Source organism: Drosophila bipectinata, chromosome XL, assembly GCF_030179905.1.
Source record: "Drosophila bipectinata strain 14024-0381.07 chromosome XL, DbipHiC1v2, whole genome shotgun sequence".
Taxonomy (NCBI): domain Eukaryota; kingdom Metazoa; phylum Arthropoda; class Insecta; order Diptera; family Drosophilidae; genus Drosophila; species Drosophila bipectinata.
The window spans coordinates 12,355,624-12,471,391 of NC_091734.1; the positions used below are offsets into that span (position 1 = coordinate 12,355,624).

At 45.1% G+C, this 115,768-nt stretch overlaps 14 protein-coding genes across 18 annotated transcripts; 8 read left to right on the plus strand and 6 right to left on the minus strand.

Moving 5' to 3' along the window:
• Positions 1-40,875: 40,875 nt before the first annotated feature.
• mip130 (Myb-interacting protein 130) lies at positions 40,876-53,701 on the minus strand. The gene is made up of 3 exons (XM_017253414.3): positions 53,544-53,701; positions 41,005-44,013; positions 40,876-40,945 (listed from the first exon to the last, which is right to left on the minus strand). The coding sequence occupies exons 2-3, from the start codon at positions 43,992-43,994 to the stop codon at positions 40,918-40,920; spliced, it is 3,018 nt and encodes a 1,005-aa protein (XP_017108903.2). The 5' UTR covers positions 43,995-44,013; positions 53,544-53,701; the 3' UTR covers positions 40,876-40,917.
• Positions 45,126-52,995, minus strand: Rbcn-3B (WD repeat-containing protein Rbcn-3B). Its single transcript, XM_017253413.3, has 2 exons — positions 52,186-52,995; positions 45,126-51,217 (listed from the first exon to the last, which is right to left on the minus strand). Exon 2 carries the CDS (start codon positions 51,129-51,131, stop codon positions 46,542-46,544), a length of 4,590 nt encoding a protein of 1,529 aa, XP_017108902.1. The 5' UTR covers positions 51,132-51,217; positions 52,186-52,995; the 3' UTR covers positions 45,126-46,541.
• A 235-nt stretch (positions 53,702-53,936) lies between the features above and the next one.
• Positions 53,937-57,945, plus strand: Edem1 (ER degradation-enhancing alpha-mannosidase-like protein 2). Its single transcript, XM_017253415.3, has 3 exons — positions 53,937-54,415; positions 54,471-55,599; positions 55,659-57,945. The coding sequence occupies exons 1-3, from the start codon at positions 54,291-54,293 to the stop codon at positions 57,291-57,293; spliced, it is 2,889 nt and encodes a 962-aa protein (XP_017108904.2). The 5' UTR covers positions 53,937-54,290; the 3' UTR covers positions 57,294-57,945.
• Positions 57,946-58,703: 758 nt separating this feature from the next.
• On the plus strand, positions 58,704-59,600 carry LOC108133466 (uncharacterized). Its single transcript, XM_017253400.3, has 2 exons — positions 58,704-59,120; positions 59,261-59,600. The coding sequence occupies exons 1-2, from the start codon at positions 58,955-58,957 to the stop codon at positions 59,569-59,571; spliced, it is 477 nt and encodes a 158-aa protein (XP_017108889.1). The 5' UTR covers positions 58,704-58,954; the 3' UTR covers positions 59,572-59,600.
• A 437-nt stretch (positions 59,601-60,037) lies between these two features.
• Positions 60,038-61,156, plus strand: Ldaf1 (Lipid droplet assembly factor 1). The gene is made up of 4 exons (XM_017253399.3): positions 60,038-60,190; positions 60,327-60,477; positions 60,541-60,753; positions 60,812-61,156. Exons 1-4 carry the CDS (start codon positions 60,188-60,190, stop codon positions 61,066-61,068), a joined length of 624 nt encoding a protein of 207 aa, XP_017108888.3. The 5' UTR covers positions 60,038-60,187; the 3' UTR covers positions 61,069-61,156.
• Positions 61,157-61,290: 134 nt separating this feature from the next.
• On the plus strand, positions 61,291-70,254 carry arm (armadillo). Of its 4 annotated transcripts, none has more exons than XM_017253405.3 (7): positions 61,291-61,431; positions 62,937-62,996; positions 64,787-66,426; positions 66,484-66,684; positions 66,751-67,023; positions 68,086-68,182; positions 69,482-70,254. In XM_017253405.3, the coding sequence occupies exons 2-7, from the start codon at positions 62,966-62,968 to the stop codon at positions 69,772-69,774; spliced, it is 2,535 nt and encodes an 844-aa protein (XP_017108894.1). In that variant the 5' UTR covers positions 61,291-61,431; positions 62,937-62,965; the 3' UTR covers positions 69,775-70,254. The 4 variants fall into 4 exon arrangements, with proteins under 4 accessions (XP_017108894.1, XP_017108895.1, XP_017108892.1 ...); XM_017253403.3 differs by lacking the exon at positions 61,291-61,431 and adding an exon at positions 61,713-61,864; XM_043209861.2 differs by lacking the exon at positions 61,291-61,431 and adding an exon at positions 62,542-62,560.
• Positions 70,223-71,307, minus strand: mRpL16 (mitochondrial ribosomal protein L16). 2 transcript variants are annotated; one of them, XM_017253408.3, is made up of 3 exons: positions 71,149-71,307; positions 71,022-71,087; positions 70,223-70,969 (listed from the first exon to the last, which is right to left on the minus strand). In XM_017253408.3, exons 1-3 carry the CDS (start codon positions 71,195-71,197, stop codon positions 70,353-70,355), a joined length of 732 nt encoding a protein of 243 aa, XP_017108897.2. In that variant the 5' UTR covers positions 71,198-71,307; the 3' UTR covers positions 70,223-70,352. The 2 variants fall into 2 exon arrangements, with proteins under 2 accessions (XP_017108897.2, XP_017108898.2); XM_017253409.3 differs by having other exon boundaries at positions 71,022-71,084; positions 71,149-71,301.
• A 276-nt stretch (positions 71,308-71,583) lies between these two features.
• Positions 71,584-80,568, plus strand: trr (trithorax-related). The gene is made up of 7 exons (XM_017253401.3): positions 71,584-72,319; positions 72,387-77,779; positions 77,846-78,379; positions 78,441-79,036; positions 79,102-79,231; positions 79,300-79,482; positions 79,540-80,568. The coding sequence occupies exons 1-7, from the start codon at positions 71,869-71,871 to the stop codon at positions 79,630-79,632; spliced, it is 7,380 nt and encodes a 2,459-aa protein (XP_017108890.2). The 5' UTR covers positions 71,584-71,868; the 3' UTR covers positions 79,633-80,568.
• A 268-nt stretch (positions 80,569-80,836) lies between these two features.
• Coa8 (Cytochrome c oxidase assembly factor 8) lies at positions 80,837-81,764 on the minus strand. Its single transcript, XM_017253411.3, has 3 exons — positions 81,617-81,764; positions 81,277-81,564; positions 80,837-81,205 (listed from the first exon to the last, which is right to left on the minus strand). Exons 1-3 carry the CDS (start codon positions 81,665-81,667, stop codon positions 80,975-80,977), a joined length of 570 nt encoding a protein of 189 aa, XP_017108900.2. The 5' UTR covers positions 81,668-81,764; the 3' UTR covers positions 80,837-80,974.
• Positions 81,765-82,050: 286 nt separating this feature from the next.
• Positions 82,051-82,637, plus strand: LOC108133473 (UPF0184 protein CG14818). The gene is made up of 2 exons (XM_017253412.3): positions 82,051-82,252; positions 82,322-82,637. The coding sequence occupies exons 1-2, from the start codon at positions 82,174-82,176 to the stop codon at positions 82,528-82,530; spliced, it is 288 nt and encodes a 95-aa protein (XP_017108901.1). The 5' UTR covers positions 82,051-82,173; the 3' UTR covers positions 82,531-82,637.
• On the minus strand, positions 82,569-84,374 carry LOC108133469 (WD repeat-containing protein 18). The gene is made up of 2 exons (XM_017253407.3): positions 83,544-84,374; positions 82,569-83,479 (listed from the first exon to the last, which is right to left on the minus strand). The coding sequence occupies exons 1-2, from the start codon at positions 84,312-84,314 to the stop codon at positions 82,649-82,651; spliced, it is 1,602 nt and encodes a 533-aa protein (XP_017108896.2). The 5' UTR covers positions 84,315-84,374; the 3' UTR covers positions 82,569-82,648.
• Positions 84,375-84,622: 248 nt separating this feature from the next.
• Positions 84,623-85,739, plus strand: LOC108133471 (uncharacterized). The gene has a single exon (XM_017253410.2). The coding sequence runs from the start codon at positions 84,819-84,821 to the stop codon at positions 85,389-85,391; it is 573 nt and encodes a 190-aa protein (XP_017108899.1). The 5' UTR covers positions 84,623-84,818; the 3' UTR covers positions 85,392-85,739.
• Positions 85,740-87,826: 2,087 nt separating this feature from the next.
• On the minus strand, positions 87,827-92,421 carry LOC108133478 (uncharacterized). Its single transcript, XM_017253417.3, has 3 exons — positions 91,514-92,421; positions 91,094-91,450; positions 87,827-90,672 (listed from the first exon to the last, which is right to left on the minus strand). Exons 1-3 carry the CDS (start codon positions 92,234-92,236, stop codon positions 89,509-89,511), a joined length of 2,244 nt encoding a protein of 747 aa, XP_017108906.2. The 5' UTR covers positions 92,237-92,421; the 3' UTR covers positions 87,827-89,508.
• Positions 92,422-92,659: 238 nt separating this feature from the next.
• On the plus strand, positions 92,660-95,023 carry CCT6 (chaperonin containing TCP1 subunit 6). Its single transcript, XM_017253418.3, has 2 exons — positions 92,660-92,901; positions 93,305-95,023. The coding sequence occupies exons 1-2, from the start codon at positions 92,765-92,767 to the stop codon at positions 94,764-94,766; spliced, it is 1,599 nt and encodes a 532-aa protein (XP_017108907.1). The 5' UTR covers positions 92,660-92,764; the 3' UTR covers positions 94,767-95,023.
• The last annotated feature ends 20,745 nt before the right edge of the window (positions 95,024-115,768 follow it).

Sequence of the window (115,768 nt, forward strand, 5' to 3'; positions counted from 1 at the left end):
TGAAAAGGTTAGGTATAACCCCACTACCACTTCGAATCGCGCTTGGCCAATTTTTCCTTTTTCATGCCATATGCCAGAAAACGTACTCACTAATAGAACTAACTAACAGTACTTAATCTTAATCTAACACCTATCTTCTTGCCGAACTCCCACGTGGATTCGGCCGTACCGGTTTTTCCCGGATGAAAGTTCTCCGGATTACCACGCCGGGGTCGCCGGATGCCTCCGCAAACTGCCCGCTCGAGCCAAAGGTTTGATGGTGGGCCTATCGAGTAAATCTCAAGCCAGTTGACCGAGTCTTTTTCTTTGTTTTTTTTTCGCCCTCAGCTTCTCGGTTTTGGTCTATCTCTTGATATCTTGGTGCAAAACTGGAACTCTTCCGGCGAACGCTGCTCCTGCAGCTCTGCGCCGTGGGCTTCTGGAGTCCCTTAGATCCGCTCCGACCCCTTAGGGCTGCCTGAATTTCCCTCCGGTAGTGTCTACCTTGATGCCGAGCCTAGTCACGCAAGAGAAAATTTAGCTAGAATACCTAACTGACCCGCCGCACTTCCTTACCTCGACGGATTCACCCTTGGCCACAAAAACGGTGGGCCCCTTTTTGATATTTTTGGCCCTGGACACCGCACTTAGGTGAAAAAATTTACTCAACTAAATCAGAGGAATGAATGCCCCGACGCCAAAACTTGGCGCTGATCCCCCCATTGCCTTTGCCCGGAGAGACAATGCCCCAACGGAAAATTTGCCATTTTAACCGGTTGCACTCCTCCTAATCTCTCTGTGCCCCTTGCTAGTTTGACACTTCTCTTCTAGATGGCGCACCCTTCCCAACTACTTTTTTTTTTTGAAAGATACAAGCTTTACACAATAGAAGCTATTTTTATCACTTGCCAGGGAGGATTTTATTTAAAACTGTCCAACAGAGACAACCATTAAATATTTTGACAGAAAACTTGGCTTATGTGTAACTTATGTAAGAGGTGAAAAAATAAGAGTTAATAAGAGTCTGAAGTTATTTCGGATGAGGTCCAGCGGGTGAGGTCCAGCGCTGTTGTCGAGGAGAGTGGTCGCCAACTCGTTGGGGTGGTCGTGTAGCCTCTGGAAGTACTTGCTGCTGCTTCTCTGGATCTCCTCCTTCACCCATGGGAGGCCAAGCACCTCGGGGATTGTCTGGTTGTCGTGGTGGACGTGGGCCCCAGTGGCGATACAGAGGGCACTATTTTCAAATATTTGGATAGTCCGAATATTAGTCTTGGTGGCCGTGCCCCAAAGTTGGATCCCGTATGTCCAAATCGTTATTCACTTGAATAACCTATTGCCGAGAAGATCTAGTTGCTCCTGCATGACAGTAGCTGGCCCTGTAGCGTTGTCAGCAGCGGTCAGGAGGCGGTATCGTCCGCATAGGTCGCTGCCATTATGTTTAGAGTCTCTCCCAAGACTGGGAGATCGGCCGTGTCGACATTGTATAATAAAGGGCCCAGCACACTGCCCTGGGGGACTCCGGCGCGGACCTCCCTGAGTCCGGAATTAGCGGTCCTTCAGGTAGGACTTCAGGAAGAGGTAGTAAGGTCTGGGCAGGTTAGTCTTCCATTTAAGCAGGAGACCGGAGTGCCAGACCCGGTCGAAGGCTTGTTTGACATCCAGCATTATATATCCAGGTATATATATTCTTGATCAGCATCAACAACCGAGTCGTTATAGCCATGCCCGGCTGTCCGTATGAACGCGTGGATCTCGAAGACCATAAGATATAGAACTATCCGATTTGGAACTTGGGATCGTATGATATCCGCGCAGATCAAGTTTGTGTCAATATTTTGCCACGCCCACTCCCGCCCCAAAAATATAAATCTTTTTTCAGCGCCAGTTCGTTAATGTTTGTGGAGAATGTTTTGATGCCAAACTGTTCCAATGGCTAGCCTACACCTACAAAAGCAGCCAAATCGGATAATGAGGAGTTATAGACATCCCTACTGAATCGGTAGTATGACCGTAGGTTTCTTGTTGTTGTTTTGCCCAAGCGCAAAAGTATGCAACAAAAATTTGTTGCTGAGAATCCATTCCCAGTTTGTGTAGTTTGTGGTGAGCTTCATGACTCCGCACACTGCCCAGCGAGCAAAGATGACCAAAACTCGAAAAAGTGCGGCAACTGCGGTGGAAATCACACTGCTAACTATAGAGGTTGCCCAGTTTATAAGGAGCTGAAAAGTCGCATCCACCAGAGGGGACTTACTGCCCGCACCCGAAATAATCAGTTCATAGCCTCCAGGACAAACCCTGAAGTCTTCTTCTCGACCGCAGCCAGATCCTCACTAGGACTTATAAACTCTGACAAAAATGTCACATACGCAAGCGCTTTAAAATCAGGACTGGCTACCCCAGCCTCAAAAAGCTCACTGCCGCAATCAGCACACCAAGAACCGAACACGGCTCAGCAGTATCAACTTCCGGAGCAGTCAAAAAGTAACTTTGAAGCAATGATATGCAGTCTACAACAAAGCCTTACGGAGTTCATGTCGTTTATGCGTACAACTATGCAAGATCTAATGCGAAACCAAAATCTATTAATTACAAATGCTGGTTTCACAACAATCCAAATAATGACTTCCCTACGAATATCTACATGGAACGCTAACGGCGTTTCGCAGCATAAACTCGAGTTAGCGCAATTCCTACTAGACAATCAAATCGACGTAATGCTGCTTTCAGAAACACATCTCACGAACAGATACAATTTCCAACTACGAGGATATTCATTCTATGGAACAAATCATCCAGACGGTAAAGCACACGGCGGGACTGGAATTTTAATCAGAAGCCGTATCAAGCACCACTATCATACGAAATTTGCAAAAAACTACCTACAGGCCACATCAATAAATATACACCTAAATACTGGCAAGCAATTAACTCTAGCTGCCGTATACTGCCCCCCACGCTTCACCATAGCCGAAGATGAGTTTATGCAGTTTTTCAACTCACTCGGAGACCACTTCATAGCAGCAGGAGACTACAATGCCAAGCACACACACTGGGGATCTCGCCTTGTGACCCCAAAAGGAAAGCAGCTCTATAATGCAATTATCAAAGCTAAGAACAAGCTAGACTATGCTTCTTCTGGCACACCAACATACTGGCCGGCAGACCCAAAGAAACTTCCCGATTTAATTGACTTTGCGATTACCAAAAACATTCCTAAAAATCTGATATGCGCCGAATGCCCTTCGGATCTTTCATCTGATCACTCGCCTGTCCTTTTTACTCTACTCCAACACCCAGGAACATGGGATCAATCATCAAATCTGACCTCGCATAAAACCAATTGGGTTAAGTACAGGAAGTACATCAGCTCACACATTGAGCTGAGTCCTCACCTCAGCGACGAAGCCAACGTAGACAGTTTTGTTAATTCGCTGGAGTCTGTACTCGTCTCTGCAGCTCGAGTTTCAACACCTCAAATTATAAACACACAACGCAATCAAAAGAAGACAAATCTACAAATCGAACAGCTCGTCCTCGAAAAGCGACGCTTACGTCGAGAATGGCAATGTCACAGATCGCCATCTGCTAAGCAACGCTTCAAACATGCCTCACGTCAACTTGATCAAGCTCTACAGCAAGAAGAAACGTATGTCCACCACCGCTACATAGAGCAATTGTCAACTAACAGTACGAAACACTCACTATGGAGAGCTCACCCAACTCTGAGCTCACCGAAAGAAACCGTGATGCCTATTAGAAATTCCACAGGCGGGTGGGCGCGCAGCGACGCAGACAGAGCCAGTACGTTTGCCAAACACCTTAAAAATGTCTTCCAACCAAATCCTGCCACCAATGCGTTTACTTTGCCGACTCTATCAGATGAGCCCCAGCCTCAACATGAGCCGATTGAGTTTCGCCCAAACGAAATCGTTAACATCATCAAACGACAACTGAATCCGAAAAAATCCCCGGGCTGCGACCTCATAACTCCCAAAATGATCATTGAGCTCCCATACTGTGCCGTTTGCACTCTCACCCAGCTATTTAATGCCATCGCAAAACTTGGCCACTTTCCAGTGAGATGGAAAAAGTCAATTATAATAATGATAGCAAAGCCGGGAAAAGACCACACTATCCCCACGTCGTATAGACCTATAAGCCTACTTTCTTGCCTATCTAAACTCTTTGAAAAATGCCTAATGACTCGGATAAACACATACCTGAGAATCCAGGAAGGAATCCCGTCACACCAATTTGGGTTTCGTGAAAAGCATGGAACAATTGAGCAGGTCAACCGGATAACATCCGAAATTCGGAACGCGTTCGAAAAACGAGAGTACTGTACTGCCATATTTTTAGATGTCTCTCAAGCATTCGATAGAGTCTGGCTGGAAGGTCTAATGTACAAGATCAAGACAATGCTCCCCTACAGCACCCACAAGATTTTGGAGTCTTACCTTCACGACAGAAAATTTGTCGTGAGGTGCAATACCGCTATATCCGATGAGTACACTGTTGGAGCTGGAGTTCCTCAAGGCAGCGTGCTAGGGCCAATATTATATGTCCTCTACACAGCAGATATCCCGACAAGCACACGTCTAACAACATCCACGTTTGCCGATGACACAGCTATTCTTAGCCGCTCAAAATGCCCGATTCAAGCAACTGCGCAGCTAGCTCATCATATGGTCGATGTCGAAAAATGGCTGTCAGACTGGCGAATTAAAGTGAACGAACTAAAATGCAAGCATGTTACGTTCACTCTGAACAGGCAAAACTGCCCGCCGATAACACTAAACAACACTCTACTCCCACAAGCAAACGAAGTAACATACCTAGGAGTACATCTCGACAGAAGACTCACATGGCGCCGGCACATTGAAGCCAAAAGAACACACCTAAAGCTAAAAGCCAGCGGTCTTCATTGGCTTATCAACGCTCGGTCACCTCTTAGCCTTGAACATAAAGTCCTGCTGTACAACTCGGTACTAAAACCTATATGGATGTACGGCTCCCAGTTATGAGGAAACGCCAGCAATAGCAACATTGACATAATTCAAAGAGTTCAGTCGAAGATCTTGAGAACAATCACCGGGGCACCGTGGTACGTTCGAAACGAAAACATACACCGCGACTTAAACATTCGACCAGTCAAAGAAGCGATCGCAGAACAGAAGGTAAAGTACTTAACCAAGCTATTGGTGCACCCTAACCACCTGGCGAGAGGTCTAACAAGGTTGAGCAACCAATCACGCCTTCGTCGCAATGACTTACCCACCCAGCGACCGACCTGAGGGACGCGCAACCAGAATGCAGTCTTAGTATACTGTTAGTTAAATCTTAATGTTAAGTTTCGTCAACTTATTGTTAGTCTCAAAATTAAGAGTAGATTCAATAAATAAAAGCAAAGCTATAATAAAAAAAAAAAAAAGAGAATCCATTCCTTTGGAGTTTAAGCTTTTAAGATGATTTAAATTGTGGCTGGAGGAGATGAGTACCGGGTATAATATAGTCGGGAAACTCGATTACATATAGCCGTCCATTTTTGGTTTTTTTTTTTAATTTTAGTGGTATAAAAGTATAAAATTGGACACAATAATTGACGTTCATCGGGCAACTACCATGTTATGGAAAATTTCAAGACTGAAATGACACGCTTTTTGAAATGTCTTAAAATTAATTGGAAAATGGATTTGAAAAACATATTTGTTATATATATTGTTGGTTGTGGTTGTGGTTGTGGTCTCTGTGGTTAGTTCTTGGAATAGATCTCTATCTCTAGATCTACCCGTATATAGATCTGGAATCTGGATACTGGAATCATGGATTGTAATATTAATTAATGTTTAATAAATATGTATCTGTGTCCACAAAATATCACTATCAGTAAAAGCATTCATTTTTTATGTCAAAATTTGCAAAAAAGTTTCAATGCCATAATCATACTGAGCCCCGATTCCGCCTCCCTCAAAAGATAAGGAGAATGTCTAAATTGAATATTAAAGAACTTCTTCATTAATGCCTATTAGCTTCCGCGAAATCCGAGTCTTTTATTTGCAACTACGATACATCTCTTGATTTAGGAATTATTAACAGTTCCCTAGAACCGAATTAGTGTTAAGTGTTCTTTGGTGTATTCACTTTTTGGGTATATATAAGACCGAAAATCGTACATTTCGAAAAGAATAGCGGATCTTCTCTCGTCAGGGAAGCACCAGTCAGCTCCTCGCCATTAATCCTTCTTGATCAATCATGGGAAAGGATCCTTCTGCCGTCGTTTTGGTAATGGCACTTGCATTTTGTGCCTTTTGTCCTTTCTTTGCCAGGTGCAATGAGATCGAGCTTGATATCAAAAAAGGCATAGAAAGTTTGTCGAACGTCCTGGTGAAATATCAAGCCGAGTTCGACAAGAAGGTGAAGTTTGCGGAGCTGCAGGATGCCATCGATGAGATTGATAAAGCCATGCTGGGATACTTGGGCAAAGCCAAGGACAAGCTGCTTCAGATTCGCCCTTTGAACTCCCAAGCCCGTCTCAGCTACCAAAACTGTGTGGGCCCAGTCTTCGAGTGGTGCATTTCCTCCACCGACACCTTTGATATCTTCATCGATAAAATTGGCGACAGCAACTTGTCGGATGTGGAGAGGAATATAATCGGGAACCTGACCGTGTCTACTCTGGAATCGGGATTCACAGAAAACGTAAAATCTTGGAAATGTCACAACCATTTCCAAATCAGAATGGCAGAGCTCGATAATGCGTTTCAAAATATTTCGAACTATGTCGACAACGATTTCGGTCCAGGGGGCTTCTATGGCGAAGTAAAGGCGGAACTGCAGAAGAGGATCAACGGTTCTTCTCTGGACTTATCAAAAACCATTTCCACGCTTGGTACTACCGAATTATTAAAATCGAACCAAACGGTGCAAACCTACAAGGAGAAAATGGAGTTTATTGAGCATTTATTCACGGTCCTGACGCAAAAGATTGGGAAAGCCACCGAAATAGTGAAAGATATGGAGGGGTACCTGGATGAGGACAAATTCTATCTTCACAGACTCCGAGGAGATATTTTTAATGCCGATATGGTACGTTTTTCCCCCAAAAACTCATACTTTTCAATGCTGTTATTTTTATATTTTTCTTTATTTTAGAAAAAATGGATATTGTTGTATTTGGTAGCTCATATGCGACGCCTATTTATTCCGGACATCAAGAATCTAAAGGATATCTGCGCCGAGTATGTGAACTGGCACGGATTCGATGATCCTTTTTATCAGTACAGGTTCAGAACTCGTCGTACAGCCTCCACATTCTACGAAAGCGAATAATCGCCAGCTTAAATTGAAATTGTTAATTATAAATCAACAACTTTTACCTTTTATCTACAAGTATTAGCTTTTTATACCCTTGCAGAGGGTATTATAATTTTGGTGAAAAGTGTGCAACGCAGTGAAAACAGACACGTGGCAGACTCGACATTTTCTCTGCTCTCTAGCGTTCTGAGTCTAAGGAAGAGATAAGCTTGTTGAGATCAGGCAGATTGGTACTCCCCTCCAGCCCGCTTTCTCCCTTTGAAGATGAGATGCTGGTAGCTTCGTCTTGGAAAGAGGCCATCCGAATATTCTTCCAAGAGGCCATCCCGTCACTTCGGCTATAGTGCCTGACTTTCATGAGAAGAACCTACACTCTCGCCCTTGGACGCTAGGTGCGAAGATCCGTTCCCAATACTGCCCTATTGGGGATGAAGACCGTTCCAAGGATTTTGAACAAATGAACACTTTGATGTAACAGGTGTGGATTTTTTGTTTACCTTGTATCTCTAATATTTGAATGCAGGTACTATGTTTCGTTAAATCAAAAAAAATATACTATTTAGTTGGGAGAGGCCCAGACTAAAAAAATCTTACAAAAAACTATAATTTCAAGACTTTAATGAACGTCGAACGTAGGTAGGATGCAGGAAGATTCCAGGTCCTGCGACCAGACAATGGAGCCTAAATTGAAATCGCCAGCTACCATCAAAGCAGAGACACTAGTGAGGTTTTCCATATGCGCCTGATATATACTAAATGCGCTGTTCGGAGGGATGTATGATGCAATAATGACGAACGGGCCATGGTCGCCCTGGATTGAAACGGCAAGCTGATCCAGTTGAGGGTCTGCCACCGGAAGTCGTAGCGGTGCAGCCAGAAAAGATCGACGGATAGCGATGATCACACCACCTCCTCGAACACACTGGGTACTGAGTGCATCTCGGTCTTTTCGAAATTCATAAAACAAGCTGGGCTCAAAGAACTCAGAGGAGCCAAAGTTGTCATTGAGCCACGTTTCCACAAGGATGATTACATCAAAATCGCAGGCAGGAGAATTCAGGAATACCATCTGGGACTTGGTCCTCATTCCCGATATATTTTGAAATAGAACTTTTAAGCTTTTGTTGGGGTCCGAGGACGAGTCTAAACAGTCTAAACTGGTGCTGGTGCATGTGGGGGCATATCCAATACTCATAGCTTGCAAGATGGCCGACGAGGACAGATACATAGATCTTTCCATTGGACTCAATAGTAGACCTGCGAGTGTCCAGTGGCAAGGCAAATCCAGTGCCAGGTAAAAACATAGAGCGTTCATAGTCAGGCACATCCAAACGCAGCAAAGATCCACTCTCACGTCCAAAACGGAAGTAAACATCTTCCATCGGCGAAAAGAAGACACCATCGAGTGGCCCAGCGAGGTCCATAACCTTAGCAGGCTCTCTATGCACAAACCGGCTGACTTTTGCCGACATAGGCCAAAAGTCATCATTGAATGAAATGTAGGGAAATGTTGCTCCGGAACTCCCAATTTAAAGTTGACGAACTTGAGGGCGTTGATGTCAGCATCTTAGTTGATCAGCCTCGATCAGGGTAGATTTCGCGAATTTACCAATATGAAGGTATTTTAAGGTGGGAAGCACTTGAAGCTGACAGCCGCTTCTTCCTCGGGACAGATCCCTTAGATGCCGTTGGGGCCTGGCCCAGTGCACTATGGGGTTTTTGACCTGTTTTTGTGGCATTAATTAATAACTCGGTCAGTTTTGGAGATATCGACATGAAACTTTACCAATCGTTATTATTTGGTCCTAGGCACATATAGTATGAAAATCGTTCGGATCAGGAAACTATATCCTATAGCTCCCATAGGAACGTTTTGGTAAAAGTAAAGATAAATTAATGAAATTTAAGGAGCTGATATTTGTTGCTATTTTAATAGGATATAGCAATTTTGAACCAAATCGGACAACGCTTTCCCTGGGAACTGTCAGTTTAAAATACCGGATTTCAGTGTTCTTCCATACAAATGCATATATAAGTTGAAAAAGAAAAATTCCTTCATACAGTAGTATTAATCTTATTATTCTTTTTTTTCATTTTCTATAATATATCAATATTATCTAAAAAAAACAAGCTTCTCGTCATCTTCGAGACAAACATTATTTTCGTATTCGTAAGAAAGCATCTCAATTACCTCAATTGGAAGTAAAAGACTCTTTAGTTTTTTATGCATCTCGATAAATTAAGGACGAAATAATTGGATCTGATGTATCCATCAGATGGAATGTAATCGGTAGTCTTTTCTTGAATGGTGACGCCTGTCTGATTTATACAGCTTGTTTCAGGACTCAGACGCTTCTTCTCCAAAATAGCCGACTGAAAGCACCGTATTTTCCATTACTTCCATTAAAAACTGGTGGCTTTTTTTTTTTCAAAACGGCATTATCCACATTGTTATTTGCATGGCGTTAAAAAAAAACATTGTACAGCCATTTGATGCTCAGCCCGGCCCCTTTCGCTGTTCCAAGCAGCGTCCAAGTCGGCTTCTGGAGAAAGTGAGGTTATCTAAGAAAAATTCAAATTGCACCAATAGTGGAGAAAAGTGCACAAAAAGACTAACAGCCTTTGCTCAGTATTGACAACGCTACAACATACACTTGGACGCATTGAAAACTTTTTATTCCTTCTATTTCGAAACTCTTCCCAAAGTTGAAATTTGTTTCCCAAAATTCAGCTTAAGGTGCATCTATAAAATGACAAAATTTTAGTATAGACACGCACAATTTAAACAGTTAATACATTTAACATGTAGTACAAACCTGTGAAATCAGTGTCCATTACTATTTTTCTTTTTAAATGGAGTTTTAAACAAATAATCTAATTTCACAAATCACTATGTGAAAATTGCAAGCTTAGCGCACTTGCTTTCGGATGCAACAGCTGACTTTGCAGATGTTATGCTAGCATATGGTGCTAATAATTAATATTTTGAGTAAGAGGCTTAATAGTTTGATGTTTTCTTAATACATTCCCATTAATTTTTTTTAAATCAGAGAACTTTTAAAAAATGATAAAGTGGTCAAAAACCCCATAGTGCAGTGTAGCCTTTGGTAGGTGCTCCCTGGTAGGCATAGAAGGGGAGCAACAGCATGGACCCCAGCCAAAGGGGTCCGTTTACCAGGGCATGATCCACTTTGGCATAGGCTTTCGAAAAGGGATTCTAGATCCAGAAAATTATGATTCAGCTCATCAATTGCCGCATTAAGTTCGGAATGTTAATAAGTAGTTGTATAGCCTCCGGAGGCAAATCCACACAAGCGGTCCGGCAGATCGACGCGCACCGAGTAGGCAGATCCTATTAAGTCTCTTCATAAGTTCCAAATTACCGTGCAATTGATGTTCATCAAACTCACACGCTGGAGGGAAATGAATAGAGTCTCTGTAAAAATATTTGAAAAACACCTTTTCATGAACTTGCGACTTGTGGTTGACCTTTCTTGAGAACTACCCATATACTTATAGATCTGAAAATGTATATGTACATATATGTATGATTCTGGGAATCATGGCTTTTGTGATAAAATTTGTAAATGTTAATAAATCTTAAATTTCAATTAACCCCACCCTTTTCGGGCATTTATTCGAACTTCGTTATGGACACATAACGGAAAATATGTGTCCACAAAATATTACTATCAGTAAAAGCATTCATTTTTTATGTCAAAATTTGCAAAAAAGTTTCAATGCCATAATCACACTGAGCCCCGATTCCGCCTCCCTCAAAAGATAAGGAGAATGTCTAAATTAAATATTAAAGAACTTCTTCATTAATGCCTATTAGCTTCCGCGAAATCCGAGTCTTTTATTTGCAACTACGATACATATCTCGATTTAGGAATTATTAACAGTTCCCTAGAACCGAATTAGTGTTAAGTGTTCTTTGGTGTATTCACTTTTTGGGTATATATAAGACCGAAAATCGTACATTTCGAAAAGAATAGCGGATCTTCTCTCGTCAGGGAAGCACCAGTCAGCTCCTCGCCAGTGGATTAATCCTTCTCGATCAATCATGGGAAAGGATCCTTCTGCCGTCGTTTTGGCAACGGCACTTGCATTTTGTGCCTTTTGTCCTTTCTTTGCCAGGTGCGATGAGACCGAGCTTGATATCACAAAAGGCATAGAAAGTTTGTCGAAAGTCCTGATGAAATATCAAGCCTCGTTCGACAGCAAGGTGATGTTTGTGGAGCTGCAGGATGCCATCGATGAGATTGAAAAAGGCATGAAGCTGCCTCAGATTCCCCCTTTGAACTCCCAAGCCCGTCTCAGCTACGAAAACTGTGTGGGCCCAGTCTTCGAGTGGTGCATTTCCTCCACCGACGCCTTTGATATCTTCATCGATAAAGTTGGCGAAAGCAACTTGTCGGATGTGGAGAGGAATATAACCTGGAACCTGATTGTGTCTGCTGTGGAATTGGGACTCACAGAAAACGGAAAATCTTTGGAATGTCTCAACCATTTCCAAATCAGAATGGCACAGCTCGATAATGCGTTTCAAGATATTTCGGAACTGGAGGAGGGGATCAAATACATAGCGTTATTAGGGAAGACAAGAGTTGTCTTATTCGTTGGCGCCTTGTTTGATGCGATCGGTGTCCTGGTTTTTGGACCGATTGGTCTTTCACTGGGTTTCCCCGCCGCCTTTGCCTCGTTTGGTATCACCGATTTGGTTAATTGGAAACAAAGGAAACCCTACCAGAAGAAAGTTGAGCTTATTCATTATTTCTTCACGGACCTGACGCAAAAGATTGAGAATGCCACCGAAAAAGAGAAAGAAATGGAGAGTGACCTGGAGGAGGACAAAACCAATCTTCAGAAGCTCCGAAGAGTAATCGCAGGCCCCAATAATGTACGTTTTCCCCCCAAAAACGCATACTCATTCTTTTCAAATCTGTAATTCTTATAATTTTCTTTATTTTAGAAAAAAGAGATATTGTTGTCTGACATGGCTCTTCGGCGAGTCCAATTTATTCCGAACATCCAGAATCTAAAGGATAGCTGCGCCGAGTACGTAAAATGGCTTGGACATGATGCTCCCTTTTATCAGAAGATCAGTTCCAGAACTCGTCGTTCAGCCTCCACATTCTACGAAAGCGAATCATCGCCAGCTTAAATAGCAATTGTTAATTATAAACAATTGTTAATTAATTATATAAGCAATATACAATTGTTAATTATATAAGCAATTAATAAACAATACTGTGAATAAAGGTCAAACAAGTTACTTTTTTGATACCAACAACTTTTACCCTTTATCTACAAGTATTAGCTTTTTATACCCTTGCAGAGGGTATTACAATTTTGGTGAAAAGTGTGCAACGCAGTGAAGAATGTGGAAGACTCTAGCCCAGCGTTCTGAGTCTAAGGAAGAGATAAGCTTGTTGAGACCAGGCAGATTGGTTCTACCCTCCAGCCCGCTTTCTCCCTTTGAAGATGAGATGCTGGTAGCTTCGTCTTGGAAAGAGGCCGAATATTCTTCCAAGAGGCCATCCCGTCACTTCGGCTATAGTGCCTGACTTTCATGAGAAGAACCTATACTCTCGGCCTTGGGCGCTAGGTCCGGAGATTCGTTCCCAATACTGGCCTATTGCGGGAGGAAGACCGTTCCAAGGATTTGGAACAAATGCATCTGCTTTTTTCGCATTTGTTGAATTTTTCAGCATTTTTTTTTAAATTGCTTTAAAATTTGTCTCACTCTGCTCTTGGCTTGGCCAACAGCCTCTGTGCAAGTCTCTGTGAAATTAATTGTTAGTATCTTCTAGTGGTTTATAAGACTCCATAAAGTATCTCTAATCTTGATCAGAATCATCTCCAGTGCCGATTAGGCCATGTCTTTCTGTATGTTTTACAGAAAAAAGATCAAAGAGAAAAACTTATTTATTTATTTATTTTTTATACCCTTGCAGAGGGTATTATAATTTTGTCCAAAAGTGTGCAACGCAGTGAAGGAGACATCTCCGACCCTATAAAGTATATATACTCTTGATCAGGATCACCTCCTGAGTTGAAGATATAAAGCTGGAACTTGGTACAGATTATATTTTTTGTCAATTAATCCGACCTACCAAATTTCATCGATCGATCGGTCGACTATATCCTATAGCTGCCATATAACTGAACGATCGGAAATGGTTTTTGGTAGAACTTTGGTATTTTTGAAGATAGAAGTTAGGGACTTCTTTTTGGAACAACTATATCCGATATTTGCGATATATATCCGGTTTTAACTGCAAGGGTATATCAACTTCGGCTCCGCCCGAAGCTAGCTTTCCTTTCTTGTTTTTTATAATTTTTCATCCGAACTTAAAAAGTGATTTTCCGATTGTACGCCCGTGGCGAAGTTTAGCCAAACCGTATCAGTTGTGAATAAATGAAAATCAATAATTTAAATTATACAAGTATGAAAAAAATTAATAAAAGAAAAAATTAGGTCCTAACTGCTTGAAAGCTTCTCTTGGTAAGCGATCAACTGCTCCTCTCGGCCATCTGTTGAATTGATTCAGGGAATATACATAGAAAAGAAAAAAAGGGTTCCTTTGCATCGGGCTCTACCGTCGAGCACCTAAGACCTCTGATCTTGCCAGGCTTAGTTTGCCCACCCAACCTGTGGCTATCAAAACTCCTGGGGGCGAAACCCTTTATGTCAATAATAGCCCCAGCTTCGACGGTCTCAAGGGGGCCTGTTATGTCGGGTCCAAAAAGTGGTTCTTAGAACATTATAAAAATTTATTTAAGCACTAAAAGAAATATAATAAAAATTAGCTTTAGACCTAAAACGTACATGCCCACTATATCGAATTATATGGAGTAAATACTAAAGTAAACCTAATAATAACAGAAATATTCAAATGTGGCTAAACAAAATTAAAAGAATTAAAAATAAAAGATTAAAGAAATTGGCTTTTCAAAACAATAAAAACAAATTAGACATGAGCAAGACTTTCATATAAAAATAAAACTTCATGGCGATCCCTTCGAACATATAAACGAACATGCGCTCGAACTTGAGTGAAAACTCGCCAGCGAAATGGTTCGAACGATTTGGACTAGCGGATTTACTATTTACTTCAAAATTACCTTTTTTTATTTAAAAATTTAAGTCGTCCATGTTTGGGAAATATTCCTTGTTTTATTATATTTTTGTTCTTGTTGGGACTAAATCTGGTATTACGTAAGTTCAGTTCACACTCACCCCAGCCTTGGTAAATCCATCGTTGAAAGCGCTTTCTTGGACTGCAGGTGGCTGAAACTTTAGACTTAAACACTAACAAAAAAACAAGGAAAATTTTCTATTGTGAAACGCACTTTGGGGCCATGGAAATCATTATTCTTATTTTTTCTCTTTTCTTCTATTTTTCTCTTCTTTTTTTTTGAAAAGGTTAGGTATAACCCCACTACCACTTCGAATCGCGCTTGGCCAATTTTTCCTTTTTCATGCCATATGCCAGAAAACGTACTCACTAATAGAACTAACTAACAGTACTTAATCTTAATCTAACACCTATCTTCTTGCCGAACTCCCACGTGGATTCGGCCGTACCGGTTTTTTCCGGATGAAAGTTCTCCGGATTACCACGCCGGGGTCGCCGGATGCCTCCGCAAACTGCCCGCTCGAGCCAAAGGTTTGATGGTGGGCCTATCGAGTAAATCTCAAGCCAGTTGACCGAGTCTTTTTCTTTGTTTTTTTTTCGCCCTCAGCTTCTCGGTTTTGGTCTATCTCTTGATATCTTGGTGCAAAACTGGAACTCTTCCGGCGAACGCTGCTCCTGCAGCTCTGCGCCGTGGGCTTCTGGAGTCCCTTAGATCCGCTCCGACCCCTTAGGGCTGCCTGAATTTCCCTCCGGTAGTGTCTACCTTGATGCCGAGCCTAGTCACGCAAGAGAAAATTTAGCTAGAAAATTTACCTAACTGACCCGCCGCACTTCCTTACCTCGACGGATTCACCCTTGGCCACAAAAACGGTGGGCCCCTTTTTGATATTTTTGGCCCTGGACACCGCACTTAGGTGAAAAAATTTACTCAACTAAATCAGAGGAATGAATGCCCCGACGCCAAAACTTGGCGCTGATCCCCCCATTGCCTTTGCCCGGAGAGACAATGCCCCAACGGAAAATTTGCCATTTTAACCGGTTGCACTCCTCCTAATCTCTCTGTGCCCCTTGCTAGTTTGACACTTCTCTTCTAGATGGCGCACCCTTCCCAACTACTTTTTTTTTTGAAAGATACAAGCTTTACACAATAGAAGCTATTTTTATCACTTGCCAGGGAGGATTTTATTTAAAACTGTCCAACAGAGACAACCATTAAATATTTTGACAGAAAACTTGGCTTATGTGTAACTTATGTAAGAGGTGAAAAAATAAGAGTTAATAAGAGTCTGAAGTTATTTCGGATGAGGTCCAGCGGGTGAGGTCCAGCGCTGTTGTCGAGGAGAGTGGTCGCCAACTCGTTGGGGTGGTCGTGTAGCCTCTGGAAGTACTTGCTGCTGCTTCTCTGGATCTCCTCCTTCACCCATGGGAGGCCAAGCACCTCGGGGATTGTCTGGTTGTCGTCGTGGACGTGGGCCCAGTGGCGATACAGAGGGCACTATTTTCAAATATTTGGATAGTCCGAATATTAGTCTTGCTGGCCGTGCCCCAAAGTTTGATCCCGTATGTCCAAATCGTTATTCACTTGAATAACCTATTGCCGAGAAGATCTAGTTGCTCCTGCATGACAGTAGCTGGCCCTGTAGCGTTGTCAGCAGCGGTCAGGAGGCGGTATCGTCCGCATAGGTCGCTGCCATTATGTTTAGAGTCTCTCCCAAGACTGGGAGATCGGCCGTGTCGACATTGTATAATAAAGGGCCCAGCACACTGCCCTGGGGGACTCCGGCGCGGACCTCCCTGAGTCCGGAATTAGCGGTCCTTCAGGTAGGACTTCAGGAAGAGGTAGTAAGGTCTGGGCAGGTTAGTCTTCCATTTAAGCAGGAGACCGGAGTGCCAGACCCGGTCGAAGGCTTGTTTGACATCCAGCATTATATATCCAGGTATATATATTCTTGATCAGCATCAACAACCGAGTCGTTATAGCCATGCCCGGCTGTCCGTATGAACGCGTGGATCTCGAAGACCATAAGATATAGAACTATCCGATTTGGAACTTGGGATCGTATGATATCCGCGCAGATCAAGTTTGTGTCAATATTTTGCCACGCCCACTCCCGCCCCAAAAATATAAATCTTTTTTCAGCGCCAGTTCGTTAATGTTTGTGGAGAATGTTTTGATGCCAAACTGTTCCAATGGCTAGCCTACACCTACAAAAGCAGCCAAATCGGATAATGAGGAGTTATAGACATCCCTACTGAATCGGTAGTATGACCGTAGGTTTCTTGTTGTTGTTTTGCCCAAGCGCAAAAGTATGCAACAAAAATTTGTTGCTGAGAATCCATTCCCAGTTTGTGTAGTTTGTGGTGAGCTTCATGACTCCGCACACTGCCCAGCGAGCAAAGATGACCAAAACTCGAAAAAGTGCGGCAACTGCGGTGGAAATCACACTGCTAACTATAGAGGTTGCCCAGTTTATAAGGAGCTGAAAAGTCGCATCCACCAGAGGGGACTTACTGCCCGCACCCGAAATAATCAGTTCATAGCCTCCAGGACAAACCCTGAAGTCTTCTTCTCGACCGCAGCCAGATCCTCACTAGGACTTATAAACTCTGACAAAAATGTCACATACGCAAGCGCTTTAAAATCAGGACTGGCTACCCCAGCCTCAAAAAGCTCACTGCCGCAATCAGCACACCAAGAACCGAACACGGCTCAGCAGTATCAACTTCCGGAGCAGTCAAAAAGTAACTTTGAAGCAATGATATGCAGTCTACAACAAAGCCTTACGGAGTTCATGTCGTTTATGCGTACAACTATGCAAGATCTAATGCGAAACCAAAATCTATTAATTACAAATGCTGGTTTCACAACAATCCAAATAATGACTTCCCTACGAATATCTACATGGAACGCTAACGGCGTTTCGCAGCATAAACTCGAGTTAGCGCAATTCCTACTAGACAATCAAATCGACGTAATGCTGCTTTCAGAAACACATCTCACGAACAGATACAATTTCCAACTACGAGGATATTCATTCTATGGAACAAATCATCCAGACGGTAAAGCACACGGCGGGACTGGAATTTTAATCAGAAGCCGTATCAAGCACCACTATCATACGAAATTTGCAAAAAACTACCTACAGGCCACATCAATAAATATACACCTAAATACTGGCAAGCAATTAACTCTAGCTGCCGTATACTGCCCCCCACGCTTCACCATAGCCGAAGATGAGTTTATGCAGTTTTTCAACTCACTCGGAGACCACTTCATAGCAGCAGGAGACTACAATGCCAAGCACACACACTGGGGATCTCGCCTTGTGACCCCAAAAGGAAAGCAGCTCTATAATGCAATTATCAAAGCTAAGAACAAGCTAGACTATGCTTCTTCTGGCACACCAACATACTGGCCGGCAGACCCAAAGAAACTTCCCGATTTAATTGACTTTGCGATTACCAAAAACATTCCTAAAAATCTGATATGCGCCGAATGCCCTTCGGATCTTTCATCTGATCACTCGCCTGTCCTTTTTACTCTACTCCAACACCCAGGAACATGGGATCAATCATCAAATCTGACCTCGCATAAAACCAATTGGGTTAAGTACAGGAAGTACATCAGCTCACACATTGAGCTGAGTCCTCACCTCAGCGACGAAGCCAACGTAGACAGTTTTGTTAATTCGCTGGAGTCTGTACTCGTCTCTGCAGCTCGAGTTTCAACACCTCAAATTATAAACACACAACGCAATCAAAAGAAGACAAATCTACAAATCGAACAGCTCGTCCTCGAAAAGCGACGCTTACGTCGAGAATGGCAATGTCACAGATCGCCATCTGCTAAGCAACGCTTCAAACATGCCTCACGTCAACTTGATCAAGCTCTACAGCAAGAAGAAACGTATGTCCACCACCGCTACATAGAGCAATTGTCAACTAACAGTACGAAACACTCACTATGGAGAGCTCACCCAACTCTGAGCTCACCGAAAGAAACCGTGATGCCTATTAGAAATTCCACAGGCGGGTGGGCGCGCAGCGACGCAGACAGAGCCAGTACGTTTGCCAAACACCTTAAAAATGTCTTCCAACCAAATCCTGCCACCAATGCGTTTACTTTGCCGACTCTATCAGATGAGCCCCAGCCTCAACATGAGCCGATTGAGTTTCGCCCAAACGAAATCGTTAACATCATCAAACGACAACTGAATCCGAAAAAATCCCCGGGCTGCGACCTCATAACTCCCAAAATGATCATTGAGCTCCCATACTGTGCCGTTTGCACTCTCACCCAGCTATTTAATGCCATCACAAAACTTGGCCACTTTCCAGTGAGATGGAAAAAGTCAATTATAATAATGATAGCAAAGCCGGGAAAAGACCACACTATCCCCACGTCGTATAGACCTATAAGCCTACTTTCTTGCCTATCTAAACTCTTTGAAAAATGCCTAATGACTCGGATAAACACATACCTGAGAATCCAGGAAGGAATCCCGTCACACCAATTTGGGTTTCGTGAAAAGCATGGAACAATTGAGCAGGTCAACCGGATAACATCCGAAATTCGGAACGCGTTCGAAAAACGAGAGTACTGTACTGCCATATTTTTAGATGTCTCTCAAGCATTCGATAGAGTCTGGCTGGAAGGTCTAATGTACAAGATCAAGACAATGCTCCCCTACAGCACCCACAAGATTTTGGAGTCTTACCTTCACGACAGAAAATTTGTCGTGAGGTGCAATACCGCTATATCCGATGAGTACACTGTTGGAGCTGGAGTTCCTCAAGGCAGCGTGCTAGGGCCAATATTATATGTCCTCTACACAGCAGATATCCCGACAAGCACACGTCTAACAACATCCACGTTTGCCGATGACACAGCTATTCTTAGCCGCTCAAAATGCCCGATTCAAGCAACTGCGCAGCTAGCTCATCATATGGTCGATGTCGAAAAATGGCTGTCAGACTGGCGAATTAAAGTGAACGAACTAAAATGCAAGCATGTTACGTTCACTCTGAACAGGCAAAACTGCCCGCCGATAACACTAAACAACACTCTACTCCCACAAGCAAACGAAGTAACATACCTAGGAGTACATCTCGACAGAAGACTCACATGGCGCCGGCACATTGAAGCCAAAAGAACACACCTAAAGCTAAAAGCCAGCGGTCTTCATTGGCTTATCAACGCTCGGTCACCTCTTAGCCTTGAACATAAAGTCCTGCTGTACAACTCGGTACTAAAACCTATATGGATGTACGGCTCCCAGTTATGGGGGAACGCCAGCAATAGCAACATTGACATAATTCAAAGAGTTCAGTCGAAGATCTTGAGAACAATCACCGGGGCACCGTGGTACGTTCGAAACGAAAACATACACCGCGACTTAAACATTCGACCAGTCAAAGAAGCGATCGCAGAACAGAAGGTAAAGTACTTAACCAAGCTATTGGTGCACCCTAACCACCTGGCGAGAGGTCTAACAAGGTTGAGCAACCAATCACGCCTTCGTCGCAATGACTTACCCACCCAGCGACCGACCTGAGGGACGCGCAACCAGAATGCAGTCTTAGTATACTGTTAGTTAAATCTTAATGTTAAGTTTCGTCAACTTATTGTTAGTCTCAAAATTAAGAGTAGATTCAATAAATAAAAGCAAAGCTATAATAAAAAAAAAAAAAAGAGAATCCATTCCTTTGGAGTTTAAGCTTTTAAGATGATTTAAATTGTGGCTGGAGGAGATGAGTACCGGGTATAATATAGTCGGGAAACTCGATTACATATAGCCGTCCATTTTTGGTTTTTTTTTTTAATTTTAGTGGTATAAAAGTATAAAATTGGACACAATAATTGACGTTCATCGGGCAACTACCATGTTATGGAAAATTTCAAGACTGAAATGACACGCTTTTTGAAATGTCTTAAAATTAATTGGAAAATGGATTTGAAAAACATATTTGTTATATATATTGTTGGTTGTGGTTGTGGTTGTGGTCTCTGTGGTTAGTTCTTGAAATAGATCTCTATCTCTAGATCTACCCGTATATAGATCTGGAATCTGGATACTGGAATCATGGATTGTAATATTAATTAATGTTTAATAAATATGTATCTGTGTCCACAAAATATCACTATCAGTAAAAGCATTAATTTTTTGTCAAAATTTGCAAAAAAGTTTCAATGCCATAATCATACTGAGCCCCGATTCCGCCTCCCTCAAAAGATAAGGAGAATGTCTAAATTGAATATTAAAGAACTTCTTCATTAATGCCTATTAGCTTCCGCGAAATCCGAGTCTTTTATTTGCAACTACGATACATCTCTTGATTTAGGAATTATTAACAGTTCCCTAGAACCGAATTAGTGTTAAGTGTTCTTTGGTGTATTCACTTTTTGGGTATATATAAGACCGAAAATCGTACATTTCGAAAAGAATAGCGGATCTTCTCTCGTCAGGGAAGCACCAGTCAGCTCCTCGCCATTAATCCTTCTTGATCAATCATGGGAAAGGATCCTTCTGCCGTCGTTTTGGTAATGGCACTTGCATTTTGTGCCTTTTGTCCTTTCTTTGCCAGGTGCAATGAGATCGAGCTTGATATCAAAAAAGGCATAGAAAGTTTGTCGAACGTCCTGGTGAAATATCAAGCCGAGTTCGACAAGAAGGTGAAGTTTGCGGAGCTGCAGGATGCCATCGATGAGATTGATAAAGCCATGCTGGAATACTTGGGCAAAGCCAAGGACAAGCTGCTTCAGATTCGCCCTTTGAACTCCCAAGCCCGTCTCAGCTACCAAAACTGTGTGGGCCCAGTCTTCGAGTGGTGCATTTCCTCCACCGACACCTTTGATATCTTCATCGATAAAATTGGCGACAGCAACTTGTCGGATGTGGAGAGGAATATAATCGGGAACCTGACCGTGTCTACTCTGGAATCGGGATTCACAGAAAACGTAAAATCTTGGAAATGTCACAACCATTTCCAAATGAGAATGGCAGAGCTCGAAATTGCGTTTCATGATATTTGGAACTATGTCGACAACGATTTCGGTCCAGGGGGCTTCTATGGCGAAGTAAAGGCGGAACTGCAGAAGAGGATCAACGGTTCTTCTCTGGACTTATCAAAAACCATTTCCACGCTTGGTACTACCGAATTATTAAAATCGAACCAAACGGTGCAAACCTACAAGGAGAAAATGGAGTTTATTGAGCATTTATTCACGGTCCTGACGCAAAATATTGGGAAAGCCACCGAAATAGTGAAAGATATGGAGGGGTACCTGGATGAGGACAAATTCTATCTTCACAGACTCCGAGGAGATATTTTTAATGCCAACCATGTACGTTTTTCCCCCAAAAACTCATACTTTTCAATGCTGTTATTTTTATATTTTTCTTTATTTTAGAACAAATGGATATTGTATTTGGTAGCTCATATGCGACGCCTATTTATTCCGGACATCAAGAATCTAAAGGATATCTGCGCCGAGTATGTGAACTGGCACGGATTCGATGATCCTTTTTATCAGTACAGGTTCAGAACTCGTCGTACAGCCTCCACATTCTACGAAAGCGAATAATCGCCAGCTTAAATTGAAATTGTTAATTATAAATCAACAACTTTTACCTTTTATCTACAAGTATTAGCTTTTTATACCCTTGCAGAGGGTATTATAATTTTGGTGAAAAGTGTGCAACGCAGTGAAAACAGACACGTGGCAGACTCGACATTTTCTCTGCTCTCTAGCGTTCTGAGTTTAAGGAAGAGATAAGCTTGTTGAGATCAGGCAGATTGGTACTCCCCTCCAGCCCGCTTTCTCCCTTTGAAGATGAGATGCTGGTAGCTTCGTCTTGGAAAGAGGCCATCCGAATATTCTTCCAAGAGGCCATCCCGTCACTTCGGCTATAGTGCCTGACTTTCATGAGAAGAACCTACACTCTCGCCCTTGGACGCTAGGTGCGAAGATCCGTTCCCAATACTGCCCTATTGGGGATGAAGACCGTTCCAAGGATTTTGAACAAATGAACACTTTGATGTAACAGGTGTGGATTTTTTGTTTACCTTGTATCTCTAATATTTGAATGCAGGTACTATGTTTCGTTAAATCAAAAAAAATATACTATTTAGTTGGGAGAGGCCCAGACTAAAAAAATCTTACAAAAAACTATAATTTCAAGACTTTAATGAACGTCGAACGTAGGTAGGATGCAGGAAGATTCCAGGTCTTGCGACCAGACAATGGAGCCTAAATTGAAATCGCCAGCTACCATCAAAGCAGAGACACTAGTGAGGTTTTCCATATGCGCCTGATATATACTAAATGCGCTGTTCGGAGGGATGTATGATGCAATAATGACGAACGGGCCATGGTCGCCCTGGATTGAAACGGCAAGCTGATCCAGTTGAGGGTCTGCCACCGGAAGTCGTAGCGGTGCAGCCTGAAAAGATCGACGGATAGCGATGATCACACCGCCTCCTCGCACACACTGGGTACTGAGTGCATCTCGGTCTTTTCGAAATTCATAAAACAAGCTGGGCTCAAAGAACTCAGAGGAGCCAAAGTTGTCATTGAGCCACGTTTCCACAAGGATGATTACATCAAAATCGCAGGCAGGAGAATTCAGGAATACCATCTGGGACTTGGTCCTCATTCCCGATATATTTTGAAATAGAACTTTTAAGCTTTTGTTGGGGTCCGAGGACGAGTCTAAACAGTCTAAACTGGTGCTGGTGCATGTGGGGGCATATCCAATACTCATAGCTTGCAAGATGGCCGACGAGGACAGATACATAGATCTTTCCATTGGACTCAATAGTAGACCTGCGAGTGTCCAGTTGCAAGGCAAATCCAGTGCCAGGTATAAAAACATAGAGCGTTCATAGTCAGGCACATCCAAACGCAGCAAAGATCCACTCTCACGTCCAAAACGGAAGTAAACATCTTCCATCGGCGAAAAGAAGACACCATCGAGTGGCCCAGCGAGGTCCATAACCTTAGCAGGCTCTCTATGCACAAACCGGCTGACTTTTACCGACATAGGCCAAAAGTCATCATTGAATGAAATGTAGGGAAATGTTGCTCCGGAACTCCCAATTTAAAGTTGACGAACTTGAGGGCGTTGATGTCAGCATCTTAGTTGATCAGCCTCGATCAGGGTAGATTTCGCGAATTTACCAATATGAAGGTATTTTAAGGTGGGAAGCACTTGAAGCTGACAGCCGCTTCTTCCTCGGGACAGATCCCTTAGATGCCGTTGGGGCCTGGCCCAGTGCACTATGGGGTTTTTGACCTATTTTTGTGGCATTAATTAATAACTCGGTCAGTTTTGGAGATATCGACATGCAACTTTACCAATCGTTATTATTTGGTCCTAGGCACATATAGTATGAAAATCTTTCGGATCAGGAAACTATATCCTATAGCTCCCATAGGAACGTTTTGGTAAAAGTAAAGATAAATTAATGAAATTTAAGGAGCTGATATTTGTTGCTATTTTATAGGATAATTTTGAACCAAATCGGACAACGCTTTCCCTGGGAACTGTCAGTTTAAAATACCGGATTTCAGTGTTCTTCCATACAAATGCATATAAAAGTTGAAAAAGAAAAATTCCTTCATACAGTAGTATTAATCTTATTATTCTTTTTTTTCATTTTCTATAATATATCAATATTATCTAAAAATAAAAAGCTGGAATCGTTAAATTCGTCATCTTCGAGACAAACATTATTTTCGTATTCGTAAGAAAGCATCTCAATTACCTCAATTGGAAGTAAAAGACTCTTTAGTTTTTTATGCATCTCGATAAATTAAGGACGAAATAATTGGATCAGATGTATTTATAGCTCTGTTGAACACATCAGCGATGGAATGTAATCGGTAGTGTTTTCTTGAATGGTGACGCCTGTCTGATTTATACAGCTTGTTTCAGGACTCAGACGCTTCTTCTCCAAAATAGCCGACTGAAAGCACCGTATTTTCCATTACTTCCATTAAAAACTGGTGGCTTTTTATACCCTTGCAGAGGGTATTATAATTTTGGTCAAAAGTGTGCAACGCAGTGAAGGAGACATCTCCGACCCTATAAAGTATATATATTCTTGATCAGGATCACCTCCTGAGTTGATATGAGCATGTCCGTCTGTCCGTCTGTCCGTCTGTCCGTCTGTCCGTCTGTCTGTCCGTCTGTCTGTCTGTTTCTACGCGAACTAGTCTCTCAGTTTTAAAGCTATCGTCTTGAAACTTTGCACACACCCTTCTTTCCTTTGCACGCAGTATATAAGTCGGAACGGCCCGGATCGGCCGACTATATCCTATAGCTGCCATATAACTGATTGATCGGAAATGGTATAACTTCGGTGTTTTTAGAGTTAGAGAGTTCAAATTTTACACGAGCGCTATTTTTGGCAAAATAATACGACATGCCAAATTTCGTAAGGATCGGCCGACTATATCCTATAGCTGTCATATAACTGAACGATCGGAAATGACCCAACTTTCGTGTTTTTAAAGATAGAAAGCTGGAACTTGGTACAGATTATATTCTAGGTCAGTTAATCCGATCTACCAAATTTCATAACGATCGGCTGACTATATCTTATAGCTGCCATATAACTGAAAGATCGGAAATGGTTTTTGGTAGAAATACCAACTTTGGTATTTTTGAAGATAGAAGCTTGAGACATTTTTTAGATTTTGTATTGTAATAAATTGGATTATATATTCATATTTCCATAAGGATCGGCCAACTATATCCGATGTTTGCGATATATATCCGGTTTTAGCTGCAAGGGTATATAAACTTCGGCTCCGCCCGAAGTTAGCTTTCCTTTCTTGTTTTTTTTCAAAACGGCATTATCCACATTGTTATTTGCATGGCGTTAAAAAAAAACATTGTACAGCCATTTGATGCTCAGCCCGGCCCCTTTCGCTGTTCCAAGCAGCGACCAAGTCGGCTTTTGGAGAAAGTGAGGTTATCTAAGAAAAATTCAAATTGCACCAATAGTGGAGAAAAGTGCACAATAAGACTAACAGCCTTTGCTCAGTATTGACAACGCTACAACATACACTTGGACGCATTGAAAACTTTTTATTCCTTCTATTTCAAAACTCTTCCCAAAGTTGAAATTTGTTTCCCAAAATTCAGCTTAAGGTGCATCGATAAAATGACAAAATGTTAGTATAGACACGCACAATTTAAACAGTTAATACATTTAACATGTAGTACAAACCTGTGAAATCAGTGTCCATTACTATTTTTCTTTTTAAATGGAGTTTTAAAAAAAATAATCTAATTTCACAAATCACTATGTGAAAATTGCAAGCTTAGCGCACTTGCTTTCGGATGCAACAGCTGACTTTGCAGATGTTATGCTAGCATATGGTGCTAATAATTAATATTTTGAGTAAGAGGCTTAATAGTTTGATGTTTTCTTAATACATTCCCATTAATTTTTTTTAAATCAGAGAACTTTTAAAAAATGATAAAGTGGTCAAAAACCCCATAGTGCAGTGTAGCCTTTGGTAGGTGCTCCCTGGTAGGCATAGAAGGGGAGCAACAGCATGGACCCCAGCCAAAGGGGTCCGTTTACCAGGGCATGATCCACTTTGGCATAGGCTTTCGAAAAGGGATTCTAGATCCAGAAAATTATGATTCAGCTCATCAATTGCCGCATTAAGTTCGGAATGTTAATAAGTAGTTGTATAGCCTCCGGAGGCAAATCCACACAAGCGGTCCGGCAGATCGACGCGCACCGAGTAGGCACATCCTATTAAGTCTCTTCATAAGTTCCAAATTACCGTGCAATTGATGTTCATCAAACTCACACGCTGGAGGGAAATGAATAGAGTCTCTGTAAAAATATTTGAAAAACACCTTTTCATGAACTTGCGACTTGTGGTTGACCTTTCTTGAGAACTACCCATATACTTATAGATCTGAAAATGTATATGTACATATATGTATGATTCTGGGAATCATGGCTTTTGTGATACAATTTGTAAATGTTAATAAATCTTAAATTTCAATTAACCCCACCCTTTTCGGGCATTTATTCGAACTTCGTTATGGACACATAACGGAAAATATGTGTCCACAAAATATTACTATCAGTAAAAGCATTCTTTTTTTATGTCAAAATTTGCAAAAAAGTTTCAATGCCATAATCATACTGAGCCCCGATTCCGCCTCCCTCAAAAGATAAGGAGAATGTCTAAATTGAATATTAAAGAACTTCTTCATTAATGCCTATTAGCTTCCGCGAAATCCGAGTCTTTTATTTGCAACTACGATACATCTCTTGATTTAGGAATTATTAACAGTTCCCAAGAACCGAATTAGTGTTAAGTGTCCTTAGTGTATTCACTTTTTGGGTATATATAAGACCGAAAATCGTACATTTCGAAAAGAATAGCGGATCTTCTCTCGTCAGGGAAGCACCAGTCAGCTCCTCGCCAGTGGATTAATCCTTCTTGATCAATCATGGGAAAGGATCCTTCTGCCGTCGTTTTGGCAACGGCACTTGCATTTTGTGCCTTTTGTCCTTTCTTTGCCAGGTGCGATGAGACCGAGCTTGATATCACAAAAGGCATAGAAAGTTTGTCGAAAGTCCTGATGAAATATCAAGCCTCGTTCGACAGCAAGGTGATGTTTGTGGAGCTGCAGGATGCCATCGATGAGATTGAAAAAGGCATGAAGCTGCCTCAGATTCCCCCTTTGAACTCCCAAGCCCGTCTCAGCTACGAAAACTGTGTGGGCCCAGTCTTCGAGTGGTGCATTTCCTCCACCGACGCCTTTGATATCTTCATCGATAAAGTTGGCGAAAGCAACTTGTCGGATGTGGAGAGGAATATAACCTGGAACCTGATTGTGTCTGCTGTGGAATTGGGACTCACAGAAAACGGAAAATCTTTGGAATGTCTCAACCATTTCCAAATCAGAATGGCACAGCTCGATAATGCGTTTCAAGATATTTCGGAACTGGAGGAGGGGATCAAATACATAGCGTTATTAGGGAAGACAAGAGTTGTCTTATTCGTTGGCGCCTTGTTTGATGCGATCGGTGTCCTGGTTTTTGGACCGATTGGTCTTTCACTGGGTTTCCCCGCCGCCTTTGCCTCGTTTGGTATCACCGATTTGGTTAATTGGAAACAAAGGAAACCCTACCAGAAGAAAGTTGAGCTTATTCATTATTTCTTCACGGACCTGACGCAAAAGATTGAGAATGCCACCGAAAAAGAGAAAGAAATGGAGAGTGACCTGGAGGAGGACAAAACCAATCTTCAGAAGCTCCGAAGAGTAATCGCAGGCCCCAATAATGTACGTTTTCCCCCCAAAAACGCATACTCATTCTTTTCAAATCTGTAATTCTTATAATTTTCTTTATTTTAGAAAAAAGAGATATTGTTGTCTGACATGGCTCTTCGGCGAGTCCAATTTATTCCGAACATCCAGAATCTAAAGGATAGCTGCGCCGAGTACGTGAAATGGCTTGGACATGATGCTCCCTTTTATCAGAAGATCAGTTCCAGAACTCGCCGTTCAGCCTCTACATTCTACGAAAGCGAACCATCGCCCGCTTAAATATCAATTGTTAATTATAAACAATTGTTAATTAATTATATAAGCAATATACAATTGTTAATTATATAAGCAATTAATAAACAATACTGTGAATAAAGGTCCAACAAGTTACTTTCTTAGTACCAACAACTATTACCTTTTATCCATAAGCTGTTTATACCCTTGCAGAGGAGAATGTGGTATATACCCACGCAGTGAAGATTGTGGTAGAGTCTGCCCAGCGTTCTGAGTCTAAGGAAGAGATAAGCTTGTTGAGACCAGGCAGATTGGTTCTACCCTCCAGCCCGCTTTCTCCCTTTGAAGATGAGATGCTGGTAGCTTCGTCTTGGAAAGAGGCCATCCGAATATTCTTCCAAGAGGCCATCCCGTCACTTCGGCTATAGTGCCTGACTTTCATGAGAAGAACCTACACTCTCGGCCTTGGGCGCTAGGTCCGGAGATTCGTTCCCAATACTGGCCTATCGCGGGATGAAGACCGTTCCAAGGATTTTGAACAAATGCATCTGCTTTTTTCGCATTTGTTGAATTTTTCAGCATTTTTTTTTAAATTGCTTTAAAATTTGTCTCACTCTGCTCTTGGCTTGGCCAACAGCCTCTGTGCAAGTCTCTGTGAAATTAATTGTTAGTATCTTCTAGTGGTTTATAAGACTCCATAAAGTATCTCTAATCTTGATCAGAATCATCTCCAGTGCCGATTAGGCCATGTCTTTCTGTATGTTTTACAGAAAAAAGATCAAAGAGAAAAACTTATTTATTTATTTATTTTTTATACCCTTGCAGAGGGTATTATAATTTTGTCCAAAAGTGTGCAACGCAGTGAAGGAGACATCTCCGACCCTATAAAGTATATATACTCTTGATCAGGATCACCTCCTGAGTTGAAGATATAAAGCTGGAACTTGGTACAGATTATATTTTTTGTCAATTAATCCGACCTACCAAATTTCATCGATCGATCGGTCGACTATATCCTATAGCTGCCATATAACTGAACGATCGGAAATGGTTTTTGGTAGAACTTTGGTATTTTTGAAGATAGAAGTTAGGGACTTCTTTTTGGAACAACTATATCCGATATTTGCGATATATATCCGGTTTTAACTGCAAGGGTATATCAACTTCGGCTCCGCCCGAAGCTAGCTTTCCTTTCTTGTTTTTTATAATTTTTCATCCGAACTTAAAAAGTGATTTTCCGATTGTACGCCCGTGGCGAAGTTTAGCCAAACCGTATCAGTTGTGAATAAATGAAAATCAATAATTTAAATTATACAAGTATGAAAAAAATTAATAAAAGAAAAAATTAGGTCCTAACTGCTTGAAAGCTTCTCTTGGTAAGCGATCAACTGCTCCTCTCGGCCATCTGTTGAATTGATTCAGGGAATATACATAGAAAAGAAAAAAAGGGTTCCTTTGCATCGGGCTCTACCGTCGAGCACCTAAGACCTCTGATCTTGCCAGGCTTAGTTTGCCCACCCAACCTGTGGCTATCAAAACTCCTGGGGGCGAAACCCTTTATGTCAATAATAGCCCCAGCTTCGACGGTCTCAAGGGGGCCTGTTATGTCGGGTCCAAAAAGTGGTTCTTAGAACATTATAAAAATTTATTTAAGCACTAAAAGAAATATAATAAAAATTTGCTTTAGACCTAAAACGTACATGCCCACTATATCGAATTATATGGAGTAAATACTAAAGTAAGCCTATTAATAAAAGAAATATTCAAATGTGGCTAAACAAAATTAAAAGAATTAAAAATAAAAGATTAAAGAAATTGGCTTTCCAAAACAATAAAAACAAATTAGACATGAGCAAGACTTTCATATAAAAATAAAACTTCATGGCGATCCCTTCGAACATATAAACGAACATGCGCTCGAACTTGAGTGAAAACTCGCCAGCGAAATGGTTCGAACGATTTGGACTAGCGGATTTACTATTTACTTCAAAATTACCTTTTTTTATTTAAAAATTTAAGTCGTCCATGTTTGGGAAATATTCCTTGTTTTATTATATTTTTGTTCTTTCGGTCTCATTTACTTTCTTGTTGGAACTAAATCTGGTATTACGTAAGTTCAGTTCACACTCACCCCAGCCTTGGTAAATCCATCGTTGAAAGCGCTTTCTTGGACTGCAGGTGGCTGAAACTTTAGACTTAAACACTAACAAAAAAACAAGGAAAATTTTCTATTGTGAAACGCACTTTGGGGCCATGGAAATCATTATTCTTATTTTTTCTCTTTTCTTCTATTTTTCTCTTCTTTTTTTTTGAAAAGGTTAGGTATAACCCCACTACCACTTCGAATCGCGCTTGGCCAATTTTTCCTTTTTCATGCCATATGCCAGAAAACGTACTCACTAATAGAACTAACTAACAGTACTTAATCTTAATCTAACACCTATCTTCTTGCCGAACTCCCACGTGGATTCGGCCGTACCGGTTTTTCCCGGATGAAAGTTCTCCGGATTACCACGCCGGGGTCGCCGGATGCCTCCGCAAACTGCCCGCTCGAGCCAAAGGTTTGATGGTGGGCCTATCGAGTAAATCTCAAGCCAGTTGACCGAGTCTTTTTCTTTGTTTTTTTTTCGCCCTCAGCTTCTCGGTTTTGGTCTATCTCTTGATATCTTGGTGCAAAACTGGAACTCTTCCGGCGAACGCTGCTCCTGCAGCTCTGCGCCGTGGGCTTCTGGAGTCCCTTAGATCCGCTCCGACCCCTTAGGGCTGCCTGAATTTTCCTCCGGTAGTGTCTACCTTGATGCCGAGCCTAGTCACGCAAGAGAAAATTTAGCTAGAATACCCAACTGACCCGCCGCACTTCCTTACCTCGACGGATTCACCCTTGGCCACAAAAACGGTGGGCCCCTTTTTGATATTTTTGCCCCTGGACACCGCACTTAGGTGAAAAAATTTACTCAACTAAATCAGAGGAGGTGCACTGAGGGAATGAATGCCCCGACGCCAAAATTTGGCGCTGATCCCCCCATGGCCTTTGCCCGGAGAGACAATGCCCCAACGGAAAATTTGCCATTTTAACCGGTTGCACTCCTCCTAATCTCTCTGTGCCCCTTGCTAGTTTGACACTTCTCTTCTAGATGGCGCACCCTTCCCAACTACCTTTCTTTTGAAAGATACAAGCTTTACACAATAGAAGCTATTTTTATCACTTGCCAGGGGGGATTTTATTTAAAACTGTCCAACAGAGACAACCATTAAATATTTTAACAGAAAACTTGGCTTATGTGTAACTTATGTAAGAGGTGAAAAAATAAGAGTTAATAAGAGTCTGAAGTTATTTCGGATGAGGTCCAGCGGGTGAGGTCCAGCGCTGTTGTCGAGGAGAGTGGTCGCCAACTCGTTGGGGTGGTCGTGTAGCCTCTGGAAGTACTTGCTGCTGCTTCTCTGGATCTCCTCCTTCACCCATGGGAAGCCAAGCACCTCGTGAATTGTCTGGTTGTCGTGGTGGACGTGGGCCCCAGTGGCGATACAGAGGGCACTATTTTCAAATATTTGGATAGTCCGAATATTAGTCTTGCTGGCCGTGCCCCAAAGTTTGATCCCGTATGTCCAAATCGTTATTCACTTGAATAACCTATTGCCGAGAAGATCTAGTTGCTCCTGCATGACAGTAGCTGGCCCTGTAGCGTTGTCAGCAGCGGTCAGGAGGCGGTATCGTCCGCATAGGTCGCTGCCATTATGTTTAGAGTCTCTCCCAAGACTGGGAGATCGGCCGTGTCGACATTGTATAATAAAGGGCCCAGCACACTGCCCTGGGGGACTCCGGCGCGGACCTCCCTGAGTCCGGAATTAGCGGTCCTTCAGGTAGGACTTCAGGAAGAGGTAGTAAGGTCTGGGCAGGTTAGTCTTCCATTTAAGCAGGAGACCGGAGTGCCAGACCCGGTCGAAGGCTTGTTTGACATCCAGCATTATATATCCAGGTATATATATTCTTGATCAGCATCAACAACCGAGTCGTTATAGCCATGCCCGGCTGTCCGTATGAACGCGTGGATCTCGAAGACCATAAGATATAGAACTATCCGATTTGGAACTTGGGATCGTATGATATCCGCGCAGATCAAGTTTGTGTCAATATTTTGCCACGCCCACTCCCGCCCCAAAAATATAAATCTTTTTTCAGCGCCAGTTCGTTAATGTTTGTGGAGAATGTTTTGATGCCAAACTGTTCCAATGGCTGACCTACACCTACAAAAGCAGCCAAATCGGATATTGAGGAGTTATAGACTTCCCTACTGAATCGGTAGTATGACCGTAGGTTTCTTGTTGTTGTTTTGCCCAAGCGCAAAAGTATGCAACAAAAATTTGTTGCTGAGAATCCATTCCTTTGGAGTTTAAGCTTTTAAGATGATTTAAATTGTGGCTGGAGGAGATGAGTACCGGGTATAATATAGTCGGGAAACTCGAGTACATATAGCCGTCCACTCTTGTTTTTGTTTTTTTAATTTTTTTGGTATAAAAGTATAAAATTGGACTCAATAATTGACGTTCATCGGGCAACTACCATGTTATGGAAAATTTCAAGACTGAAAACACACGCTTTTTCGAAATGTCTTGAAATGAATTGGAAAATGGATTTGAAAAACATATTTGTTATATATATTGTTGGTTGTGGTTAACTCTCTGTGGTTACTTCTTGGAATAGATCTCTATCTCTAGATCTACCCGTATATAGATCTGGAATCTGGATACTGGAATCATGGATTAATTAATGTTTAATAAATATGTATCTGTGTCCACAAAATATTACTATCAGTAAAAGCATTCTTTTTTTATGTCAAAATTTGCAAAAAAGTTTCAATGCCATAATCATACTGAGCCCCGATTCCGCCTCCCTCAAAAGATAAGGAGAATGTCTAAATTGAATATTAAAGAACTTCTTCATTAATGCCGATTAGCTTCCGCGAAATCCGAGTCTTTTATTTGCAACTACGATACATCTCTTGATTTAGAAATTATTAACAGTTCCCTAGAACCGAATTAGTGTTAAGTGTTCTTTGGTGTATTCACTTTTTGGGTATATATAAGACCGAAAATCGTACATTTCGAAAAGAATAGCGGATCTTCTCTCGTCAGGGAAGCACCAGTCAGCTCCTCGCCATTAATCCTTCTTGATCAATCATGGGAAAGGATCCTTCTGCCGTCGTTTTGGTAATGGCACTTGCATTTTGTGCCTTTTGTCCTTTCTTTGCCAGGTGCGATGAGACCGAGCTTGATATCACAAAAGGCATAGAAAGTTTGTCGAAAGTCCTGATGAAATATCAAGCCTCGTTCGACAGCAAGGTGATGTTTGTTGAGCTGCAGGATGCCATCGATGAGATTGAAAAAGGCATGAAGCTGCCTCAGATTCCCCCTTTGAACTCCCAAGCCCGTCTCAGCTACGAAAACTGTGTGGGCCCAGTCTTCGAGTGGTGCATTTCCTCCACCGACGCCTTTGATATCTTCATCGATAAAGTTGGCGAAAGCAACTTGTCGGATGTGGAGAGGAATATAACCTGGAACCTGATTGTGTCTGCTGTGGAATTGGGACTCACAGAAAACGGAAAATCTTTGGAATTTCTCAACCATTTCCAAATCAGAATGGCAGAGCTCGATAATGCGTTTCAAAATATTTCGATCTATGTCCGCGACGATTTCGGTCCAGGGGGCTTCTATGGCGAAGTAAAGGCGGAACTGCAGAAGAGGATCAACGGTTCTTCTCTGGAGCAAATGAAGTTTATTGAGCATTTATTCACGGTCCTGACGCAAAAGATTGGGAAAGCCACCGAAATAGTGAAAGATATGGAGGGGTACCTGGATGAGGAAAAATTCTATCTTCACAGACTCCGAGAACATATTGAAAATGCCAACAATGTACGTTTTTCCCCCAAAAACTCATACTTTTCAATGCTGTTATTTTTATATTTTTCTTTATTTTAGGAAAAAAACATATCGTTGTCTGATATTGCTCTTCTGCGCGTACGATTTATTCCGGCTATCAAACATCTAAAGGATTTCTGCGACAAGTACATACCTAAACTGGCACGAATTGTATGATCCCTTTTATCGGAAGATCAGTTCCAGAACTCGTCGTGCAGCCTCCACATTCTACGAAAGCGAATCATCGCCAGCTTAAATTGAAATTGTTAATTATAAATCAACAACTTTTACCTTTTATCTACAAGTATTAGCTTTTTATACCCTTGCAGAGGGTATTATAATTTTGGTGAAAAGTGTGCAACGCAGTGAAAACAGACACGTGGCAGACTCGACATTTTCTCTGCTCTCTAGCGTTCTGAGTCTAAGGAAGAGATAAGCTTGTTGAGATCAGGCAGATTGGTACTCCCCTCCAGCCCGCTTTCTCCCTTTGAAGATGAGATGCTGGTAGCTTCGTCTTGGAAAGAGGCCATCCGAATATTCTTCCAAGAGGCCATCCCGTCACTTCGGCTATAGTGCCTGACTTTCATGAGAAGAACCTACACTCTCGCCCTTGGACGCTAACTGCCAAGATCCGTTCCCAATACTGCCCTATTGGGGATGAAGACCGTTCCAAGGATTTTGAACAAATGAACACGCTGTTTTCAGGCAGAGCCTCGTCTACTGGAGCATGTCATGGCTGATCTTCCGGCCGAGAGGGTTGAAGGTTTCCAAATCTTTGATGTAACAGGTGTGGATTTTTTGTTTACCTTGTATCTCAAATATTTGAATGCAGGTACTATGTTTCGGGAAATCAAAAAAAATATACTATTTAGTTGGGAGAGGCCCAGACTAAAAAAATCTTACAAAAAACTATAATTTCAAGACTTCAATGAACGTCGAACGTAGGTAGGATGCAGGAAGACTCCGGGTCCCGCGACCAGACAATGGAGCCTAAATTAAAATCGCCAGCTACCATCAAAGCAGAGACACTAGTGAGGTTTTCCATATGCGCCTGATATATACTAAATGCGCTGTTCGGAGGGATGTATGATGCAATAATGACGAACGGGCCATGGACGCCCTGGATTGAAACGGCAAGCTGATCCAGTTGAGGGTCTGCCACCGGAAGTCGTAGCGGTGCAGCCTGAAAAGATCGACGGATAGCGATGATCACACCGCCTCCTCGCACACACTGGGTACTGAGTGCATCTCGGTCTTTTCGAAATTCATAAAACAAGCTGGGCTCAAAGAACTCAGAGGAGCCAAAGTTGTCATTGAGCCACGTTTCCACAAGGATGATTACATCAAAATCGCAGGCAGGAGAATTCAGGAATACCATCTGGGACTTGGTCCTCATTCCCGATATATTTTGAAATAGAACTTTTAAGCTTTTGTTGGGGTCCGAGGACGAGTCTAAACAGTCTAAACTGGTGCTGGTGCATGTGGGGGCATATCCAATACTCATAGCTTGCAATATGGCCGACGAGGACAGATACATAGATCTTTCCATTGGACTCAATAGTAGACCTGCGAGTGTCCAGTGGCAAGGCAAATCCAGTGCCAGGTATAAAAACATAGAGCGTTCATAGTCAGGCACATCCAAACGCAGCAAAGATCCACTCTCACGAAATGTTGCTCCGGAACTCCCAATTTAAAGTTGACGAACTTGAGGGCGTTGATGTCAGCATCTTAGTTGATCAGCCTCGATCAGGGTAGATTTCGCGAATTTACCAATATGAAGGTATTTTAAGGTGGGAAGCACTTGAAGCTGACAGCCGCTTCTTCCTCGGGACAGATCCCTTAGATGCCGTTGGGGCCTGGCCCAGTGCACTATGGGGTTTTTGACCTATTTTTGTGGCATTAATTAATAACTCGGTCAGTTTTGGAGATATCGACATGAAACTTTACCAATCGTTATTATTTGGTCCTAGGCACATATAGTATGAAAATCGTTCGGATCAGGAAACTATATCCTATAGCTCCCATAGGAACGTTTTGGTAAAAGTAAAGATAAATTAATGAAATTTAAGGAGCTGATATTTGTTGCTATTTTAATAGGATATAGCAATTTTGAACCAAATCGGACAACGCTTTCCCTGGGAACTGTCAGTTTAAAATACCGGATTTCAGTGTTCTTCCATACAAATGCATATATAAGTTGAAAAAGAAAAATTCCTTCATACAGTAGTATTAATCTTATTATTCTTTTTTTTCATTTTCTATAATATATCAATATTATCTAAAAATAAAAAGCTGGAATCGTTAAATTCGTCATCTTCGAGACAAACATTATTTTCGTAAGAAAGCATCTCAATTACCTCAATTGGAAGTAAAAGACTCTTTAGTTTTTTATGCATCTCGATAAATTAAGGACGAAATAATTGGATCTGATGTATCCATCAGATGGAATGTAATCGGTAGTCTTTTCTTGAATGGTGACGCCTGTCTGATTTATACAGCTTGTTTCAGGACTCAGACGCTTCTTCTCCAAAATAGCCGACTGAAAGCACCGTATTTTCCATTACTTCCATTAAAAACTGGTGGCTTTTTTTTTTTCAAAACGGCATTATCCACATTGTTATTTGCATGGCGTTAAAAAAAAACATTGTACAGCCATTTGATGCTCAGCCCGGCCCCTTTCGCTGTTCCAAGCAGCGACCAAGTCGGCTTTTGGAGAAAGTGAGGTTATCTAAGAAAAATTCAAATTGCACCAATAGTGGAGAAAAGTGCACAATAAGACTAACAGCCTTTGCTCAGTATTGACAACGCTACAACATACACTTGGACGCATTGAAAACTTTTTATTCCTTCTATTTCAAAACTCTTCCCAAAGTTGAAATTTGTTTCCCAAAATTCAGCTTAAGGTGCATCGATAAAATGACAAAATGTTAGTATAGACACGCACAATTTAAACAGTTAATACATTTAACATGTAGTACAAACCTGTGAAATCAGTGTCCATTACTATTTTTCTTTTTAAATGGAGTTTTAAACAAATAATCTAATTTCACAAATCACTATGTGAAAATTGCAAGCTTAGCGCACTTGCTTTCGGATGCAACAGCTGACTTTGCAGATGTTATGCTAGCATATGGTGCTAATAATTAATATTTTGAGTAAGAGGCTTAATAGTTTGATGTTTTCTTAATACATTCCCATTAATTTTTTTTAAATCAGAGAACTTTTAAAAAATGATTAAATGTCACATAAAGTGGTCAAAAACCCCATAGTGCTTTGGTAGGTGCTCCCTGGTAGGCATAGAAGGGGAGCAACAGCATGGACCCCTGCCAAAGAGGCGCGTCCAGCGGGCACAGCCGCTCCATTTACCAGGGCATGATCCACTTTGGCATAGGCTTTCGAAAAGGGATTCTAGATCCAGAAAATTATGATTCAGCTCATCAATTGCCGCATTAAGTTCGGAATGTTAATAAGTAGTTGTATAGCCTCCGGAGGCAAATCCACACAAGCGGTCCGGCAGATCGACGCGCACCGAGTAGGCAGATCCTATTAAGTCTCTTCATAAGTTCCAAATTACCGTGCAATTGATGTTCATCAAACTCACACGCTGGAGGGAAATGAATAGAGTCTCTGTAAAAATATTTGAAAAACACCTTTTCATGAACTTGCGACTTGTGGTTGACCTTTCTTGAGAACTACCCATATACTTATAGATCTGAAAATGTATATGTACATATATGTATGATTCTGGGAATCATGGCTTTTGTGATAAAATTTGTAAATGTTAATAAATCTTAAATTTCAATTCACCCCACCCTTTTCGGGCATTTATTCGAACTTCGTTATGGACACATAAAGGAAAATATGTGTCCACAAAATATTACTATCAGTAAAAGCATTCATTTTTTTTGTCAAAATTTGCAAAAAAGTTTCAATGCCATAATCATACTGAGCCCCGATTCCGCCTCCCTCAAAGATAAGGAGAATGTCTAAATTGAATATTAAAGAACTTCTTCATTAATGCCTATTAGCTTCCGCGAAATCCGAGTCTTTTATTTGCAACTACGATACATCTCTTGATTTAGGAATTATTAACAGTTCCCAAGAACCGAATTAGTGTTAAGTGTCCTTAGTGTATTCACTTTTTGGGTATATATAAGACCGAAAATCGTACATTTTGAAAAGAATAGCGGATCTTCTCTCGTCAGGGAAGCACCAGTCAGCTCCTCGCCATTAATCCTTCTTGATCAATCATGGGAAAGGATCCTTCTACCGTCGTTTTGGTAATGGCACTTGCATTTTGTGCCTTTTGTCCTTTCTTTGCCAGGTGCGATGAGTTCAAGCTTGATATCAAAAAATATAATAAAATTATGCCGAACGTCGTGGCCGGGTTCTACAAGAAGGTGAAGTTTATGGAGCTGCTGGATGCCATCGATGAGATTGATAAAGCCATGCTGGGATACTTGGGCAAAGCCAAGGACAAGCTGCCTCGGATTCGCTCTTTGAAATCCCAAGCCCGTTTCAGCTACCGAAACTGTGTGGGCCCAGTCTTCGAGTGGTGCATTTCCTCCAACAACACCTTTAATATCTTCATCGATAAAATTGGCGACAGCAACTTGTCGGAAATGGATAGGAACCTGGCAATCTTGGACCTGATTGTGTCTGCTGTGGAATCGGGACGCACAGAATACGGAAAATCTTTGGAATGTCTCAAACATTTCCAAATGAGAATGGCAGAGCTCGAAATTGCGTTTCATGATATTTCGAACTATGTCGACAACGATTTCGGTCCAGGGGGCTTCTATGGCGAAGTAAAGGCGGAACTGCAGAAGAGGATCAACGGTTCTTCTCTGGACTTATCAAAAACCAACAAGGAGAAAATGGAGTTTATTGAGCATTTATTCACGGTCCTGACGCAAAATATTGGGAAAGCCACCGAAATAGTGAAAGATATGGAGGGGTACCTGGATGAGGAAAAATTCTCTCTTCACAGACTCCTAGAACATATTGAAATTGCCAATGATGTACGTTTTTCCCCCAAAAACTCATACTTTTCAATGCTGTTATTTTTATATTTTTCTTTATTTTAGAACAAAGACATGTTGTTGTCTGACATCGCTTTTATGCGAGACGAATCTATCCCGGACTTCAAGAATTTAAAGGATGGCTGCGCCAAGTACGTGAAATGGCACGATCCCTTTTATCATTAGAACAGTTCCAGATCTCGTCGTGCAGTCTCCACATTCTACGAAAGCGAAGCATCGCCAGCTTAAATTGCAATTGTTAATTCTAAATCAATAAAGGTCAAAAAAGTTACTTTCTTAGTATCAAAAGGCCTTTTTCCGATCAAAAGGCGTTCCGGGTACTCTTCGCCAAGGTGCGACCTGCCGTTGACCCGTATCTGGAGCAGATGCTGGTCATCACCATAAGGAATGAACTACCCGACTCCCACTCTACCGAAGATAGTATCAACTTCATCAGGCAAATTATATATCATTATCCTCAGTTTTTTCACAAACTGTCTAATTCCGAAGAGTGCGTGAATATATCCTATAATATTAATTTCTAGCAAAGTTCCTTGTAAGGTATTGTGATTTCTTTTTTAGAAATGTTTAGCCAGAGTTTTTTATAAAATCTTACCTTCAAGACCTCGTTAGTCCCTCAACGTATTCCTTTAAAAGATATCCGGTACTTGAAGGTAATATTAGAATTTAAATAAGAAAGCAATATGCTTGATGTCCCTAACTAATTAGAACTCTTTATAGAATCTTACCTCCGATTCCTCCAAGTTCCTATTACGTATTCCCTTAAAGCTTCACCATATAAACACATTACTTGGAAATATCCATACGCGGTACTAATCTCTGCCGGTACTGGCCTTTTAAAAACCATAAATTTTTCTTTATATTTCATATATGTATTTCTTAATATAATATAATCAAATTTCCCACTTAAAAACTAAGAATTGTCTATCTTTAAAAATGTTCCAAGAATTATTTTAATATTCATCTGGAATTGATTTAAAAATGTAGTGTACTCAATCATTTTGTAATTTTAAACTTTTTGAAGCATTACTTTTAATAAGAAAAGATAAAAATAAGAATACTTGTAAGAATGCCAGCTTATCACCGCTTATAATATCAGTAATATAATATGTATGTAAATCGGATAAAAAGTCCATCAAAAGTATGGTAAGTGGAGCTCTGAAAAGGTATTTCTTTTTTTACTTTATTATTAATTATTTCTTATATAGGCTTTAGGTTATGAATATATATATGAATGAATATAGAAATCCAACCCACAACACACGAACCATTATAATACTGTATATAGGATCTTCACTTTCCGTGTTGAAGAATCTCGTAGACTAGAAGATCGCCCATCGTCCATGAGCCTTGGGTGAATTTCTGTATCCTGGTCCTGGCCATCACCTCAGCCTGGAAGACACTGCAGGGAGCAGGAGGAGTATGCTCCTCCTCCTTCTTTGTTTTCTATCTTTGAGCCATCTGTGTAGAAGCTTATTGCATTCTCCGGGCCGGGGATGATGATGCTGAAAGGATGGTTTTTTTTAACTCCCTAGGAGTCTGTGCAGGGATAGTGGAGTGTCCTGTGTTGTAAGGACTCCACCGATGTGTTTCTCTTAGCCTGATTACATAGTTCCAACATAGTTCTGGATTAAGTAGGTTAGGTTTGGCGTTAAGGACATCGTTTGGAGTGACTCTAAAAAGCGCCTTCCCTCCTTTAATCCAAGTAACTAAGAATTTAAGTTGCTTTAATTCAAGATCCTCTAAAGGATCTTCAGAACTATCAGAAAAGGACATTCAACCACCAGCTTGCTATTTAGTTTATTGCATTTATTTAAAGACTCTCGCTTAGATTTTAGAGATAGTGTTACAGATTATGGTACTCTCCGCTATTCTTCTAGAGAAAGGTCAGATGGGAGGCAGGTCCTGCGGCAGGACGAGAATCAAAGACTTGGCTAATTTGTTACACGCTTTATTGCAACGATTGGGGTACAACTGTTAACTTACTGTTCCCTCCGAACTCTTCCTAAATTTGTAAAAAAAAGCAACTAAATAATGAAAAAAAAAATATAAAACGCCGGCTACTTCTCGTAGAGGAACTCCTCCTCCATGTCCTCGTCGTCCGTCTTCAGCTGCTCCAGGCCGATCATCTCCTCCTCGTCCTCCTCCTCCGTATGGAACTCCTCGTCCGACTCCTTCATCGATTCGATGGTGATCTGGGTGTCGTCGGTGGCCTGGTTGGGGGAGCGAGCCTCCTCCTCGGGGTCCAGGTGATGCTCCTCGGTGTCCTCGATCTCCTCCTCGATGTGCTCCTGCAAATCGTGCAGCTCCTGCAGGTCCTCCATGCCCTGGGACTTGTCGTCGTCCAGCTTCTCCTCTTCCAGCTTCTCCTCATCCAGCTTCTCCTCGTCTTCCGTGTCCATGGCTTGGTTCTTTACCGGCGTGGATGCGACGGCGGGCTTGGAGCTCTTGGGGCTGGCCTCCTTCTTTTCGTCTACGTCTTCCTCCGGGGACAGCAGCAGCTTCTGCAGCCTCGCCATCTTTGGCGATTTCTGACCTTTCAGATCCTTCCCCTTCGTCTTCCGGGCCGGGGTCTTCGGAGATCCACCATCCTGGGCTTCGTCCTCGTACTTGGGACTCTTGGGTGACTTTTCCCCGTCGGCCGTCTCCCCAGCCTCCTCCGCCTCCACCTCCTCCTGCAGGCGAGTCATGGTCTGCTCCGCCAGGCTCCGGGTGACGTCCATGGCGATGAACTCGAGCCGCATCTGGACGCTCTTCTGGAACACGTCGGTGTTTTCCAGCGTGACGAGATTCGAGCGCACCTCCTCGATGCAGCCCTCCAGCACCTTGTTGACCTCCGCGGCGTCGCAGTCCCCGCCCAGGCTCTGGGTGACGATCAGCAGCGTGGTCAGGTTCTTGAGGAGCGCGATCATCCGGGGATTCTTCACCATGCCCTTGTTCATGTCGTCGACTGTGTATGCGGCCTTGGCGCGGCACTCCTCCCGCAGGTAAGTGGGCGAGATCATGGCCTGGACATTCGGGTTCCGGGTGAGGCTGGAGGACAGCTCCTGGACCTTGGTCAGCTCGAACATTAGCTCCGCGTTGATGCGCTCGATGGAGACGATGTTGAAGGCGTACTGCCGCTGGAAGTTGTCGGCGATCTGGCGGCGATGGCGGTCGCCGTTCTCGTCCTGGCTCATCATCTCGCCCATGGCCAGCTCCGCCGTGGCGTTCATCTTGTTCAGTCGCTGGATGCGCTCGGCCTTCACCTGGATGTGCTTCTCCAGGTGCACCAGGTGCTCCAGCAGCTGGCTGGAGTAGTTGTGGTGGTACCGGGCCAGCTGCTGCCGGATGGGACTCTCGCTGATGGAATCCTGCCCCAGCAGCGGATCGCTCTTGTTCAGCTTCATGCTCAGGGCGTTCCTGGCCGCCGCGTTGCTACTGGCCAGCTTATGCGGGCTCGCGTACCCGTTGCCCCCCGCCTGGCCACTGCCTCCGCCCAGTAACGCCTGCTGCCCCTTCTCCTTCTTGACCATGTAGGGACTGGCTAGGTGGGACGGATAGCCCAGGTTGGTGGTCTGATATATGCTCATCAGGTTGGGCCGGAAGTCCTTGGTGAAGCTGTGCAGCGGCAGCATCTCGTGGAAGTTCTCCGACACGATCTCGTAGTCCGGTATGGCGTGAGTGCCCAGGCCGGGCCGCTCGAAGGTCACCCGGTACGTGGCGTTCAGGGAGTCGTAGGCGGCCACCGTGCCCGCGAAGATGCCGTCCTGCGGAGTGCGCAGTCGGGCCGTGACCTTGGTGCCCAGCGGCAGCGGCATCGGGATCTTGTCCGGCATGTCCGACAGCAGCATCGAGTCCTTGAACTCGCCCGGCTTGCGCGACTGCAGCGTGCGGATCAGCTGGCGTTTCCTGTCCAGCTCCCGCCGCTCCTCGTTGAAGAAGTTGGCCGAGCAGCGGCGCGGCCTGCCCATCCGCCGCCGGATGCTCACCCACTCGTGGCGGTTCAGCTTCCGGGTGCCCAGCCGGGGGGCCAGCTCGTTCACGTGGTTCATGAACTCGTCCCGGCAGTCGAAGAGCGGCTTGTCGATGTACGAGTAGAACCACTCGGCAATGGCCCACTTGTGGGCCTTCGGCAGCTTCAGCAGATTCCGCAGCCGCAGTCCAATGGACTGGCCCAGCCGCTTGTTGGCCAGCGCCTGGGCCTCCGCCTGGGTGGCGGCCTCCTCGGCGGCGGCCATGGCTGCAGCGGCAGCGGCCGTTCCCTTGCCGGGATTACCGCGGCCCTTGTGCCCGCCCTGGCCTGACGCCTTGCCGGAAGACAGGTACTTGCCGGCCGAACCCTGCTTGCCGGGCGTCTTCTTGCCCTTTATCTGCTGCTCCTTGAAGAGCGTGTTGGTGTCGCCTTGGTCGCTGGAGCGCATATACCGGGAGACGACGCCCTTGCGCTTCTTCAGCACCTTCGAGGGCGTCAGCGGCGCCTTGTGGACCGAACCCCCGCCAGCGGAAAGGGGCGGCCTGCCGGGCATCCGCTTGGGCGCCAAGCTCATGCGCAGCGGCTTGTCGTCGTTGATGATGTTCTCGTCGTAGAAGAGGCGGTTGCGCTTCCGGATCCTGGCCGGCATTCCGCGCGCATTCAGGGTCAGGATGGGCGCCTTCTGGACCTTGGGCTTGGGCGGCGGAGCCGTGCCCACGCGCTGCAGTCCCAACGTGGCCAGACTGAAGGCCGGCGGCTCGATCTGTTCCTCCAAGTCGCTGGTCTCGTTACTGTCCGGCTCCTCCTCCTCCTCCTCCTCGTCGCCCAGATCGTCCTCTTCGACGATGCCCTCGTCCTCTATGTCGTTGTCGGGCTCCTCGTGCTCGTTGTCGTCGTCCTGGACCATCGGCCGAACTCTGCCTTTGCCAACCGTCACTGCCCCGATGTCCTCCTCCTCGCTGAGGGTGGCAAAGGCTGCGGCGGCGATGGCAGAAGCTGCTTCCTTCTGCCTCCAGGCGGCAGCGGCGGATGTGGAAGCGGTCACCGAGTTCGCCGGCTTCCTGCCCCGGCCGCTTTTCTTCACTTCTGCGACGGGCATTCTCTTCTCACTGGGCGTGCTGGAATTTCAAACAAAACCATTTCAAAATTTAAGAATAAAGATTTTTTTCAAAAAATAAAAGTTTTCAAAAAAAAGGATATCCACTTTTGGCGCCACTTTGGGGGAAAAATCAACTTTAAGTAAGGAAGCCCTTCCTGAAACTATATCAACTGCTAGTTAGGTCACACTGGCCAAACAGTGTGCCCTTATCCCAATATTGTTTATGAAAAACTCAAAAGGAAGCCCTTTTCATGGCTCATGTTCCGGTTTCTACTTTTTGTTTGTTTAGAAAACTTAGAAATGCTTAAAAAATGAATTAAAAGCTAGTTAGGACTTTTAAAACAACTAAAAAGAAGGCCTAGTTTAGTTTTCGTTGGTTTTGTAATAATTTGTACTGCTTGAAAAATGAATAAAAAGCTACTTTGGTCACACCGGTCAAGTGTGACCCATCTATTGTATGAAGCTGAGGAAAAAAAAATCATATTGTTGACTCATGTTTAGTTTAAACTTTAAATAATTTGTTTTCTATTATTTTTTAGAAAGCAATTCTTGAAAATTGAATGAAAAGCTAGTAAGGTCACACCGGCTGACCAGTAAGACCCTTCTCCTTAATGATAAAGGTACAAAAAGAGACCCAGATTTATTACTGGTTTCTTTTTGACATTATTTGTTGTTTAAATATTATTTTATCGGAAAGGAATGCTTAAAAAATGTGTAAAAGGCAAGTTAGGTCACACCGGCCGCCCAGTGTGCCTGTTCTTCTGTATGAAACTGTTCAAAATGAAAGCCCAGTTAAATGCTTATTAGTTTTGTTAGAAAGCACTGCTTGAAAAATGAATCAAAAGCATGGTAGGTCACACTGGCTGACCTTAATGATAAAGCAAGAAAAACAAAGCCCCATGTGATACTCATCCTTGGTTTGCAGTATTTGTTGTCTAAACTTAATTATTTCAGAAAACAATTCCTAAGCTATGAGTCAATAGCTAGTAACAAAACTAAAAATAAAGTCTATGACTCGTATTTATGAGAGTGGCTGATTGAAAAGGGGCATCAAAGGCCAGCTAGGTCACACTGGCCGACCAGTGGGCCCGTTCTCCCCCAAGAAGATGCCAAAAATAAAAGCCCAACGAATTGCTCATGTTTGGTTGACTTTATTTGTTGTATACTCCGTACATAATTGTTGTAGTTGCTTCGTTCGTTATCTTTTCATTTAGTTGTTGTGTAATACTTTGATTGAAGGATCTCGTATATATATAAGTATGCGTGTACCTCACATATATATATATATATATATATTTGTAGTTCGTAATTGAAATTAAGCACAAATTGTATGTGTGTGTGTCTGGGTTTGTGTGTATACTGTATTAGATACATAATAAACGAACACATATTGCAAATTTTCTCATTTCATAATTCAGTTGGGTATTTCTATATACATAATGCCTCCTGCACTTACATATATGCATATATAATATATAGGATAATAGTTGTAGTTGCCCCCGGCAAAATGAATTATTTCAAGTGTGTGTACTATATTTTTTATACTTTTTTTTTGTTTTTTTGGTTGTATTTTATAAACAGATTTTCCTATACAATTTTTTTTTCACAGAACAACAAAGACTTTATACACACTCTTAAGCAGAAATATTACATCGAAAGAAGAGTAAGAAGAAAGATATCCGTAGGAATTACAATAATAATTATAGTAATATTTAAAAAAAAAAACAGCATGAATCTTGCTTGGTTTCTGGATGCGGTTCTCGGTTCGCGGATCAATACGTGCTTGTTGAAACTCCATCCGGATATATATATATATAACAATACATTAGGCATAACAAATATCAATAATAATAGTAGCATACAGTAGTAATAATAATAGTTTTCTCTTGTAATAATAATAACAGCTTTTCAATCTTTGTTTTTTTTGTTGATTTTCTCGATTTTTGACTTTTTTTTTTTTTTCATTCGTTTCTATATATCGTTTAGCATTTCTCATCTGAGCTTTATCTCTGAAAGGGGATACTTTGTTAATATTTGGGTTTTAGTTTTGCGGTTAGGGGTTACATCCACAAACAACAAACACAAACGGGATGGAAGTACGGTAGAATATTGTTAAAATGGACGAAGCGGCGCAGTGGGGGGGGGATTATTAAAATCGTGTAATACATTAAAATACGGATGCGCGGGACAGATGCAGATACATAGATACATCGCCTGGGTATGCATATACATATATATATATATATATATAAATAAATAACAAAGTGTGTGTTTTTTTTTGCAATTTGTGTTTAACTCAGCTCAGCTCCTCTATCTCCTCTATCTCTTCTATTTTTTTTACTTAATTATGCTTAGCTTTCCATTTTTTTTTTCCAGACTTTTGTAGCTGGCCTGGTTCTTGGTATTGGTATTGGTTTTCTTTTCTTTTTGAATAATTATTGTTTTGTCGTTCCGGCTCTTAAGAGTCCTCCTCCTGACGCGTCCTGCTTTTGAAGCTCGCACTGATTGCCTAATAACATGCTCTGGAGTCCACCATCCTGGACCATCCTAGACGTTGAACCGCGTCTCGGAGCCGTCGGCCAGCATGAGGGTGACGGTGCGATTATTGATCCACACCAGCTTGGCCAGACGCATCGGATTTAGCCGGGAGACGTCCGGTATGGGGGCCGTCGAGTAGCCCTTGGTGCAGCGCGTCTGCGACTGGCCCAGCCCGAACATCCCCGTCGAGGTCTGCCAGAAGGAGAGCCGGTTCTCGGCACAGGAGTAGGAGACCAGGTACTTGCCGTCCGGCGAGAAGGCCAGCGAGGTGATCGGATGGGTGTGGGCCGGTATCATCTGGCACTTGTTCTGTCGCAGCTCGTAGATGGCCAGGTTGCCGCTGTTCGCCCCCACGGCTATGCGCCGCGTCTGGCCGCAGTGCGAGATCTGGTTGAACTTGCAGATCGCCGGGCAGAGCTCCGCCAGGCCGCGGCTCTTCAGCTCGTTGCTGTCCACGCAGTGCAGCGCAATGTCCATCACCTCCACCAGCAGCCCGGCGATCTCCGACTGCATCTTGTCGATCAGCATCTCCACGCACTGCAGGATCTCGCCCTTGGCCTTGTGCAGCACCGACTGGGTCAGCGGCGTGTTGATGGACTGCGCGTTCTGCTGCATCGTGTTGTAGCGGGCCACCTCCCGGGCCATGGTGGTGATGAAGGCCGCCGGCCGTGCGGTGGCTATCAGACGGAGGGCGTGCCGGGCCGTCCGGCAGGCGTCCGCCTGCGGTGTCAGCGGCAGCTTGTAGTTCAGATTCGGCACCGCCTTGCCCTCGCACGAGATCTCCAGCAGTCCGAGCAGCACCTTGGACACGTCCAGGTACGGCTCCCAGACGGTGAAGCCGCGTCCCAGCAGGTCGATGGCCGCCCGCCGTAGCGGCGTGTACTGCGGCAGCTTGGGCGACGGCGGGGCGTACAGGAGGTGGGCCAGCGCCATGGAGGTAAGCCGGGCCAGGTTGTTGGCTATGCCGAAGCCCTCCACCACACTGGACTTGCGCCGCTCCCCGGCTCCGCCCGCCAGGCTGGCTCCGGTGGCCAGGCTGATGCTGCCCCGGTGGTTCGGCGACTCCTGCGAGATGTCCTGCCCGAACTCGGCCCCAATCACGCCCAGAAGTATCACGGCCGTGGTCTGCTTCCGCTTCAGCTCCGACAGGCTGGATGGCTTGCGTATGATCTCCTCTTCCTCCTCCTCGTAGTCCTCGTCCTGGTGCGAGTCACTGGACACATTCCCGCCGGCGCCTCCACCCACGCCCGAGTTGCCGCCACCGGCTCCAGAGCCTACGCCGGAGTTGCCGCCACCGCCTCCGTTCCCAGAGCCCGATCCGCCGGATCCGCCGCCGGAGGGCTGGCTAATCAACGCCAGCTGCTGCTGGGCGCCCACGATCGGCTCCGTGTGGGTGTAGAGGGGCAGGTACTGGGCCCAGCTCTCCACCAGCTGCTTGCGGCCCTTCTTGCCCATGCGGGTCAGCTCGCCGAGAAGGATCTGCTGGGCGGCCTCCCGGATCTCGATGCAGTGGTGCTGCCAGCGCTTGACCATCATCTCGACCTGGGGGCGCTTGAACTTCTTCGGCTCGAGGGCCTCGATCTTGTCCGGCAGCAGGAAGCAGTGGTGGGTGGCCAGCAGGCTCCAGGCGTGCTTGATCTGGGAGACGTGGTGGGCCATCAGCTCCTCGCGCTCCTCCTCGTTGCTCAGCGTCGAGTCGGTGCGCTGGGCCAGCTTCTGCAGCTTCTTGTGCTTCTCGCTGTCCGGCAGGAAGGAAGCGGCGCTCATCGAGAGCAGGGTGTTGGACATGGCCACCAGGGCCAGGATGTGGTTGGTGGTCAGGGTGGTGCTCAGCTCCCAGTGCAGGCGCGAGGTGAAGACGGCGGTCAGGTGCTCCAGGCGCTGCAGCTCCTCGGGCAGCGGCCGCTTCTTGGAGCTGGAGGGCAGCTGGATGCCCGGCGGTATGGCATAGTTGTTCTGCCACGTCGGCAGCAGCAGGGACATGTAGCCGGCCTTGGACAGGACACCGTACGAGATGGGTACGATGGGCCGGAGCAGGCCCAGCCGCGTCTCGCACATCTTGTCGAGGTGCGGGTCCAACCCCCACGAATGGAGCAGGGAGAGCAGCAGCTGGGCCACCTCCATCACGTGCGTGACCTCCATCTTGGAGGCGATCTTGCTCTTGAGGTCCTGCTGCTCCTCGTGCGGCTCCACCGCCTTCTGGAGGCTCTCCACCTTGGCCTGCACCTTCTTCTCGACGATCTCGGTCTTCTCCTTGAACTTCTGCACCAGGCCGTGCTTGTCCTTGTCCTTGAGGATCTTCTCCACGTCCACCGCCTTGTTCTTCACCTTGCTGAAGAAGTCGCCGATCTTCTTGCTGGCGTCCAGGTGCATCGACTTGCCGTCCTTGGGGTTGTTCAGGTGCACCCCCAGCGCCTCCAGGGTGGCGGGCGTCATCTGGGCGTACTCCTCGCTGTGCAGCTCAAAGATCAGGCCCTCGATGTCGAAGAACAGGATGTGGCTCTCGGCGTCCTTGGGGTTGGTGCGCAGGCCCTGGATCACCAGCGGGTTGCTGCGGTGCTTCATCAGGAAGTCGAAGTTGCCCTGGTTGTGGCCCTGGAGCTGCTGCAGCTGGTTGATGCCGCGCTGGGTGGCGTGCCGGATGGCGTTCATGTTGCGCGACTTGAGGCCGCGGAAGAAGTGCACCGCCGGATTGGCCATGCCCATTTCGCTGGCCGAGGCGCCATTGGAGCCGCCACCTCCGCCCCCGCCGGAGACGCCGTCCTCGGCCTGCTCGTCGCAGGCGGAGAGCACCTCCTCGGCCAGCATGCCGTGCAGGACGCGGTCCAGGTGGCCCGTCTCCATCTGCCACACGTAGACACTCCCGTCCGAGCAGCCCACGATGAGGAAGTCGTCCAGCGGCCGCCACTTGATGGTCACCACCGGGAACAGGTGGCGACTGGCCAGGGTGACGCACTTGCGCTCCTGCAGCGACACCAGCGTGACGGAGTGGTCCGACGCCACCGAGCAGATGCACTTGAGGATGCGCGGACTGCAGCTCTCCGGCGGCACCAGCAGCTGGGTGATCTCGCCGGCGTGGACGCAGAACCGGTGCAGCAGGCTGCCGCTGTATAGGTCCCACAGGCAGACGGCAAAGTCGATGCCGCCGGACAGGAGGTGGGACTTCTCGTAGCGCGAGTGCACCATCGAGGGGCAGAGCAGGCAGTTGACCCGCCCGCGGTGGCCGTACAGGATCTGGTGCGAGGGCCAGTCGCTGAAGTTCTGCTTGATGCCCACCAGCAGCTGCATCATCACCGTCTGGGTGGCCGGGACGATCACAATGCTGCCGTCCTCGCGCCCGATCACCAGCCGGCTCTGCTGCGGCAGGTATATGCTCGAGGTGAGCTTCACGGGCGACTCGGTTATCCGGGACAGCTGGTCCAGGATGCCGACCGGCGGCGGGTCCATGATGGACCAGGCCTCCACCAGCGAGGTGCAGACGTGCGGCTTGAGCACCCGCGGCGGCATCTGCTTGGCCTGCAGGATGCTGATGTTGTCCAGCGGCACCTCCGGCACGTTCCAAACGGAGATGTAGCCCTCGGAGTCGCCGCGCAGCAGATTGTGCTGGCCGCCGGCGCCCTGGAGCAGCTTCATGGCCGGGGGACAGGACAGCACCTTGTCGCCGGCGTGCTGGAGGACGTAGTACAGGTAGGGGGCGTCGCGCACGACGCTCTTCGAGTGGAACTCCTTGTTGTCCGGAATGCAGTTGGCGGGCAGCTTGTAGAGGTAGCCCTTGCCCTCGTCGGTCCAGAGCATGACGCGATCCGAGGTGATGAAGTCGCCGCCCTGCCAGCGCTCCCGGGCCGGGGCGATCACCGAGCAGAGGACCGTGAAGTCGCCGGCGTCGTAGATCTGCCAGTACTTGGTGCAGACGAGGAGCACGGTCCTCTGGTTCTGGGCGCAGCAGTTCATCGTGATGGCGTTCAGGCACCGGATCTCCTTCGACTCGTTCTCGTAGATGGGCTCCGCGTGCTTGTTCTCGTTGCCCGTCAGGGTCCAGACCTTGACGGTGCCGGTGGTGGTGATGGCCAGCACCACGTCGTCCTTGCGGCGCATCGGCCGCAGCACATGGATGGCCGATATCCAGTCCGGCTTCACCTTTGAGCTGAGCACGTAGATGACCTCCAGGCTGAAGGGGTCCATGACCATGATCTCGGCGTAGTAGCCGATGCAGAAGAGACGCACATCCTCGCTGTTGGCGGTGTGGTAGCTCTGGATCTGGGTGTGGACCTGGGGCAGCTTCACCGCCTCCATGCACTTGCCGTCTGTGAGGTCCCAGGTGCACATCTCGCCGTTCTCCGACGAGCTGACCAGGAAGCTGTTCTCCGGCAGCAGGGAGGCCCGCACCAGGCAGAGCACCGGCGCCGAGTGGCCCACCAGCAGGCAGCGCGGCGACATCTTCAGGGTGGTGGGCTCCACCTGCCACAGGCAGATCTGTCCATCGTAGCAGCCGGTGACCAGGGTGCACTGGTCGTCCGAGAGGAACACGCTCGATATGCAGTGGGTGGGGGCCGTGGGTCCCCACAGCACCACCGGCACCACCAGGTTGTTACTCACCATGGTGCGGTGCCAAGATGTGACTGGACTGGAACTGGGACTGTAACTGGGATCTGATCCTGCAGCTGCTCCTCGGGATTGCGGTTGCTCTGCAAGAAGGGTTAGTGAGTGAGAAGTCTGCTCACTGGACACGACTCTGTATGGTGAACTGCTTGTCCCGGTTCGGGTGCGTGCTTGGTGCAGTGAAAGCTGCTAATGGGTGACTCACTCGGGGCCTCTTCTCTCCTACAGCTCCCCTACATAGTCCCCCATCTCTAGAGGATTACTAATCTTGGTTCCTCTATGACACCCCAACTTGGTCCGATTGATTCTTGAATACTTAATCGCCGAGCAACAGCCAAGCAGGGCCCCCAAACCCCCTCCCCAAGATAAGAGACCTGTTATCTAATGGATCGGTAACCGAATAGTAAACAGTTTGCGGAGAAAAGCGCGAATTCGTGGACCAATTTGAGGCATTTCCCGGCCTACATCCTCTCCAGATAGGGGACTAGAGCCACACTACTTCCAGGCCCAGTGCTCTCCACGTTTGGATACGCCAATCGAAGGCGACCGTAAATCTCCGGCCGATAAGGCGGTTCTAACAGGTGACACTTGTCGCTCCGCGGCCCTCTTATCTCGGCCTCAAGCAGTTGCCTCCTAGCAGTTGTCACTGTACCTCCCAGCTACGGCTCTACCTGGGCGAGTGCTCCCACTCTGGAATGTCCAAAGATAAACACTGGCGGCATGGGTTATACAATATATAAACAGCGGATCGGACCTTGGAGATGCACGCTCTGGCTCTGGCTCTGGGGCGAGTGTGTGCTTAGAGAGTGGAATCGGATATGGGCGGGATATGTGGCCAATACATATGGCATGTGGGGGAGCCAGTTGTCGCCAATTGAAAGACGATCAATTAATTGGACATCCAGACAGACGGACAGACAGAACTGCGATGGCATCCACACATACACACATGCACCACCATTAGACACTATATAGGGTAGAGATATATACAAGCTGGGCACGCACACAGGGACAAGCAGTACAATAATTGTAGATAACTTAGAATTTAGCTAACATTTTTGCTGCCGTTCTCCGTATTGGGCTGGCTGTATGGCTGGCTGGCGCGTGATTCCTCTTTAGATGCCAAAATTGTTGGATTCGATTCCAGCTCTCCACCTCGTTTATGGCCTCGGATTTTTATTGTCTTTGATTCCGCTCCGGTCTCCTTTTCCGTCTCCGCTGAGGGTTGATTATTTTTTTTTGGGTGAGATTATTGATCCTGGTCCGTGGTAATAGCTGGCATGCTGATTGCTTCCAGATTGCTGGCCAGACTTGCGGCTACCTCAAGGTATTGGTAGCGGATCTCAATGTCGTTGCAGTCGAATCCAAAATCGAAATCCGTATCCGATTCTAATTTATGGCTCAGCACACCACCCCCCGAGAACGCTTTTCCAATTACAACACACACACACACACACACTCACGTCGTAGCTGCTTCAGCCTATGCTCTTGTTGTTGTTGTTTTCTTTATTTTCTATTACTATGATTTTTGTTGTTGTTGTTGGTGTTGGTTGTGTTATTGGTGGTGGTGCTGCTGGTGTTGCTGTTGCTGTTGGCCACTTTTTCGTATTATGCATATTTCCATTTTGCCCAGAACTTTGGCGAAACCCTCCGTGTACGCACTCCACGAAATCGATAGAAATATTAAAACACTTCCACTGCACGCCCGATTATTATTTTTCCCTATATTTTCCTATATGTATTTTCTCTAATTCTTTTTTTTTTTGGTGTTTTTTTGTATATATTATTTTTTTTTTTTGTACACGACGAGAGGCACACAGGAAAATGTTTTATCGACCGTGAGCTAAAAAAAAAATTTTCGATAGGTTTTTCCGCGGACAGTATTGCCACTGCCGCCGTGGCCATGTATCGGAGCGGCCATTGTCATGCGAACGGCGACAACTCTGCCCTATAAATTTAATATTTTCCTCCAATTGCTACTTATTTCGTAAATATTGATATATTAGGCTACAAATAAGTTAGTTTATGATATTCGATTAATATTTAAGCTAGTTGGGTGGACTTTCGAACGGCACACAGTTCGAAAACATCAGCTCCCACATGCTTTGCCACACAATGTTGTTACTTTTCGCCCAACGGACACTAACGTCCACCGAAATGCGTTAGGCAAAAATAAAAAATTGTGGGGCCTAATATTGATTCTAAACACGATGCACCTAAATGCATTGCTGTTTAGGGGCCAGCACATGGTTTTTTTTTGGCTTTTAGACAAACTGCAAGTTGGGACGACCCTTGGGCAGGAAAGTGAATCGTTCCGTTGTTTGCAATAGTCGAAAACACATAAACTGTACTTTGGGGGGCGCGCCCAGTGGATCTCCGGAAACAATAATAATACAGATGGGGTTAGCTTACCGTTTTGGACAGTTTATGGAATTTTGGAGGCCGGATTCTTAGTTTATTTTGAATTTGCACCTACACTTTACACTGAACACACACTTTTGAATGGCCAGCAAAGAAATACAAGAACAGAGTTGCCACAGTGCAGCGTACAAAAGGCGCGCGTGCCGCGTAATACCACCACCAACAATCGGATGATTATTTTTGCGTAAAATCTTTGAATTACTCTGGCCAATGCATTAATTCTTTTCAATAGGGCTATTTTGTATTTATTAAAAAATTATTAGTACAGTTAGTACAAGTAGTTAGTAAAATTTTATTTGTACCCCAACAGATAGACTACCCTAACGATAGGTCGTCGATAGCCGGCCGATAGTTCTTAGGCAACAGCTGATGATACTCTAGAAGAAAGCATAACTCTCTTGGACTTATTCGCTTCGATAGCAATCAAATATTTGGTTATATATCAAATTTATCGTGTTTTGCTATCGCTATTTCAATTTATCATAATTTTTTAATTATGAAGTACAAATTTTTAAAATCAACCATTATAATGTCGGGTTGAAAAAGAAGCCAAAATTTAAGAATAAGGGCATCCATGTTCCCTTATGGTCGGCTTATTTTGCTTCTTGTTTTGATTTTGCGACGACGTAGCCGCGTACGACTTCCACATATCCCACATCCACGCTGGCTGTAGTCCACTGACCATGCCCATCCGGTAATTGAATTAGCGACACCTATTGACACACCGACTGACCCAAGATGCAGCGCCAGCAGCTTTCCGGCGTCTATGGCTGCATCGCTTTAATCCTGTCCCTCCTGCTGCTGAATATGGGAGATGTTGCTGGCCAGAAGCAGTACTCCAAGGCCCGAAAGCTGGAGCTAAGGTAACTCTTCCCTCAGCCTATCAGATCAGGCCACCAAAACTTTCATTTTTTTCAGGGAGGATGTTCGCCGAATGTTCCAGCACGCATACGATGGCTATTTAAGACACGCCTCCAATTACGATGAACTGCGTCCGCTGACCTGCGATGGGCACGATACCTGGGGCAGCTACTCTCTGACGCTAGTCGACGCCCTGGACACCCTCGCCGTTATGGGAAACTTTACGGAGTTCCGGAGAGTCAGTCGCTTGCTGGAGCAGAAGATGAACTTCGATAGAGACATCAATGTATCGGTCTTTGAGACCAATATCCGCATTGTCGGCGGCCTGCTCTCCGCCCACCTGCTCTCCAAGAAGGCCGGTGTGGAACTGGAGGCAGGATGGCCGTGCCAGGGTCCGCTGCTACGCCTGGCGGAGGATGTTGCCCGGCGCCTGCTGCCGGCCTTCGATACGAATACCGGCATGCCCTACGGCACCGTCAATCTGCGTTATGGCGTGCCCAAAGGCGAGACATCGGTAACCTGCACAGCTGGCGTTGGAACCTTCCTAATTGAATTCGGAACCCTGAGCCGGCTGACGGGGAACAGCATCTACGAAGAGGTGGCCCTACAGGCGGTTCACGCGCTCTGGGCCCACCGCTCGTCCATCGGCCTCTTTGGCAACCACATCGATGTGCAGAGCGGCCGCTGGACAGCCCTGGACTCGGGCATTGGAGCGGGAGTGGACTCTCTGTTCGAGTACCTGGTGAAGGCGGCCATGCTTCTCAACCGGCCGGAGCTGCTGGAACTCTTTCACGAGGCGCGGGCCGCTATCGACAAGTACATGCGCAAGGAGGACTGGTATGTGTGGGTGGGCATGAACAAGGGCCACGTCACCCTTCCCGTGTTTCAGTCCCTGGAGGCATTTTGGCCCGGCATTCTGAGTATAATCGGAGACACAGAGCCGGCCGTGCGCACCATAACCCGGTACATTGGGGTGTGGAAGAAGTACGGCTTCCTGCCGGAGTTCTACAACATAGCTGCTGGAGAGGCGTCGCCAAACCGGGAGGTGTATCCCCTGCGCCCCGAACTGATCGAGTCGGCGATGTACCTGTACCGGTCCACCAAAAACGAGTACCTGCTGGAGCTGGGCGAGCACATGCTGGAAACCCTGGAGTTTAGTGCCAAGACCAAGTGTGGCTATGCCACGGTAAGGATCTATTAAAATCTAATGGTTATCCATTGTTCATCCTCTCGATTCGCTCATAGATTCGCAACGTTGTCACGCACGAGAAGGAGAATCGCATGGAGTCCTTCTTCCTGGCCGAGACGAGCAAGTACCTGTACCTGCTCTTCGACGAGGACAACTTCCTGCACAACGATGGCACCGGTGGGGAGCTACTCTCCACCGAGGAGGACGTTTGCGTGGTGCAGGCGGGGGCCTACATATTCAACACCGAAGCCCATCCCATGGACATGTCGGCTCTGCACTGCTGCCACGCCCACAAGGAGGATATTTATGCCTCGTTGGATCTGCAGCGCTTCAGTCAGCAGGCGATTTTCGAGCGGAGTCGCAAGCGTCAGATGGCAGTGCAGGATCAGTGGGTGCCGCAGTGCCAGCCGGATAACTACCATGGTTTCTTCCAAGCCCAGCCGGAGGCGGAGCAGGAGCACAGGAGTGCGAGCATCAAGGATCGAGAGCCCCACACCACCACAATGGCCGTGGACATTGAAGTTTTTGATGAATTCCAGCAACCGGCGGGGGATGTGCTGGTGAGCAACTTTGAGAGGATTCGCGAGGAGCGGGAGCTGAACCAGAGCGTGCAGCGGAGCGAGGTGCCGAGGAACCAGCTGACGGTCAGTGATCTGGACGAATTTTTTGCCCAGCGGAGGGAGAGCTTCGCATCCGTCGCCGATACGTTGAAATATGTGCTTGCCTTTATGAACAACTTCACCATGGACGTGGCCTTCATCCGGGGATTGCAGCTGTACGACGGCAACATCACCAACGTCCTGGGCACCAGTGCCCAGAAGGAGTACGAGTCCCGGATGCGCTCCCTGTGGCAGCTGTACGAGCTGGAGCAGCAGTACGCGGCCAATATCCGGCTAATCAAGGGGCTGGGCTTGCTCAGCTTCCAGGCGGACGGAGAGCGTATGCGCAGCTACTTGTCGGAGGTGCTGGACAGCCTAGACCGGCACGACACCTCGAATACCTCGTCGCCCATTCGCGACATCATTGCAAGCGCTCGAATGGGTTATGTCGTGGCGATGGCCAACACCACCGCCATGCAGGAGTTTGCCCACCGGATCTTCAGGAGTGGCAGCACGGAGGCGGCAACCCGCTTCCACGCACTGCTGAAGCCCGAGGACATGGGCCAGCCGGAGCACCTGAAGGCTCTGACGTTGGCCGAGGAGCGCGAACTCTTCCGCTACACCCGCAGAATAGTGGACTTTCGCAAACGCATGTCAGAGACGGTGGACCGCCTGCAGACCATCATGCAGGACATTACGCCGGCCAAAAGCAAGGAGGTTGATCCTCCAGATGCCACCAAACAGGTTCAGGAAACCGAAGCCCAGCCAGCGAATAGCCAAATGAAAATAGAGGGCAAGCAGCAGCCCGGTGGAGGAGATGTAAGCCCCAAGTCGGCAGATGCCACAGCCCTAGCGGAGAAAGCGGAGCCGGACGAAGCCGGAGGATCTGTGTGGTCGCAGTTCGTGCAGACCATTCTCCGGAAGGCGACCGTGCAGCGGGTGAAGTTCGACGAGTCCGTGCTGCTGGAGAAGACGCGCAAGGCGCTGGAGAAGCACACCCACAAGGAGCTGCCCCACCACCTGTTCGCCTGCCACCGACCGGAGTATATCGAATCCCTCGCCTACCGGGACTTTTATCCGGAGGCCCTGTAACCCAAACCCTCGATAACTAAACACGACTGATCTGTAGATATGTATTTAGTTAGTTAAGGGGTATTCGCACTGGTAACTAGTACTGGTAACTGGGCACTGATACCTCACGGAGTACTCTCGATCCCGTCATTCCCAATCGGATTAAATCCCCAGATCCCGCAGGGGTTACCTTGTAAATTGTCTATTGTTTCATCCCCCACACCCCCTAATTTTTAGAAAATTTTTAGCAATCTTTTTTGTTTTGTGAGAAAAGTGTATGTATTTAAAAGATAGTTTTAAAATAAGAAGCATTTAGTGAATGTTTTTAGGGTAACTACCTCCAAAGGTTCTTTTGCATTTCCCTTCCCAATCCCCGATGTAAACTCCGACAAACAATTTAGAATTAAATCGAAATGACTTAAAAAATAATGACTTTAGTTTAAGTGCCAAGGGTTCGATGTACATACCGGATGAATTTTATAAATGATTGTACATTAAAGTTTGGTAAATACTTGAAAATATCATAGAACCTCTAATCCTTTCAAGGGCCCAGGATAATGGATCTGGCGCGCCACTGTGAATACCCCTTGAGCAAACCTCCACTTGTTCCGGCAATTAATTTATTAACATACACTTAAATATATGAATTAGTCTATATTTGTGGTATACTGAAGACATTACCAGGCCTTGTATTACATATTTGTATGATATTATAATCGTATTTAGGATCCCCGAGTGGAAGTGGGAGTGGGAGTGTGCGTGTGGAGCCTTTCCCGAAACCCGAATTGTAATTAAATTGATTTATTTTGGTATTTATGCATTCAATTAGATTCGATTAGCCCGAAAAGTTTGGGGAAAAAAAGCACAATATTACGGCAGGCAAGTGCCGGATGTGGTTCCTGCCCGCCAACACAGCCGTATGGCTCTGCCCCCGACTCCGGCGGAGTGCGATTTGCGGCCGCGATTGTTTGGACACGCAATGGCAATCGCTCGAATGGGTTTATTTTCGGAAATTGCTGTTTACTTCAAGGATTCGGTTTTTCGGGCTTGTACCAAATTATAGCAACGACATGAAATGGATCCCGATAGCTGGGGCAGGGCAGGAATATACATAGATGTAGTGGATGAGGGATTCTAGGTTTTTTGTAACCACCCCCACTATTTGGACACTGTGGCTGGGAAATTTCGCCAACCAGGCGCCTTCTCTGACGTTCGGAAAACTGTGATTGTGGGTCACACTCTACACACCCGGCGACACACCCTCGAGGAGCACCCGCTGGGCTCCTTGGGCGGTGGCAGCGGCAGTGGGTATGGTGGTGCGTTGTGGGGATGGATGCGTGTGCATTGGTAGTGTATTGGTAGAAACATTGCCTGCCATCCGGCAACAATGGAAAAACTTTAATGAGTACAAGTTGCTGCCAAAGTGAAATGGCAGCAGGCGGCAGGCAGCAGACAAACTGATGGAAGGACGGCTGGGATGGAAGGATGGCAAGGATGTCCTTACTGCAGTGTACTCCTTTTGGCAAGTCAAACGAAGCGAGCACGCCACCGACTGCGGACCGATTCCTTGGCACAAAAGTGAACTCCTTACGGAGGAGTTCTAGTTCGAGGGTGTCGGGAAAGTTAAGGGGAGTTCCAATTGGGATAGGACCAGGACCACCTCCAGTGAAAGTGAAACCAATATGAAACCAGGTCCCGAAACCCTCGATGAGGGGGAAGAGGAGGGCGAAGGCCAGGATCATCACGAGGGGGATCCCAAGCCGCTGCCCTACGACTTTGAAAAGGAACTGATCCAAAATTCCAACCGACATATCCGTCTCTACGAAGCCTTTGTTCCCGTTAGCCAAGGTCAGGACCACCTTTAAAATAGCTGTATTATTCGTCCTTTTAAAATTTATACCTATACCTGTAATCCAGGACCACCTTTGGGAGTCGAAATAATCATTATTCATAATAAATTAATATATTTTAACAATTCTCCATTGCAGTACACCCTTTAACCCGGAAGTTCTACGCCCAATTCGAGCAGCGACAGCCGGAGAATCCGCTGCGGTATCTCCGCCATACCTGGCCGGAGAAGCAGATAGAGAGAGACCGCCAGCTCAGACAGGGGGTTCCCGTGCTGGAGTCCCAGGTCTACGGATGGCTGCCCCTCCAGACCCGCGACCGAGTTCCGGATCTCAATGTCCTGCATGCTCCCAAGCTGCGATGTGGAATGACAATCCATGGAGAGCGATTAATTGCCGAGAGAATTACAGAGCGACCGCCATTTAATGGACTTCGATTTCTGCTTCATTAAATTTATTTTAAAGTTTAAAATAAATTCTCCTCTTCTAAATTTTTAAATAATTTTTTTTTATAAAATGTGATGATAGGTCGCAGTGACTGGTAAAAAAATAAATATTTGTGAATTTGAAGCTTTAAATAATTTAAAACGGCTTGTGAGTTGAGTTAAAAAATAAATAAATAAATCCAATAAAAAAACAAGACTTTGTTTTAAAAAAGGTTCTAAAAACCAAATATTTTGGCAGTCCAAGTTAGTGACGAACGATGCTCGAAAAAACAATTTCAAACCCTAATAAATTAAATAAAAATACAATTTTTAATCAATTAATTATAATTTCTAGTGAAAAAAATAATTAATTATTTATAGAAGCAAACTGTTTAAAATTATTAAATAATGGTTAAAATATTTAGGCCGCAAGAAAATGAATTATCTTGCGGCCTAAATATTTTTTTCATCGAGTTGGCAGCCCCGATGCAATGTTTACATTTTGCTCTTCAATATTTTGTTTTAGTAGGCTGAGAAGCCGAGTAACTTAATAAAAACCAAGTAGCCTGGGAGTTTGATTTTTAGAGTTCGTCATCTGGAATGAATACATCGTCAGTCTGATATTTCTACTCAAGCTGTTCACATGGTGAGAATAAAAGTGAAAAAAAAATAATAAAAATTTTATTAGAAAAAAATTCGAAAAAAAAATAAAATTTAGAATCAAAGGTCATTTTATATTGCCGCTCAATTAATAATTATTTTCCGGCTTATTAACTTTATAGGCACACCATAACAGAGCACGAAAGGCCGCAGCTAAAGAAGCTAAGGAAGCCAAGGAAACCAAAATGAATCAAATTCCGGACACTCCATTGATTGAAGAAATCCAGTATCCTTCCTCAGCGGAATGGATGCAGCAAGCAGTCAACAAATCAAGTATGGGATTAATGTCTGCCTGGAATCGAACCTGATAACCAAAGACCATCCTTCCCTTTTTAGTGCTCCTAGTTCGCCGCATGGCTGATTTTGTGATGAAGGATTTGGGCGGAAATGAGTTTGTCGAATCCGTCTCCGGCTGGTGTGCCCGAAATCCGCACCTGGCCATCGTCTTGCTGTCCGCCGTACTGGCTTTTCTGATTCCGTTCTTGGTAATCCTTGGCTTTGGAATGGCCACCATTTTCATGACATTAACTGGTGTTCTTGTACTAGAAGGTGAGTTATTGAAAGCAAAACTTCGATGTCTGTTTAAAAAAATCGCAATTTTATTTAGGCACCCTTCTCACTGTTGTAACGATGGTATTTATCGCATGCGTTGGTGGCTTCGCTATTATGATCCCCCTTATCGGATTAGTTGCCGTGGCTGCGCTTTTCGTATTCTCTCAGCTGTATGAAGCTTACAACGAGTCTGGTTATAAAAGCTTAATAACCCGAATAATTTACCCACCGTCACATATCGAGAAAATTTATAAAGCTAAAATTTCAGAAGAACCCACTGACACGCCGTCTTCCCCCAAAGCAATCCCATAAGCGACACTTACCATCCTGAAGAACCTAATTGTAATAATTGTTAGAAAACTTTTCGTTTAGTTATTAATTAATAAAAATTTAAATTGAACCATAAGTCTCCAAAATTTGTTTTGAATATCGCGCTCGTTTAATAATCCCAGCTATCGATAACGGTCTGCCGCTATTTGTTTTACCCAAGCTGTGGCAACACTATGGCTATCGGGGAGGTCGAGTAGAAAGTCTGACTATCGTCACAGCTGACAGCTTTAGACCATCTCTAGATACACAGTTTTCAAGTCGGAATTCCCCTCGAATTTAAAGTAAATTAAGTGCATTATAACCGCAGAAATCTGCCTCTGAGCAGACAAAATTCCTTCTGACGCGGTAGGTATTCTGAAATCATAAAAGTTCATGAAGTGCTTTCCAAAACAACTTGGATTTTACATAAACTTGATTTGCCAAACACCCACACACACACATGTACATAACAAACAGGGCAACCTACAGTACTCGGCACAGCAGGTCAAGGGAAATCCGTATATTAATTCTGAAAATATTACTGTTAGAGAGTTGTGATTTTGATATGGATTGAAAAGATATTGTCCAATAAAAGGTTCTTAAAGGTTCGTTTTTAAAAATTCTTTCCTTCTGGCAACCCTGGCTGCAGTTATCCAGTTATCGGCCCAGCTATAGGCCATCGGCCATCACTAGTTGATACACAGTTTTCACAGGTCGAGAATTTGCTGTTAATTTGTCAGAAAGTGTGTTCAAAATAAATAAATCCTGCTCTAAAGCAGACTAAATTATAATTGACGTGGTAAGTTAAGGAATTAATTAATTGGTGGCTAGTTTAGTTGGCTGAAAAGCTAAAAACATGTTGGAAAGCTGGAAAGCAAGGGCAAACAAGTAGTGTGTCGGGTGGGGGAGGGAGAGGGGGAGTGGTAAGCTGCTCACGTACAAGTACATAACTGCGAGTGTGTGCGTCGGAGCTGGATACACACAAACGGCATTTTTATGTATTCCCATGAAATGCGAGCTTGTTGTTGTTGTTTAACTTCTCGCTGGAATGTAAACAACGCCGTCGACAGGAAATTGTGTTTTGTCTGAATTAAAGGCTCTTTATCGAGGCTTTATCTAGTTTTATCTAATCTAGAGAAACCCCAGAATCCTTTAGTTTGTGTATTTATAAGCATTTCAAGTGAGTGGCAACTCTGCGCAGCATTGCAGCCTATATGTGGGTGAGTGTGTGTGTGTGTGCGTGCACTCGGGCCCTTAACTTTCTCTCCCTCTCGCTCGCACAGGCCATCCATCCATCCAGCCAGCCTCTGTGTTGCAAGTGCGGCGCACTCTTCTTACTTGTACTTGTGCCTCCGTTCCGTTCGGTCGCATTTTCCGCTGCGCCTTTTTCGCTGCAAGTGAAATACATACAACATACATTTTTTTTTTCTAAATATTTTTTTCCAAGTGCTGAAGTCTTCAATCAGTGCCAAGCATAGTAATTAAATAACTCAAGGTTCGTGGCAGGTAGACAAGAATCCAAGCCGACATACATACAACGTTTCTACCTAAGTCTAGATGTCTCTACCTTGCTCTCTGTTTTTTTTTTTTTTTGTCTCCATGTGTGTGAGTGTGCTTGTTTGGTATACGCAGCATATTTCGGAGTTATGCTGCGGCATTTGGAAAGCGGAAATGCGTAAAAAAAAACATAAAACAAAACAAATGGATTAAATAAAACTATGCAACTAAGCCGTGGAAGAAGTGCCTGCATCTATCCAGGAGTCGTGTTTATCTTTTGGAGCTTTATTTTACCTTTCTTGTTTCCCCCCCACACACACACACTGTTAACTGTTAAACGAATTACTCATTTATGCTTCGTCTCTTTCTTGCAGGTGTGGTGTAAAGCGCCTTAATCACCAAGATGAGTTACATGCCAGCCCAGAATCGTACCAGTAAGTACTCTCTCTCTCTCTCTCTCTATTGTCTCTCCTTGATCTTGTCCTCTTTATAAGTAACTGTGATTTTCCATTGTTTTGGGAAATGTTTGGAATGTTTTTAAAAATGAAAAGGAGATACTTTCAAAGACTGGAATGTTGTGGAAAAACCGGGGAAATCCCTTTAAGGAAGGCTATCTATTAAAAAGCAAACAAGAACAAGCTTGTATTTGTTGTTTGTCTTTTTTTTGTAAATAATTAATTTCGTATTTGCATACGTTTTCCATTCATTGAGAACACTTCCAACTGAGCTAACAAAATTAGGATGATCTTTTCGTATTTACGACGACAATCAACCACCCAAAAGGAGCTTTTTTTTTGTTCCCAACCACCATACAAGGCCCGAAAAACGACCCATCCACCCACCGTCCCATCCTTGTTCCTTGGAATTCTCTTTTGATTTTAGAATTTAAACTTTTTTTTTTTGCTGTTGCTGCTAAAAAGGAAGAAGAGGGAAGATGTCGCCCCCTCCCTTTCGATTCCACTCGGTTTTTGCCACTTCATTTGCGTGTGTGCCTTGTTGTTGTTGTTGTTGGCGGTGGTGGTGGTGGTGGCATGGTGGCATGGTGGTGTACCCTTTGCAAGTTGATAGCCTCCCACTCGCACACGTGGCAGTGCTCCTCCCACTCCCACTCCAGCTGCCACTGCCACCACTCTGCCCCAATCTCATTTTCAACTTGGCTGCACATTTTTCTTATGCTTTTTGCGTTCTTGCCTCATTTTTTTTTTTTTTTTTTTTTTTTTTTGCTGCCACTGGTGGCACTGCCACTGCTGTGCAGAATTTAATTAGTAAGCCGCAGCAGCAGCAGCAGCAACTTCCACTTACACTCCTCGTGCTTCGTTCGAGAGGGCCTGGCCCACTCGAGGATAAAGCCAAAAAGGATAAAGAAAAAGCGCTTAATCGATCTGGGATAGGAAACGAAATGGGATGGATTACAGTGAGGCCTGGCTAGGAAGTACAGGAAGACATGAAAATATTAGAAATATTAAAAAATTACATAGGATAATAGGGGTTTTTTTTTTATAAATTTTAAATAAATGCCTATTATCATAAAATAATATATTTATAAAAATGTCTAATCCTAATCCTAAATCGAATCTAAATTATTAAGATTAATTTAGATCCATTTTTAAGAAATAAATCCCATAAAGTTAATTAGTTCGAGGCCCCACTGTACTTTGAGGAGGTTGCAAATGCAAATGCACGCCAAGTGGGCGTGGCTTTGAACTGTGTCCGCGCATAAGTAAAGCAACAAAGGCCGCAAGAGGGGGGGAAAATGGGGAAAAAAATGGGAAAATGGAAAAAAACGAGGCCTGAAACGGCATAATTAATACAGAAGTGGCAAACAAAACGCCCCACAAATCACGAATCCTTTGCCAGGACTCGCTCATGTGTGAGAGCCACCAGAGCCATATCCTGCAGCGTTCAATTTGTCACGCTTCAAAGTTTTTCTGTTAGTCCTGGCAGGACTTCTATGCCTTCTATGTGCCAGGATGCTACTGCTCACTTTGCTGTCAGTTTCTGTCATTTTCCATTTTTTTTTTTCCATCTCCCGGGGTGAGAGCCTCCTCGCTCCTTGCAAAAAAATGAATGGATTTTAAAGAGGGGCATACTTGGATTTCAGATCCATTACGAAATTCTTAATCCTCTGATGGAAATGCACCACCTCCTCCAACACTTCCACTTCCAGAAATCCTTTTAGAATCACCCTTTATATCCTTTATCCTCTTGTTCTTTCTCGAAACAGTGTCCCACAACAACCAATACAATCCACCGGACTTGCCGCCGATGGTGTCCGCCAAGGAGCAGACCCTTATGTGGCAGCAGAACTCGTACCTGGGCGACTCCGGCATCCATTCGGGTGCCGTCACCCAGGTGCCGTCGCTGTCCGGCAAGGAGGACGAGGAAATGGACGGAGATCCGTTGATGTTCGACCTGGATACCGGGTTCCCGCAGAACTTCACGCAGGACCAGGTGGACGACATGAACCAGCAGCTGAGCCAGACGCGCTCCCAGCGCGTTAGGGCTGCCATGTTCCCGGAGACCCTGGAGGAGGGCATCGAGATCCCCTCCACGCAGTTCGATCCCCAGCAGCCGACGGCCGTGCAGCGCCTGTCGGAGCCGTCGCAGATGCTCAAGCACGCCGTGGTCAATCTGATCAACTACCAGGACGACGCCGAGCTGGCCACCAGGGCCATTCCAGAGCTGATCAAGCTGCTGAACGACGAGGACCAGGTGGTGGTCTCCCAGGCAGCCATGATGGTGCACCAGCTGTCCAAGAAGGAGGCCTCCCGTCACGCCATCATGAACAGTCCCCAGATGGTGGCCGCCTTGGTGCGCGCCATCTCCAATAGCAACGATCTGGAGAGCACCAAGGCAGCGGTGGGCACGCTGCACAACTTGTCACACCATCGCCAGGGTCTACTGGCCATCTTCAAGAGCGGCGGCATACCGGCCCTGGTCAAGCTGCTCTCCTCGCCGGTGGAGAGTGTGCTCTTCTACGCCATCACCACGCTGCACAATCTGCTGCTCCACCAGGACGGCTCCAAGATGGCCGTGCGCCTGGCCGGAGGACTCCAGAAGATGGTCACGCTGCTGCAGAGGAACAACGTCAAGTTCCTGGCCATTGTCACCGACTGCCTGCAGATCCTGGCCTACGGCAACCAGGAGAGCAAGCTGATCATCCTGGCCTCCGGCGGCCCCAACGAGCTGGTGCGCATCATGCGCTCCTACGACTACGAGAAGCTGCTGTGGACCACTTCGCGGGTGCTCAAAGTGCTCTCCGTGTGCTCCAGCAACAAGCCGGCCATCGTCGACGCCGGCGGCATGCAGGCTCTGGCCATGCATCTCGGCAACATGTCGCCGCGTCTCGTCCAGAACTGCCTGTGGACGTTGCGCAATCTTTCGGACGCTGCCACCAAGGTCGAGGGCTTGGAGGCACTGCTCCAGTCGCTGGTCCAGGTCCTGGGCTCCACCGACGTTAATGTGGTGACTTGCGCCGCCGGCATCCTCTCGAATCTGACGTGCAACAACCAGAGGAACAAGGCCACCGTCTGCCAGGTGGGTGGCGTCGACGCTCTCGTCCGTACGATCATCAATGCCGGCGATCGCGAGGAGATCACCGAGCCGGCCGTCTGCGCCCTGCGGCATCTGACTTCCCGGCACGTGGACTCGGAGCTGGCCCAGAACGCCGTGCGCTTGAACTACGGCCTCTCCGTTATTGTGAAGCTTTTGCATCCCCCGTCCCGCTGGCCGCTCATCAAGGCGGTCATCGGTCTGATCCGCAATCTGGCCCTCTGCCCGGCCAATCATGCCCCGTTGCGGGAGCACGGAGCTATACACCACCTGGTGCGGCTGCTGATGCGCGCCTTCCAGGACACAGAGAGGGTAAGTTTAAAGACTTCTTACTCTTGGTAGATCTTTAATATTTAATGGAATTTGCAGCAACGTTCTTCGATCGCCACTACCGGCTCCCAGCAGCCGTCCGCCTACGCCGACGGGGTGCGCATGGAGGAGATTGTCGAGGGCACGGTGGGGGCATTGCATATCCTGGCCCGGGAGTCGCACAACAGGGCACTGATTCGCCAACAGTCGGTCATACCGATCTTTGTGCGTTTGCTGTTCAACGAAATAGAGAACATACAGGTGAGTAGTCCCTCAATAATGATCCAAAAACACAGTTGGAATGACCTTTGGAATGTCCATATTTAGCGCGTGGCTGCTGGAGTCCTCTGTGAGCTGGCCGCCGACAAGGAGGGCGCCGAAATAATCGAACAGGAAGGCGCCACCGGGCCGCTAACCGATCTGCTGCATTCGCGCAACGAAGGTGTGGCCACGTACGCCGCCGCCGTGCTCTTCCGGATGAGCGAGGACAAGCCGCAGGACTACAAGAAGCGTCTGTCCATCGAGCTGACCAACTCGCTGCTGCGCGAAGACAACAACATCTGGGCCAACGCCGACTTGGGCATGGGTCCCGATCTGCAGGTGCGTCCGCTAGTCTAGTTACCGCCAGGTCTCCCCCCAGCGATCTGTTCCCCTGCCACGACCAACGACCCGCGCGCCCAGCGCCCCCCCCCATAAAACTGTACATAAAACTGTAAATTTGTAGAAAACTATCTAGCCTATCTAGTCCCAGCATTTATATAACACTGCCATATCGAGTATTAAGTATATATCGACCTGTATAGCCGCTATATATCGGTATCCTGTTCCTCCTTTTCGATTTTTTCGATTATTCTTTGAGATTTGCTTTGTAAGCCACGAATCGATAGATCCGATTCGTGTATTTTAATCGATAAGTGTAGGTAGAAAAACGCATTTGGCTGTAGATGATGAATAACGATCAGTACCTCATCGTATTTTAAGACTCCAGTTACCACCACCCCCGATCCACTATCCTGGCTCCTGAAACACATATGTCCTTTGGAAAACTACATACGTTTATTTGAAAATTTCGACATAGAATCTTGTTTGTGCTTATGATTATGATTTTTGTAATTAATTCACGTTTTTTATTTACTTTTTGTTCTTTTCTTTTTTCCTTTTTATGTTTACTTTGTGTGTGTAAAAAAAAAAAAAAACCAAAAACCAACCAAAACCAAAAAAAAAAAATCACAACCAACACAACTGCAACGATATGACGGAAACTGCACTGCAAAAAAAAAAAAAAAACAATAATTTCTCATCACTACATCGAACGCGATTCTATCTCTCTATGAACCCTTGCCTCACTACCACCTCTACCACCCACCCATCCACCCACCCACTCTCTCTTTCCTCGTCTCTCACACTCACTTGCAAACCGTTGTTTGCGTGTGTCTTCTTCTTTCCTAACAACTTTTCACTTCTGATCCATCCCAAAATAAAAAAAAAAAAACCGAAAAAAAAAATGAAATCAAAAACGAAACTGTAAAAAAAAAAAATATAAACATCACATCTACACGAACGATCATACATACGCGCATACACCGACACACACACACACACCCACACACCGACACACATGGCACACACACCGACCAAAAACGATAACGATATCAACCACAGGATATGCTTGGACCCGAAGAAGCATATGAGGGCCTGTATGGACAGGGTCCGCCCAGTGTGCACAGTTCGCACGGAGGTCGCGCATTCCACCAGCAAGGTATGTACGAAGTCATATGCATAAGAAGAGACCCAAAGACCCACCCACCCCCCACCCCACCCTACGAAAAAGAAGAAGAGCCCATCTACCCTTCAAAAGCCCTTCAAAATCTCAAAAGAAACCAAATAAGAGAATATCAGGACGAATTCGAGGTTCAGGCCATTCGATAACTCCCCTTCCGCCCATCATATTTAATCGTTATCGTGTCTGTTCATGTTCATCGATCGTTAAGCACTAGTTAACCCCCCTTTCCAAGATAAACGTTCACAACGGTTCTTTCGGTGAGAGCCCCCCCACCCGAACCCAAAAGCCCCTCGCTAGCGCACTCTCTCTTAACCCTTTTCTGTCTCTCTTATCGTCCATGCTCGATAATCCCCGCCCCCCTGGAATTTCGTTACCCCTTAATTACCTCGAGTGCATGACAAAGGAAATACTTAAATTTAATTTATGAGCGTTTTGAGTTTGGTTATGCAACACCATGCCCGGGTTAGCCAGGAAGGCAGGTTGTCTTGCTCTCTCTTTCAAGAAACATCCCACGTTGGGCGCCATTTAAAGTGCTTTGAGAGCAAACGATGAATGTTATCGATAGTTGCGGGGATTTCTAGGTTAGGATGTTCTCGGACTCTACACGTAGTTAGTTGCACTCCACAAGCACACACAATAAAAGGACTGGAACACCCACAACTGTGTATATTTTCTCAGTTTTTTGCAACTTTAAAGCCAAAGGATGTGTCATCGAATCGACGATGGGACTGAGAAGGCCACAAGAGTTAATTTTATTTCATTTTGAATCGTTAAATCTTCTGTTTTCTTAGACAAACAAACATCTTGAGTTGAAGAAGAATCGTTCCATAATTTCAGTTGAGTTCAGTTGTGCATGACACGTAGTCTGCGATAGACCTAGTCACCTACTATATCTTATCGTGTATATATTATATATTTCTAAAAACATACTATATAGTTAGTAAGATATATCCATTATGTGTGTGCATGCCGATATGAGGAGCCCGACTCGCATCGTATCGATCTGATCGTTGTCGTGAAATATTTAATTTAGTTTTTAGAATCTTTAAGAAAGAATTTAATGATTTTCCAAAGCAGGAACGGATGGTACCAGTTGGTGAAATCCTGGCTGGCAATATTACTTTTCCAAACTCGATTAAAATATCTTGAAAGCCATAGGATTTCACTAAAGATCCATCTGCCGTGGAGGATGTGCCAGACCATTGCTTTAGTAATCCAACAATTCTTCCCCTTTTTTTTATCCCCTCTTCTCTCCCCGTTTCGTTTTGTCCGCAGGATATGATACTCTACCAATAGATTCGATGCAGGGTCTGGAGATCAGCAGCCCGGTGGGCGGCGGCGGCGCTGGCGGTCCCCCTGGCAACAATGGGGCTGTGGGCGGAGCTGGCGGCGGCGGTGGTCCCGCTATCGGGGCCATCCCGCCCGGCGGTGCACCCACATCGCCCTATTCCATGGACATGGATGTCGGCGAGATCGATGCCGGTGCATTAAACTTTGATTTGGATGCCATGCCGACGCCTCCGAACGACAACAACAATCTGGCTGCCTGGTACGATACCGACTGCTAGACGATGCGATGACGACGACGACGACGACGACATCAAAAACTAAAAACGACGAGCTATACAAGTCGATGATATTCCATCGACTTCATAAAAACACGAATTCCCCGTCCCCCCCGTCCCAGGAACAGAAGGTCCTTCTTTCGCTGGTCACCCAGATGTGTGGATCCCCTCCGGCGATTATAACGACATCCGCTGATTTGACGAGATCAACGATGGGTTGATTTTATTTAACAATGACGAGACTATGGATGCAGCCTGGACAGCGGAAGAGGGCTTCTCTATTCAGACAAACACACACACCCACACCCACTCTCTTCCTCGACAAACACACACGCATACATACATAATACATATATATTAATTATAATGCGAACGCAACGGCAAGCAAAAACATATTATATGACAGCATTACATATTATCCACATAACGAAATGGAAAATTAAACAAAATGTTTGCAATAGAACTCGTACATTTCCTCTACAAGACTCTCTTATTATTCGTGTTGGGCTCTGTGGGGATTCATACGCTCTATCGTTCTTAACAAAACAGGATCAAAACTTTATTGGAGCAATGTGGTACATCTATCTGTGCTTGCCAAACCACTTGTGGTCGACCGGCGAGAGCCATCGATGGCAGCCGCTGAGGTTGTTCTGGATCACGTACTTCATGGTGAAGGGGTTCTGGTTCTCGCGGGCATGCTGCTCCTCCAGGGCCTGCTGGGCGTCCAGCATCTCCTGCGAGACGACGGTGGCCTCGAAGGGCAGCTGATTGGCCACCTGCTGCAGGAAGCCCTTGACCTCCACGAACTCGCACCTGCCGGCAATTTCGACAATGACGCGGCCCGCCTTGATGGGGGTCACATAGTGATCGATGGCACCTTTGCCGCCGCCCATGCGCTGGCCCTGGCCCTTCTTCGTGATGGGCTGCCAGGGAGCGGGCACCCGCCATGTGGCGAACATCGTGTTGGTGTTCATCTTCCGGCCGATGGTTAGACGCATCATCTCATAGTGGCCCCAGCGCAGCCGACCGCCTCCGGTGGCCACGATGGCGTACTGCTTGTGCAGCAGTGTGTTGTGGACAGTCTCAGGTCCGCGCATGTAACGCAGTCGTTTCTGCATCTTGGGAGGTCGGATGTTCGGCGGCAGCTGTGGCTGGCGCTCCATGATTCTCAGCTTGGGCCGTTCCGGTTGCTCCACATCTATGAAATGGTTGATTACTTGAGAGTCGGTTCAGCGACTGGAGGCACTTACTCTGATACTTAATGGGCGGCGCAAAATACTTAAGACCGGCTGTGTTAACAATTGAAATGTTGCCTGCTAGAAACGATAAAATCTGTATGAATAGGGACTCCAATCGCCTCGGAAACACTTTGCTTACCCGACAGGCTTTGCCTGAACAGCTGTGAGGCAGTTTTCAGGGTCAACATATCTAGTTTTTACTCAGTTTTTCTTATATATTGCTAATAACTAAATCTAAAAATGTGTTATATCAACAACAAGAGTGATGCCAGATCGGTAAATGCCTTAACACTGCCACCTGGATGGAAACTTGACAAAAACGAATTGTACCCAAACTTATTCTTATTTACTAATAAATATTACTAAAAATCAATAAATTTAATTAGCATTTTTTATAAAAATAAAAATTTTTTAAATAAATAAACGATTATGGAATGTACCATGGAATGAGTACAAATTAACCACCATGGTTTGGCGGAGTTGCCACATCCGTCAACTTCGATAAACTTGCAACGATGTGCACACACTGGAGTGACCGCGATGTGGGTGTACCCACTGTTATCGGCCGTGCAACTCTGTATTTTGTATTTTTCTGCGGTATTTTTTTCATGTATTTTCAATTCGACCAGCCAAAAAAGTGTTGGATACACTGCTTCTGCATAGAAACTAAATTTCCTGTCCCACACACGAAAAGCAAAAAGTGCATGTTTTCCGCTGGCGAACCGATTGCAGCAAGCAGGCTAGCAGGCAGTGGCTAGCTAGCCATCTCCCTCTGGCCATTCCGCATCTCCGCGACCGCATCCCGAAATCCGGAGGAGAGTCCGCGTTTAGCGTTTTCCACTTGTGTGTGTTTTTTGTTATGAATATATCGAAGGTGACAACATCGCTTGGTGGCGCCGAAAAGGCGAAGCCCGCAACTTCCGCCACTGCCGTTGTCGTTGCAGCAGGGAGCGGAAGTGCCACAGTTGGTGGCGGTGGCACTACTGGTAGCGGTGGTGGTGGTGGTGGTGCACCCATCTTCAATGCGGTCAGCATACAGAAGCGCTCCAGTGCCGAGGACTCTGCAGAGGATTCCTCCGCTCGCAAAAAGCAAAAGACAACCGAACTGATAATCGCCAAGAGCGCCACAGCGGCGACTCCGACCCAGCAACTGCTCTACCAACTAAAGCCCAAGAATCCCAGCGAGCAGTCCGACAACCAGCAGCCGGAGGATGCCACCGTTTGGACTCCCGGCGACCAGCAACAGATCATAGTGTGCAATTTCGGCGAGATGAGCGCAATAAAGTCTCAGGATGAGTCCGAAAAGCAGAGTGAGTAGTTCCTGCCTGATTCCTGCTTAGCAATTCCAATATAATCCATTCGTTCTCCCACCTGCAGACTTTAGCTTCACCAAAAAAGAGGCCGGCTCATCCAGCTCGTCCTCCTCCTCCACAGCATCCATCATATCGCTAGAGCCCAGTGGTTCTGGCCAGGATCAGGGCGATAGCCAGCCCGTGGGCAAGGCCGAAGACCTGGACTTTGTTCTAATGCCCGCCGCCAGTACTGACAACTCCACTGCGAATGCAGCCACAACAGGAGGGGGAGGCAGTACCTCCGGCATAACCTCCACAATCATTTTGAACGCCAACAATGGCGGAACGACGACGACGGGCGTGGCGGGGACAACCACCACGATTCTCACCCAGAAGCCGGGCCAGGCCAACTTTAACATCTTCAATGTACCCGTGACCGCCACGGGGAGCCAGACGCCGATGACCACGATCCTGAACCGGGCCAACCTGCACCAGAAGATGAAGACGACCCAGCTGGTTGTGAACGCCAAGAAGCTTTCGGAGGTTACCCAGACCACGGCCAAGGTGTCCATTGGCAATAAGACGATATCGGTGCCGCTGCTGAAGCCCCTGATCAGTGCCAGTGGAGTTGCCACCGCCGGTGGGGCCACCATCGTGGAGAGCAAGCAGCTGCTGCAGGCGGCCGGTGGCCAGGTGACCGCTAATGCAGTGGTTAGTGCCGCCAGTGTCGCGGGCGGGCAGCAGGTGCTGCCACACGGTCACCCCCAGCCGCGCCAGCACAACTTCACCAACCTGATCAAGCGCGGCCCCAAGAACCCCGCCACTATAGTCTCCTTCTCCGGATTGCAAATCAAGCCGGCCACCACGAAGTTCGTGGCCGCCAAGGTGGTCAGCAAGAAGATGTCGCTGCAGCTCCAGCAACAGCAACTCCAGCAGCAGCAGACGCAGCAGCAGCTGCAGGTGACGAGTGGCGCCAGCTTGGCCCCCGCCACGGGCAGCATCGTCACCATAACCACCACCAATCCCAGCCAGACGTACGCCATGGTCCAGGATGCTGCAGCAGGCGCCGGAGCCGGATCCAATTCCAGCTCCATCACGGAGGATGAGAGCCCGGCGCCGCGGAAGATCACCTACAACACCGAGAACATTCAGAAGATCCTGAACAAAAGCAAGAACCAGGACCAGCCGGAGGAGTTCGCGAACATCAACAGCGTGGTGATCAAGCCCCTGGACAAGACCACCCTGAACTGCCCCACTAGCTTCAACATCTTCAAGCAGCAGCAACAGGCTGTCACGGTGGCGGCGGCGGCGGCGGGGCAGCAGGGCAACCAGAACCAGACTCCGGCCACCTCCTCCACCGCCTCGGACCTGGCCTCCGCCTCCACAGTCTCCGTCTCTGCCGGCACCATCTGCATCAATAGCCCGGTGGTGGGCACGCGGCCCATCATCTCCATCACCAACAACAAGAACATATCCCTGGTGCTGTCGAAGACGACGATGGCCCAGCAGAAGCCCAAGATGATAACCACCACCACTATGGCCACGATGCACCAGGCTCTGAACCAGGAGGCCGCCAACGACAAGGGAGCCGTAGGTGTGGTGGGAGGCGGGGCTGCGGCGCCGCCAATGCAGCTCAAGCAGACGCCCACGAAGCTGAGTGTGAGCCTGACCTCCAGCCAGCAGAGTGGGGTGGGCCAGGAGGCCAAGCTGGAGGAGATCGGCAGTGAGCCGAAGGTGAAGCTGCTGGTGAAGCAGGAGGTGCCGGTGGTGAAGAGCAGGGAGGCGACCACGCCCACGGGTCAAGACCCCGAGCAGGATTCCACCCCCGAGAAGCAGCGCCTAAACGCCAGCACCACCCTGACGCCCATCAACCAGGTGCCGACGGGCGGTGTGGGGAGCACAGCGCCCCAGGCCCCTACCTCGAATCCCAGCACCCCCAACTCCAATCCCGCCACGCCACAGAACACGCACAACAACCAGCGGTCCGGGACGGACGAGTCCAACAACGCCCTGCTGAAGCAGCTGCTCCAGAACACCAGCAACAGCCACAGCCTCAACCAGATAAGCATCACATCGGCCCACGTGGCCAACGCCTCGGCCACGCCCCCGTTGTCGGCGCGCAAGGTGATCAACGTGCGGGCGCCTAGCATGGGACCTGCTCCCAGCAGCCTCGAGGCTCAGCTGGCGCGTCCGGTGAAGCCGCCCCTGCCCACAGCCACGCCGGGAGGCACGACGTCGTCTGGCAGTGGCGGCGGCAGCAGTGGAAGTGCCAACAGCAGCAGCAGTGCCCCCGTCACGTCCACATCCACCACGACGATGGCTGGAGCAGGCAGCTCCACTGTATCCGCTGCGGGGACGGCGGTGGCACCAGTGCCCGCCACCACGTCGGGGCCGATTGCGACTCCCGTGGGTGCCGGAGAAGCGAAGATGGAGCCGAAGGCAGAGGCACCTGTGGCGGTTAACCAAAACCAAGTGCCACCGCCACCTCCTCCACCACAGCAGCAGCAGCCGGCGCCGCAGCAGCAGCACCTGCCAGTGCAGCCACCTGTTCAGCCTCCCCAGGCATCCCAGCCAGCCCAGCCCCCAGCGCATCCAGTCACCAAACAGACCGTACAAATAGTGTCCAAGGAGACCTCGTTTATATCGGGGCCACCCAAACCAGTGGCGGAGGCCAATCCCAAGCCCAATGAGCTGCTGCCTCCGCCGCCGTACGAACTGGCCACGGCGCCCGTCTCCAACGTCACCATCTCCATATCCACCAAGCAGCCGGCGGCCAAGGAGCTGCAGATGAAGCCCAAGGCGGTGGCCATGTCGCTGCCCATGGAGCAGGGCGACGAGTCGCTGCCTGAGCAGGCGGACCAGCCCCCGAATCAGGATCTGGGCGCCACACCAGCCGGCGGAGCACCGCCCACAGCCGCGGCAGCTACGGTGCCGTGGAGCAACAGCAACCATCTGGAGGCGGGCGTGGGCGCCACCAAGATACCGTTCAAGCCGGGAGAAGCCCAGAAGAGGAAGCTGCCCATGCACCCGCAGATGGAGGAGAAGCAGCTTCAGGGGCAGCTGGAGGAGAAGCATCTGCAGGTGCAGCTCCAGCAGCTGGTCGATCCCGGCCAGGTGACGCCCGGCACTCCCACGCCGGACAAGGTGCATCTCATATCCTCGGTGCTGACGGGCTACGTGAAGAAGCCCGGAACTGCCGGCGAAGCCACCATCCAGGCCGTCCCAAACCAGAGCCCGGGCCAGGCGCAGATGCAGGCCCAGTTGCACGCGGCCATGCAGGCTCAGCTGCCGGTCCAGATGCCGGGACAGATGCCCAATCAGATCCAGGGCCAGATCCCAGCCCAAATGCAGATCCAGGTCCAGCAGCAGCAACACCATCAGCAGCCCCATCCACAGCAGCAGCAGCAGACGCACCAGCAACACCAGGTGCTGCAGGTGGGCCAGGGTCAGGGGCCGATGGCTGGAGGCGGAGTGCCCGCCATGCCGGTAGAGCCCAAGGCGGGGGACCAGCGCAAGCGACGCAAGCGGGAAGTGCAGAAGCCCAGGCGCACCAACCTGAATGCTGCCCAGACGGCGGCGGGAGTGCTGAAGGATCTGACGGGCACTCTGCCGGCGGGAGCCATGGTCCAGCTGACCGGGATGCCGCCGGGCACCCACTACATCCAGGGCGGCAGCAACAGCGTGATCAGCAACTCTGGAGCGGGCGGCGTGACGCCCGGAGGAGCCGGATCCGCCGCCAGCGCCTCGCCAGCGATGATGAAGAAGCGAGTGCGCAAGCTTTCCAAGGTGGAGGAGGACCACGATGCATTTACCGAGAAGCTGCTGACCCACATCCGCCAGATGCAGCCGCTGCAGGTCCTGGAGCCGCACCTGAACCGCAACTTTCACTTCCTGATGGGAAGCAACGAGACGCCAAGCACACCACCGGCTGGAAGCGGAGGAGCGGCGGCCACCCCAACGGCCTCGGGCGGAGGCAAGGTCAAGGGCGGATCCCTGAACTCCCGGGGCTGGCCGCTGGGCAGGCATTTAGAGGGACTGGAGGACTGCGACAGCGCCACCTTCGGACGCTTCGGGCGCGTCCGCATCCCGGGCATACCCTCGCTCTACGACTCCGACCGCTTCGGCGGCAGCGGTGGCCTGGTGGGGGGCTCGGCCTGCACGCGCTCCCCCTCGCCGTCGCTCTCGCCGGGATCGGACAAGAACAGCCTGCCCCTGTCGAGCATTCAGAACGACTTCTACGACCAGGAGTTCTCCACGCACATCGAGCGCAATCCGCGCGAGCGCCTGCTCCGGCACATCGGCGCTGTCCGGGACTGCAACCTGGAGACTGTGGAGCTGGTGGAGAGCGACAGTGTGGCGGCGTGGGCGGCCCTGCCCCGGGTCACGCGCTACCCGGGCCTGGTCCTGCTCAACGGTAACAGCAGGTGCCATGGAAGGATGTCGCCGGTGGCGCAGCCGGAGGATCCGATCACCATGCGCGTCCCTGTGTCGCCGCTGATCCGCTCCTGCGGCGAGGAGCTGCGCAAGACCCAGCAACTGGAACTGGGCACTGGCTCGAATAACAACAACAACAACAACTACCAGCAGAAGAACCAGAATGTGATACTCTCGCTGCCCGCCAGCTCCGCCTCGTCGGACAACATAGCCGGCGTGCTGCGGGATCTGGCCAATCTGCTGCACCTGGCGCCGTCGCTGACCTGCAAGATCCTGGAGGACAAGGCGCAGGTGGGCGGCGAGAAGCTGGAGGTGGACCAGGAGGACACCAGGGACGACTTCAAGCGTCCGCTAAACATCAGCCACAGCCACCTGCGCAAGATCCTCAACGGGCGCCGGAAGCTGTGTCGCAGCTGCGGCAATGTGGTCCACGCCTCCGGCCTGCGGGTGCCCCGCCACAGTCTGCCCTCGCTGGAGGAGCAGCTGCCCCGGCTGGCCCAGCTCATGGCCATGCTGCCGAAGAAGCCCACACCAGCGCCGTTCGTCTACTTCTGTGACCGATCCTGCTTCGCGCGATTCAAGTGGAGTGCCGGCAAGGAGAGCCAGGCGGAGGCGGCCAGCCTCCTGCTGCAGCCGGCGGGCGGCGCCTGCGCCTCCTCCACCTCCTCTTCCGCCTCTGTGTCGGCCACCGCCTCCGCCAGCGAGTCCCCGTCGCCGGCCTTGGCGGAGACCGTGGAGAAGCAAGAGCCGGAAGACGAGCAGGACGTGAAGCATCCGGCCATACCCGGCACCCCAGTGCAGCGCAAGTGCATCGTAAAGTGCTTCAGTGCGGACTGCTTCGGACTGGACCTTGACGAGGCGGGAAGGGCAGCGGGCACGGGATCAGGCGCACCTGGAACTGGAGCGGCCAACAACACGGTCTGGGAGTCGGATGCCAGCAGCCAGCAGCTGGAGGACACGCGGCAGTGCGTCTTCTGCAACCAGCGGGGCGACGGCCAGGCGGATGGACCCTCGCGACTGCTCAACTTTGACGTGGACAAATGGGTGAGTGCTCCTGGACTCTGGCTTCGTGGGTGGATCTTCTAATCTGGGTGGTTTTTCTGCTTGCAGGTGCATCTCAACTGCGCCCTGTGGTCGAATGGCGTCTACGAGACCGTGTCCGGCGCCCTGATGAACTTTCAGACGGCGCTCCAGGCGGGCCTGAACCAGGCCTGCAGTGCCTGCCACCAGCTGGGCGCCACCATCAAGTGCTTCAAGTCGCGCTGCAACAGCCTCTACCATCTGCCGTGCGCGATCCGCGAGGAGTGCGTCTTCTACAAGAACAAATCCGTCCACTGCAGTGCCCACGGTCATCCGCACGGCGGCATCGGCGGTGTGGGAGGCGGCGGAGCGGGCAGTGCGTCTGGCGGCGGCCTGGCATCTGGCGCTGGGAGCGAGAACGAACTCAGCTCGCTGGTGGTCCACCGGCGGGTGTTCGTGGATCGCGACGAGAACCGGCAGGTGGCCACCGTGATGCACTACTCGGAGCTGAGCAACCTGCTGCGCGTCGGCAACATGACCTTCTTGAACGTGGGCCAGCTCCTGCCGCACCAGCTGGAGGCCTTCCACACGCCCCACTACATCTACCCCATTGGGTACAAGGTGGTGAGTACTCGATAGATCATCCTGGGGATGGATCCTATCCTAATCCGTACTGTTATTTCAGAGTCGCTACTACTGGTGTGTCCGCCAGCCGAACCGGAGGTGCCGCTACATATGCAGCATAGCAGAGGCTGGGTGCAAGCCCGAGTTCCGCATCCTGGTGCAGGACGCCGGCGACAAGGAGCCGGAGCGTGAGTTCCGCGACAGCTCGCCGACGGCCGTGTGGCAGCAGATCCTCCAGCCCATCACCCGGATGCGCAAGGTCCACAAATGGCTGCAGCTCTTTCCCCAGCACATCAGCGGCGAGGATCTGTTCGGGCTGACGGAGCCGGCCATCGTGCGGATACTGGAGAGCCTGCCCGGCATCGAGACCCTCACCGACTACCGCTTCAAGTACGGCCGCAATCCTCTGCTGGAGTTCCCGCTGGCCATCAATCCATCGGGGGCGGCGCGCACGGAGCCCAAGCAGCGCCAGCTGCTGGTCTGGCGGAAGCCGCACACCCAGCGCACCGCCGGCAGCTGCAGCACCCAGCGCATGGCCAACTCGGCGGCCATCGCCGGGGAGGTGGCCTGCCCGTACAGCAAGCAGTTTGTGCACTCCAAGAGCTCCCAGTACAAGAAGATGAAGCAGGAGTGGCGCAACAACGTGTACCTGGCCAGGTAGATGCCGACAGAGTGATTCTCTTCCTAAACATGTAATAATATCCAACATTTTTCTATTCCAGATCCAAGATCCAGGGGCTGGGTCTGTATGCCGCCCGAGACATTGAGAAGCACACCATGATCATTGAGTACATCGGCGAGGTGATTCGCACCGAGGTGTCCGAGATTCGAGAGAAACAATACGAGTCTAAGGTGAGTTGGCTCCCAATTAGTCCCAATCCTCTCCTGCAGCGGATTATAATTCCCTAATTTCCAAACAGAATCGCGGCATTTACATGTTTCGGCTGGACGAGGATCGCGTGGTGGACGCCACTCTGAGCGGCGGCCTGGCCCGCTACATCAATCACTCGTGCAATCCCAATTGTGTGACGGAGATCGTGGAGGTGGATCGCGATGTACGGATCATAATCTTTGCCAAGCGGAAAATCTATCGCGGCGAGGAGGTGAGTGGCTTTGTTCCTAATCCTGACCAGATTACTGAATCCCTATCCCTTAAACAGCTGTCGTACGACTACAAGTTCGACATCGAGGACGACGCCCACAAGATACCCTGCGCCTGCGGTGCCCCCAACTGCCGCAAGTGGATGAACTAGAGGTGTGGAGCCGGTGCAGTGCCCAGTGAACAGGAACAGGAAGAGGAAGAGGATCAGGAAGAGGACTTGCTATACCAGACCAACTGCATGTACAATGTACATATATGTATATGGAAGCGTATACTTATATAGGAGCATAGGTAGCATCGCTAGGCAGTATATAGAACATGTACATAGGACCCTGTTAGTTATGTACATATATGTGCCCACTGTAGCTAATTTGTAACAATTTCTATATACACCCATGTATATATATACGTCTCGCTCGTCGGGCGACGGGGAGCGGAGCGGAGTGGAGCGGAGGAGAGTGTTTCATAGTCTAAATTATAAGCGTTTCTATATATGTACAAATATTTATATATATATAGAGAGAAATAGGCAGAATATAAATGTTAAAGCAAGGACATGACCACGCCCCTATTTTATTTAAAGCCCCGTCACCCCCCACCCCCCCTTCCCCCCTATCCACCCCCTAGAGTAGCATTTCCATAAGTCGCATCATATATTATAGTTTTTTTTTTTTTTTTAGACGCATCTCCACAAAACCAAACAAAATACAAAAAAATATACTTGACTTTATGCGCGTGTGCCTTTCCCCCCTGTTTACGATTATTAATTATTATTAATATATTATTATTATCATAATTTTAGGAATTATTTTTCACCCTTCTTATACACTATATTCGAGACTAGCTCAACGCCAATGTGTACAGCCTCCTTGAATACATACATACGCTGATAAGTCTACAAATACACACACGATATACATATTTTATTTTATTTAACTAGTTTGCGATTATTTTTAAGCGATTCACTAACTCAAAATGCAACTTGTATTTTTCATCCTCCACCAAACAACAATCCCCCCTCGTAATTGTTAAGTAAATTTTTAATGCAAAAAATGTCACAAAAGCGAGCTGTTTTATTTAAGGATGGGCTGGATCTGGGCTGGATCAGTTCTACTTGTTACTTTCGTCACTGTCCTCAACATGATTTACCTTCTAGAAAAAGGATAACTAACTAAACCATAGAATCGATTAGAGAAAGAAGATTAGGAGAATTAATACTAGTAGTTTCTAGCTCAGAACATTCTTTGATTTTCGTCACTATCTTCGATCATGAAGGGAGTGAAGGGAAGGACTTCTTCGAAAAAGAATACCCTACCTACTCACCCTCATTTGGTTTTAGAAATGATACTATTACATTTATGTACTAGACTTTAGTTTTATCGCAATTGCTAGTTACACAGGATACACAATAATGTTTAAAAAAAAAAAAACAATTAAAAAAGGGCGGATAAGATGGGGACTGACTGTACACGTTCCGGGGAATAATTTTGGAGTCAGGACTGCTGACTCGTTTCGGATCGCCGCTTGGCCCGGGACAGAAGCCTCTGCACCTGCACGCCAGCGGCCAATGTGAGGATGTCGAAATTCTTCAGGTACCAGGAAATGTTGTACATCAAGTGGATGCGCCAGTTCTTGTCGAGGAACGACTTGTAGAACTCGCTCATGCGATCGGCGGAGACCTCGGTCTCACCCTCCTTGTGCAGGCGTATGAAGTCGTCCTTTTCCTGCAAGTGTCAAAAGGAAAGAGATGGCATCATTGGGATTAGAAAGAGAGGGAGAGCGCTGTTATCCTAACCTCGTAAAAGCGCTTGTTGTGCCTCGTCCAGAAGTCCATGTTCCAGGCCTCGACTTCGATGCGCTTCAGACGCAGCTTCTTGGCCAGCTCCGTCTCTTGGTCACCGTAGTGCCTAACGTACGGCCGTAGATTCGACTGGGCATCCGGCGGCCCTATGTAGTCGCAGTTGACTGATGTAGGATCCGGCTTGTGGACCAACCCTCCAACGATTTGGATTCGGGCCTTTGGCTTCTGTGAGGCGGGGGGTGGCGGTTCCTTCTGTACTGCGGTGGCATAGCATCGCGGCAACTGCAAATACGAAAATTTTACAATTGAACTTCAAAATTAACGGTCGACATACTTTCAACTGGGAGAGTAATATCCGGTGTTGGGATTTAAAACATTTATTCATAATTTCGCTCGATTGTTGTTATGTCAGGTGGGGGTGGAAAACTATCGATGTTCACCCGCCTCCTACTGGGGGGGGTGGGATCCATTTATCGATAGAATGAATTATGAGATGGCTGAATATTTAATTTTAAAATAAACTTTTTATTCATTTGCTTACAAGATTTTCGAAAAGATTTTATTATTTTAGTTTTAGGATGAACTCATACATGTGTAATTATAGTGGAAAATTAATTTTTGCATCTAAAATATTGTGAAAAATTTGAAAAGAATTAAATCGTTATTGTCTTAATACGCATAATGTAAATTTAGGAGAAATTGTCGCTTAATTAAAAGTTAAATTTAAAAAAACAAGTCTCCCTTGCAAAATATATCGTTTCCAAGTGCCATCGCTATTGAACACCAATCAGCTGTGGGTCTGGTGTCTCGTGACAATAAATTAACGTTCCCCATCTGGAAAAACAAAAAACTAGCAAACATTAATTTTCAACGACGGAGCGTCCAGAGAACATGTCACCGAAAAACAACCACGATCCCACCTCGTCTGGTGACTCTGGCAACACCAATGTCCAGGAGGCAGACCTCCAAGGTGAGTCTTTCAAAGTTCCCAAGAAAAAAAAAAAACAGAAAAGAAAACCTAACTTGGCTTGTCCTGCAGAAATGGAGGATGTGAACCAGAGTCTGGACGCCCTCAGCTGTGCCCTGGATGCTGTGGAGCAACGCACGGATGACATTATGTCCCAGCTGCGGGCGCTGTTGAACTCCAACAGGGAGATCCGCCGCCAGCTGGCCGAGGAGAAGGACCAGGCCGCCGATCAGGATCAGGCCGATGACGACATGGAGGGCGCCGGGGAACCAACCAAGTAGCTGTCGAATGTGTTTTGTGCAAGTGCAATCGTAATCTGTTTTCGTTTGTTTCCTAATTTTTTTTGTACCATGTATTATTGATGATTATTAAACCTAAGTAAAATTAATTAACGGCCATCTATTGGGGGGTTGGCTTCTTTCTTTTGCTTTTGTCGGAGCCGGTCTGTTTCGCCTGCGGGGTGCGGGACACGTAGTCGTACAAGTACTCGAACATCCTCTTGGTCTCCTCCTTGAGTTGTCTATTCTCCTCCTGCAACTTCGCGATGTATGCATCTTGTTCGGTGGAAGCTGATCCTGATTGTGTAGTTCCTTCCTTGTCGGAAGATGCCTTCGTTGCTTTGGAGTTCCTTGTTGGTGGCTCCTCTTGCTCTGACGCGTCGGTTTCTAAATCTTCTGGTTGAGAGTCGTCCTGCTCCTCCAATTCGTCCTGCTCCTCCAATTCGTCCTGTTCGTCCGATTCATCTGGATCTTCCAATTCGTCCAGATCCTCGGCCTCCTCCTCCTCCTCTGCCTCCACTCCATTCTCACTTGCAGTCTTCTTTTCCATCAAAGCTATTAATTTCAGCACCAGCTCATCATCCAGAGCACTTTGCGGAAAGTCTTCCTCGTCCTCATTGTCTTCGTTGGACATCGGCGTCAGTTCAATGTAATCATTCTCCTCACGCGGGCAGATCATCCGCTTCAGACTGTCGGCGAACATCTCTGGCTGCTTGTGCTCCGGCTGGAAGACAACGCCACTGACCAGGCGAATGCGAAGATTGCTCACCGCCCCATTTTGAGGTATGGTCTTGATTAGCTGGCGGCTGCCGGTGTCCCAGACGCAGACCTGCTTGTCCTCTCCGCCGGAAACCAATGTCGTGGCGCTCATATTCAGAGCCAGACAGGTAATGGCTTTGCCTTCGGCGTGACCCACAAAGGCCTGTGCCTCCTCCTCATCCATGTGGTATTCCTAAAAGTAAGTAATGCAGTTGAATAAGCTATCCCAAAGGAGTTGTAGAGAGTTTCAGACTTACAGTCATTCTGGGAGTATTCTCCGTGTGAAATACGTAGATCTTGCCCTCGGCGGAGCCCACATAGACGCTCCTTTCCAGCTTGTCCACACACACACTGTGCAATGCCACTGGGAAGACCACACTGACGAGCAGAATGCCACCCATCAGGTCATATATTTTGCAGCAGCGATCCAGGGAGACGGTGTACAAGTACGAACGCGATCCTCCTATCCCAGTGTAGATATCTGTGACTGCCAGGCCGTGATCATTGAAGCTGTATAGTGGCTCGTTGCTATCCTGACCAGTGCCCGAGTCCAGCGGAGCACTGGCAGAAGTGAGGTTCCACACCAGAACAGCACCATCCTTGCCGGCGCTGACGAAGTGCTCTCCACTGTCAGTGAAGCGTAGGCAAGTCACGGCCTGGTAGTGCTTTGAAATGGTGTTGAGCATGCGACCCGTATTCAAGTGCCATAGGTAGATGTTCTCCTGGATTCCGGCCACTAGGAATGCTGCATCCGACGTGACGGCCATGGCATTGACCTTGCCCGGCACTACATACCGAATGCCCGACATCTGCTCCTGCTTGTTAATGGGCCAGACATGGATCAGGGGCTTGGCGGCATTTGCCGCAAACAAATAGTTAAGGCCAATGATGGAGAGGCCCTGGTGCTGGGCGCATCCGCCGCCTTTGTAGCGCATTAAGTCTGTGCCGGTGCGAAGATCCTGGACGCTGCACGTAGTGTTGTCCTCGCTGCCCGTGCTGATGAACACGGCCTCCACAACTTCAGTCATTTTAAAAAGATTCTTTAATTCTCACACGTGCTGTCCAAATATCGCGGCCAATAAGAGTCACCTGTAGTAATCGATAACTGGTAATCGATAACTGGTCTATCAAAAAAGTGCTGCCAAGCTATTTAAACTTAGTAAAAGCGACTATTTATAAAATAGAATTTATTATGCAGCTATGTTCTCTTAGTTAAAGAATTGACATTATGCTTCTTCTTTTTTTAATCATTTTATTAAATCAACTTCATTTTTTAAGTACATATTTTTATATTTGGTGAGTTTTGTGAGTTGGCATCACTGGCAGCACTGTGGATCCGATAGCCAAACAGCTGTTCTCCTTGCCCCCATTTGGAGCATTCTGGCGCATCGTTTTTTTTTGTGTGCCTGGAGAATAACAAACGCAAGTCGGCACGTGCAGCGCGTAGAACAGCGACGAACTGCAGCGTGAAAAACAAAAAAGTCAGCGTCGCCGCGGGAATCTCGATATGCACATAAACGAACTGACGTAAAATGAACGCATTGCGCAACATCTTTACATCGCGTACCCTCAACTACCTGCGCCAGAATGGACAGAACGCCATCCTCAACGCCACCCAACAACAGCAGGCGGATGCAGTGCCGCTGCCGGATGCAGAGAAGACGCTGAAGGATGCCAAGCGCCCGTCACCGCTCTCCATACCGCGCTCCATTCTCGATGCGTGCCAGTTTACGGCCAAGCCCTTTGACCTGACGCGCTCCACCACCGGCGCCCAGTCCAGTGGCTCCCTTTCGCCCACCACGCTGAAGCGATTCCGGCGCATGCAACGCCGCATGGAGCTGGTGTATCGTTGCAAGCTGTGCAACACCCGGAACACGAAGACCATCAGCGAGGAGGCCTACTACAGTGGCGTGGTCATCCTACAGTGCGACGGCTGTGCCGTGGACCATCTGATCAAGGACAATCTGGGCCTGTTCACCAGCAGCGACGGCGACAGCAGCATCAGCTCCGGTATCAGTACCAGCAAGAGCATCGATCAGGTTCTATCCGACCGCCATGCCAAGGTGCGTGTGATCAAGGTGAACGAGCACGGCGAGCTGATTTAGGAATCTAGTCATGGCGTCGGGACGGACGACCGGCTGGCGCCAAATTGTCAACCTGGGAATCGTGTCAGAGTTGGACACACTCCGCGGGTGAGCGGACACCGTGAACCGAAACACCTCCAGCCTACAGCCTACAGCCCAGCAGCCAACCGGAGTTTTGGATGCACTTCTCCTCCAATCTGTTAAATCGATCGAAATAGTTGTTGCTGTTGGAGCAACGATCGCTCCTCGACCGGCTGAAAAGCATGTTAATAATTCTATACACTGTAATTGTTGATTCTTTACGATTGGCAACCGGACCATGAGTAATGCACTGATTAAAACGAACTCTCAGTTCGAAAGTAAAACGTACAGATCCGGTTGTTTATTTTTTTTTTCATATTTATCTTATCTTTTTGCGACGACGACGCATTATGATCCATATGCTGACACATGCGGGCAAGGGAATAGAAATTACTTTACGATTCTAGGGATTATCATTTATGTTTTTAAAAAATAATAAATTCCCTAGAGGTTTGTAAGCCTAAGATCCACTCCAGACAAGTACCTAGCTTGTGGGAATCATAAGTAATTTTTAATATTAGAGATGAACTTCTTAGTTTAATGACCGCCGCTGTTGTTTATGCCATTGATTAATGTTTTTACCCGAAATTAGAAATTAGCCAACGTCAGCATTGTATGGAAAAGCCGTAGAAGCGACGAGTAAAGCCGAAGGGGCGTGGTCCCCGGTTGCTAATTGCTGGTGGTATTGATCAAAACCCCGTCCGGGTCCGGGGGCTAATTATCGGGCAAAAATCAAAATTGGCACACTGCCGCCCCTGGTGAAATGAGTACCGGGGGGGCGATAGTGGCAATGGCACCAGACCCCCAGATATAGACGGATGGACGGGCAGCACGCCGCACACGAGTGATCTTCTGCGTCGCTAAAAGTTGGCCCAAACCAGTGAGGTGGTCTGCGAGGTGACAGACGAACCTAAAAGTGAAGGCAATAAATTAGCATATAACCCAAATGTCGGCATTACCGCATTGTTTATTTTTAGGCCGAGATTTAACTTTACGAGAAATTCTAGAAACATTTTTTAAGAAGGCATTTTTTAATTCTATGGTCACTATGGAGTTAGTATACTACATTTCTTCGGGCTATAGTTGTACGGAATCTAGACTATTACATCCAGGGTGGAACTTATCCTGATCAAAAAAATCGTATATATTTTAGTGTCTTTATAATAAAAGCTCTAATACCCCCGACCCCCCGTTAAAAATTATTTTGAGAAATTCTGGAATATGTTGTATTCTCCAAAAAGAGTAGAGAAGATGGAGCATGTCGGGATATAAAAATTTATATGTATTTTAATGCCTTTAAGAAAAAGTTATAATACTACTGGTATGTGTTTAGTTTCTCTAATTGAGGTAGAACTTTTAATCACTATCACTATATCTTTCAATTATGCGAAATTTTAGAATTTTGTGTAGCTTCCAAAAGGATTTTTTTTCGAAAAGATCTTCCAGACAATGCAGAACTATAAATATATATAGCTTAAAACTTCGTATGTAGTATATAAATAGGACTCTATAGAGCTAGTCTTTAAAGAATTATGATAAAATTGTCTATATTTTTTAATTAAGCTTCAAATACTATTTTAAGAAATTCTAGAAACTCCCTCGAAGAGGTTACTAAAGACTAGATAGAGCTACAGTCTTTAGATAGAGCTAGTCGTAATGAAAGAAATATATTAAAAATATTCTATATTTTTAAGGTAGACCCTTAAATATTAATTTAAAAAATTCTAGAATCTCCATATGCTTCAAAATGTTTGTTTTCCAAATATTTTGTAGAGTATTCGAATATCTCTACATTTTATAAGACTTTGTCTATAGGATTTAAGAAAGACTAACGTAATCTGGTAATAATGAAATAGATATATATTTTTCCGTGCCTTTATGACAATATTGCCGTGGACGGATTTGCTTATTTTTTTGTAGAGCTATTAAACATTACTTATAAATTCTAGAATCTCTAATGCTTTAGAAATGTATTTTTCTAAAAGGGTTTTGAAGACTAGAGTATAGGACTAAAAAGAGTATAGGATATAAGAAAACCTAAAAGATTAATAGCTAATCCCAATCAGAAAAATAAATATTTTTTAGAGCCTCCATGCCAAAATTATAGCACCCCCGGCGAGTGCCATTGTGGATCGCCAACTAAGCATGACAAGGCGATTTTCTGACGTCAAAACAATTCCAAGTATATAGTATGGATTCACACGAATGTATATAGAAATCGCAAAAACGAAAACACACCCATTTGTGGCGTCTGGTATATAGAAGGGATGGTATCAGCCAGACGCGCGACAGCCATAAAGTGAAGATAAAAACGTCATCAGTTATCTGGGGAGCTGGTGGGGAGCCCGCCCAAAACCATAATGAAAGTCGAGCCATTCCTTGTTTTTGTTTTTTAATTTAAACCTATTTTATTCGAGGGTCTTTCGAATACGTGTAGGGTGTATAATGATGTGTATGTATATCATATAGTACTAAAATCTCATTCGGTATTGCTAGGATATAAATTAAAATTGTGATTTGTATTGTTTCTCAATTTACAATTTTAGAAGACGCTTCCTTAAATGTACATATTTATGCAAGTGTTTTAAGGTTTTAGTTTTTTTTAGTTTCAAGTTAAGTTAGTTTGCTTTTAAGGTATTCTCTTTCGGTATTTCGTTTCTGACTCTGCTGGAAGCGCACTTTTGTTACGATTCTTGTGATCCTTAGAGCCTGCTGCGCTGGGCCATCCTCCTTAGATCCTGGGTAGGGGGGCTGTTAACTATTTCACAAATTGGGAATGGTTTCCCGAAGAAATCTCAAGTGGAAACCAAGTCGGACCGGGTGTTATCAGGTGGCGCTTTGCTCTTTGATAAGCTTTTGGGTGATTTGTTGGATGACTGGCATGAGTGGAAATTGTGCTAGATGAACTTAGGCCTAAATGGAGCTTCTTTTGTGAATCTGGAGTCTCTTGACTTGGAGACTTGGTTAGATAGCTTGGTAATCGACTGGCTCAGGTTACATATTTCTATTTACATTTATATAGTTTCGCGGTTACAGGACGAAGCAGTGCGATCTCCTCGAAATGTGTTTCAGATTCAGTCGTTGGCGGACAGTGCGTATCGGGGCCATAAGGACACACTTGTTCGAGTTGTCCCTATGGCTCTGCTTGCACTGTTTCTCAGCTTAAAACTAACATTTTCCAGATGCTTAGTAACTTAGTTATTGCTGTTAATTACCATCCGATTTAGCTGCTGGGGTCTGGTCTGGGCTTACTTGGAATATATATCCACTATATAAACTAGTTAGCACATGGAATACTAAATAAAATACTTGGTAATATGGAATGTTTCGGGGGGGACGGGGAGGAATGTTTTGCAAGGCTTACACACTATTATGTTCTTGGGGGGAGGGGGTTGGCTTCGGGTTCGAAGTTGGCACAGATCTATTGGTTAGCCTATTCCTAACTCTCCTTCTCTCTCTCTCTCTCTCTCTCTGGCTCGCTATCCATCCGTCTCTTTCGTTTTAGTGGGAGCCCGGAAGCTGGATCATTGCCATTTGATCTACCTTAAGCCTATGTTGCATTGTTAAATACTTGTTTTGCCTTTAAGTACTACTACAGGTAAGTAATTCGTTTAAAAATACAATCTGATCTTAACTAGGCTGCTAGTCGCTTAATTACAATAAAATGTTAAATAAAATAATACATACAATAAACAGCCAGCCCTGAGAATTCGTGGGATCGAAACATCGAGTAAACAATAAGTCTTGAGGCTTAAATACAATAATACATGTGGTCAGGTTGGACATTTGATTTAAAATAGTAAGGTGTTTAAAAGTAAGGTCTGGGTCTGGTTAAAAATAAACTCAAACAGGGCTGAACATTGAGTGAGTGCGACATGCCAGCTAGCTGCCTTTAATCGCGGACAAGTATATTAAGTTAGTTGGTCTTACAGGACTATTTCACGTGGCGATCGTAGCCGCGACCCCGGCCACGGCCCCGCCCTCTTCCGCGACCCGCCATCCGCTTGGACCGGTCCTTCTCCTTATCCCTATCCTTGTCCACCTCGCAGTCCCTATCTCACAGGGTGCTCCGGCCCGAGCGGCCCACAGCGCCGACGACTCCGTTGGGGCGGTTGTGCCGCCGCTTGTGCAGATACAGCCCGGCTGCCTGGGCGAACGCCGAGCCACAGATCTGGCAGACATAGCGCTTCACCTTGTCGTGGATCTGCTTGTGGTTCTGCAGATTTTTGGTCGACTTGAAGGTCTTGCCGCAGATGTCGCACTTGAACTCCTCGTTGCTGTAGTGCTGCTTCAGGTGCTCGAAGAGGCTGTTGCGCGCCACAAACGACTTGTTGCACTGCGGATAGTCGCACTTGTAGCAGCGCTCGCGCTCGTCCTGGTGCACGATCTGATGGGCGTTCAGGTGGCCGGGCGTGGCGAAGCTGCGGCGGCACACATCGCATCCGTAGGGCTTTCCCCCGTCCCCGGGATCCTGGTCTTCGGGTATCTCCATGGGAGTCTTCGAGGCCGACCCCGAAGGCCTGCCCCGGCGCCCAGTGCCTGAAGGCCCAATCTTACTCTCGGGCTCGTCGTCGCCGCATTCAATGATGCTGTGGTTGAGGGCCAGCGAGGGCAGGAACAGCTCCTCGTTGTGCCGGCGCAGATGCTCGTCGTAGTTGGCCTTCTCCCGGAAACTGGCCGTGCACAGTTCGCAGTTGAATTTGACGTCCGAACCGACGCCCAAGTGCAGCTCCTTGTGGCTGTTGAACTCCTCGCTGCTGGTGAACTGGATGGTGCAGATGTGGCAGTAGTAGCCGCCACCCAAGCTCGGTTGATGGCTCAGCAGATGCAGGTCCATATCCCTCAATGTCTGGACAATCTCCGGACAGTGCTGGCACTTGAAGGGCGGTATGTCGCCGTCCATGAAGCTCATTTGCTCATAGTAGATGTACTTTGAGGTGAAGGGACGCCCCAGCCGTTCGCAATTGAGGCGCTCCATCTTCTGCTTGGAGTAATCGAAGCGCAGCTGCGAAATTCGTTTCGAGATCTGGATGGTGGACACGTCGATGAGCTCCTGCAGCTCCACGGCCATCTGATGGAGGCCCTCGCCGCGCCGCTCCTTGCTGCGGTAGTCGGGATCGAAGCGGTTGTAGAAGCACTGATACCGCTTCACCATGGTCAGTAGCCTGGAGGTCGAGGTGTCGCTCCAAATGGCCGAGAAGCGACGACGGTAGTTCGCCTCCTGCAAGAAGGGGAAAGGGTTGAAACATTATTGATTCAGTGGTGGAGGGGGATGGTGTATTCGTCAGAAACTATTCCCCTTGTCAGCACAAAACTCTGCTTCCAAACTCATGAATGGCAACCGAACGAAAACACACGATTCTAAAGAGTCGGCTGAAAATGTCTATTATATTATGAGACTGCATGCCCAGGGGTTGCGGCGTATTACTCAGCACAGGGGTATTTTTGCACCCACACATCAAAGACTCGCAAGAATAATTAATACTCGTTAGGTTTCTATTGTTAAACATTTACTTTGTCTCGCAATCGAATTCCTCGCTAATTTTTAAGCCAATTAAATATTAATCTAGCGTTGTATGAATATAAATATTTAAAAAAAATATAATGTTGATGTTAATCCAACCCCCTACCTTCCGACTTACCTTTACCACCGTTTTGGTCATCTTGTCAGCGTAGCTGTAGACATCATTGAGGAACAGCAGCTCCTTAAAGTACCACAGCGTACTGACGTTCGTGTTCTCCAGGGCCATGCGATTGCACTCCCGTTTGTACACTGTCCTCAGGTTGTCCCACTTGCGGGTGATGGCGTCCTTGGCCAGGGAAATGTTGAAGCGGCTCTTGAACTCAAGCACGATCCAGTCCAGGAAGCGGGCGCGTTTCACCCGGTCCCGGAACTGTGGATTGCTGTGATCCCACAGGAAGGGATTGCGCTTGTACGACTGGATCAGAAACTTGATCATCTTCCGGTCCTTGATGTGCATCGTTACTGCCCTTTCCCGCTGTGAAGCACATTAGCTATCAGTGACAATGACTGGACAGACTAGATCCACCCCCAGACTTACCCCCAGCAGTGATTCCTCGACCATTTCGTCGTAGTTGGGAAAGTCGCCTTCGGCTCCATGACTTGTCTCCTCCACCCCACTGTAGTCCATGTACTCGCCCGAGTTATCGTCCATCATTTGTGAGTCGTAGTCGTCCAAGGAAGACTCTCCCTCGACAATTAGCGGCTCGTTTTTCACGTCCACTCTCTGGCGCCGTTTGGTGACCTTCATCCTTGTTTTCGGCTTGGCGCTCACTGCCGGAACGCTCTCAGGCAGTATAGTCTCCTCGTCGTCGTCGTCCTCTTCGTTCGCCTCGGATCCTGGCAGCCGGTCGTCGTCATCGTCGTATTCATCGGCTATGTCATCGTCGCTGCAGGGCAAATCCTGCAGCTCCTGTTTAATAACCATTTGCGGCTCCAGCAGAGCCGTATCGGCGTCCGTCAAGTCTTCGATCTCATGGAAGTTTGGCAGATCCCCATTGCTGCCCCGGTCGAGGGCCGACAGCGATACTGGCTCACCTAATCTAAAGGGGGGCTCATTGGCATCAGAGTCGGGATGATCGCCCAGATGCACTGTTTGCATGTGTCCGATAAAGGAGTCGAAGTAGCGGAACTTCTCGCTGCAGACCACGCATCGCAGGGCAAAGTACTGGAAGTCATCTGTGGCCGTCACCACGCCACAGTCCTTGGTGCACTGACGGAAAATCTCCTCGTCGTTTGTACGTGGATACGCCAGCACGCTCATAGCGCCGCCGGTGCTATTGCGGTATCGCTGGTCACTGGTTCGGTTGCTTACTCAACGCCGCGCTCCTTCTTCGGTACGGCACACGTTCAATTTTCCCGCTGGCTTTTAGATTTAAAAAAAAAAATTGCCAATAAAATCGTCGCCGTTTTTTGTTGGTGTTGTTAGTGATACAGTCGCATTTCGTTTGTATATCGGTTTTAACAATCGGGGGTGCGATAACATGTTTTGTTGTTAGTATTTTTTTTATTGTTGTGTTTTTGGTATTTTTTATTTTTTATTATTCTTATTTGTTAAGTAAAAACATGATACCATATATATTATTTTAGAAAAAATAGAAATATATATTTTTTTTAAATTAATTTTAATATTTTATCGTGACTAATAAGAAATATCGATGGCAACACAGTTCTGCACGACATACTGGTCACACTGTCTTCTGATTTCATCGGTTCCAGTCGCGGCGTGTTGGTTTTATTTTGTTGCAACAATTTTCTTTGACTTTACTTGATAAAACAAAGTTCTAAAGCCATGGCTTCGATTAGCTTGCTGAACCCCAAGGCCGAGTTCGCCCGTGCCGCCCAGGCTCTGGCCATAAACATCAGTGCCGCCAAGGGTCTCCAGGATGTGATGCGCACCAATCTGGGTCCCAAGGGCACAGTTAAGATGTAAGTGGCTGCAAATCCTTACTATTACTTTCATTACCACCATGTGGGTATAGTTTCACTCAAAATTTGGCGAAAAACGGGTAAAAACATGCAATTTGGCGACAGCTGCGGCAACTGCCAGTTTGAGGTTAGAGGCGAAGTAGCGGCATGCGTCATCGTTGGGGGGAAAGAGATGGGGCGCTGTCTGCAGCTCTTTGAAATTGGAATTCTTGATTTTTAATCACCAGGACATAGCTTTTAGAGATGGGCTCAATTAAAGTAGAGTTATGAGGAACTGTATTGGCGGGAAAAGCTTTTTCCGGTCTGGGTAGCCCTTGCAGTGGGTCGAATCTCTCACAGGTGTGGGGAGTCACGCGCTCGTTCTGGAATATTCTCTAAAAAATATTCTTTTGTATGCTTCCAGGCTGGTGTCCGGCGCCGGCGACATCAAGATCACCAAGGACGGCAATGTTTTGCTGCACGAGATGCAGATCCAGCATCCCACTGCCTCCATGATTGCCCGGGCCAGTACCGCTCAGGACGATGCCACCGGCGATGGCACCACCACCACTGTCATGCTGATTGGAGAGCTGCTGAAGCAGGCCGACATCTACCTGTCCGAGGGACTGCATCCCCGCATCATGACCGAGGGATTCGAGAAGGCCCGTGATAAGGCGCTCGAGGTCCTGGACAAGGTGAAGGTGCCCGTGGAGATCAACAAGAAGAACCTGGTGGAGATTGCCAACACGAGTCTGAAGACCAAGGTGCATCCGGCTCTGGCCGACCTGCTCACGGACGTCTGTGTGGACGCCGTGCTGACCATTGCCAACGACAAGAACAAGCCCGTGGACCTGCACATGGTTGAGCTGATGGAGATGCAGCACAAAACCGACACTGATACGCAGCTGGTGCGCGGTCTGGTCATGGATCACGGTGCCCGCCACCCGGACATGCCAAAGCGTCTGGAGAACGCCTACATCCTGACTGCCAATGTGTCGCTGGAGTACGAGAAGGCCGAGGTGAACTCAGGATTCTTCTACAAGACCGCCGAGGAGCGCGAGGCCTTTGTGCGCGCCGAGCGCGAATTCATCGACCAGCGCGTCAAGAAGGTTATCGAGCTGAAGCGCTCCGTGTGCGATGGCACCGACAAGACCTTCGTGCTGATCAACCAGAAGGGCATTGACCCCATCTCCCTGGACGCCCTGGCCAAGGAGGGCATCCTGGCTCTGCGTCGCGCCAAGCGCCGCAACATGGAGCGTCTGGCCCTGGCCTGCGGTGGCACCGCCATGAACTCGTTCGACGACCTCCAGGAGGAGAACCTGGGCTACGCCGGCGTCGTGTACGAGCACGTGCTCGGCGAGAACAAGTACACCTTCGTGGAGGACTGCAAGAACCCGCTGTCCGTGACCATCCTGATCAAGGGCCCCAACAAGCACACCATCACCCAGATCAAGGACGCCATCCGCGACGGTCTGCGGGCCATCAACAACACCATTGCCGACAAGGCCCTGGTTCCCGGTGCCGGTGCCTTCGAGGTGCGTGCCTACAACGAGCTGACTGCCTTCAAGGACACCATTAAGGGCAAGGCCCGCCTGGCCGTGCAGGCCTTCGCCGACGCCCTGCTGGTCATTCCAAAGACGCTGGCCGTCAACAGCGGCTACGATGCCCAGGATACGATTGTCAAGCTGACGGTGGAGGATCGCCTGAACCCGGATCTGGTCGGCCTGGATCTGGCCACCGGCGAGCCGATGAAGCCAGTGGACCTCGGCGTCTACGACAACTATATTGTGAAGAAGCAGATCCTCAACTCGTGCTCCATCATTGCCAGCAACCTCCTGCTCGTCGACGAGGTGATGCGTGCGGGCATGACGAGCCTCAAGGGCTAGTCCTAGTTCCCTAGTTCCCAATCGTCTGGATCCAAATACGTTAACCAAGTTAATCCACCCGCGCCTCCTATCCTCACAAATCATAAACAATTTGAAAACGCAAGAGATCGGAATTGTTTGAAAGTATTTGCAAACAACAAAACACACACCACTCACGCATTACTTAAACGCTAATGTATTTCTCTATTTTTTTATTTCGACTAATGATTACTTACTACAAACCATTGGTTTAAAAATAAATGAAAACTATAAAATAATCTACAAATTCGCTACTCCCTTGGTTTAAACGGCCGAAAATAAAGCTGTGCGGGCATTTGGGATAAAAGTTGATGTATTTCGCATATGTCCTTTTCTGTTATTTACCCAGCCGAAAGGATAAGCTTCCATTTTCGATTCAGTCTCCTTTTACATCCTTTCGCCTCCTCTGACACATAGGAAATGCATAACAAAATGAGGAGGCTCCTCTCCACTCGCCACTCACCCTGGCATTATGCTAATGTCGCCCACCCAGTACAGTGTGTATCTTTTGTCAGATTTCCCCAGGGATTTTGAAGTACATATGTATGTGTCTGGTGCGGTGCGATTCGTCCGGCCGCAGAGTTCACTGTATCGTGTGGCGAGAACATTTTTGGAAATGTCTAAAAGGATTTCTCATGTCAACGCACGGAAATTGATATTGAAATGAGCATGATAATGAGCTTCAAATTTGTTTTGCTTCCTTCGACCATTTGCCACATGGTCGGCGTGGGCAGAGAGGGGGTTGTTGGCTATACAGGACACATCTGTCGCGGGGGCAGTCACAGATGGGGTACTCACAGATTTGAGTATTTGAAGAAAGGTTACAAAAAAATAAAGGTATAAAAAGGATATTGTACAACATTTTTTTTGTTAAACATTTCTTTTAAAATATTATTTTTTTTCAAACCATGATATATTTTTGGAAATATTTAATGTTTTATACTTAACAGGTAAGATTTTAAATTGTTATTCCATCTCTTATAGTACATAGTACTGTGGTACTTTTCATCAATGAGCTAAAGTCTATAATATATAAAGTAAATATTATTTCTAACAACATTTATTTTAAATATAAGCTTAATTTAAAGAAAATAAATCAATCAAAGATATGTACATAATATTTGTTGCAAAGAATCTATAGAGAGATCATGGAAGAGTTGTGAAAACATTATTCTTGTAAATTTTAATATTTTCATTTTTTAGTCCACTACTTTTTTATTCCTTTTACTTTTATTGGTTATAAACCACTTTTTTGTTGGTTTTACTAATCATTAATCATTAGTTTAGTTAATCATTAAAAAAGACTAAAGCCAATATATTTTCTGATTCTGGTATTCAACTTATACCCTTTCTATATGCCATTTATTATTTTATTATCTCTTCTATCTATTAAACCTGATATGTATTTTTATGTCATATTCATATTCTTAAGGCAATGAGGCAATTTCTTTTGAATGAGGAAAGTAGCTTATGAGTTTCCTGATTACAAAACGGTACTTCATTTCCTGATCGGATACGAATTAGAAGAGATATGGCCACCGGAAGGAGCAAAAGTGTCGAAATTGCGAAAACCCACAATTTTGTAGGGGAACCCCTAGGAAAAAATTCGAAAAATTTAAAAACCATATTAAAGCAATGTTTTGAAAGAGAAAAGTAGCTTTTGAGTTCCCTGATTACAAAACGGTACATCATTTCCTGATCGGATACGAATTATAAGAGATATGGCCACCGGAAGGAGCAAAAGTGTCGAAATTGCGAAAACCCACAATTTTGTAGGGGAACCCCTAGGAAAAAATTCGAAAAATTTAAAATCCATATTAAGGCAATGTTTTCAATGAGGAAAGTAGATTTTGAGTTCCCTGATTACAAAACGGTACTTTATTTCCAGATCGGATACGAATTAGAAGAGATATGGCCACCGGAAGGAGCAAAAGTGTCGAAATTGCGAAAACCCACAATTTTGTAGGGGACCATATTAAGGCAATGTTTTGAAAGAGGAAAGTAGCTTTTGAGTTTCCTGATTACAAAACGGTACTTCATTTCCTGATCGGATACGAATTATAAGAGATATGGCCACCGGAAGGAGCAAAAGTGTCGAAATTGCGAAAACCCACAATTTTGTAGGGGAACCCCTAGGAAAAAATTCGAAAAATTTAAAAACCATATTAAAGCAATGTTTTGAAAGAGAAAAGTAGCTTTTGAGTTCCCTGATTACAAAACGGTACATCATTTCCTGATCGGATACGAATTATAAGAGATATGGCCACCGGAAGGAGCAAAAGTGTCGAAATTGCGAAAACCCACAATTTTGTAGGGGAACCCCTAGGAAAAAATTCGAAAAATTTAAAATCCATATTAAGGCAATGTTTTCAATGAGGAAAGTAGCTTTTGAGTTCCCTGATTACAAAACGGTACATCATTTCCTGATCGGATACGAATTAGAAGAGATATGGCCACCGGAAGGAGCAAAAGTGTCGAAATTGCGAAATCCCACAATTTTGTAGGGGAACCCCTAGGAAAAAATTCGAAAAATTTAAAAACCATATTAAAGCAATGTTTTGAATAAGGAAAGTAGCTTTTGAGTTTCCTGATTACAAAACGGTACATCATTTCCTGATCGGATACGAATTAGAAGAGATATGGCCACCGGAAGGAGCAAAAGTGTCGAAATTGCGAAAACCCACAATTTTGTAGGGGAACCCCTAGGAAAAAATTCGAAAAATTTAAAATCCATATTAAGGCAATGTTTTCAATGAGGAAAGTAGATTTTGAGTTCCCTGATTACAAAACGGTACTTTATTTCCAGATCGGATACGAATTAGAAGAGATATGGCCACCGGAAGGAGCAAAAGTGTCGAAATTGCGAAAACCCACAATTTTGTAGGGGAACCCCTAGGAAAAAATTCGAAAAATTTAAAAACCATATTAAGGCAATGTTTTGAATGAGGAAAGTAGCTTTTGAGTTCCCTGATTACAAAACGGTACTTTATTTCCTGATCGGATACGAATTAAAAGAGATATGGCCACCGGAAGGAGAAAAAGTGTCGAAATTGCGAAAACCCACAATTTTGTAGGGGAATCCCTAGGAAAAAATTCGAAAAATTTAAAAACCATAATAAGGCAATGTTTTGAATGAGGAAAGTAGCTTTTGAGTTCCCTGATTACAAAACGGTACTTTATTTCCTGATCGGATACGAATTAGGAGAGAGGTGGCCACCGGAAGGAGAAAAAGTGTCGATATTGCGAAAACCCACAATTTTGTAGGGGAACTAGAAAAAAATTCGAAAAATTTAAAAACTATATTAAGTCATAAATCCAGCCTTAAAAAAGATACGATATCTATTTATACACAAGTTTCTATTCAAGTATATGTACTATTCCTCAATATTAACTTCAAAATATTAATAAATCGATACATATATACATATAACCCTTATTAATGAAAAAGCATGTATAATAAATAATAAACTTAATAAGACTAGATCTTTATTATTCTTAGATTCTTATTATTATTCTTTTTCGAATCTTAAGTATTTTGCCTTGAATTCCTTTAATTTTTTTAACTAATAGTCCTAATTTTTCAGCCTGGACTGTCTAGGAACTGAATAAATTTAAGGCTATGACTATTTTGAGGTGAAAACTTATTTAAATGTGCTGGAAATGTATTTCATTTGGTTACCAGTTGCCAGTCCCAAGCGGAATCCTTTTTGCTTTTGGGTTATTTGATTTCTTCTCCACAATGCCCACACCCTCATCACTTGCCACGGATATGTCCTTGCCACACACACACACACGCAGACACACGTCCTGCCGACAGGCTGCAGGATTTATGTTGAACATTTGATTTTTGGTCAGCGCTTTTGTTACCTGTTCCTGCCCACAGCGTCTTCTTCTTATTGGCATTATCCTGTCGGAGGGGCGGACTTAAAATTGGATTTTCCGCCGTTTCCAATTTGATGATTTAAGACAAATGAATGGACATTTGTCCCGGCCAGAAACTTTGGGTTAAATGTAAATTCGCTTTGTTTGTTTGTTTTTTGTTTTCTAGTTTGTTTTTTTTTTCTAATTTTTCCCCCTATTTTTTTTTGGGAAAAGTTTCCGTTACGCTGACTTTTCAGTTGCCGTTCTGGTTCCCGTTTCCGGTTTCGGTTCCCACTAACTTCATTTGCAAGTCCTCCCCAAGGATTCATACTTCCCCTGCCACTGCCAGTGCCAGTGCCTAACGCCTTCTGCGACTTAAATGAATTTGTTGGCATTTTTACGCAAATTTTCTTTTCTTGCTGCCTGTCGTTTAATTAATTTTTAGAGCCAGGCTCTGAAAGGGCGAACGGAACGGAAAAATTGTGAAAATTGATTTTTGTTTGCCTTCGACTTGGAGAAATTAAATAAATTAGCGTTAAAAGGATTACGCGACGGCCGCTGGTTAGTCCTTGGGCGCCTTTCTGTTGTCCTTGTTTTTGGCCATAAATCATTCAACTTCCGTAACTAGTCGCCAGAAGTGGACAAATTACCTTTCTTTTTTTTTTTTTGAATGCAGATATATACGTTACGTGGTTTTTAGAAGAAATTTTATGCCTCGACGTCTTTGAAATGCGAGTTTTGAACATGAAAACTTGATACCTTAAGTTTTATTATCCTTTTGAAAGTTAATTATTAACATTTTTGTTTTAAAAAGTGAATAAACACGATATTTGATAATCAGTTGTGATATCTTTAAGTTTAGTTTTCAAATGTAAAAAAATGTATTGATTTTTCATAAAAAATGTCCTTACTTTTGTAGAAAAAACAGATCATTTTCCATCAATCAAATAGAACAAATTTATTTTATTTTGTAAACTGAAAAATAATTAAAAATAGACTAGGGAACGTTTTCAATTTAAAAAGCGTTTTGCACCTGCCGCCGTTCGCTTTTGTTTGGCGTTGCCTACTTTTTGGGGCTCGTCCTTATTGTCCTTTGCTTTGCTGTCCGTCTTCCGTGCTTTTACTTTCGTTCCCTTAATTTGGGTTTGCTGCTCCGTCCGCGGGCCTGACCGTGTACCTGTCCGCGTACCGTGTACGTGAAATGAAATTGCAGATAATTTGCAAGTAGGCGGGAAAACAGAAACAAATTGCAGGCAAATTGCTTGAAAATAGAGGGCGGCCTGGAAAACGGAGGCGGCCACCGGCGAGGTGTTTCATTATGCGGCATTGCGTGCAAATGGCTTTTTGCATGAAAGCACTGAAATAAATATTTATATATTTTTTACATTTTATAACTCATATATATTGTATGCTTCGGTAATTTGTTTAGAGGTTACTTTATTTGAAGCTGAGAAGTATTATATTTTTCTTATTTTTATCAGTGTACTAATATTAAACGCCCGTAGGCAGGCAAGCTTCTTCTTGAGCAATTTAAAGTTTAATTTTTTGTTTTTTGCCTTTTGTTTGTGTTACCTAAAAATTTAGTCAAGGTATTCCAATAAAAAATATCAAAATAAATAGTATAATTAGTATATTAATAGCAGTATAGTAAGCTAATAGTATATTAATAGTATCTTTAATAAATCTTATAAAAATGAGATGCTAGTGCCTATCTTAAGAAGATCAAGCAATACAAATAAATCTAGTTTTTGAAGACTTTATTAAACAGGGGTTTTAAAAGCATTATTTTATTCTAACCTTAGAATTGTATCATCCTATCTATTCTGTTTAAAAGTGACTTATTTCAAAACTAATAGAAACTAATAGATTTAATAGAAAACACTTTCTCAAGCAACTGCTTCAAATTAAGGTTACTACTACTAAAGAACTAAGTAAGTAACTTCTTAAAAATATATTAAAATTATTAAAACTATTGAATAATGTTATTAATCTTTATAAAGCACCAGCCCTTAAAAATGGTAGTTTTTGAAGACTTTGCTAAACGCTGTGTTCAAAAAAGCTAGTTTTTAAATACTAGCCTTAGAAAAATATATAAAAATAAACAATTTTTAAGCAAAATCAATTAATAATCACTACCTTAAGTAGGTATTTATTGATCAGTATCCTTAAAATATGCCATATTTTATTCAACTACTATTAGTTACAAAAACACTACCCTTAGAAGCATATTCAAAAAGTAATTTTTCTTTTTTAAATCCGCAAATGAGAAAGAAAACTTCATAGTTCATTAAACTCTAATCTAGTGACTGGTCCTGGTTCCATAATTTTTTGCGACACTGTCTTCAAGGTCATCGGCAGGGCCATGGCCAGAACCAGAAGGGCCAAGTTCGCACACATGAGGCCCCCTGTTGAGATTAATCGTTTTGCGATTCCCAATTGGGGCCACCAGCATATCATTCATTCTCAAGTGTCAAAAGTGGAAATCCACCAGATGTTGCCCAGCCTCTCTGCTAACCTCTCATTTTATTTCACTTTTTTTTTTTTATTCTTGTTGCTTTTTTTGAGACGAAATGTCAGAAAGTGAAATCTTAATGCAGATTTCAGACAAATTTCAGCCAAAGTAAAAACTCAAATAAATTCCAGCTTCCAGTGCGTGTGTGTGAGTTTTTTTTAGCCGCTTTTACTTATTTATTATTTTTTTTTTTTCACAAACACGCACCACAACGTTTCGAGAAACCAAGTCAAAGTCCTGAACGACACATGTGAAGTGCCATACAAGGATAATGACAGGGGCGTAGGATGGGAGTTGGCAGAGGGGGGAGTTTTCGAAAAGAAATAAAAACTTGTAGGTTGTATTGGTTTGATAATTATTAAAAGTCTTTTTGTTTGTACGATAGAGCTTCTGTTCTGTTAATATCTTCAATCCGTTAGTACTATTGTTCGTTATATCGACACGTATTTTATAAAAATTTTAATCTTATTTGTTTAAAACATAAAAACCATCCAAATTTGATTAATTTGAAGAAATTATACCCATTTAGATCAAATAAACCAAAAAATGAGCCTAAAAGTAGGCAACAAATAGTCGCTCTTAATGCAAGAAACACTAGAAGTACCGTATATCACACAGTAGCGACAACTCATAGGGAAGTTTCAAATATTATATATTATCTCAAGACCCAAGAGTTATAAAAGGCAGCCTTAAAGGTAAGGTTTAAGGACGTGTAAACCCCTTAGGTACGCCCCTGGCCGCCTAGCTCCCTCCCCCAAAGCACGTTTTAAATATAAATTTATATAAATGCTCGCCCTTACCCCCTTTTGGCTTTCCCGGCTACGGGTCTTGGATGTGTGTTTGTTTGCGTGCTAAATTTTATTTGACTTTGCATGACTTTCGAGTGTCTTTGAACCGCTGACGTCGTTGGTGCCTCAACGCACACCTCCCCAACTACCCCCACCACCATAGGGGAGGAGGTGCCACCTAGGATAACCCCGCCAGGAGTTGCAAATCAATTGCAAATCGATTGAAGCTCCAGGCCAAGAAATCCACACAAGGCACCTCCAGCTACAAAAAAGAAAACAAGAAAATATGCAAGTCCCTTTACTTGAAAGCCTTTGTAAATAAGAAGCTGGCTTTCTGAATTTTATATTTGTTTGCGGAATAAAGTACCATAGTTCATAAAGAAGGGGTTCCTTTGTGGCTTAGTTAGTTTTGTCTATAAAGAGTTTCATTCTTCGGGCATTGCGATTATAATTGAGGTCCTTTGTGCAGAGTTTTTGTTGGATTTTATACCTTTTTCACAATAAATATTATTTATATAAATATTATATTAATAAATATAGCTATATTTCATATTTTCCATAGAAGCGTATTACTTCTACCGAATTCCCATTTAAATATTAAGCTTGCAAGCTAAAAAATATTCAGAATAATATACTTACTTATGATGTTTTATAATTATAATAAAATCAAGAATTATTTACCCCAAACACTCAAAATAATAAAGCGATAGTCACATATTTAAATGTAACATTTCCAAAATAATAAATATTAAAAGTATATTTCATACTTTTTTTTTGAAGCTAATTAAAGTGACTCAAAATTAAACAGAAATTTATGGCGAGTATACTTTTTTATAAGTATATTAAAAACACTTTAAATCGAAACCTTTTGCTTATCCCAATGTTATAATAAATTGTAAAACAAATATACCCATTTAAATGCAAAACTTCCAAATTAAATTTGAAACTCACACTCGATTATTTAAACGCATAAATTAGAAAATTGCGCAAATATTTTTACGAGCTGAAGAATTCGCCTTGACTGTGTGGCCTTATGGTGGCTGTTAACTGGTCCGGCTGCTCTTAGCGGTTTAAACGCCCTCGATGGCCATGGAAATCTGGCCACAAATCACCCGAAGGACATCGGCATCTGCTGACAGTTTGAACTGCCAGAGCGGCAATTGGAAATTCCTTAAAGCGGCGGGGGGCTTGGGCCATAAAAAGTTGACTTGTCCCAGACCAGCTGGCCATTAAAACTCGGTCTTGGCCAAGAACCGATTAGGCAAATCGGTTATCCCAAGAGTTCTTATACAAATATACATACATATCTATTGGATATCTCGGAGGCATCGAGGAACATTGCAACTTTTTGCGGTCATGTCGTAGCTTTTGAATGGCGTTTAATTAGCAATATGTAATATTAATTCGACTAATTTCCCTGGCCCAACCGCTGTTGTTTTCTCGGCTGAAACATCCTTTTTTTGGTTGTGTGCTTTGTGGTCCTGCGAGCTTCACCCACATTTGATTTATGTGGCTTAGCCCGAAGGGATTCGATGAAAACACAACAAAAAGTTCGCTAATGTTACGACTGGGAATTTATCCTGTTATGGGTTTTATATTTTTATAATTTTTTGTTTGATATTTTTCAATAATTTTTATCCCTTTAGTAAAATGGTTGCGTAAACGTAATAAAAACTAAGCATACAGTGCGTATACGTGATATTTAATTTCTGGTCGAGAAGGAAAGCCAAATGTCTGAAAAAAACGGAGTAATGGGGCGTGGCGACTTGTTGACATGCCAGACATTCGGCCACACTTGTGGAATTTGCAAGGACGAACTGCAATCCTTTTTTTATTATTTGGCGTCCCACCCACATTATCATATTTTCATTAAGGAAAAAGCAACGAATGGCAAGAACTATGCAGACCAGATTGCCAAATGGAAGTTGTGAAAATTGAAAGGGACAAAAATGAATCAGTGATGGGTTTCAAACTTTAATTAAGATTTAAGAGTTATATAATAATACAAATTAAATAATTATATACAATTAAATGAAAGATCTGGCTTTTTACTCTCTCTGAAATTTTCAAAAAAAGTACCAACTTTCTAATATAATTTTTATAAGAAATTCTAGATCTTTAATTTTTGATTAATTTATTTAAACTAATTATTTAAAAAAATGTCACAAAACTGACAGTTCTAAGTGGAATGGCCAGAGGAAACTTTTTCGCTTCTGTCTCTTCCATTTCTCTGCCTCTGTTTTCGTTATTTTTTCTGACGTTTTGCTTTTCCTTTTGTTTTTGTTTTTATTTTTGTTTTGCGTTTTGTTTTTCTGGCAAAAGTTTGTTAATTATTTTACAGCGCCCGAGGAAATTTACCTACAGCGTCCTTGGTCCTCTATACACTTGATATATTGCCTTACCTATGCCCTGCATATACATACATCTGTATGCGCATACATCCTTAAACACATACTTTCATGCGAAAAGATGATGAATGTACACACGAATCTTCTTATATATAGTATACGCTGCGCTTTTGTTTATGTTTTGTGAGGCGTGCCAAGGAATAACTACCTTCCCTCCTGCGACCTTCCATCTTTGCCTCTCTTTCTCGGGTCTGAGTGTCTCTTTTTTTTTTTTTCCCCCAAATACTCTGTCAAAGGGTATTCTTGTTTTGCCTCAAGGAAAGCTTTCTATTTATGTGTGTGGATAAATATCTCGGGGTATTATATGTTAATATTGGTCTACCGACTACTTAATATGTATAACTATTATATACTATCTAACTATACCAACTATAACCTATATTTGCGATATATATCAGACTTGTCTGCAAGGGTATGTACATATATCAAATTCGCCTCCACCCTCCAAGTATATATATTCTTGATCGATATAGCCGAGTCGATATAGCCATGTCAGCCTCTCCGTATGAAAGCGTAGATCTCAAAGACTATAAGAGATAGAACTATCCGATTGGGAAATTGGGATCGTATGATATCCGCGATCATGTTTGATAAATTGTCGGTGGAAGAGATGAGTACCGGGTATAATATAGTCGGGAAACTCGAGTACATATAGCCGTCCACTCTTGTTTTTTTTTTTAATTTTTTTGGTATAAAAGTATAAAATTGGACTCAATAATTGACGTTCATCGGGCAACTACCATGTTATGGAAAATTTCAAGACTGAAATGACACGCTTTTTGAAATGTCTTAAAATTAATTGGAAAATGGATTTGAAAAACATATTTGTTATATATATTGTTGGTTGTGGTTGTGGTCTCTGTGGTTAGTTCTTGGAATAGATCTCTATCTCTAGATCTACCCGTATATAGATCTGGAATCTGGATACTGGAATCATGGATTGTAATATTAATTTATGTTTAATAAATATGTATCTGTGTCCACAAAATATCACTATCAGTAAAAGCATTCATTTTTTATGTCAAAATTTGCAAAAAGTTTCAATGCCATAATCATACTGAGCCCCGATTCCGCCTCCCTCAAAAGATAAGGAGAATGTCTAAATTGAATATTAAAGAACTTCTTCATTAATGCCGATTAGCTTCCGCGAAATCTGAGTCTTTTATTTGCAACTACGATACATCTCTTGATTAAGGAATTATTAACAGTTCCCAAGAACCGAATTAGTGTTAAGTGTTCTTTGGTGTATTCACTTTTTGGGTATATATAAGACCGAAAATCGTACATTTCGAAAAGAATAGCGGATCTTCTCTCGTCAGGGAAGCACCAGTCAGCTCCTCGCCAGTGGATTAATCCTTCTTGATCAATCATGGGAAAGGATCCTTCTGCCGTCGTTTTGGTAACGGCACTTGCATTTTGTGCCTTTTGTCCTTTCTTTGCCAGGTGCGATGAGATCGAGCGTAAAATCCTGGTGAAATATCAAGCCGAGTTCGACAGCAAGGTGAAGTTTGCGGAGCTGCAGGAAGCCATCGATGAGATTGATAAAGCCATGCTGGGATACATGGGCAAAGCCAAGGACACGCTGCCTCAGATTCGCCCTTTGAACTCCCGCCCTTTGAACTACAAAAACTGTGTGGGCCCAGTCTTCGAGTGGTGCATTTCCTCCACCGGCGCCTTTGATATCTTCATCGATAAAATTGGCGAAAGCAACTTGTCGGATGTGGAGAGGAATATAACCTGGAACCTGATTGGGTCTGCTGTGGAATTGGGACTCACAGAAAACGGAAAATCTTTGGAATGTCTCAACCATTTCCAAATCAGAATGGCAGAGCTCGATAATGCGTTTCAAAATATTTCGATCTATGTCCGCGACGATTTCGGTCCAGGGGGCTTCTATGGCGAAGTAAAGGCGGAACTGCAGAAGAGGATCAACGGTTATTCTCTGGACTTATCAAAAACCATTTCCACGCTTGGTACTACCGAATTATTAAAATCGAACCAAACGGTGCAAACCTACAAGGAGCAAATGGAGTTTATTGAGCATTTATTCACGGTCCTGACGCAAAAGATTGGGAAAGCCACCGAAATAGTGAAAGATATGAAGTGGTACCTGGAGGAGGACAAATTCTATCTTCACAGAATCCGAGGATCAATTTTAGCCGTCAATTATGTACGTTCTTCCCTCAAAAACTCATACTTTTCAATGCTGTTATTTTTATATTTTTCTTTATTTTAGAAAAAATTGTTATTGTTGTTTGTTGAAGCTCATATGCGACGCCAATTTATTCCGGACATCAAGGATTTAAAGGATAGCTGCGACGAGTATGTGAACTGGCATGGATTCGATGCTCCCTTTTATCAGAAGATCAGTTCCAGAACTCGTCGTGCAGTCTCCACATTCTACGAAAGCGAATCATCGCCAGCTTAAATTGCAATTGTTAATTCTAAATCAATAAAGGTCAAACAAGTTACTTTCTTAGTATCAAAAGGCCTTTTTTCCGATCAAAAGGCGGATCAAAAGGATTATAATTGACGTTCACTGCCATGTAATGGAAAAGTTCAAGACTGAACTCATACCCTCTTTCAAAATGTGTTAAAATTAATTGGAAAATTGATTTGAAAAACATTTTTTCATTATCTTGTAGTTTTTTTTGGTTGTGGTTAACTGTTTTAGTTCTCCCACGATCACTCTCATGAGCTTGAGCAGCAGGAGATGGCCTTTGCCAGTCGGTGGGAGCTGCAACCACTCCAGGAGCAACCAAAAAGCTGGAAGCAGCAGCCCAAGAGGCTGCCATGCAGCCAACACAGAGCTGGACCCAAACATAGATCCATTTGGGACACAGTCGGTAGAGACGTCTACTGAGTCCAGTTTGGATTCCAAAATCCTCAGCTCCAGCACTGAAACCTGGTCAGCCGCTGAACGCAACACAACCGTGACCTCCGGGATTACGACTACGCCATCCAGCATACACTGGAGAGCAGCCACCAGAGCACATCGAGTGCGTTAGCCGTAAACCCACTTTACCGTAGAAGAAGACAAGAGGAAGAACGTCACCGAGGTTCAGCTTCAGGCTCCGGATCCGACCTGTACTCCGTTTTGGAAACAACTTAGGTTTCACTTGTATTTTTTTTTTTTGTAATTCCATGTTGACCATGTTGTTTATAGAAACCATTAAAAAGAATGTTTAATAAATATGTAGCAGTAAATACTTAAATTTATTATGTCAAAATTCCCAAAAAAATTTCAATGCCATACTCATACAGAGCCCATCTTCCGTCTTTCTTAAAAGATAAGGAGACTGAATATTGAATATCTACATTGAATATTGAAGCTTCTTTTTCTTTAATGCCTATTAATTACCGCGAAATCTGAGTTTTTTATGTGATTTCTGAATAATTAACAGTTCCCAGAAAACCCAGAATAGGTCTTAGAGTTCTTTTATTATATAATCTTTTTGGGTATATATAACACCGACAATTGTACATTTCGAAAAGAATAGCGGATCTTCTCTCGTCAGGGAATCACCAGTCAGCTCCTCGCCAGTGGATTAATCCTTCTTGATCAATCATGGGAAAGGATCCTTCTGCCGTCGTTTTGGCAACGGCACTTGCATTTTGTGCCTTTTGTCCTTTCTTTGCCAGGTGCGATGAGATCGAGCTTGATATCAAAAAAGGAATAGAAAGTTTGTCGAAAATCCTGGTGAAATATCAAGCCGAGTTCGATAGGAAGGTGAAGTTTGTGGAGCTGCAGGAGGCCGTCGACGAGATTGATAGAGCCATGCTGGGATACATGGGCAAAGCCAAGGACAAGCTGCCTCGGATTCGCTCTTTGAACTCCGAAGCCCGTCTCACCTACCAAAACTGTGTGGGCCCAGTCTTCGAGTGGTGCATTTCCGTCAACAGCACCTTCAATATCTTCATCGATAAAATTGGGGACTGCAACCTGTCGGAAACGAATAGGATGATAATCTGGAACATAGTAGCGTTAACTCTAGAATCGGGCCTCGAAAAAACCGGAAACTCTTTGGATCTCCTCACCAGAGTCCAAATCAGAACTGCTCAGCTCAAAAATGCGTTTCAAGAGATGTTGCATGATGTCCACGACGATTTCGGTCTAGGGGGCTTCTATGGCAAAGATAAGGCGGAACTGGAGAAGAGGATCAAAAACAAAGCGGTGTTAGTGAAGACAGGAATTGCCTCATTCGTTGGCGCCTTGTTTGGTGCGATCGGTGCCCTGGTTTGTGGAACGATTGGTGCTGCACTGGGCTTGTTCGCCGCCTTTGCCACGTTTGGTATCACCGAAATAGTTCATTGGAAACAAAAGAAAAGCTACGAGGAGCAAATAAAGATTATTGATCATTTCTTCACGGAGCTGACGCAAAGGATTGAGAATGCCACCGAAATAGTGAAAGATATGGAGAGTAACCTGGAGGAGGACAAAACCAACCTTCACAAGCTCCGAGGACATATTTCAGGTGCCGATATTGTACGTTTTCCCCCAAAAACTCATACTTTTCAATACTTTAATTTTTATATTTTTCTTTATTTTAGAAACAAGGGGTATTGTTGTCTGACATGGCTTCTCTGCGAGTCACATTTATTCCGGACATCAAGGATTTAAAGGATAGATGCGACAATTACGTGAACTGGCACGGATACAATGCTCCCTTTTATCAGAAGAACAGTTCCAGAACTCGTCGTGCAGCCTCCACATTCTGCGAAAGCCAACGAGCAACTGCAAAACACATGTTAGCCGAGTCAGGGTCTTCGAACTCCACACAATCTCAGGAATTGGGTCGCATCATTGACCAAATGGATTGTGGTGGCTATATTCCTCCATATTCCGTGGATCACCATGGATTCCAAAAGTGGCGTGCATAGAGATGATTTTTCCGAAATGCAATTCAATGCAATATGTTGGAATGTATCAAAATCACGATGAATAAAAGTCAAACAAGTTACTTTTTTACGACCAAAAACTATAACCTCTTATAATTATTTTTTTAAGTATTATGATTTTGGTCAAAGGTGTGCAACGCAGTGAAGGAGACATCTCCGACCATATAAAGTATATATATTCTTCATCAGGATCACCTCCTGAGTTGATATAAGCATGTCCGTCTGTCCGTCTGTCCGTCTGTCTGTCTGTTCTATTTAGACTGTTCTCAGGGATTTGGGGGGTGCCCGTGGGCGCGATTATCTATATAGAGATTATCTTTCGGAATATTTAGGGATATTTATAGGATATAGGATATTTAGGATATTTAGGGTCCATATGGGGTCTTCTATATTCTTAAACTTGCATAAAACTTGACGATTGGAAGTTTTATATTATAGAAAGACTTTTCTTAAAATTCATGTTGTAAGAGCTTGGTTAAACTTGGCCAACACACCCGCTATTTGCTTTATATGTACATACATATAGTACATTTATTTTCCGATAGAAACCTTACTTTTATCTTACGAATAATCTTATTTTCCTTTAACGGCCAGTGTTTATAAGCTTTCTTTCTTCCCAAAGTTTTTATTTTGTTTTTTTTTTTATAAAAGTTTTTCTTTGTGATGCCTTTAGATACTATGGAGTATTTATTTTGATAAATATTATTTAAAAAGTTTGTATAAGCCTTGTCTGTATTGCCATCTGTCCGGTAGTTTGTTTGTCCGTAACATTTTGTATCTCTTATTAATACTAACTTAGTATACTATAGTTTTGGGTGCTTTTCTTAGTTGAAACTTCTACTGTCTACTGTCTGTCTATGCTTCCGCTTGTCCCTTTCTCCTTATGACCTTTTATTCACACTATACTATCTAAAAGCCCTTAATATTGATCTTTACCTTCTTTCAGGCCACTATCTAAAATATGTATCTCCCCGAGAGCATCCAAAATTCACCTTTCCCTTAGTTTAGTTTTTTTCTCGGTTTTTTTTTTGTATTTGTTTTGCTTTTGGTCGTTTGTCATATGTCTCCGCACATACGAACACACATGCAAATGAGGTCCTCTCGACAAAGGTCAAAGGTCCTGCGAATTAAGCTCTGTTCCTCTCGAAATGCCACAGTGCGGTCCATAAACTGTCCACTGCCCCCACATCCTAGCCAGATTTTGCTCTCGCTTTTGTGTTTGCGTGTTTGGGCCAAATCGCTTGTTTGATGAATCACCACGAAAATACGTAATAATATTGGGTTAATTTATGGTTTATATGCAAATTGGCAATACAAAGGTTATACCTGGTTGTTGGCCTGAAGTGTTAGGTTTGGTGGCCCAAAAAAACCAAGTAATATTTAAAATATTTATTTGCTAATAGTAATACTATTCATACTTGGCCAACTATAGATACCTATTATGCATAATTTATAATGAATTTTTTCCCAACTACTAAGCACCTAAAAGTCGGATAAAAATAACTAAGAGTATATTTCCATAAAGAAGTGCCAATGTGGCCAAATAAAGAAAGATGAAAACCCACTGGCTGGCGAACTCAATTAAATGAAAATTGAATGTTATCAGCGGAGTGCACACACGCAATGAACACGCCACACCTGATGGTGTCCTGATGGTGTCCTGATGGCTGCTGCCCCTCCACCCACACTCTTGCCAAAAACACGCCAACCAAATAAGAGAGAGAGAGCTGGCAAAGAAAAAATTTTATGAAATATGGCCAAGAAATTGAAATTTATGTCTCTCACTTTTTTATATATTTTTTGGTTGCCGCCTCAAAAAAAAAATGAACGCATACATGAGCGTTTGATTTAAGGCTTTAGAGATACATATTCTTATTTATATGTACATATGTAAGGATATGTATATCTATATAAAAATGTATTCACATGTTGGGAATAAAACATAAACATTTTGAGAGGATTTTACACCTGATCGCATTGTGATCCCTTTTAAAATTCTCCTCCCCCATATTTGTTTGGGATTTTCTATTCAAATATTTTTTTCCATTGATTTTTAGGGTTGACTTTTATTAAAATGAAGTGGGGTACCTTTTTTTAGCCTTTTTTTAATGTTATCATTTAATAATCGTACCTGGTTCTTGTCTCTCTTTCAAGGAGCCCCAGAAAGTAGGCTACAATTTTCGCGAATCAATATCCCATCTGTGCAGCTGGCTGATAAAAATACTCAGAACCTACATATCTTGTGGTAAATGGCAAATGCAAATCATTTCAACCTCGCCTTGGTTATTTCCGGAATAATTCCACAAGTGCACAAAAAATACACAAATACTCGCATGTTCACCTCGAGTGGACATCTGCACATGCATACATATTTTCTCGAGCTCTAAATAAAAACGAATCCCTCAAAGAGCAAAAAATATGCTTTAAGCTGCTTTTTGTTGGCTCAATGAAAGGAATGTTTAGGTTTCTGTATCAATTGAATCGATCGTCTGACAGCTGACGATGCCATTCAAGATGGGATTTGCAAACATAACTCTCGAGCAATAAGCGAACAAAAATATGCATGGGTAATGGGGCACTAAGGTAATGTACATATATTTTTTATTGCCAGTTGATTGGAAAAATTTTGGTATTTTGTAGTAAAGACTTTCAAGGTTATGAGTGATTTTATTTTTTTATACTTCTAATATGGTTAATTCGTATTTCCAACAGAGATTTCTTTACAATTTGAACGGGCTTTTCATACCATTGGTCCTTTGAACCAATTATGATTCTTTTCTTGTTTGAAATATAAGCTTTCATTTATTAGTTCGAAGGACATGCATCTACTATAGAATATTTAAGCTAATTTTCTTTTATCTTTCACCATTTTTAATATTGAATTTATTGAAAAAACACCAATTGGTCCTTCGAGCCTTCGAGATTTATTCTTATTTCATGATATAAACTTGTAGTTCATAGTTATAAATTTTGTTTTTTTTTTTATTTTAATTTTAATTGTATTTATTAAGTGAAGATCCGTACAGCATAAAATGTACCTTAACAACACATGGTTAGAAAGTGAAAAAATAAACCAAACCTCAATACAAATATGAAGATTACATTATGGCATATGGCTGCCTTATTGGTTCCTAATTGTTGTGACAAAGCCTTGCCGTTTAAGGCGACTCAAAGGTCTAGTTGGAAGTAGGTTTTTAGCAAATAGGCTACGTTGTCTTAAAAGTCTTTCACTGTATCGGCTTATGTGCCTACCAATCTGGTCTTCTACAGTATGTAGGTTTAAATCTTAATGAAGAGTGGTCCCGCGAAAATACCAGAGAAAGTCAGGATACAATATACATATGTAGTTCTAAATGCATCGAGTTCTAAGTGTACTTAGTTAAGGCACATTAAGCTTATTTCCTTAGAATTTATTCCACTTTTTAATGTCCAATTGATTCTCCATGCCATTAGTCCCTCGAGCCAGATTTCTACGATAAATTCGATGCTTTCTAGCCTCTGTTAATATTAGTTAAAAAAGTTACTTTATTGTTAATTAATTTTTATTCAAATCCTTTAATTTTGCACCTCCATGTCGCATTTAAATTCATGGGTGTCGTCTGTTTACATTTTTGTGGATATGGTAATGAGGGGCCTACCCGCTTTTCTCACTTGGTTTTTTATTCGTTTTTTGTGTGGTTTATTATCTCCGCCTACTTTTTGATTTACTGCACCACCACAAATGTCCTTATTGTTGTTGTCCTTGTGTATGCTGCTGCCACAGTTGTTATGCATATTTTCGTTATTTTTTCTTGTTTTTTACGTGGTGCCCATAAAAAATGTATGTTCTCAAAAAATGAGTTCAGAGTCAACATAAAACATACCCTTGAATTAAAGGATATATGCATATGGGTCTTTGAAGCAGTTTCCAATGATTGATGATTTAAATTTATTTTCATTAAAATTAAATTGTCAAATACCAAAATAATACATTTATTATAGTTAGTAATTTTTACAGGATACCCATTGCTGGGTTGTTTTTGGCAATGTCCTTGTTTTTAAGACACAATTGCTGTTGCTTTGCTGTTTGTGATGCTGATAGGTTATGCTGTTCTTGGCCCTTTTTGGCTTTTGGGCGCATTTTAATTTGCATTTTTACAATTTCCCCAACAATCTTTTATATTTTTATGCATTTTATATTCTCGTTATTATTGCCATTTGCCATTTTTCCTGCCAGTTTATTTGCCTTGTTCCAGTATGTATGTCAGAGTGTATAGTATGTTGTGTTGTGCTTTGGCCGCCGGCTCTGTTGCCATTTTCTTTATATTTGAATTGGCCATTTTATGGCAGGGTACTACATACATACTACCTCAGTTCTAGTTGGGAATATAACAACCTACCATACATGGTTTTTGAATTTTTAGTTGAAATTTGAGAAAATAAAACCAAGTCCCCTATAAAACTAAACTTTATTTTTTACTTTATCTGGGAAATACAATTTCCGATTTAATGGGATTCTGTGAAGCAAAGGACGAAAAGGATTTCTGCGAGGCTGTGGAAAGTGAGTGGTTTTCCTTGCTGGGATGTCCGGATAAACGGCTAATCCAGCGATAAATATTCATTTTTATGTTTTGCCGTTTCCAGCAGCAGTTTCTCTTGCCATTTGATGGAAGGATTTAATGGCCGCCCCTTTTCCTACAGGATGCCACAGGTTGCAAGGACTCGAGGGGGTACTGACCATTAAAACATAGAGCCCCTGATGGCCTCGCTGCCGAAAACCGCACTGTAAACGCTATAATTGCATTTTAAGTGGAAATGGCTCTCGAGATTTTTCGGCGGCATTTTCCCGCGCGTTTTCCGTCGCGTTCGCGTTTCGTGTGCGGTTTTTGTCGCCCAGAAAAAAAAACCTTTTCACATTTTTTTTCTCTTTCATATATATTTTTTTTTGCATTTATTTGTGGTTTTTGCTTTCCCGAGAGCTGCTTTTAAAAATGATTTAAAAAGCGTTTTCGGGTTTGCAACTGGCATCGATTGAGTCTGTGGTTCGAAATTTTTAATTTAAACAACTTTTCAGCGACAGTCTTCTGGAGAATCTACATATATTTTAACCATTAAGTGCAATTGAGATCAGTAGAATAGGTTTTTAAATTGAATCTAAAATAAGTCTCGAACTATAAATTTCTTTAGTTGTACTCCCCTGGTTCTTTCTATTCTTAAAGATTAAAGTTTTTGCATTTTCTAATTAAATGTTTCCTTTCCTTCAATGTCCTCCAACCTCTTTGTTGCTGTTATGGGATTTTTTTCAAAGGATTTAATGTCCTGGACTTGATTGTGACAACTGTGTGATTCTGGCCACCAGGATGGCTGCCTGGTTGGTAAGTAAATGAGTCACGCACACACGCCATGTCCTGGCACATTTCGATGCACAGCCCCCTCGGATCCTGGCCAGCGTTAATGCAGTTTTTCCTGGCCCTCGTCCTGGAACAATGAGGCTGAGTTGCCCGGCAAGTGGCAAGGAAATGGAGTGGCCTCCAGGGGGGCCCGAGAAGAGGGTGGACAGAGCAGGGGCATGCCCCCACGTTGACGGGTAAATGAAATTACGGCCGCGCTGTCGCGCCAGAGGAGAAGGACAAATCCCTTTAAATAAATCCTGGCGTGAAAACAGAAAAAGCAGAAAAAAATACAGAAATGAAATGGGTTACAACCGAAAGCGAGAAAAGACGAAACGAAACGAAATTAAATTTAAATTAATTGCCATGATTTGTTAGGTGTGAGCGCATTCACACATTCCCACAAAAGGATATATGTAGGCTGGCTGGCAGGACCTGGTGTGCATAAATCATAGGAACAGCTTACAAAGGTTAATTAGGTTACCCCGGGACGGGGGCTCTTTATTCATTTCATTTCTTATTTTTAAAGCCACTCTTAGGTACTTAGCCTGGCGGGGATGTGAAGACTCCTTCTTAAGCAGCTAGAAAGCCTCGCGTTCATAAAGAAAGGATACATCTTACAGACTACATATGTATGTATATCGACTGTGGAATCAAGAATATGTATTACATATTATTATACTTATATTACAAGAATATTATACTTAGACTGATATTTATATCTATAAGTTACTTTGTGCAGAGATGCTCTTGAACTCTTCGAGTGCCGGGCATCAACGTTTTAGTTTTAAGCCGTAAATTAACAAGATAATTATGTTCTTTTTTATACGAAATTATTTCAGAAGTAGGTTTTAATATTTTTACGCTTTTGAAAATATTTTCAAGCCGAAAAAAGATGAAGCCACTGACTTGTAAGCCTAAAATCCGTTAAATAAGTTGTTTAGATCAGGCGCCGAGTTATTTGCTCGGCAGCCACAATATTTACACCAGCATGTCCTGTGCTCTGGGCGCGTTATCCTTTATCCTTTTCGCTGTCTCTCTCTCTCCATTTGAGTTTGACTGTTGAGTCATCGACAAAAGGCAAATACACGAGTGCAAAGCAAATACATTTGCAGACGTGCCGCCGCAAAATATTTTCTCAACTCTA

Bases quoted from the DNA above. Each gene is read 5' to 3' on its own strand.
- mip130 (XM_017253414.3), bottom strand. From the start codon at position 43,994: ATGCCCGTCGCAGAAGTGAAGAAAAGCGGCCGGGGCAGGAAGCCGGCG. The intron at 40,946-41,004 runs GTAGCCGGCGTT...TTACAAATTTAG, and splicing joins GAGGAGTTCCTCTACGAGAA to GAAGAGTTCGGAGGGAACAG.
- Rbcn-3B (XM_017253413.3), bottom strand. From the start codon at position 51,131: ATGGTGAGTAACAACCTGGTGGTGCCGGTGGTGCTGTGGGGACCCACG.
- Edem1 (XM_017253415.3), top strand. From the start codon at position 54,291: ATGCAGCGCCAGCAGCTTTCCGGCGTCTATGGCTGCATCGCTTTAATC. The intron at 54,416-54,470 runs GTAACTCTTCCC...CATTTTTTTCAG, and splicing joins GCCCGAAAGCTGGAGCTAAG to GGAGGATGTTCGCCGAATGT. The intron at 55,600-55,658 runs GTAAGGATCTAT...ATTCGCTCATAG, and splicing joins CCAAGTGTGGCTATGCCACG to ATTCGCAACGTTGTCACGCA.
- LOC108133466 (XM_017253400.3), top strand. From the start codon at position 58,955: ATGAAACCAGGTCCCGAAACCCTCGATGAGGGGGAAGAGGAGGGCGAA. The intron at 59,121-59,260 runs GTCAGGACCACC...TCTCCATTGCAG, and splicing joins CTTTGTTCCCGTTAGCCAAG to TACACCCTTTAACCCGGAAG.
- Ldaf1 (XM_017253399.3), top strand. The intron at 60,478-60,540 runs GTATGGGATTAA...TTCCCTTTTTAG, and splicing joins GCAAGCAGTCAACAAATCAA to TGCTCCTAGTTCGCCGCATG. The intron at 60,754-60,811 runs GTGAGTTATTGA...AATTTTATTTAG, and splicing joins TGGTGTTCTTGTACTAGAAG to GCACCCTTCTCACTGTTGTA.
- arm (XM_017253405.3), top strand. From the start codon at position 62,966: ATGAGTTACATGCCAGCCCAGAATCGTACCA. The intron at 66,427-66,483 runs GTAAGTTTAAAG...TGGAATTTGCAG, and splicing joins CCTTCCAGGACACAGAGAGG to CAACGTTCTTCGATCGCCAC. The intron at 66,685-66,750 runs GTGAGTAGTCCC...GTCCATATTTAG, and splicing joins ACGAAATAGAGAACATACAG to CGCGTGGCTGCTGGAGTCCT.
- mRpL16 (XM_017253408.3), bottom strand. From the start codon at position 71,197: ATGTTGACCCTGAAAACTGCCTCACAGCTGTTCAGGCAAAGCCTGTCG. The intron at 71,088-71,148 runs GTAAGCAAAGTG...TATCGTTTCTAG, and splicing joins GTTCAGGCAAAGCCTGTCGG to CAGGCAACATTTCAATTGTT. The intron at 70,970-71,021 runs GTAAGTGCCTCC...ACCATTTCATAG, and splicing joins GCCGCCCATTAAGTATCAGA to ATGTGGAGCAACCGGAACGG.
- trr (XM_017253401.3), top strand. From the start codon at position 71,869: ATGAATATATCGAAGGTGACAACATCGCTTGGTGGCGCCGAAAAGGCG. The intron at 72,320-72,386 runs GTGAGTAGTTCC...TCCCACCTGCAG, and splicing joins GGATGAGTCCGAAAAGCAGA to ACTTTAGCTTCACCAAAAAA. The intron at 79,037-79,101 runs GTAGATGCCGAC...TTTCTATTCCAG, and splicing joins AACAACGTGTACCTGGCCAG to ATCCAAGATCCAGGGGCTGG.
- Coa8 (XM_017253411.3), bottom strand. From the start codon at position 81,667: ATGAATAAATGTTTTAAATCCCAACACCGGATATTACTCTCCCAGTTG. The intron at 81,565-81,616 runs GTATGTCGACCG...TCGTATTTGCAG, and splicing joins TATTACTCTCCCAGTTGAAA to TTGCCGCGATGCTATGCCAC. The intron at 81,206-81,276 runs GTTAGGATAACA...TGACACTTGCAG, and splicing joins ACAACAAGCGCTTTTACGAG to GAAAAGGACGACTTCATACG.
- LOC108133473 (XM_017253412.3), top strand. From the start codon at position 82,174: ATGTCACCGAAAAACAACCACGATCCCACCTCGTCTGGTGACTCTGGC. The intron at 82,253-82,321 runs GTGAGTCTTTCA...CTTGTCCTGCAG, and splicing joins CCAGGAGGCAGACCTCCAAG to AAATGGAGGATGTGAACCAG.
- LOC108133469 (XM_017253407.3), bottom strand. From the start codon at position 84,314: ATGACTGAAGTTGTGGAGGCCGTGTTCATCAGCACGGGCAGCGAGGAC. The intron at 83,480-83,543 runs GTAAGTCTGAAA...ACTTACTTTTAG, and splicing joins AGAATACTCCCAGAATGACT to GAATACCACATGGATGAGGA.
- LOC108133471 (XM_017253410.2), top strand. From the start codon at position 84,819: ATGAACGCATTGCGCAACATCTTTACATCGCGTACCCTCAACTACCTG.
- LOC108133478 (XM_017253417.3), bottom strand. From the start codon at position 92,236: ATGAGCGTGCTGGCGTATCCACGTACAAACGACGAGGAGATTTTCCGT. The intron at 91,451-91,513 runs GTAAGTCTGGGG...TGTGCTTCACAG, and splicing joins TCGAGGAATCACTGCTGGGG to CGGGAAAGGGCAGTAACGAT. The intron at 90,673-91,093 runs GTAAGTCGGAAG...CCCTTCTTGCAG, and splicing joins TGACCAAAACGGTGGTAAAG to GAGGCGAACTACCGTCGTCG.
- CCT6 (XM_017253418.3), top strand. From the start codon at position 92,765: ATGGCTTCGATTAGCTTGCTGAACCCCAAGGCCGAGTTCGCCCGTGCC. The intron at 92,902-93,304 runs GTAAGTGGCTGC...GTATGCTTCCAG, and splicing joins CCCAAGGGCACAGTTAAGAT to GCTGGTGTCCGGCGCCGGCG.